Here is a 138,314-nt window from a genome sequence, read left to right as displayed (position 1 = left end):
CCCTTTTATGTAATGATGTTTACTTTGAATTTATATTAGTTCACAAAAACACTCCATCCATGCTTTTGTTCCGGCCCTCCGGTCCAGTTTAAGAACCCATTGTGGCCCTCGAGTCAAAAAGTTTGCCCACCCTTGCGCCACTGAACCAAACCAGGGCAAGACCTGCATTTTTTACAAAAGAAATAACAGAAAATATCAGAGTAAATCACACTTAGTAAGGAAAAGCATTGTTAAACATTTATTTCAGTTTATATTATAAGTGAATAAACAAAAATTCAGCTCCTAAGAGAAAAACAGGAAATAGAAAAAATGAAAAATTAGTGAACTAGAGAATATATTAGAAGATGATGAAACTGAAAAACAAAAGGCAAGGAGGAGTATATAAAATGTCAGAGGTAGAGATTGAAATTTTAGAGATAATAGGTGCCTTTTGGGTAAAGACCTCAAAGAACTGAGGGAGTGAAGACAAGGCTGTGTGTGAGTCATCTCTGCAGCCCTAGCAACTAGCCAAGTGTCAGGCACCTTTGTTGGGTTTCAAGATGTCTGCTGAATAATTAATTGGAGAGAAGAAAACAAATTTCATCTAAGGTAAATTTTATAAAAGATGAGAGACAGGCAGAAATGAAAATGACATGTTTGTGGGAAAATGAAGAATCCTACTGAACAGGAACAGAGAGAATGCAAAGTGGAGGGATTGGTTTTAATTACAGTCTTTGAATTGTAAAGAACAGAAATTCATTCCGAACAACTTTCTTAAGATGATAATTATCAATAAGGAAAATAGTGATAGCACAGGAATCAAGTCTAGTATTAATATAGGCTATCCCTTAATATGCTTTATTTTCCTTGCAACTGTTTCAAGGTGTCTATTTGCTTCTCCTCTAATTACCAACGGGTTCACATACTCTTTACTCTTTTATTCCCATATATTTTTTTTACCCCATGGATTAAGTCAACATTTCAGCTCACTCAAGGTTCATTATTTGCCCATCTGTCCTTTCTACTTCATGACCTTTCTGATTTTGCTCCCAGAGCTAAATTGAAAGGCAAAAAGATCGACATAACCAGGAAAGTGGTTCTGGGAATAATGCTGGAAGGAGAGGATAGGTGTGAAGGTTAGCTCTTAACTACATGTAGCTCTTCACTCCAGTCACAATAGACAATGTACATGCTGTTCTCTCTGCTTTAAATACACAGCTTCAAAAAGTCACTCTTCTATTTTCCCACAGTACCCTGTGTATACCTCTAGTATAATACCTATAATTCCTCCTTGGGATTATCTATTTACTTTGTTATCCTATATAATAAAACCCTAATATGCAAGTTGACCAAATGATGGATATTGACCACCAGAGGGCAGACCTTCAACACAGGAGCTGCCCCCTGGTGGTCAGTGTGCTCCCACAGGGGGAGTGCTGCTCAGCCAGAAGCTGGGTTTACTGCTGGCGAGCGCAGCGGTGGTGGCAGGAGCCTCTCCCACCTCCACTGCAGGTGGGCAGTAAGGAGCAAGGGGTCCCAGACTGCGAGAGCCCTGGACTGTGAGAGGGTGCAGGCTGGGCTGAGGGACCCCACCCCCAGGGCACGAATTTCGTGCACTGGGCCTCTAGTGACTATATAATAAGCTTTTCAACAGCAAGGAGAATGAATGAATGACTACATTAGTCAAAAATTTATTTATGGCCTAGCTGGTTTGGTTCGTGGATAGAGCATCAGCATGCAGACTGAAGGGCCGTAGGTTCGATGTTGGTCAAGGGCACATACCCAGGTTGCTGGCTCAAACCCCAATAGGGGGCATGCAGGAGGAAGCTGATCCATGATTCACTCTCATCATTGATGGTTTCAATCTCTTTCTCTCCTTCTCTCTTCTGCTCTGAAATCAATAAAGGTTTACTTTGAAAAAAAAATTATTTACTTTTTTTTTTTTTTTTTTAGTGCACCATTCCCGGAGGTACTGCAATACCAGGTCGATACATGGAGTGGACAGAGCAAGCTCCTATTCCATCTTCCTATTCCAAAAATACATCCTATATAATAAAACCCTAATATGCATATTGACAGAATGGCAGAACGACCAGTGGAATGACCGATCGCTATGATGCACACTGACCACCAAGGGGCAGACGTTCAATGCAGGAGCTGCCCCCAGACTGCAGGCCCCAGGCCAGCCAAGGCAGGTGCAAGCGGGGTCCCCCAATTGCCCTGCCGGTCGCCCCACAGATTGGCCCTGATCGCCAGCCAGGCCTAGGGACCCTACCCTTGCACGAATTTCGGGCATTAGGCCTCCAGTTTAATATAATATCCTTGGATACAGGACATATCAGAGATTAAACTGATAAAAAGAGATACTACACTTGATCTTAGCCAAAAGACTGAGAAGCGATTACATTTATTTTACACTAGCGCACCCATTTGTTCACTCATACATAATTTATTGAGTACCTATGTGAATGTATAAGGGAGGCACACATAAATAGATTGAAAGAATGGGTAGGTCCTTCTACTTCACCCATGGGCAGATCCCAAACTATTATAGGCAGGGAAGAAAGCTCTTAAGATGTTTCATATTAATACGTTATTAGACAAAAGAACTCTTCAAGCCCCTAAGAAAAGTGGAAAAAGAGGAAATGGCAAAAGCAATATGACCAGCAGTGGTAATTAACCTGCTTCTAAAATGCTTAAGATGGCTTGGCCAACCAGACTTCATCATAGTGGTAACTCTGGTGTACCACAAAGGCAGACCTGCAGGGGAGATTGAGTCATGATGAACATTTTTGCGACCTGCCTCCTGTGTGACTTACTCCTAAGGACAAGTGAATAGTTTCTTAATATTTCACAAAATTGGCATAATAATGAACACCAGTCTGGCACCTCATCTCATTCCTTGATGTTTTTTCTATAGTAATGAGGTAGTCAGACCTAACATTTATTTATTTTATTTCATTTTTTTAAATATATTTTTTATTGATTTCAGAGAGGAAAGGAGAAGGAGAGAGATATAGAAACATCAGTGATGAGAATCATTGATTGGCTGCCTCCTGCACGCCCCACACTTGGAATTAAGCCCGCAACCCGGGTATGTGCCCTGACCAGCAATGGAACCATGACCTGGTTCATAGGTTGATGCTCAACCACTGAGCCACGTTGGCCGGGCAATTTTTTTAAAGAGGAGAATAGTCTGAGATAGGACTATTTCCTAAATAACTTTACACAGCAAAAACAAAGAAAAGGATGAAAGGCTCTTTTTTTTTAATCTATTTTTTTTTTATTGATTTTAGAGAGGAAGGGAGAGGGATAAAGAGATAGAAACATCAATGATGAGAGAGAATCATTGATCGGCTGTCTCCTGCATGCCCCCTACTGGGGATCAAGCCCGCAACCCAGGCATGTGCCCTTGGCCAGAATCGAACCTGGGACCCTTCAGTCCACAGGCCAACGCTCTATCCAGTGAGCCAAACTGGCTAGGGCATGAAAGGCTCTTTTAAGCATTTTGTTAACTTCTTAACTTGGGTTTTATTTTTCAAATGTTTTTCACCTATTAGAAAGAAGGCATGTGAGGTATTACATGATGTTCAGCACATTGCATGGCATACAGGAGATCAAAACAAACAAGACAGAAACACCAGCTGCATGACCCAGGCTGTACCTTCTAGGAATGCACAATGTATTAATTTTGGTGGTATCATTAAAGACTGATGTTTTTCTGTTTTTCATTCTGCCATCTTCAGCATGTTGGTTCATGCTCTGAGGCTTGTCCCTTCTGACCACAAAATGATATAAGATGCTATATCATCAAGTTGAAGAAGAGGAGTAATTTTCTTCCATGGGCCTATTATTATCAGCTAGGAGAAACTTCTGCTGGAAAACCACTAGTAGGCTGCTTGTCATGTGTCTGGCCAAAATTGCTTCTCATGCCCAAATATAAACCAGTTATTGGCAAGGGGAATGGAATGGCAATAACTGGCACCAATCAATATCACTGGGGCTTGGGACTTCAGGTGTTCAAATGGCAGGTTATAGTCAAATACAGCTAAAGGGAAGAGGGGGAAAGGGAAGCAAAGCAAAGTAGAAATGAAATAAAATATAGGAAAACAGAAAAAGTAAATCTATCTATAGAACAAATATTCTATCTGTAAATGATCTTTATGAACCATGTACATTAGCAATGTGTCATTTGACTGACAATTCCATGCTGCCAAGGAGCAAATGTAGGAATAAATAAGCAGTGCAGTCCTGATTTTGATCTCAGGCAAAAAGGAGGTAATATCATTTCATTAACTGAGCTATTTGTAAAAAAAAAAAAAAAAAAAAAAAGTTTGATATAGGAAAGGAAGCCTCTTGTTAGCTTGTCATCTCTGGTTCAGTTTTATGATAAAAAGAAATAAAAACAGGAGTATTCTCAGATCAGAACCAGTTTAATAAAAATGGTTTTTCACATAATGAGACATCTCTCAACCTTTTAGAGAATAAAGAAAAATGTAAGTCTTTGCTTTAAGTTTGCTATAAAGATAACACAAAAACATAATGGAGAAAATGGTAAGCCTAGCATTAGGAAACCTGTATTATAAATTAGTTATGAAAATTTTTAAAAATCATAGGGTAGCCATTCACAAAAGTATTCACAGTAGGACTCTTTACATAAAGTCTACGTACTTCATTGTAGACACAAAAATGATATTATAAATTAGTGGGAAAGATCCAAACCTCTTAAAGTAGAAATTCCCTTTGATCTGTATTTGTTTGTATAGAAAATTTCTTCATAAAGAGCCTTTTTGGTGAAGAACAGAGAGTATAATTATTTATGAAGCTGTCCTTTAATTCAACCAATGAGTTTAATGGAAAAGGTTTCCTATGACTTCCTTTGTCAGTCTCTGAAGTACCCTTCCTCTTCTAGTTGGAGACGTCTTCCCTCTCAAGTCCTTAGCTGTGTCTGGGACACTGAGTAGATCCATTACCAGGAACCAGGATGATGGCATTTGCCTATTTGACTATAACCTGCCATTTGAACACCTGAACTCCCAAATGATTCATGTGAAACAAACCTGAGTTTACCATAACCATTAGATTTGGCTGTTGTCCTTACTCATTAGGGAAAGCTTTCCAATTTCTAGTTGGGTTTTGAAATCAAAAGACATGGATTCAAGTCCTAGTTTGGCTACTATTTTTAGTGAATGAGTAAAGATGGATTGTCCAATAACCGACTCTAGGAATTCTCTCTGGGTTGTCTGGATGAACTAGCTTCAGGGAACTCCTCCCTCTCCCCTTACCAGTGGAAGGGGCTATGTCTCAAACAATGTGTGGCACCACCAATTTTCTTTCTCCTCAATGGGAAGAGTTGCACCCCAAACCAACTCCCCACAGAAGCTAACAACTATTGTTTACAGATAACTGGCCTCTAAGCTCAGACCACTTAGTGCCCAAGCCCAGACTTTATGTCCTTTACCTATAAAAAAGAACAAGGCGTAAAATCCCTCTCTTGAAGCACTGCCCTGTTATGCATCCAGATGCACACTTGACCCTACTGAGCTCACCTCTTTAAGAGATGCCCAGAGAATGGGGGGCCCTTTTGCCTGTGCCATACACACAAGGGATATGCTGATGTTTGCAAAAGCTCTTGGCTTTCAGTGTGATATTTAACTTCTTTGACCTTTTGTTTCCTTATCTGTGAAAAAGGAAAAAACAATACTTATCTCACAGGATTGTTTTGAAAGTTAAATTTATCTAATCATTCAACCCATGCAGGAAACACTACTGAGTTAACTCTCATGTACACTTTTGTTGCACGGATTAAAAATCACCTTTGAGCCCTAGCCAGTTTGGCTCAGTGGATAGAGTGTCAGTCTGGGGACAGAAGGGTCCCAGGTTCAATTCCGGTCAAGGGCACAAGCTTGGGTTGCAGGCTCAATCCCCAGCAGGAGGCAGCCGATCAATGATTTGATTCCCTCTCATCACTGATGTTTCTATTCCTCTCTCCCTTTCCCTTCCTCTCTGAAATATATATATAAAAGAAAATCACCTTTGAGTGTGTTGTGGTGTCCTGAAAAGTGCAGGGACTTTTGAATCACAGATTTGGCTTTACATTGTGACTTTGTTGCTTTGTGCCCCTGTGACCTTGAGTGAAAACTTAACTCTCTGTACTTAAGAGAACTCGTGAGTAATGGGGGGAAAAGGAGGACCTATGTAATACTTTCAACAATAAAGATTAAAAGAAAAAAAGAGAGTGTGTGAGTACTAAATAAGATTATGTCTATAACAAGATTGAGTACATTTGGTACCTAGTACATGCTCAATACATTTTTTATTTGCCTTCCTGATTTTTGCTGCCCTTTCTCCCTTCTTCCTTACTTCCACTGATGCTTGCTTGCTTCTTATTCCTTCCTGACTTCTCCTTCCTTGTTTCACTTATCCTGACTCTTACCCCCTCCAATTATTTCTCAAACTAATATGAAATGCTTTCCCAAATCCCACAAATTCCTAATATGCTGCATGGAATGCAGAAGTGAGTCCTTAACTGATGTGGGCATAGAGCTGGGTGCACTTTCTGGTCTAGGCTATGAATTTCATCCCATCTGTTAAAATATCTAAGGGGATAGAAATTTCAACCTTGAAATTCTTTGAGGAACAAACACTTTCCACCTGACAGCTCTGAGCCCCAGAGAGCATTTTTGTTTAACACAGCAATTTTCAACCCTTTTCATTTCATGGCACCCAAAAACTAATTTCTAAAATTCTGTGGCACACCAAAAAAATACATTTTTTGCTGATATGACCAAAAATAAGTATAATTTTTATTCATTTACACCAGACAGCTATTGTTGTATTGGTTGCAGTCATTTTTTAATTTGACAATCTCAGGAAAAAGAGGTCAGTGCCCCTGACTAAATAGTCAAGTATTGCATGTTTTTAAAATTCTTGCCGGCACACTGTTTGAAAATTGCTGGTCTAACATGTCATCTGTTGCCAGTTTCTCACTTGATCTAACAATGACAAGTCATATGCTCCTACCCTGGCTATCCCTTAAAATGTATCTGTGTTTTGAATTTAAGTACTACACAGGGGAAAATATGAACTTTGCTTAAAAGCATCCTAGCATCTATCTTTTGCTCTTTAATCCTTAAATATAGCTGAGGGAAAATATTGCAAAATTTTTAAGCAATTTTTTAATGTTGAAGTTACATAATTAGTATATAGAGTCAAAATCCTTGGACATAGAGAGAGGACAGATTTTTTCATCTATTTCCCTCAAAGCAACAACCCTTCATGTGAGCTCCTATAGTAACCTGCAAGGACCTTGAGCTCAAAAAAACAGTGACTTTCATTAGCCTATCCTTGACACAGTGAACTTATCTCTTAACACGGAGCCTCAAAATGTCACTAGAATTCATCCTAATACTAAAATATGGAAGCAGAAACCACTGTCATAGAATTATGGAATTCTAGAACCACTATGCTCCTCAGAAACAATCTTCTATAACCTTCTTATTTTACAGCTAAGGAAACTGAGGACCAGACATTTTAAGTTGCTAATAAAAGATCTGAAAGCAAGGCAGTGCTAGATAGAGCAAATTCCCTATTTCCTTTCATTTATTTTTCTTAAAGGTACACTATAAATAATTAGGAGAAGTAAGGCTGTAATAGTGTTATCTATTGATAATCACCCATGCTAGGCCGAACATAGTACTTATGCTTCTTCTGTAGACTTAGAACAGTTAAAAGTGGGTATCTTTTATTTAGACAATTGGGGAGATCTAAATAAGTTCTATAGCTTAGATAACAGAATAAAATCTATGTTAATTTCCCTGTTAAAAGTTATATGTGGTCATATAAGAAAATATCCTTGTATTGGGGAATTATATACAAGTATTTAGGGGTAATGAGACATTATGTCTGTAGCTTAGTTATAGATGGTTCAGAAAGTGTGTGTGTGTATGTGGGGAGAGAGAGAGAAAGAGAGAGAGAGAGAGAGAGAGAGAGAGAGAGAGAGAGAGAGAGAGAGAAGTGGTTTGAATTAGAATAACAAAAAGATGAAAAGAAATGCACCAGATTAAGGATGTATTTTAAAGTAGTCAAAAGATTGGTTGATGGTTTAGACATATAGCTAAAGCAAAAAACACTCACATATTTTTTAGTTGGACTGAGTGATTGAGATAGGGAAGACTGCGGTAATGAACATGTTTGGTAGAAAGTAGCCCCAAAAGTATGCCAAGAATTCTATTTTGTCCCTGCTATAGTTCAAGTACCAACATTGAAATTATGTAGAGATATCAAGTATGTGGTTGGATATAAGAATCTGAAATGTTAAAGGGAAGACAGGGATTGAAATACAGATTTGAAATTAATGTGATATTAAGTGTGCTTTTTTAAAATTTTATTTTATTAATATTATTTTTTAATCCTCACCTGAGGATATTTTCCCATTAATTTAAATATATATGTGTGTGTGTATATACATATATATATATATTTTATTTTAGAGAAGAAGGGAGAAGGAGAGAGAGATAGAAACATCAATGATGAGAGAGAATCATTGATCGGCTGCCTCCTGCATGCCCCCTACTGGAGATCAAGCCTGCAACCTGGGCATGTGCCCTTGACCAAAATTGAACCTGGGACCCTTCAGTCCACAGGCAGACACACTATTCACTGAGCCAAACCAGCTAGGGCTTTCCATTGGTTTTTAGAGAGAGGGAAAGACAGAGAGAAATATTGATGTGAAAGAACACATCGATTGTTTGCCTCTTTCACCAGCCCCTACCAGGGCCCCGGCCTGTGAGGAACCTGCAACCAAGGTACATGACCGTGACCAGAATTGAACCCAGGACCCTTAGGTCTGCAGACCGACATTCTGTCCACTGAGCCAAATTGGCCAGGGAGATGTGCTTTTGATTAAAAAACAAAAACAAAAACACAGAGATTTGATTGTACCCTAGAAATACCTGGAGGTTACCTGATTTAAGAAGGGGCAGCAAATAAAATGAACCATCACTATGCTATGTCTAGTTTTTGCTACAGCTAGCTCCATGAATGCTTTTCAAATTCGTTTGATTGTATTATAGTCTTCCAAGAGGTCTGGAACATGAAGGTGACCATTGGTGATTCTATATTCATTTTTAGCTTATTGTTCCTGGGACATGACTGGTGGTGAAAGGAATGGAGAACATATGAACAGGGAAAAGTCCGATATTTCTCAAAACAAAGGTAATTCATTGAAATAGCATATATAAAGGGGACATCTGTAATATTTTCAACAATAAAGATAAATTTAAAAAAGGAAATAGCATGTATATATGACTTAACAGCAATAGAATTCCAAAATAAATATCCTTTTAATTTCATTATAATTCCTACCTCAAAATTCCTGCAAAGATAAATATATGTAGCCTTGCTACTGACATAACCCTTCAAATAGTTTAAAATAGAACAGCATTTGGATTCCATGCCAAAGCAGACGGAACTGTCAGAGTAGGCAGTTAGTTATTAACGAAAGAGAAAGGAGGCAGACATCTGGTTAAGCCTGATTAAGTCAGGAAACGAAGTTTCACAGTCACCCTGGGGAGTAACCAGCATCATTTTGGACAACATCCCCTCTAGTCAACAAGGTAGGAAAGTCAGCCTTACAGTTACCCCAAGTGGTTACAGGCTTGGGGGGAGGGGTGTCACAAAACGGCAAGGGGAAATTCCTTTCACTAAGTGCATGCATAGTAGAAGCCAAGATGAAGCAGAGGGATTCTTTTTACTAAGTGCATATAAAGCAGAAGCCAAATAATGAAACAAAACTATGAAGCATGCACAGTAGAAGCCAAAATGGTGACCATAAAGGGGGAAGAGACTAACCTGGGAAAATCTGGGAAAAGGATCCGATTGGAGAATGGCACAAGACCTCGGAAAAGCTAGGAAAGAGATTAGATGGGGGTGGGTGGGAGGAGGACACAAACAGAAGCTGGGAAAAGCCAGGAACCCAGCTCACATCCTCCTTGGGGCACCAGAGGAGCCGCGAGCAATGGCAGAGCACTCCTCTTTTGCCTCTGTAACATCCTTTCTTGCGTCCATGCAGACACTACTGTAAAACCTGCCCACTCTCTGTTCCTCTGAGAGTGTACTATCTCTTTTTGCTCTAATAAATCTGCCACTCTCATTTAAATCTCTTCTTACATGAGTGTCCCTGAAATTCTTCCCCCAAGACACTGTGGAAGAACTGCAGCCTCTGGTACCAGAAATATAACAAAGCCCTGGTGTTATTTCTAAAATTATAACACATTTATATAGCACTTTATAATTTATAAAGTCTTTTTAGCAACATTATCCCATTTTGTTCTTCCCCACAGCCTTGCAAGGTAAATAAGATATATATTATTATTAATAAGGAAAAATGACAGCCTCCGGAAATGAGGTACCTTGTTTAAATTAAAATGACTATTTTAAGTGACAAGACTATGCTTAAAAGCTAGATCTTCTAACTCTGGGGTTAGTTCTCTTCCTCTGATACCATAAAGCTTCTTTCCTTTTTTAATAACATGGTTAAGTAGATATTTATTGTTTCCCCAATTTCATATTGCACAGAACTGAGTTTACTTACAGTGAAATGAATGCCTTGACATTATGAAATTATAAAATTTGAAGAAATATATGAAAGAGCTAAGATCAGAATTTATATTTCCTGAGTTGCTGTTTCCACTGATGATTCAGCTAGAGATGTTTATCACTGTAAATCACGGTTTTTGCTACATAAGTACCTTGAGCCAAAACCTCTGAGCAAAATATGCCTGACATAAATTCTCTTATGAATGGTTATAATTCAATTTCTTACCATATTTACTGCATTTTTTAAGTTTCCAAAGAGATAATGTTTATATTACATAAGAAACGTGCGTGTTTTTAAACACCTTTTGCAGAAGGAAGTTTAAAATTGCTGAAGCAGATGTTGACTATTGCCAAAAAAAAAAATGAGGAAGTTAAACAAAACTAAATATAAAAATGTTAGAATATCAGATGTTAGAATGCTTGAGTGGATGCATTGTGGCAGTCACACTTGGGAAATTTTACATTTAACATTTTGGAGACATGTTTTACACAAAGCCCCTATTTACTGAAAATGCTGTTATATGGGTATATGATGGATGATCTATTTTTGTTTTAGAAGAGGCATGAGTGCAGTTTAAGACTAGCACAAAGAATCACACTGTACTAGATGTTTATAGACTCTGATAAAATTTCTCACAACCTATATACCTCATTAATACTGATAGTTATACTTAAAATAAGTTGAGTCCTATATGTATCATTCTTCTCTTTTTACCAGAAGGAAATAGGTTCAGGGAAATTAAAATAAGTTTCCTTGTATCACACAATTAATAAATGATGAAGAATTAGTAATTATTTAGCTTGTTTATATCTCTCAATGAAACAACATATTTTGAGAAATCAAGTCGATTATAATAACTATTAGAAATGTTTTTTATCATGGTTTCCCCGGGGCAGAGGTCTGGCTGGGCCTATGCTCTTGCTGGAATTCATGCTGAATTAGCACCTCCTTCCTCCAGCCACACCCAGGGCTGAGAGCTGATCTTCACTTGCTTATGTTTACCTTTGAGACAAGAAATTTAGTCTCTAACATAGAAAACATAGGAAAAACTGAAAATGCAAAAGAATAATAGATTTATTTGCAGAAATAAACTTGTTCTTGGAACTAGAAGCCAGAGCATGGCAGGTCTGCAAACACTCCGGATCGCTGGCCTTCTTCCACTTGACCTCTGCCTGTTCAAATTTGTTTTCTCCTTCCGAACCTCGGATAAAGCTAGCGATGGATGTGCTGCTTTTACTGGACGGGGTTTCATAGTCAGTCTTCCCAGCACTGAAAGGCTGAGGTTGTCAGACCACTGTTTAAGTCTGTGAGAACATTATTAATAAGTTCAGACTGCAGTTCTGTCTCAGCATCTGTGGGGGTGACCTCGGCCCAGGTGGCACAGAGCCCATGCTGGTGTCCGGGGTGTGCTCCCTGCAGGCCCAGCTCACCATAGATGCCTCTTCTCCTGAGTCTCTGCTACTTTCCCCGGTCCTCAGGCTAGATGTTCCGGTTTCTCTCAGAATCTGAGATTCCTCTCCCCCCATGCGCTGTGTTGAAGCTTCACATAACTGGGTGGTTATCAGGGCAAAGTGGAAAGAGTAAAAAAAGAGAAAAAATAATCAGGATTTCCCCCAAAACTGAGTCCCAGGTCCTCGCCAGAAACCAGTTTTCCGTGGCATTTTAGGAGCTTAATTCCTGTTCTGGTTGCAGCTTCAGGGTAGGTGCAGGGCCAGGAGAGAAGAGGGAATGTTCCCGGGCAGTGCCCCAGTCTGGCTCCGACAGCCCTTTGTCCAGTCCTCTCTGTGTCATTCCAGTCCTGCTGTGATCAGGAGGGAAAACCAATCAGCTCTCCTCTAGGCTGCTCATTTGTCAGGTTCTATATATTTTTATTGATTTCAGAAAGGAAGGGAGAGGGAGAGAGATAGAAACATCAATGATGAGAGAGTATCATAGATCGGCTACCTCCTGCACGCCCCACAATGGGGATCGAGCCCGCAACCCAGGCATGTCCCTGACCAGAATGGAACCAGGGACTCCCCAGCCTGCAGGTCGACACTCTATCCACTAAGCCAAACCAGCTAGGGCATTTGTCAGGTTCTGACTTCCTGCCCAGTCTGCCTGTGGCTGCTTCCTTTCCAGAGTCCGCAGTTTCCAGCCATTTTTTTCTGTCCCTAGCTCGTGGTGATCATCAGTGAGGGGATGGCTGGCTGTGGACCTGCTCTACCTTGGTGGCTCCAGAATGATGTATTATCTTTTTTTTTTTTTTTTTTAGAAGGAAGGGAAGGAAGAAAGTGAGCCTGGACAGCAAGTAGACTTTCTTTAGAAATAAATGAACAGTGTCTTTTTTTCATAGACCTTTGAAGTGCTCTGTTGGCTGATATGAGGTACTTTTTGTTTTTCTCTCTGGGTATTCTTCCTGAAAAAGGTGGACACAGATATGGGGACAGAAAGTGAGCGTGCAGTCCCGGGTTTCGAGAGGCATGGTGTTCACACTGTTCTGCATTTGTGAGCCTCTCTCGCCTTGTGGTTCAGGATTGGCAGTAGGGGGGACCAGCTGTGAATAGCTCCTCCTGTGCCTTCCTGATATGCCCGTCTGTTGGTCCTGCATGCCACTGTCAGCTGAATGTGGAGGGTCAGCAGGCCTCCAGGGCACTCAGTGAAGCCACCTGTCTAAAGGCCCTGGGTCCCTGAGTCACTGGGCAGAGAGGAAGAGCCACAGTGGTTCCCAGGCCCACAACATGGAACACAAATAGATTTCACTGGGTTCAGACATTGGAAAGTCCGTTATTACGTTAACAGACACGGTCTTTGATGGGCAATTAGAATCTCCCGGGCTTAACCTCTGAGTAAGTGTTGGACTTTTGATGAGTTACTTTTCGTCTCTCATCTTGGTTTAACCTCCTGCAGAATAGAGCCATCTCTGGAAGAAGAGAGCATGTAGAGATAAGGTACTATTATCATCAAATGTTGAGCACCATAATGCCAAATACACAGAGAAAAATTCTTAATCATCCCTTACCTTTGATAGAGTATAAGCACCATTTCTGCAGTTGTGATCTGCAGATCATTTAAAAGCACAGACTCCCTACAATGGTGCCACCTTCCCTCTGATCATCACATGTCCTTGAATCGTGTCAGATATAAATATTGCTACCTCAGCCATTTTCCTCATTTCCATTTACATAAAATGTCTTTTTTTTTTATCCCTTTCCTTTTAGTCTGTGTGTATCTATTATTTTGATGTGGGTTTCTTGTAGACAGCATACATATGGGTCTCATTTCCTTATCCATTCAGCTACCCTATGTCTTTTGATTGGAGCATTTAAAGTGATTATTGATAGGGTAGTATTTATTGCCATTTTATTCTTTTAACCGTGTTCGTGTTGTTTTTTCTTTTTCTTCAAGAAGATCCTTTAATAGGCACTGTATTACTGATTTGGTGGTGACAAACATTTTTAGTCTTTTCTTGACTGAAAAGCTCTTTATTTTTTTCAATTTTAAATGATGGCCTTGCTAGGTAGAGTAGTGTTGGCTTTAGTTTATTGCTTTTTATCACTTTGAATAATTTGTTCTAAACCATTCTCTCCTGAAATGTTTCCGTTGAGAAATCAGCTATTAGACCTAAAGTTGCTCCCTTAAAGGTAACTCTCTCTCTTGCTGATTTTAAGATTCTTTGTTTTTAACCTTTGGCATTTTAATTATGATGTGTCTTGGTGTGGACCTCTTTGAGTTCATCTGCTTTGGACACTGTGCTTCCTGGACTAGTGTGTCTTTTTCCTTCACCTGGTTAGGGAAGTTTTCAATTATTTCTTCAAATAGCTTCTCAATCCCTTGCTCTATTTGTTCTTCTTCTGTTACCCCTATGATGTGGATGTTGTTATGCTTCATGTTCCAAAGGTCCCTTAAACTATCCTTATTTTTTAATTATTATTATTATTATTTTTTGCTGCATTGAGTGGGTGTTTTCTGCTACCCTGTCTTTGAAATTGCTTATTTGATCCTCTGTTTCATCCAATCAACAGTTTATTCCTTCTAGAGTATTCTTCATTTCAGATATTGTATTGTTAATTTCTGATTGGTTCTTTTTTAGTTTCTATGTCCCTTTTCATGCTATCTGTTTATGTTCTCACTGATTTCATCCATTCTTTTTCTAATGAGCATCCACATATCCACTGCTTTGATCTCTACATCTGGCAGATTGCTTGCCTCTACTTCATTTAACTTTTTTTTCCCTCTAATTTATTCTGTTCTTTCATTTGGGGCATGTTTCTTTGTCTTCCCATTGTGGCTGTTTCTTTGTTTCTATTTATTAGGTAGATATGCTTTGGTTCCCACTCTTGATAGGGTGGCCACCATCTTAGATCTCTAACAATGTTTTTCCTTTTAAGAAGGAATAATATTGTATTGGTGGACCCACTTTGTGTTTATCCATTCATCCATCACTGGAATACCTGAGTTGCTTCAATGTTTAGCTATTGTGAATAACACTGATGTGAACATGGGTGTGCATATATTTCTTCAAGACCCTGCCTTCAATTCTTTAACCCTTTGCGGGCCAATGTTATTTTTGGAATTCAAACAGTCTGGTCCAAATTAATTGACGGGATTGAATGTTGAACTTTTTAATGTTCTTATTGCTCGATGTTGGGCCTGCTCCTAGCGCCTGGTCTGTTGAGTCAGCCTCGAGGTTGGACTGAAAAGGGTTAAAATATATATTTTTAAATTATATTTTATTGATTTTTTTACAGAGAGGAAGGGAGAGAGATAGAGAGGTAGAAACATAGATGAGAGAGAAACATCGATCAGCTGCCTCCTGCACACCTCCTACGGGGGATGTGCCTGCAACCAAGGTACATGCCCTTGACCAAAATCGAACCTGGGACCTTTCAGTCTGCAGGCCGATGCTCTATCTACTGAGCCAAACCGGTTAGGGCTTCAATTCTTTAAGTAAATATCTAGAAATGGGATTGCTGGATCACATGGTAGTTCTGTGTTGTTGTTTTTTTCTTGAGGAACCTGCTTTCCACAGCAGTTGAACCTGTTCATATTTCTAACTTCAGGGTACAACGATCCGTATATTGTATGCCCACCACCTGGCTTTCATTGTAAGAGTGGAATTAAAAGGTTGAAACATACCACATTTTTAGACTTAAGGTATATGGAACCCATAGCTTGAGATTAGCCATGTGAGCTCAAGGACTCACAGTGAGTCCATGGGTTCTCAGAGGCCTGGGAGCTGCTTCCTGCTGTGGGCAATTCATGGGTCTTCTGGGATGGGGCAGAGGAGCAAGAGCATGATTAGGTCATGCAGCTGCAATCTTATCATTGTGTCATGAAAGTTTAGTCCCTTTGTGTGTGGCTGACCCTAGCAGATGCCTCCCTCCATTTCTTTCCTAACAGAACTATAGTTCTATTCAGATGTTCCATCAGATATATGTTCACTGGCTGCCCAGGCAGGACTCTCCCAGACTTTTTCCCCTAAGGCATGGTGAGCCAGGCTGGCTGGGGTGCAGGGGAGGGCAGAGGGCAGATAAAGAGCCCTCGGGTGGGTTGAAAATGCTATTAGATCCATTAAGGCTTTTAGGCATGAGAATGACATGATCTGATGTATATGTATATGTATATGTATATGTATATGTATATGTATATGTATATGTATATGTATGTGTGTGTGTGTGTGTGTGTGTGTATGCACTGGCAGATCCAGTGTCTGGTGAAGGTCTGCTTTCTACTTGTAGACAGCTGTCTTCCTGCTGTAACATTACATGGTAATTTATGTTTTTTAAAGATGACTCTGCAATTTTACATTGGAAATATTTGAGAAGAATCTTTTTCTTTTTCTTAAATTTATTGGGGTGCACTGGTTAATATAGGTTTCAAGTGGAAATTTCTATGATATATAATTTGTATATTTTATTGTGTGCCTACCACACAAAGTAAAATAATCTTTCTGTTATATGTACATTTGGCTCCTTTATCCTTTACTACCATCCATGCCCATTCCCACAGGTAACCATCATACTGTTTTCTGTGTCTATGAGTTTCAGTTTTATATCCCACATATGAGTGAAATCATGTGGTTCTTAGCTTTTTATGACTGACTTATTTCTCTTAGCATAATATTCTCATGTTGTTGCATATTGCATTTTTCATCTTTTCTTGTGGCTTGAGATGAGTCTTGAAAGCATACATAGAATTTAGACAGATGAAGAGGGTGAGGAAAGTGCTTCAGGTACAGAGAGTGGGCACACAGCCTGATGGCAGGAGAGATGAAGACCCTAGCACACACCCTGCAGAGAGGTCTGTGAGGGGGGGACAGGGCAGGGGAGCAGAAGACCCTCTATGGAAGGGACAAGGCAGAGGGGGAAAGGGACCATCCATAGAGGGAGCAGGGCAGGGGGAGAGAGGACCCTGTCCCCTCCATGAAGGATCCCGTGTCCCCTGCCCTGCCTTCTCCATGGAGGATCCTGTGTCCCCTGACCTGCCTTCTCCATGGAGGGTCCCCTGTCTTCCCTGGAGGAAGAAGAGATAAAGACTGGAGACCTGAGCCCAGACTTCCCAGAAGCCTATGAATGAGGGGACAGGGCAGAGAAACAGAAGACCCTACATGGAGGGGGCAGAGTAGGAAGGACAAAGGACCCTTCATGCAGGAGGCAAGGCAGGGGGACAGGGAGGCCTCCATGGAGAGGCAGGGTACTGAAACAAGGGACCCTTGCCTGGAATAACAGTGTTGTTAATTTGCCATTTGCTTGGAATGTTGTTGATTTTTAATTTGCCTTACTAAGAGATATTATCCTGTATGCTATTGGTTTGTGAAATGCCTACTCTGAGCCTTTGTTAAACAAATTGCTGGCAAACACTAATCAATCTCTGAGCATAATTTTGATTCTCAAAACAAAAGATAAATTTATATACTATTTGAGGAAATAAAGCTTTTTCTCCTCTTTCTCAATAGTAATATCTCTCATTGCAGTGCGTGCCTATAGGAATCAGGAATGTAATATCTGTTACTGATCTATCCTCTCCTATATAATAAAAGGCTAATATGCAAATCGACTGAATGGTGGGACAACTGGTCGCTATGATGTGCACTGACCAGCCAGGCTCATGGCTGGCAAGCGCAGTGGCGGTGGCAGGAGCCACTCTTGCCTCCGCGGCAGCGCTTAGGACCCCTCGGGCGATGTCCGACTGCCGGGAGTGGGCCTCAGCTGGCAGTCGGACATCCCCCAAGGGTCCCGGACTGTGAGAGGGTGCTGGCTTGGCTGAGGGACCCCCCTCCCCACCCCTAGTACATGAATGTCGTGCACCGGGCCTCTAGTCTACACTAATAAAGAGAAAAATGGTAATTGGCGTACGGCGATACCGTTTTCATTGGCTAATCAGGGCTATATGCAAATTAACTGCCAACTAAGATTGGCAGTTAACTGCCAACAAGATGGCGGCTAATTTGCATATGTAGGCACAAAGCAGGGAGGCGAAAGGGAAAGCAGGAAGAAGCCCCCTGCCACTGACAGTGATCGGAAACCCAGGGGGGAGCTAAGAGCTGGGGCGCAGGGCAAAGGCGGCCCTGGGGCCATGATCGGAGAATCAGGCACCTTTGCCGCCCTGGCCAGTGATAGCAGGAAGTAGGGGTGGAGCCAGCGATGGGAGCTGGGCACGGTCGAAGCTGGCAGTCCCAGGAGCTAGGGGTCCCTTGCCTGGGCCTAAAGCGAAGCCCACGATCGCGGCGCCCCCCCGCTGCCACTGCAGGTCCCCGCTGCCCGGGCCGGACGCCTAGGCCAGAGGCGTTAGGCCTGGGCAGGGGCGGAGCCTGCAACCGCGGGGAGCTAGGGGTCCCCTGCCCAGGCCTGACACCTCTGCCGGAGGCCTCAGGCCTGGTCAAGGGGCCGATCCGGTGATTGGTGATCGGAGGGTGATGAGGGTCAATTCCTCTGGCCGAGGCATCAGGCCTGGGTGGGGGGCGGAGCCGGGGATTGGGGGGATATGATGGTCCCCTTGCCCAGGCCTGAAGCCTGGGTCAGAGGCGTCAGGCTTGGGCGGGGGGTGGAGCAAGCGATCAGAGGGAGATGGGGGTCCCCTGCCCAGGCATGATTCCTGGGCCAGAGGCCTCAGGCCTGGCCGGGGGCCAGAGCCATTGATCGCGGGGAGATGGGGGTCCCCTGTCCAAGCCTGACACCTCTGGCGGAGGCGTCAGGCCTGGGCAAGGGGCCGATCAGGCGATCGGAGGGTCATGGGGGTCAACGCCTGAGGGCTCCCAGTATGTGAGAGGGGGCAGGCTGGGCTGAGGGACACTCCCCCCAACACACACCCAGTGCACGAATTTCGTGCACCGGGCCCCTAGTGTTATATAAATGCCAAAATTACAGTTGTATTTATGGCCAGTAAATAGAGCCTATAAACATTATTAAACTGTTTTAAAAATAACAGAGAATAGTTATCTGGGAGGCACAAAAAAAGAAATTGCTTTGTTGAAGATTGTTAACCTAAAAATAAAATATCTTTCAAAGTAAGAGGCAACAAGCATTTATTTGAGATTAAAAAAAATATCTATTCAGAAAGCACTGATTTAGATAGAAGCCCACAAAATATTCTGGTAAAGAGACAAAGGCAAGGGGTGTTTATGAGAAAGGGAAGGACAATTACATCAGTAGAGGAAGGCCTTTCTATGAGTACAGAAAAGCTAATGTAGTGATACTAATTCTAAACAATTTTCAGTCTATGAGTCATCAGTCTTATAGTCATAATATCTGCTTTCTTATTATCTTTGCAAATAGTTCTTTGGGACACAATGTTGTTTCAGGCCCAGTCCAAAGGTGATTTTGCCCTAATTTAACATTCCAAAGATTTGAGGCATAAGACATGCGGGGCAGCGACTCTGGAATGGCAGCTCTGGCTCCATTTTAAAGTGGCTCCATCTATTATTATTATTATTTTTTTACAAGACTACCTCAAAGATTTTCCTCTTATTTACATTGGCTGCCTGTGGGGCCCCTTAGGTGATTCCAATGTAAACCAGGGTGGAGAAGTACTGTGTCAGATGATCTTTAAGCTCCCTTCCTGCTCCAAAATTAGTTTTTTCTAATAATAGAGTTTCATTTTTGTTTCATTCAAATAGTTAAATTAAACATTTGCCAGTTGTTTGAATTTATTTTTATATTTTCATTATTTAACTCCCAGGAAGGATATTCAAGTCAAAATGCAAAAGTGCCTCCTGTTACAATACTTATTTGTAAAACAAGAAATCTAAGCAAAGAAGAAACTTTAAAAAATAAGCCTGTGAGCAGAATTCAAAATTATGTGTAGATAAGGGGCAATAAATTTCCAAGTTAATTAAACCTAGACTTTTAAGAAAAGATGAAAGCAAAACTGCACAGCCAGGAAATATAAAAATTACAATAGATCCCTGAGGAAACCCAGGTAGGAAAAATTAAGTACATTTTTATATAGAGTTGGTGTCAGGAAACGTAAGGAAAAAGAATGGAAAAAAAGAGATTAAACCAATGGTATAACAAATGAAGAGATGGTGCAGGTGACCTGGGAGAGAAGCTGGGTGAAAGGCATGAATTATGAAGGAAGGCGCTGCCCTGAGAAAAAGAAGCTCAACCTCTTCACTGGAGTTAGAGGGAGCAGCAAACAGTCCAGGCCTTAGGGGTTGAGGGAGAGACCATCACAACTTCATCATCAACTAGGTCATTTAAGAACAATTTATATCAAAACAACCACTATAGATGTACTTAAGGAACATACAATACATATGAGGCTCACTGGACTCACTACCAATTCACATTTAGAAAAAGATCAGAAAGCCCTAGCCAGTTTGGCTCAGTGGATTGAGTGTTGGCCTGTGGACTGAAGGGTCCCAGGTTCAATTCTGGTCAACAGCACATGCCTGGTTGCAGGCTCGGTCCCCAGTAAGGGGCGTGCAGGAGGCAGCCGATCAATGATTCTCTCTCACCATTGATGTTTCTGTCTGTCTCCCTCTCCCTTCCTCTTTGAAATTAATAGGCTCAGAGCAGGCATTACACAAACCAATAGCATACAGGATAATATCTCTTAGTAAGACAAAATATTTTTTTAAATGTTTTAAAAAAAGATCAGAAATATATTTTTAAGAAAAGGTAGCCCACGGAAGCCACCTTTCCCTTATATTACTTGACATTCAAGAGCCTTTTAACACAACATAGTTAATATACCAGAGAAGCATATATTTAGGATGGCAATATTCCAGAGCAGCATATATTTGGGTGGTTTATAGAAACCACCTTCTCCTTATATTACTTGACATTTTAGAACATTTTAGGTTTTGATGTCTAGTTGTTAATGTTCCACATTCTTCTTCTAAAAATGAGGTTCACATGGCCATTGTGCAGAACATTTGTAAGACAAAGGAAAGCACACTCCCTGAGAGACCTCCCATCCCGGCACCTTGATATAAATATCAATAATATTTTTGGCATATATATTTACATTTTTTTCATATGAAGTTTGTATGAATTTGCAACCTTAACTTTAGATGTGCAAAAGTGGAAGGCAAGATTTGGGCCCTCATGATCTGCACGCCCTGGTGTTAGGTCTATGACTGTGTTACTTTACACAACAAAAGGGAATTAAGGTTGCAGATGGAATTAGGTTGCTAAGCAGTTAACAAAATAGGGAGATTATACTGGGCTACTTGGGTGGAAATGGAAGTAGAAAAGGAAGTCAGAGAGATGTGACTGTTAGGAAGAGGCAGGAGAGATTCGAATCATGAGGGGGACTCAACCTGCCACTACTGGCTTTGATGATGTAGCATGGGGATCATGAGCCAGAAGGAGTTTAGAATATGCTACCCCAAATATATGTTGCTCTGGCATATTGACTATTTTGTCTTTAAGGCTCTTGAAAAACAGCAAATATAAGAAAAATACTTAGATTTTTCTTTAAAAGCAGGGGATGAAATACCTATATGAAAGATGTCCTCCCTACACCATAAGAAAAATACATTCTAATCATCAAGGACAGGAAGTTGAGATAAAGAGAATTCTATATAAACAGACCTTGTTAAAATAATTCTTATTTTCCTTAAGCCTGCCCACATAGCTGAGTCACCTTTTCACAATTGCCTCTCTTTGTTCTAATATAAAAGTGAATTGGTTTCACAGTTTCTTTGGGTCTTTGTGCCTCATGAAAGCTCCTAAGTCATGAAAAACTTGTTAAATAAATGTGTATGCTTTTCTTCTGTTGATTTGTATTATGTCAATTTAATTCTCAGACCCAGCCAAAAGGAACCCTAAGAGGTTTTGTAGGGAGCAGCTATAGGGTCAAGCCTCGGATTGACCTGTGGCAGGGCCGCAAACTAGTCCCAGCTTGGGGGGCAGAGCCCTCCTAGCATAATTAAGCTTGACCTTATAGTCCTCCCTTGCTCTTTCCTAGGTAGCTAATGGGCTGTGGGAGGTGCAGCAGGTGCTGCCAAAACAAGCTGAAACTCGCAAGAACACTGTAAACATGTTGACCACTTCCCTTGTTTTGCTTTGTGTGCTCTGACCATAAAATAAAGCTTTGGCTTACAGCAGGGGTCCTCAAACTTTTTAAACAGGGGGCCAGTTCACTATCCCTCAGACCGTTGGAGGGCCGGACTATAGTTTAAAAAAAAACTATGAACAAATTCCTATGCATACTGCACATATCTTATTTTGAAGTAAAAAAACAAAACGGGAACAAATACAATATTTGTATTTGCATGTGGCCCGTGGGCCGTAGTTTGAGGACCCCTGGCTTACAGGCTGGGTCTCTCTGTGTCCTCATCCAGGCACAAGTGATCCACCTTCCTAGCCCCAACTGTATTCTCTTACTCTGTCTTCTTTAATCCTTCACCACCCCTCCTCAGGTTCACCCCTGGCCATGCTGGATGCGGTTCAAGGTTTAATGAAGATAACGGTTTGCCTTCCCTACAAGTACCCTCTAGAAAATGGGAACAGCCCTCTGTTGATAGCCAGCAAGTAAATAACAACCACATTCCTGCACTGATAAATTGGTTGTATCCCTTAAAGGACTTTTGCTCCCCATCTTGGTATCTTGGCATTTCCCAGAGGTTGGGTCACTGATGGTCTTTATTCTTATACCAGGGTCTGTCTCAGGCTAGTAACCTCACATAAAGTAGCAGCCAGCTGGGTGGGTAATACATTTCCCCAGGCTTTTAAAGTTAGGCTTCATAAAACTGGATATTGGGTGAATTTCTTGCTTTCCATACGGGGAAACAACTCTTTTTTCTCTCTCTCCCAATTCGGTTCTTTGATTTTGATCAACCTCTGGGAAATAGGTTATACAGAAACAAGGATGGAGCAAGGGAGCACTTATGATCCTACGGTAAAATCCTAGGCAAGAGATGATGGGACTTGTACCAGCGCAGAAGTGATAAATGGTTGCATTTTGAATACTTTCAAGGGTAGAACCAGTGATTTGACATGAGGTGTTAAGTCAAATATAAGCAGGTTTGTCAGGACTCGCCTGCCTTCACATACCTCATTATTGGGAGTCCAAAGGGACCATACTAGTAAGTGACTTAAGGGAACATTTCACATCTTGAAACTAGAAATGAGAGTGTAACGGTTATCACACGTGAGAATTTAATTTTAGTAGTTAAAGACTTGGTTCTCCAACCTAAATCTACAGCCAATATTTATTTATTTTTATTCGTCTCCTTTTCTACGGTCTTTGTGTTTTGATGATCTTCCAATTCCAGCTGGCATAAGTGCCAGTTCTTTCCCCTATCCTGCATCCATCACCCGCGCATGGTTCAGCCTTTTCTTATCCCTCCCTTTCAGTAGTAGTCCAAAAGAAATGATGGCTGCTGTTTGCAGGGGAAGAGAATACAAGGTAGTTGAAAACAGCCCTCTATTCTATTCATAAACTCGACTTTACTGAAAACCGAACAGTGAAATAAAACACTTTAAGAAATACAATAGTGCTCTATTACTGTTAGTGGTAAATCTACTTTATTGGTGGAAGTAATGTAAAGTATTAATAAATTAAAAGAAGCAATATCATTTTGGGCAAGTAGAGTTTCCGCTTTCGTTGTAAGGCGGACTTCATTTTGGCTTTTAAAAAACTGCGGGCTCTACTGCTGTTACCCAGTACTGTAAAAACTTGGGCAAGGTAGTTTACTTTTACTTTCTCTGCCCCCCCCCCCCCCCGCCCTCCTATCCACAAAATCTCAACCTTCCTATTGCCTCCTGATCTTAGGGGCCTTGGAAAACTCAAAACCTCATTTAACAAAAACTTGGTGATTACTGTACGCTTGATACCGGGAGAAATACCAAGTACAAGATACAGGACACAGGTCCCTGCCTTTCTAGAGCAAGAAGTTTGCATGAATCAGGCAAGAGTGAATCCAATTTTCAGTCAGTGCAACATCTCCTGGCGTGGCCTTTACCTATCACATACATCAGCTGCTGCAACTGCTGTGAACACTCACCCAGCAAATTCTTCAAGGGCCATGCTAAGGCGGAAAACGCTGAATTCCATCTTATTTTCGCTTTTAAAGAAGTGAAATTAAGGACGGTTCACTGGGCTTTGCTACCTGCGGCGTTTTCAGAGGGCATTCCTTTACCTGCCCCAGCGATGCCAAGCGAACCTCACCCTTCCCCAGGACAGGCCACACTTCCCAGTCTGGTTCTAGGTGAAAGGTCGCACTGGACATTGACCAATGGGCTCGTTCCTTCTCCGCTGAGGGGCGGGACCATGGGGCGTAAACTTCGGAGGCCCGCCCCCGGACGTGGCGTGCGTGCGTGGTGGCGCGCGGCGCGAGCCTGGTTCGCTGGCGTGTGGCGCCCCCTGGCGGCAGCGGGGACTCAGTGTGAACAGCGGAGCTGCGTCCCCGCCATGGACCCGCAGAAAGAGGCGCGAACACCCCGGGAACTGGTCACGCGGCCGCCGGCCTCGCGGTCTCAGACGCCGAAGGAGGAGGAGCGGCGGGAGAGCGGCGAGGCGCCGGCGGCGGCCCTGGGCGAGGAGGTGGACGACAGTGCGGACGGGCTGTGGGAGCTGCCGGTGGAGCCGGCTGAGCGGAGGCCCGAGTGCAGCCGGTGCAGGTGACGGGGAGCGGGGAGGTGGCCGGGGGTGGGGGGGGGGGTCGGGGCGGGGCGGCCTCCGGGGAGGCTGCGGGGCGCTCCCCGACGACCTAGGAGCGCTGGCTCAGGCATCGCAGCGCTTGGGGTGCGGGCCCGCTGGCTGACCTCGCAATCACGGAGCACACTTGTCACTGCTCGTTAGTAAGAAGCCGCTTATCTAGGTTTCGTGTTATGTAGCCTCACTCCCCGCAAGACCCGGAGCGCGTCACGTGATCAGCGGACTTCAGTTCTCCTGTCAAGAAACTTAAGAGTGATGGGAAAGAAAGGCTTAATGGCAGTAATCCTTGTAATAACACCGTTATGCATAAGCGACAGTCATCTCACAAATAAAAGCAAAACAAAATGCATTAGAGGACAGAAACCATCAAAAGTGGCTAGTAGAGGCGTTGAAGAGTGTATTCAGAATTCTAAATTCCCTCAGAATATTTACTGAGCACCCACTGTGTGCCAGGCACCCTGTTAGGGCCTGGGGATGCAGGCATTTATGGATAAAACAGACGTGGTCTCTCACAGTCCGAGGACGAGATTCTGGACTGAACGCGCAGCACCGCCACCAGCTCACATTATTGAATGCTCACAATGCGCGCAGTTGTTTGGGTGCTTGTCAGGAGGGTTGTGAGGATTGCTTTCCCTGCTTTTCGAACTTTTTGCTATGGAGACACACGATTCTCTTCCGGTCCTGGGTGTTCTGGATCATTTTCCTTGGTTACTGAAGGTCTCCATCTATCAACTAGCCCACTGTTGCCCTCCACAATGTAACTGTTAGGTGGTGCCCCAGCGTCCTCACCTTGGAATCACACTGCACTTAGTCACCAGATGTACACTGTCCTGAGTTGGCTCTCACGAAAGCCACCAGATGCAGGAGGTGAAATCCAACGGATCCTTTTCTGTTCAATTCTTACTAGACTTTTTGGCAGCATTCTGCAGTTGAATACTCACTTCTTTTTTTTAAAAATATATTTTATTGATTATTTACAGAGAGAAAGGGAGAGGGATAGAGAGTTAGAAACATTGATGAGAGAGAAACATCAATTCAGCTGCCTCCTGCGCACTCCCTACTGGGGATGTGCCCTGCAACCAAGGTACATGCCCTTGACTGGAATTGAACCTGGGACCCTTCAGTCCGCAGGTGGTCACTCCATCCACTGAGCCAAACCAGCTAGGGCTCACTTCTTTATATATATATATATAATTATCACTTTTTACTTTTTAAAAATTGTACAGCCACTTTATTTTTATTTATTTATTTTAAATCCTCACCTAAAGATCTTTTTCCATTGATTTTTTAGAGAGAGTGGAAGAGAGAATAAAAGAGAGCAATATTGATATGAGAGAAACACATTGATTGGTTGACTCCTGCCCACACCTGGACCAGGGCCCAGGCCCAGGTGGAGCCTGCAACCAAGGTGCATGCCCTTGACTGGAATAGAACCCCGGACCATTTAGTCCGCAGGCCAGTGCTTTATCCACTGAGCCAAACCAATGAGGCCCGGGCAATACTCACTTCTTGAAACACTTTTTCTGTGGCCTCCCTTTGGTTTATCTGACTTCTTTGCCCTAGTCTTCTTTTCCTATTCTGCTTTAACTCTAAATGTTGCACTTCAGATCATGGTTCTAAATTCTCTTCCAATACCACACGCTTCCCACAAGTGATGTTACCAGTTTTCATGGGTAAGTTATCGCCTCTAACTCCAATATCTCTAGCCCAGCGATTTTCAACTTTTTTGATCTCATAGCACACGTAAACTAATTACTAAAATTCTGCAGCACACCAAAAAAGATTTTATATATTTTGCTCATCTGAAAAAAAAAAATAGGTATAATTTTGATTCTTTCGCACTGGGCAGCTATTGTGTGAGCTGTTGTCATTTTTTAAATTTAACATCTCAGGGAAAAGAGCTCAGTGCCCCTGACTAAAGAGTCAGATGTTGCATGTTTTAAAAATTCTTGCGGCATACCGGTTGAAAATTGTTGCTCTAGCCCAGTGGTCGGCAAACTGCAGCTCGCGAGCTACATGCGGCTCTTTGGCACCTTGAGTGTGGATCTTCCACAAAATACCACATGCGGGCGCACATGTACAGTGCGATTGAAACTTCATGGCCCATGCGCAGAAGTCGGTATTTTGTGGAAGATCCACACTCAAGGGGCCAAAGAGCCGCATGTGGCTTGCGAGCCGCAGTTTGCCGACCACTGCTCTAGCCTATACACTTCTCCTGGGTACCGGACCTATGCATTTCTTTAACCATTGTTTATTGAGTGCTCTGCTGATCACTGGTAATACAGTGGAGTCAGTGTCCACATGGACTGTTCAGTCTGGTATTGGATACAGATAGTAAACCAGTAAACAAGAAACCAAATACATAATTACAGTTTTGAAAAAACACCCAGCAATGAAGAAAAGGAATAGGTTGCTATGATAAAAATAGAAGGGGGGTGGTGTCAGGAAAGATTTCTGAGGAGATAGCATTTATATTGAAATTTGAAAGATGGGAAGGATTCAGCCAGGAGAAAAGCATTCCCAGGAGACTAGGACAGACCCGCTGAAGATCTGTACCACTTGAGTGCTTGGGGTATCTTACTGGGGACATTTTACCAGGGCTGGATTGTAAGACCTCAGAAGAAGGGATCTGGAGTGTAAGGAACTTTTTATATTTTCTAAGTGTACTATGTATAGTAGAACCTTAATAGAACTTTTGAGAAGGATGGATAATTTGTGTCTAGAAGGCACCATTTATATGAATAGAAGGGGCGTTGAATATAATTTATTTAAATAAGCTGTCTAAGGGTGTTAGATGATAAGACTTAAAAATGATGAAAGAAAAGTGTTTCAAATATAGATCCAGGGCCAAAGTATCATGTGAGCTTTATTATATAGTTTTCAGTCTATTTAAAACTGCTAATTATAAGTGTTGTATATACTTTTAAAAAGTAGTCTCCTCTGTTTAGCAAAGGGTTATAACTTTTCTGATCTGCTTCCGCCCTTTAATAGACTTTACTTTAAAAATAAAGATTTTTTATTGATTTTTAGAGAGAGCGAGCAAGGGAGAAAGAGAGAGAGAGAGAGAGAAACATCTTTGTGAGAGCAAGACATTGATTTGCTGTGTCCTGCTGCTCCCTACCAGGGATCAAGTCTGCAGCCCAGGTATGTGCCCTGCCTGGGAATCAAACGGTCAATTTTTTGGTGCACAGGATGGCCCAACCAACCTAGCCATATCATCCAGGGCAACAGACTTTACTGTTTAAAGAGTACTTTCAGATTTACAGCAAAATTGAAGTGGAAGGTATGGAGATGTCCCATATAATCCTTGCTCCTACCCACCCATGAATAATTTCCTTCATTATCAGCATTCCCCACTAGAGTGGCACATTTTTACTGTTCATGAACTACATTGACACATCAGTATCACTCAAAGTTTATAGTTTACATTAGGTTAATTCTTGGTGTTGTGCATATTTTAAGTTTGGACAAATTTTAATAATATATATCCACTAGTATAGTATCAGAGAGAGTATTTTCATACCCTAAAAATCCCCTTTGCTCTGCATTTCCATCTTTCATACCCCCTAATCTGATCTGCTTTTGAAAAATAAAAATGACTTGCTGGATTTTAGCTTGTTTTCAGTTACATTTTGTTAATATTTTAGGGTTATGATTCATGCCAATTTTTTCTGCATGTAGCTCTTTCTAGTAAATTTTTCTACCTTTTAAAAGCTTTTCTCCCTGTTGGCATGCTATGCATTTTGTTTAATTGTTTAGAATACAATTCTAGAAATATGAAGACTATTAGGCAGCGGTTCTCAACCTTCCTAATGCCGCGACCCTTTAATACGCCAGGCACTTGTATGTGGGCGTATCTGCATATGGGCGGACCCGCCTGGAGACATATAGAGGAGCAGTGTCTCAGTTCATAAGACCATCGAAAATATGTGTTTTCCGATGGTCTTAGGCGACCCCTGTGAAAGGGTCGTTCGACCCACAGGTTGAGAACCGCTGCTATTAGGTGTTATCAATACAATATAAACTAATTGATGGCTCTTTATATTTTATTTTATTAGGCTGTTAGGGTCTTATTAGTTTTCTGTGTGAACATTTATGCTTAAAATAGTTTTAAAAACGAAAAATCATTCTTAGATTTGAGTGATCACTAAATCACAGTTTTTTGGCCATTTATTTAAAATAGTATTTATTTCTCTAAACACATAACTAGCCCCCATGTATTTGAATGTTTTTGGGTGTTTCTACTGTAGTTGATTTCTAATTTCATTCCACTGTAATCTGAGAAGATGCTTGATATGATTTCAGTTTTCTTGAACTTGTAAAGACTTTTTTTGTGTCCTAACATGTGGCCTATCTTTGTGAATGATTTATGTGCACTTGAAAAGAATGTATATTCTTCAGCTTTGGGGTGAAATGTTCTATAAATGTCAGTTAAATCCATCTGATCCAGTGTGTCCTTTAGAGTCACTGTTTCCTTGTTTAAGTTTTTGTCTGGAAGATCTATCGAGTGAAGTCAGTGGGGTGTTAAAGTCTCCTACTATGTCTGTCTCTCTCTTAAAGTCCTCTAGAAGTTTTTGGTTTTTTTAATATATTTACATTGGGTTCATATATGTTTACCAGGGTTATATCCTCTTATTGGATCGATCCCTTTAGTATTATGTTTAGTGACCTTTGTTGTCTCTTGTGATGGCCTTCATTTTGAAGTCTATTTTGTTGGATATGAGTATTGCTACTCCAGCTTTTTTTTTCTTTTCCATTTGCATAGAAAATTTTTTTCCATCCCTTCACTTTCATCCAATGTGTGTCTTTTGTTTTGAGGTGGGTCTCTTGTAGATAGCATATAGTTGGGTCATGTTTTTATATCCACTCAGCTATCCATGCCTTTTGATTGGAACATTTAATCTATTTACATTTAGGGTTATTGATAGGTACTTATTTGTAGCCATTTTAATTTTGTATGGCTAGGTTTCTCTCTGTTTCTTCTTCTCCTTACAGCAGCCCCTTTAGCATTTCTTGTAATGCTGACTTGGTGATGTACTCCTTTAGCCTTTTTTGTCTGGGAAGCTCTTTATTTGACCATCTGTTTTGAATGATAGCCTTGCTGGATATAGTAATCTTAGTTTCAGATTCTTGCTTTCCATTACCTTGTGTACTTCATGTCATGCCAAAAAATCTTCTGGCCTGTAGAGTTTCTGATGAGAAATCAGCTGTCAGCCTTATTAGAGCTTCTTTGTAGATAACAGTTTTCTTTTCTCCTGCTGCCTTTAAGATTCTCCCTTTGTCTTTAATTTTTGGCATTTTAATTATGTGTCTGGATCTGGGCCTGTTTGGGTTCTTCTTGCTTGGGGTTCTCTGTGCCTCCTGGACTTGTGTGACTTTTTCCTTTACTAGGTTAGGGAAGTTTTCTGCCATTATTTCTTCAAACATGTTCTCTATCCCTTTCTCCATTTCTGGCATACCTGCTATTTGAATATTGTTATGTTTCACATTTTTCCACAGCTCCCTCCTGTTTGTTTTTTCTTTTTGGTTCTCTGAGTGATTTTTTTCAACTCTGTCTTCTAATTCACTGATTCGATCCTCAGCTTCTTCTAATCTGCTGTGTATTCCTTCCAATGTGTTCTTTATTTCTGCTATGTCATTCTTTATTTCTGTTTTCATATCTTTTTGCATGTTGTTAAGCATCTTTACCATCATTATTCTGAACTCTGTATCAGATAAATTTCTTTTATCCATTTATCTCTTCTTCTGGAGAATTTTTACCGGGGTCCAGCCCCAGCGGTCCAGGGGTTCCCAAAGGTGTGAACGGAGTCGGCGAAGAATGTTTTACATGGAGACAGCGTTCAGAACTCTCTAGCTCTCTTTAGTCTCCGTGGATCTTCCTGTGCCTGGCTGAGACCACAAAGATCCTGAGGCAAGCTGAGCCTTTATTTTTATAGTCAGAGGTAAATAAGGTGGTGGTTACCATAGTTACACTGTTCTTGTGAGTTTCACTTGTTTTTGTTCTTGTTGCACTTCCCTCAGCCCATTAGCTTCCCAGGTAAGATCTAGGGAGTGTCATAGGTCAAGCCTAATTATGCTAAGAGGACTATGCCCTCTAAGCTGGGACTTGTTTGTGACTTTGCCAGCAGGTCAGTCCCAGGCTTAATCTTATATTGGCTCCCCACAAATTTTCTTGTTCTTTCATTTGGGGGTTGTTTTTTAGCCTCCTCATTTTGGCTGCTTGTTTAGGTAGATTGCTCTGCCTCCCAATCTCTAGTGCAGGACAGTGTCAAATGCTGCTTCTGATTAGGCAAAAACTCAAAGACTCAAAGTCTCCAGAGACACCTCTGCGGTTCTCAACCTGTGAGTCGTGACCCCTTTGGCAGTCGAATGACACTTGCACAGGGGTTGCCTAAGACCATCCTGCATATCAGCTATTTACATTACAATTCATAACAGTAGCAACATTACAGTTATGAAGTAGCAACAAAAATAATTTTATACTTAGGTCACAACGTGAGGAACTGTATTTAAAGGGCCAGAAGGTTGAGAACCACTGGTCTACAGATTGATAGGATTTTCAGGAGTTTTTTTCAACAGGGTGGAGCAGTTGCTTCTGCTTGGAGGTTAATTGTTATTTTCAGTCTCTTATAGGCCTGAGCAACTCCACACCACGGGAAAGATGTTTTTCCCCCCAGGCAAGGTAGCCTGTATAGCAGATGTCTGCGTGAGAAAGATGACCTACCTCCACAGCATGAGGGAATGACTCAGCATAGGAAACCGGGGTGTCTGTCTTCTGAGCTCTAACCCCAAAGCCCTCAGTCCTGGCTTCTGCTCACACATCTCCAGTCCACTCTGCCTTCCCTCTGCCAGAGCACAAGGTGGTGGCTCGACAAGGAATTTTGTGTATTGGCCCTTTAAGAGGGTGCCTGAATTTCCAGCTGTATATTCCCTGACAGACAGCGACCCTGCTGCTTTTCACAGCCAAATGTTATGTGGGCACCCTTCTCAGTTCTGGTGCTTTCTGCTGGGGGGCCCAGCTTGGGGATTAGACTCCAGAGTTCCCAGTGGCAACCCCCCACAGCCCTTTTGTACCTCTGACCCCCTACCAGTCTCTCTGTGGTCTCCACTTTCGGTCCTCAGTTATTAGGGTTCTCTCTAGCAAGTCTTCTGTTGATTATTCAGGAAGTTTTTCTATATTTTAGTTGTAATATCATTTTGGTCCTGGGAGCATGTCTGTGTAATGTCCACTTACTCTGCCGCCATTTTTAATCTTTCCCCCAAGGTAGTTTGAAATAAAGATTGTTGAATTGGTATCTAATTAGAATTAGAAAACAAACAAATTTTAAATTTTGGTAAATTTAAAATCAACTAGGTTACCCCTGGCCAGTGGTTCCCAGTTTTTGGAGCATTGTGTCATACACTGGAGGTCGTGGTTTTTAATTCCTGGTTAGGGCACAGAACCAGGTTTCAAATTCAATCCCCAGTGGGGGTGCATATGGAAGGCAAGTGATCACTCCATGTGTCTCTCTCTCTCTCTCTCCCACCCCCCACTTTCTCTCCTTCTCTTTCTAAAGTCAATAAAGAAACAAACATATCCTAAGGTGAGGATTAAAAAATTGAAATCAACTAGGTTATTGATGATAATTTTTAGGGTTAAAAACTTAAACAATCTGCAAGTTTAATTTTTTGTGCATTTCAAAAGTATCATATTCCTAAGAGAAAATTATTAAGGTAATGTTCTCTTTTCTGTTAGTATAGAAAATATGTTTACTCTTTGAAGTAGTTCATTAGTAATATATGTGGAAAGCTAACTGATTTACAGATTGCTTTGCAAGCTAATCATATGTTTAAAGTTGAGCAAAGATGATATATGTCAAAAGGGAATTTTTTTTCATAAACTTAATTAAGTCTCCAAGGAGGAGTGACCAATTTTAAAAATCACATTAGAGCTTTCTAAATGTTTGATTTATATTCCCCAAGAAAAATAAGAGTTAGTTATTAGCCTCTGATAGAAGTTTTCTTCAAAGAACATCAAAGCATATTAATTCTTTAAAGTATATTTGCCCGAAATTAATAATTCATAGTTCTGACAGCCAGTTGGCCTGGAGTTTAAATCCCCCCCAGTATTACCTACAGCAATCAAGGCTTAACTACAACAAGACTGTGCACAAAGACCACAAGGGGGTGCACCAAGAAAGCATAAAAAATGCAGAGACAAAGAAACAGGACACAAACAACAGAAATGGAAGATATAGAGTTCAAAACCACACTTTTAAGGTCTCTCAAGAACTGTCTAGAAGCCTCCAATAAACCTAGTAAGGCCTTCGAAAAGACTGGTGAGACCACCAATAAATGCAGTGAGATCCTCAAGAAATCTAGTGAGACCCTCGATGTTGTGATAAAGAACCAACTAGAAATTAAGCATACACTGACTGCAATAAAGAATATTATACAGACTCCCAACAGCATTAAAATGCCAAGAGCAAAAGACAGAGAATCTTAAAAGCAGCAAGAGAAAGAACCTCAGTTACCTACAAGGGAATACCCATACGACTGTCAGCTGATTTCTCAACAGAAACTTTGCAAGCCAGAAGGGAGTGGCAAGAAATATTCAAAGTGATGAATACCAAGAACCTACAACCAAGATTACTTTATCCAGCAAAGCTATCATTCAGAATTGAAGGTCAGATAAAGAGCTTCACAGATAAGAAAAAGCTAAAGGAGTTCATCACCACCAAACCAGTATTATATGAAATGCTGAAAGGTATTCTTTAAGAAGAGGAAGAAGAAGAAAAAGGTAAAGATACAAATTATGAACAACAAATACACATCTATCAACAAGTGAATCTAAAAATCAAGTGAATAAATAATCTGATGAACAGAATAAACTGGTGATTATAACAGAATCAGGGGCATAGAAAGGGAGTAGACTGACTATTCTTTGGGGGGAAAGGGGTGTAGGAGATGCGGGAAGAGACTGGACAAAAATTGTGAATCTAAGGATGAGGACAGTGGATGGGGAGTGAGGGCGGAGGGTGGGGTGGGAACTGGGAGGAGGGGAGTTATGGGGGGAAAAAAAGAGGAACAAATGTGATAATCTGAACAATAAAGATTTAATTAAAAAAAATAATTCATAGTTCTGTTAGTGCTTATGTAGTGAGAAAACATATTCAGAAGTTGTATAGTCTAAAATTTGTCATTACTTAAAGAGTTCACAGGTTACAAGTGCTTTTACATCTGTATTTTTATTCAGTACATAAGACAGCTTTATGAATTAGTTACTCACTTTTATAGTCTCTCAAGGTCAGATGACTACTAAGAAGTATAGCTGCTTTAGCTTTCATATTTTTATTAGTATACCAAATAATAATGAATTATACTGAAATGAATAGTATGGCTGCTTTTGTTTTCCTGTAGCATATAATAAATTCTTTGAGGGAAGTGTTTGTCTTATAATCCATCAATTCTTCCATTTTCCTGTGTCCATGACTACTTTTAGTTACTTTGGGATGAGCAATTTTTTTTTGAGGGGGGGTGGGGGGGGGAGCAGTGGGAGAGAAGCAATTTTAATTATTGTCTTTTTTTTTTTAAGATAGAACTTTTATCTCTTGAATCCTTTACCTGCCTATGGTCAGCGTCTCATTTGTATTAGTGGCATCTCACTTTCCAGTCAGAAAGGCAAATTTGTCAAAGGGGAGGGGTTGGGGAGTGGAGAGCACTGCTTTAGACCTCTGGAGCACAGGTCTCTGAAATCTCATTTAAAGATATTTATTCTCTTTATAGAGTTGTTTCCTTTCCTATAACATGATTTTATTTTCTAAGCTTATCCTTCCTCTACTCTTGAAGGCAGTTATAAAATAATAGTATAGTGATAAAAACAACTTTTGGGAGTATGAAAATATTATTGTTATTTATATTTGAAGCAATCAGACATGTAAGTTATTTTTTTCTCTTTATGAGGTAAAAGTTTACTATAATATTAATAAAGAAGAGCTGTTTCCTTTTTTTATTTAGAGGATTATTTTTCTTTTTTTCGTTTTGTTAATCCTAACCTGAGGATATTTTTTCCATTGATTTTTAGAGAGAGTGAAAAGGAGGGAGGAGTGACGGAGGGAGGGAAGGGGGGGAAGAGAGAGAGAGAGAGAGAGAGAGAGAGAGAGAAAGAAAGAGAAACATCTACATGAAAGAGACACATTGATTGTGTCCCGAATGTGCCCCGACTGGGGCTGGGACGAGGGATAGATCCTGCAACCGAGGTAGGCGTCCTTGACTGGCCAGGGCAGAGCTGTTTCTTTTTTAGTTGGTTTCAGAAATTTAAAAACTTGTTTATTATAAAGATTATATTCCTTTAAAATGACAGTAGAGGGCACTGTGGTATTTAGTTTTTTAAAACTTGTTTTAAAATCAAGTTGGCATTTTTATGTGTAATAGTGTCTATTCAAGTAATCTATTGAAGGCTATGAAACTCTTTGTTCTTTGCTTTTTCACTCTGTAGGGGCTATAAAAATCTTGTTGAGTATTGGGAAATCTGAGGTGCACTATTTTTCTGTGTTCCGTGTTTGGTTTTTTTTTTCTTTTAACTTATTCCTTTCTTACCAGGACACTAAATATTTTTCCCTTTGTATGCTGGTCACTTATACTTATGCAAAAAGCACTTTGTCCACTTTCAAATTAGAGTTTTTTCTTGTTGATTTTATTTATTTTTATTTTTTTAATATATTTTATTGATTTTTTACAGAGAAGAAGGGAGAGGGATAGAGAGTTAGAAACATCGATGAGAGAAATCGATCAGCTGCCTCCTGCACGCCCCCCACTGGGGATGTGCCCGCAACCAGGGTACATGCCCTTGACCAGAATCGAACCTGGGACCCTTGAGTCCGCAGGCCGACGCTCTATCAACTGAGCCAAACCAGTTCGGCTCTTGTTGATTTTAAAGACTTCTCTGTAAAAGGAAGACATACTTTTCCCTCTGATACACATACATTGCAAATATTTTGCAAGCACATTTTCTTTGATTTTGATAATATTATTTTCTGATACACAGTGGGTTTGAATTTTTTATATTGCTCAGTCAATCTCCTGAAATCTTGCTTTTGAAGTCTTGGTCAACATTTTTTTTTTTTTAGGAAATTATTAATATTTTTTTAATTAAATCTTTATTGTTCAGATTATTACATTTGTTCCTCTTTTTTCCCCCCATAACTCCCCTCCTCCCAGTTCCCGCCCCACCCTACGCCCTCATTCCCCACCCACTGTCCTCTTCCATAGGTGCACGATTTTTGTCCAGTCTCTTTCCGTATCTCCCACACCCCTTTCCCCCCCAAGAATAGTCAGTCCATTCCCTTTCTATGTCCCTGATTCTATTATGATCACCAGATTATTTATTCACTTGATTCTTAGATTCACTTGTTGATAGATACATATTTGTTGTTCATAATTTGTATCTTTACCTTTTTCTTCTTCTTCCTCTTCTTAAAGGATACCTTTCAGCATTTCATATAATACTGGTTTGGTGGTGATGAACTCCTTTAGCTTTTCCTTATCTGTGAAGCTCTTTATCTGACCTTCCGTTCTGAATGATAGCTTTGCTGGATAAAGTAATCTTGGTTGTAGGTTCTTGGTATTCATCACTTTGAATATTTCTTGCCATTCCCTTCTGGCCTGCAAAGTTTCTGTTGAGAAATCAGCTGACAGTCGTATGGGTATTCCCTTGTAGGTAACTGGGTTTCTTTCTCTTGCTGCTTTTAAGATTCTCTCTTTGTCTTTTGCTCTTGGCATTTTAATTATGATGTGTCTTGGTGTGGTCCTCTTTGGATTCCTTTTTTTTGGGGGGTTCTCTGCGCTTCCTGGACCTGTAAGTCTATTTCTTTCACCAGGTGGGGGAAGTTTTCTGTCTTTTTTCTTCAAATAGGTTTTCAATATCTTGCTCTCTCTCATCTTCTGGCACCCCTATAATTCTGATGTTGGTACGCTTAAAGCTGTCCTAGAGGCTCCTTACACTCTCTTCGTATTTTCAGATTCTTTTTTCATTTTGCTTTTCCAGTTGGGTGTTTTTTGCTTCTTCGTGTTTTGAATCTTTGACTTGATTCTTGCGCTCCTCTGGTCTGCTGTTGGGTGTCTGTATAATATTCTTTATTTCAGTCAGTGTATGCTTAATTTCTAGTTGGTTCTTTATCACAACATCGAGGGTCTCATTAGATTTCTTGAGGATCTCACTACATTTGTCGGCGGTCTCACCAGTCTTTTCGAGGGCCTTACTAAGTTTATCGACAGCTTCTAGACAGTTCTTGAGAGACCTTAAAAGTGTGGTTTTGAGCTCTATATCTTCCATTTCTGACATTTGCGTTCTGTTTCTTTGTCTCCGCATTTTTTTATCTTTTCTTGGTGCACCCCCTAGTGGTCTTTGTGCGCAGTCTTGTAGTTAAACCTTGATTGTTGTCGGTAATACCAGGGGTGATTTGACCTCCAGGCTAACTGGCTATGAGAGTCCTGCTTTTTTTTTTTTTTTATATAGGTAAAAGAAATCCTTTTAAAATATTCTTGTAAATCTATTCACTAATCTTTACATGTTTTTCTCTGTGAGATTTTCTTGTTTAAAATTATAATTATGAGAAAAGTAGTTTTGGTGGATCTTATCTAAGGCATTTAGTTAAATTTTTGAAAAATGTTTTTTGTAGGTTCTAGCACAGCCGTGGGCAAACTACGGCCCGTGGGCCAGATCCTGCCCATTTGAAATGAATAAAACTAAAAAAAAAAAAAGACCATACCCTTTTATGTAATGATGTTTACTTTGAATTTATATTAGTTCACACAAACACTCCATCCATGCTTTTGTTCCGGCCCTCTGGTCCAGTTTAAGAACCCATTGTGGCCCTCGAGTCAAAAAGTTTGCCCACCCCTGTTCTAGCATCTCTGATCATATGCCAGCTACAATTTCATTTGCCTACAGGCTGGCAGAGATAGCATGCCCAGAGTGACAGATTACCCTTTTATTATAGCATTCACTTCAGAAGGCAGTCAATCTTAGTCTGATAGGAGTCCTACATATTTATTCCCGTAATCCTTAATGAGAAAAGAAAACCCCCCCCCACAGATTTTATAAAATATCCTCAGGGAAATTGTTGGGGTCCAGCCCCAGCAGGTCCAGCGGTTCCCAAAGGTGTGGACGGAGTCAAAGAAGGAATGACACGGAGGTAGTGTTCAGTCTATCATCATAGCCAGGTTCTCTAGTCAGGATCTCCAGCCAAGTTCTGTCCAGATTCTCTTGCCATGTTCTCTCGCTGGGTCCTCCAGCCAGGTTCTAGCCAGGATCTCCAGCCAGATTCCATGTTCTGTGTTTATTGTCTTGTTACATCTGTATTTATACTAGTTGATTTTAATCCTATCAATTCTATTCCAAAGATTAGGGCGTTTCTTATCCCCATTCCAAGGTTACTCTATTGTTCTATTAAACTACAAGGAAGTAACTGAAGGAGATTATCCTAAGTAAAGATTATGTAGCTTGTTCGTAGTTAAAGTGATTAATTACCCGCCTGGCACTTAATTAAGGGGTTTTATTCCCTCCCTAACTCCAAAGAAAAATCCTCACCTGGGGAAACAACCTTTCTTGGAGAGGTGGTTCTGTTTAAAACACATAGCATTAAGAGGGGGAGCAAACATATGCCATATACGCCAGGTCCCTTGAGACATAAGCTGTGCAGATGTTTCTTCCCTTCAGCGACTGTGTCAAGCAGCAAGGGTGGACCAGCTTCTGGCAGGAAATTATTAAAAAATTTTACTTATATTTTAAGAATATAATTAACATTAAGTGGGTTGTATATATTTTAAAGAAGATAAACCACAATGATGAAAAACAGTATTTATAATACATTGGCAATACATTATACATGTGGAAGAGGGAAAAACCTCAGTTCATACTTTGGTCATTCTGTTATACACTACTTGAAAATTAATATTTGTAAATGATTATAATTTTATAACATTTGCTTATGATTCATTCAGTAGTTATTCCCCAGAACTTTACTGGTACTTTATTACCAGCTTTATGAAGGAGGAAATTGGAAAACCTGTGACGTGCTCCAGCTCACATAGCAAGACAATGACATTGTCAGTGACATACCTTAATAAGTTATTCCCCAAACCTATACCCAGTTGACTAGTTGATATTTCCTCATATATTAATTTTTCTTTCTTAGATCTGTACAGATTCTAGAAGTAGTTTGATTTTTTATTTTAAAATGAATGTTCATTATGTGTAAATAATGTTTTGATGTGTAGTTTTCTGTTACTTTTTTTCTTTCTGTCAACCACAATAGTTCAAAGGAAGGAAGGAAGGAATTTTCTGGCATATCAAAAACAAATAAGCTCCATGAGAACAGGAATCTTTGTTTTGTTGCCCCAAGTGCCTAATATCTGGCCCATAAGTGTACAGTAAATATTTGAATAAAAATTTTTGGAATTTATAATTTTTTAATCTAGTAACAATTTGAAATATTTAAATATTTTAAGAGTTAAGTTTGTATATAGGAAGAATTCTTGTTCTTTGGGAAAAGATTTTAGAATGAGGAGAGCAATTGCTGTACACTTATCCACTAGTTTGGTAAGAGAAGGTTTAACATTTGGACAGCTAATCACCAGCACAGTGTATGCAGATTATTGTGGAAGAGAAGAGTATGAGGAAAATTGCTGTTAAAGTATAAACAAGTAAGCACAAATTCATATTGTAAAGTAACTTGCTAAGATATAAAGTTGATCAGTTATAATGCAAAATGTTCAAAAGAACTATAGTTTTTTAAAATTTGAGGTAAATGTAACAAGACTTAGGTTAACAAAGGAGACATGCTTTATAGTAAATAGGTGATGATATTTTATGAGCATGTCAAAGCATAAGCCAAAAACAAGTAATTTCAGCCTAAATCACAGTTACAGTGTCTACACATAAAGTGTTTAGATGTTTTTTGTTTGTTTGTTTTGTTTTTAAATATATTTTATTGATTTTTTACAGAGTGGAAGAGAGAGGGATAGAAAGTTAGAAACATCAATGAGAGAGAAACATCGATCAGCTGCCTCCTGCACACCTCCTACTGGGGATGTGCCCACAACCAAGGTACATGCCCTTGACCGGAATCGAACCTGGGACCTTTCAGCCCGCTGCTGATGTTCTATCCACTGAGCCAAACCAGTTCGGGCTAGCTGTTTTTTCATTAGTAAACTAGAGGCCTGTTGCATGAAATCGGTGCACTCAGGGTTGGGAGGTCCCTCAGCCTGGCCTGCACCCTCTCACAGTCCAGGATCCTTTGCTCCTTACTGCCCACCTGCTCATGGCTCCTTACTACTCAGCTTGCTTCGTCTGTCCCCGGTGGGGAGAGACCACGGGAGGGCTCCAGGGCATGTCCGACCCATCTCGATAAGTCCTGATCGGCCGGACCCCAGCAGCAAGCTAACCTAACCAGAGCGCCTGCCCCCTGGTGGTCAGTGAATGTCATAGCGACTGGTTGACCAGTCGACTGTCTGCTCCCTCGTGGTCAATGCACGTCATAACCTGAGCTGGGGCAAGGTAGGAAATGGTTTATGGCCCAGATGCCATAAACTGTCCCGGGGATAGGGGAGGGCATGGAATGGAAATAGAATCATAGTTGTTTAATAGCTACTCACTGGGAAGAAGAGATTTTCTTATAGACCCTGGGAAACTAAACAACATTATAAGAAGGAGAACAGACCCTGGGGTAAGACAGCCAGGAGCTCAGATCAAGGACAGAATCTATCTGAAGCGAGACAGCGTTCCAGGCTATCTTTGCAGTGTTATGGGGCTACTCTTTGCAAGGACAATGAAAGAAGGCAGACCCTAGGGTAGGAACTCACTAACTTTAGATTTTTTCCCACCCACTAACCCTCTATGAGCTTGTTTGAAATGAAGGGTCAGAGCAGTCTTTTCAGGGTGTTATACCTGCTGCTCTCTCAGATTGCCAGCTATCTGATTAATAAATGCACCATAAGGATTCAACCTCATCTGTACTTACTTGACTCTGGTAGTGGTGGGCAACTAGAACCCTTTTGAGTCTGGTTTCGCCTATACCAAATTTTAGTAGGCATTCTTGAATAATATTTCTTTATTCGAATATGTCCTCAGGGCAATTTCTAGACTTTAAATGGTTGTTTTTAAAAATAGTTTTTGTCGGTATTTGCTTGATTCACTGGCAAGTGGGTCTGTGAAGCAACGTTCCCTATCATCCTGTAAGTGGAACTCTCCAAACTACTTAATTCCAAATATTCCTAAAGTTCAGAATGTCTTCTCAGTAAGGAAATTACCATCTCAAGTAACTGAGTTTTTTGTTGTTGTTTTTTTTCTCTTCTGAACAGAAGTTTTGGTCAGACATGAAACCCAGAGCTACCAATACCAGGGCAGTGTTTGCACTATTCTGTCATATTAAGGACTTTAATAATCACCATATATATCATGAGCTAAAGATGTTATTTTTCAGGGTATGTTTACCTAGTTTTCTGCTATTCACAGAAATCTGAAGCTTCTTCCCAGTGTGTTTACTTGATTGCAGTTCTTTGGCTCTATTGATGTTTCCTGCATAGGACAGTTGTGTTTTGGGGGGGGGGGGCATTCTTTTGTATTCTTAGATATTTAAGTTGATATTAAATTAAATTCTGAATTTTTAAAATGGCTTCATCTTATCTGAAATTACATTTTATAAAATAATTTTACTGACATCTGTGCATTTTAGTCATATACAGAGTTACATATAAAAGAGTTAGATACTTAGCCCTGGCCGGGTAGCTCAGTTGGTTGGAGCATCATCCTGTACACTGAATGATTGTGGGTTTGATTCCCCATCAGGTCATATAGCTAGATTGTGGGTTCCATCCCTGGTTGGATAGTATACTGATCAGTTTCTCTCTCACATTGGTGCCTCTCTCCCTCTCCCTCCCTCCCTCCCTCCTCCCTCCCTCTCTAAAATCAATAAGATTCTTGGGTGCGGATTACAAAAATAATAAATTAAGTCAGAAGCTTAAAGTTTTAGTAGTTGAGTATGCATCATTTTTTATTCTACTGAATGGAGAATCCTTTCTAATTGTCACCCTTGATATGTTTGTCAAAATACCTAGTTCAGTCACTGTTCCTTTTTGTGTTTACTTTTGTTTACCCTTCTTGTGACCACGGAATGACTCCATTCCTAAAATCTCACATTCCTGGGAGAGAATCCAGTGTAGGGCAGAGTAATCATACCAAATAATTTTGTATGTTATTAGAAAGCAAGTATATTGGTTTTCCTTTGGTTAATCATCCATTTAGTTTTGATGATGGAGAGTGGAGTGGGGACATGTTGTAAAATACATTTATACCTCTGCCTAAGATTATCACATAGATAATTTCTTCAGCAGGAGCATAGGTTTGACAGTTTCTTGCAGAAAGAGATGGTAGATATAATTGAACCAATTTACTCATACTCTAAGTTTATTGGCATAAGCATTTCTTACCTCAGGCTATCCCTCTGCATAAGCAAGATTACTGAAGGAGTTGATAGTGGTTAGTTTTGTAGTAGTTTGTATGCTCTTGGGAATTCCCTTTAATATCACATTCACTTGTACACTATTGTAATGTCACATAACACCTGTCTGTAATAGTGATCTGTTGTGAAAATTTACTTCCATGTTACACTGTGTCTGGCTGCTTAATGAATTTCATACTGGTAAACACACACATCAGATGTAGGGTTTAATGGTAAAATATCCATGTATGTTTCTACAATTCCTTTGGAAGGACACACAAGTAACTGGTCATTGGTTGCCCCTAGAGAAGAGAATACTCTAAGCTAGAGGGCTCAGATGGGAAGTGCACATTTTTATTCCATATGCATTTTGTAATGAATACAAGTGTTACTGAAACAGTAGTAGCTTTACTTACTAAAAAGTAAGTAAAACAAAAACAACAAAGTAAACAACAGCAAAAGGGAATATAGGCAGATGCTCTGCCTATTGTATTTGGATATAATTCCAGCCAAATATAATTTGGTGGCTGCTGTTTGGGTTTCTCACAATTATTAAGCTCCCCGTGTTGATGTCTAAATTTGATTAGAACTTTCTTTTAGGTGGTAATTCTGTTCTAATACTTTATCATCATAATGTTCCCTCCAACTTCCAGATGATGTAGAAAAGTTGCCAAGTTTCTCTTTGACATGAGATTTGTTCTTGATTTGGAATGCAAGTTAGTACAAGTGTTGCTTCATGAATAAAAGACTATGCTCCTGATTTATGAGTATTGTTCAACTACAGATAACTAAGACAAGATTTTTTCGAGGTACTTTGATCTAGATGGTAAAGATTTACTAGAATCTTTTTTTCAAATTCTCATATGTAAAGTCTGAGTGAATAAATGCATTCTTGGTGTTTCATTTTAAAAGAATGCAACTTTAGCCTTGGCCAGTGTTTCTCAGTGGTTGGAGCCTCATCCTGTGCACAGAAGGGTCATGGGTTAGATTTCCAGTCAGGGTACATATCTATGTTTTAGATTTGATGCCTAGTTGGGGTGTGTGCTGGCGGCAATCAATCAATGTTTCTTTCTCACATTGATGTTTCTCTCTCACTTTCCCTCTTTCCTTTCTTACCTCTCTCTTCTCTGTGCAGAGCGTTTGGTGAGCCTGAGGGGCGGGGGAGGAGGGTGGGTGGGCGGGGATGGCGAAGGATGTAGAAAAAACAAAGAATAAGCGGAGTCTGACTCTAGGTGGATCTCCTGTGCCTGGCTGAGGCCACAGAGAGAGAGGGACACAGACAGCAAGCTGATGCTTTATTTTATAGCCAGAGGTAAACAAGGTAGTGGTCACCATAGTTACAGTGTTCTTGTGAGTTTCACTTGTTTTGGCAGCCCCTTAGCTACCTAGATAAGATCTAGGGAGGGTCATAAGGTCAAGCCTAATTATGCTAAGGGGGCTGTGCCCTGTAAGCTGGGACTTGTTTGTGGCTTTGTCAACAGGTCAGTCCGAGGCTTAACCCTATAGCCGCTCCCTACACGTCTCTCCCTAGAGTCAATGAGAAAAAAAAAAAAACCCTCCAATGAGGATTAAAAAATAAAGTTGGTTTATGTTCAAGTTTCAGGTTATTGTCATATTTTATTTTAAACATTTACAGGCTTTTTTTTCCTTTATGCCCTTTAGCCGGCCTCAGAAAGTGTGTTTATGTCCGTTTCTACCAGTGCATCCTCTGCACATCTCTACCTACTTGTACATAATTCAGCATCCGGCAGAGGTGAGTAAGACTTCATAAAATGCACAATTTCAAATAGAATATTAGTATACAAGAGGAAACACACAGATAGACATACTCGTTCCTCCCAGCTGCTTAGCATTTCTGGAAATAAATCGATGATAAATGCTTTCTCTTCGGGAAAAAAATAGTTTATTTTATGTATTATATGGTAATATGGCGTTATATGCTTTGGAGATGGAGAAAATAGTGTTATTTCATAAAAACTGTCATTGAATAGTATAGAAATTTAGAACTTCAACAATATTGTGTGAAGGAAAAAAGATTTTTGTCAGTAAAGAGTTAGTAAAATCATTGCTATTTAAATTTTGATCATAGCTTATATTCATTGATGTCTTGTTAAAATAGAAGTACCTCTCAGCATATTTTATTTTTTGCTTTTATTTCTTAATTTTGATTTTTCAGTTAAAGTTGACATACAATTTTATATTAGTTTCATTTATACAATATAGTGACATTTACTTAACTTATGAAGTAATCACCCTGATAAACCTAGTAAACATCTGACACCATACATAGTTATTACAGTATTATTGGCCATATTCCCTATGCTATACTTTACATCCCCATGACTATTTTGTAACTACCAGTTTGTACTTCTTAATCCCTTCCCCCTTTTCATCTATCTCCCCAACCCCCCTCCATCTGGCAGTTGTCAAAATGTTCTCTGTATCTATGTTTGTTTTTGTTTTGTTTGTTCGTGTATTTTGTTTTTCAGATTCCACATATAAGTGAAATCATATGGCATTTGTTTTTCTCTGTCTGACATTTCATTCATCACAATACCCTTTAGGTCAGGGGTGGGGAACCTTTTTCCTGCCAAGTGCCATTTGGATATTCATAATATCATTTGCGGGCCATACAAAATTATCAACTTAAAAATATTTGGTCAAACATTGAATTAGCTCATCCCTAATGCCTTGGTAGGGCTAGACCAAATGATTTTTGTGGGCCTTATGCAGCTCACAGCCGGACTTTGCTATTCCTGCTCTAGGTTCGTCTGTGTTTTGCAGATGGCAAGATGTTCCTTTTTTTTTTTTTTTAAATCCTTACATGAAGATATTTTTTCCATTGCTTTTTAGAGAGAGTGGAAGGGAGGAAGGAGCAAAAGAGAAGGAGAGAAAAAGAGAAACATCAAAGTAAGAGATTGCCTCCAACACATGCCAGGGGCATGATAAAACCTGTAACCAATGTGCCCTTCACTGGGAATTGAGCCCTCGACCCTTTGGTCCATGGGCTGTTGCTCTAACCACTGAGCAACTGCCAGGGAAAGTCATTTTTTATGGCTGAGTCATATTCCCTTCATTGCGTATATGATCCACTTCTTTATCTATTCATCTATTGATGGACATTTAGGTTGCTTCCATATCTTGGTGGTTGTAAATAATTCCACAATTAACATATAGATGTATATGTCTTTTCAATTTAGTGCTTTTTTTTCTTTCTTTTTTTTTTTCAGATAAATACCTAGAAGTGGAATTTCTGGCCCTTCTGTCTCTCTTATTATACTAGTATAGCCTTTAAAAATTTATTTATCCTCACCTAGTGATGTGTTTATTAATTTTTGAGGGGGGGGGGAGAGAGAGAGAGAGAGAGAAACATCAATGTGAGAGAGAAACATTGATCGGTTCCCTCTTATATGTGCCCTGACTGGGGATCGAACCCACAACCTTTTTTGGCGTATAGGACAACACTCCAACCAGCTGAGCCACCTGATCAGGGCTAGCCTTTGTTTTAAAGTCTAATTTGTCTGGTATAACTATTGCTTCCCAGCTCTTTTTGTTTGCTTGTTTCCATTTTCATGAAATATCTTTTTCCATCCCTTTACTTTTAGTCTTTGTATGTCTTTTTTGATCTGAAGTGAATCTCTTATGTGCACCATATGGGGTTTTGTTTTCTTTTCCATTCAGCTGCCCTATGTCTTTTGATTGGAGAATTTAATCCATTTACATTTAAAGTAATTGTGGTTATTACCACTCTCTGCATTTTAGTGTCATAAAATGAATGTATAAAATAATCTTTTTGTTTTTCAATGAGAAGAACAAATATGTATATTTTATAGTATACATGTTATATATAAAGAGTTTCTGATTAATACTCTCCTATATTAGGAAGTGTATGCATGTTTATATGTTTGTAACTCTTGATTAACTGTAGTAATGAAGAGAGAAGAGAAGGAGGTCTTAGACAACCAAAAATTATATTAAAACAAAACTAGTCATAGTATGTTACCAAATGGGTTCAGTGTAAATTGTCACAGCATTTAGGGACCCATGACATCATAGATTGAACCAGGTTTTTGAAGAACTAATTTCTTTTTTTTTAATATATTTTATTGATTTTTTTACAGAGAGGAAGGGAGAGGGATAGAGAGTTAGAAACATCACTGAGAGAGAAACATCGATCAGCCGCCTCCTGCACACTCCCCACTGGGTATGTGCCCGCAACCAAGGTACATGCCCTTGACCGGAATCGAACCTGGGACCCTTGATTCTGCAGGCCGATGCTCTGTCCATTGAACCAAACCGGTTAGGGCGAAGGACTAATTTTTTAAAAAATTTCTTAAGCCTATACCAATTGAAGACTTTAACAAAGATATAAAAGATATTACCCTGTCTTTTTACTTTTCCAAATGATGAAACACTTATTCTTTAATTACAAATTGTTAAATATTCCATTTATTGGGCAACCTTTTTGTCAATGTTAACAATAGCGTATTTTGGTCAGGACTGTGACAGTTTGGTCACTAGCATTATTTTGTTACATTTAAACTTGCAACAGTATGCAGCTCAAATTTACATAAAATGATAGCTTACTGGCTATAACAGTTTTGACTAAAGCTTAACTTTAGATGGTGAATGCTACTATCATTTTACAGTATATACAGTATGGTGTCTTTTTATTATTATGTGCTTCCAGACATAGATGGCTTTTAAAATGTAGGAGTTTTCATTGATTTGTGGCAACTTCAATGTTTTCAAATCCTCCCTCCCTTCTTCCTACCTTCCTTTCTTCCTTTCACTGTTAATTCACAATTTAGGTAATTAGTCCACAATTGTGTGCTCCAAATGTATTTTATGTGTATATAAGTACATCCATATTGTTTTCCTTATTGCCCAAGGAATTTTCCAATCTTCATTTATCTCAATAACACTGAACTGCTTGTGCTCAATCTCAGTACACTATTTCCAATAAAAGAATATACCAATTTGATGACTCCCTCTAAAAAGTGATTGAAAACCATTTGGATAAGTGGCAGGAGGTGGCTTTGGGAAAAGGAGACTTAGTGGCATGGATGATATGGAGGTGATATGATGGAGCATTTTAAGAGTAGGTATATATATGTAGAAAATTACTTAAGAATGAAAACAAGACAGTCTCTCAAAAAAGCTTTCCAAGAAAGAAATGTTAAACTGCTTGGCCATTTGTGAACAATGTATATGTAGCCATAATGATATAAACACTGTTTATTGATTTAGCTAAAAATATTAGAAGCTCTGGCCAATGTGGCTCAGTTGGTTGAGGTGCCATCCTTACACCGAAAGGTGGCAGGCTCGATATCGCTCAGGGCACATACTCAGATTGCAGGTTCAATTCCCTGTCGGGGCACATATGGGAGGACACATATGGGAGGTAGCCGATTGATGTTTCTCTCTTACATCGATGTTTCTCTCTTTCTCTTTCCTTCCTTTTTCTAAAATCAATTAAGAGCACAATACAAAACAAAACATGTCCTCAGGTGAAGATTACAAAAAATATATTAGACATGAGGGTAAGGGGTGACGTTAGAAAGCTGAATCCTCATTTATTTTGAGAGGCTGTAGTTATAAAGGGCAAGTAGTTAAGAGTAAGGGCAGATTGTTTGAGTTTAAATCCTTCATAACTCTGTAAAGTCTGTAACCCTGGGCAAGTTAATTAACCTCCCTGTTTTCACTTTTGTTATTAGTAAAATGTTCATGTTAAAAGATACACTTCTTTACTGGTTTATTATGAATAGTAGTTAAATATATTTATAAAATGCATTTTGAATTATGTACATTAGAGTTAGTTATTATGATAATGGTAGCTTGTAGATAATTGATAAATTATTAATACAATAAATCAAGAAATAGCAAAACACGCATTATTTAGAAATAGTGAGATCAATACTAAAAGATAAAACTAAAACAGTTGAAGTGATTGCCTCTGGAAGTGGTTTAGGGGAGTGTATTGGAGAACATTATAAATTTTTGGCACTATTTAATTTGACATATATGCATGCATTAATTTGATGCATATATATATATATATATATATATATATATGTCAAAAGTTTGGAAAGTGATTTCAGTATGTGTCAAAGTCTCCTAGTGATGGTCTAGAGAGGTAAGAAAACAGTACGAAGCACTGTAAAATGTCCTCTCTCACCTGTCTCCTCTTAGTTGCATTTATATTATTAACTGCTCCAAATTGCTGTTTTCATGTTTCCTTAGAACTCCAGCTTGCTACACGTTCTTGAAAAAATCCCAGCAAATACTTAATCTCCTATTTTCTTTTCCTACTTTTTATTAGGTAGATGAATTTAGCTATTCTCAGCATCTTTAAATTTATTTTTCAATGATAATTTATTATTATTTTAATCAATAATTAAGGAACCCAGGAGAGAAAGTACACACAAAAATGTCCCTAAAGGGTGTATATACATGTGTGTGTGTGTGTGGTGGTGAATGGTGAATACTGTTATGACAATACTTTTGTTCTGCTTGATCAATAAGTATATTATTGTCTGTATCTGAAAAATCTTTATAGAAAATTGTGACTTGGTTTATTAGCTCTCAGCAGCCCATTCCTGAGCTCTGAGGAAGCTTGCCTTCTTCTGAGCTACCTGATCTTTCTTCTGGGCAAGAGACAGTTTGAGACGTTCCACCTCTTATTTTTAACTTCTTTCTTAGGCTTCTTATAAACTGGTTTCTCTCCTATAGCAGCATGAGCTTTCTTATACTTCTCCTCCATCATGTCTAGAGTTACGTTGTTTTTTTTATGTACTGAGAGAATTGTTTCTTGTAAGCATCTTCATCTTCTTCCATTAGGTAATGCAGATATTCCAAAACTAGAGGCCCAGTGCATGAAATGTGTGCAAGGGGGGGGGGTTGTCTCAGCCCAGCCTGCACCCTCTCCAATCTGGGACCCCTCGGGGATGTCCGACTCTTAGTTGGACATCCCTCTCACAATCTGGGACTGCTGGCTCCCAACCGCTTGCCTGCCTGCCTACCTGATTGCCCCTAACCGCTTCTGCCTGCCAGTCTGATCACCCCCTAACCACTCCCCTGCCAGCCCGATCAATGCCTAACTGCTCCCCTGCCAGCCCTATTGCCTCCAGCTGCCCTCCCCTGCTGGCCTGGTCGCCCCCAACAGTCCTCCCCTACTGGCCAGGTTGCCCCCAATTGCCCTCCCCTGCCGGCCTGGTCACCCCTAACTGCCCTCCCCTGCTGGCCTGGTCGCTCCTAACTGCTCCCCTGCCAGCCCAATTGTTCCCAACTGCCCCTGCCGGCCCGGTCGTCCCAACTGCCCTCTCCTGCCGGCTCATTCACCCCCAACTGCCCTCCCCTGCCGGCCTGGTTGCCCGTAACTGCCCTCCCCTGCTGGCCTGATTGCCCACAACTGTCCTCCCCTGCCGGCCATCTTGTGGCTGTGTGTGCCACCATCTTTGAGGGTGTGGCAGTCAATTAGCATATTCCCTCCTTATTGGCTGTGAGTGCCGCCATCTTTGAGGGTGGGGCAGTCAGTTAGCACATTCCCTCCTTATTGGCTGTGGGCGCAGCCATCTTTGTGATGGTGTGAGGGTCAATTAGCATATTTCCTCTTTATTAGATAGGATGTTCTGACCCATGATGTGCTTCTGATGTACTTCTGCATTGAATTCCTTGCTTTCTGAATCATAACCAGGGACTCATTTGGAACTGTGAGGATTAGATGAGTCTCTTTCCACAGCTCCCTTTAGGGACCCAAAAACTTTATTTCTTGTAGTAGTTCTGGCAAGCTCTGCACTCAGATGGCAGGTGAAGGCACCAGGTTTACCATCAATGCTTTCCACATTGTATTTGTCTCTGACACCTACATTTGGCTCTCACAGATACTGTCCTGGCGAAACCTATGGGAAGCCTGTGGGCCAGCAGCAGGCCTGTACAGTGTGCTGCAGCTTAATTTGTCAGGCCAACCTGCACCTCATACGTTGGGAGTTTATGAGCAAAAGCTACACAACTATCATATCTCCTTTCAGATGGGCATAAGCAGTCTGACAAATGATGTGTCTGTTTGTTACACGAACTGTCATCCTGTATTTGGGTGTGTTGTATTTATTTTTATTCTGGATTACTGAGCATTTCCAGGTATCAGTTTTACTCTCTCATCATCTTGTAAATCTCACTTGGTATTTCTTGAAGTAAGCCTTTATTTTTGACAACGTTAACAAACCCCATCCTTTGGAAGAGAGGCCTGTGTCCGCAGCTCTGGTCCAGCATAGCTCCAGCGGGAGTGAGGGGAAATACACTACTTTCTATTTGTGTTACATTACTGTTTTGTGTAGTAATTTGCTAGGTAAATGATATTCCCAAAGTAAAGTAAATAATATTTCATTATTTCACATACACAAAAATAATCAAATTATTCACTGCAAGGATCTATACAAGCAGGATTATATAAATTGAAAAAGATAATATTGGGTTGTATGTAGGTACACTGATGAGAGAGGGGCTCTGTTATACATGCGATCAAGCATGACATTCCCAGTTGGACCTGAGGAGCTAGAGAATGGCTGAGCACTATAGACCAAAATCGCCAAGATAAGTGCAGGCTAATGCAGAATAGCTAATCACCTTGCTCTGCTGGGATTAAGGATAGAATTTCTGCGCCAACAAGAAAGATTTTTAAGAAACTAAGATGGCGGCATAGGGAAACACTGAAATTGCTGCCTCCTACAACAACTTCAAAACACAATAAAAGGACAAAACGGACATCATCCAGAACTTACAGGAGGGCTGGCAGAGTGGAAATTCTACAGCTAGAAGGAAAGAGAAAAGCACATTGAGGGTCAGGAGCTGCGGAAGTAAAGTGCAAAGGTACGGAGGCTCTAGAGTGTGCGGAAAGGGGCTGGTACCTGAGGACGCGGCTGTCTTTTTGAATCGGGAGGGGGTCACAAGCTCCCAACTGCTCTGAACTCCGGTTCTGGGAAGTCTCTGGGGACCCAGGACTCATACGGGGAGAAACTGGACTGTCTGGCAGCGGGCAGAACTTGGAACTCGAGGGCGGCTTTCCCTCAGAGGTGCTTGCAGCAATTAAATTATCAGGACACTGAGACGCGCGCGGCCCCTTAGGGCAAGGCTGAGAATCCGCCATAGTTCCTTGCTCCGCCCTTTGATTCCCTGAGACCCCACCCCCCACCCAGGCTGCGGCAGAGGCTTTTGCATATGAATGCCCTGGCCCTTTGCAACCTGAAAATTACCTAACAAACTGCAGCTGGGCCACAGACCCAGAACTTCCAAGAGAAGGCCCAAGGCCCCACAGCAGCTTGCATTGCTTCACAGCTGGGCCTCATCAGGGCACCTTCAAACTCCAAAAAAGGAAGGGGAATCTGCAGTTCTCTTCATAGCTCCTGCTGGGTAACCTCCAAGAGCCAGTGTACCCAGTGGTCAGAGGGGGACCATCGGATTACAACTCCTCAGATCCATAAGGGACACACCCAGGGAGCAGACTCAGTGAGCACCAAAGCCCCACTGAAGCAAGTCTTGCCTCAGAAGGGTGTCTTCAGCACAGAAGTTCTCCCACTTGCAGACACAGCTGATTCTCACTGCCAATTGACCTGGAGGTCAATTTCTCCCAGTGATCCTACAACAATCAAGGCATAATTACAATAAGACTGTGCACAAAGCCCACAAGGGGGTGCACCAAGAGTGTCCACCTCAGGTAACGGAGGAGGCTGAGCTACTGGGCCCTATAGGACACCTAGCACACAAAACCAGTCTACCAACACAGGGAAGCATAAAAAAATGTGGAGACAAAGAAACAGGTCACAAATGACAGAAATGGAGGAAAGCAAACGACTGGATATAGAGTTCAAAACCATGTTTATAAGGTTTTTCAAGAATTTTATGGAAACCGCTGATAAATTTAGTGAGACCCTCAAGAAATCTAGTGAGACCCTTGAGGATATGAAAAAGGTCCAACTAGAAATTAAGCATACACTGACTGAAATAATAATATACGGAGATCCAACAGCAGACAAGAGGATCCCAAGAATCAAGTCAAAGATTTGAAATACAAAGAAACAAAAAATACCCAACCGAAAAAGAAAAAAGAAAAAAGATTCCAAAAATATGAAGATAGTGTAAGGAGCCTCTGGGACAACTTCAAGCGTACCAACATCAGAATTATAGGGGTACCAGAAGGAGAGAGAGGGCAAGATATTGAAAACCTATTTGAAGAAATAATGACAGAAAACTTCCCCTACCTGGTGAAAGAAATAGACTTACAAGTCCAGGAAGCGCAGAGAACCCCAAACAAAAGGAACCCAAAGAGGACCACACCAAGACACATCATAGTTAAAATGCCAAGAGCAAAAGACAAAGAGAGAATCTTAAAAGCAGCAAGAGAAAGAAAGTCAGATACCTACAAGGGAGTACCCATCCGACTGTCAGCTGATTTCTCAACAGAAACCATGCAGGTCAGAAGAGAGTGGCAAGAAATATTCAAAGAGATGAATAGCAAGAACCTGCAAAAGATTACTTTATCCAGCAAAGCTGTCATTCAGAATAGAAGGTCAGATAAAGAGCTTCACGGATAAGAAAAAACTAAAGGAGTTCATCACCACCAACCAGCATTATATGAAATGCTGAAAGGTATTCTTTAAGAAGAGGAAGAAGAAAAAGGAACTCTTACCATTTGCCACAGCATGGATGGAACTGGAGAGCGGATAAATACCACATGATCTCACTTATTTGTGGAATATAATGAACAACATAAACTGATGAACAAGGACTGATCCAGAGACGGAGAGGCATTGATTGGACTGTCGGGCCTTGGAGGGAAGGTAGGGGAGGGTGGGGGTAAGGGGGAAAGATCAACCAAAGGACTTATATGCAAGTATATAGGCCTAACCAATGGACACGGACAATGGGGGGGGGTAGGGGGTAACGTGGGGATAAGGACACATATGTAATATCTTAATCAATAAAAAATATATTTAAAAAAAAGATTTTTTGTGTTAGATGTTAGGACATTAAAAAAACAAACCACTTTTGATAGTTAATGGGATTTACAAATATGGTCACCAGATTTTTTCACTTTAAAAGATATTTTTCTTCCATTTCTATACTCTTTATTCTTTGGAAGTAAGGTCATAAATTCAGCCCATACTCAAGTGGGAAGGAGAAATTAAGCTCTACCTCCTGCAGTGGCAAGTATTTACATTTATTACTTGGAATTCTCCTGTCTCTTTTCTCCCATTTATTTGTTTATAACAGTCTTGACTCTTATTTTATTCTTTGGGTTATAATTCAAATAATATGTTAACTTAATTTTGTTGCTCATATTATTCTTTTTTTTTTTATTGATTAAGATATTACATATGTGTACCCTCTACCCCCCCCCCCCCCCCCCGCTCATCCCCTCACCCCCCCCGTTGTCCGTGTCCATTGGTTAGGCCTATATGCTTGCATATAAGTCCTTTGGTTGATCCTTCCCCCTTGCCCCCACCCTCCCCTACCTTCCCTCCAAGGCCCGACAGTCCAATCAAAGCCTCTCCGTCTCTGGATCAGTCCTTGTTCATCAGTTTATGTTGTTCATTATATTCCACAAATAAGTGAGATCTTGTGGTATTTATCCGCCCTCCAGTTCCATCGATGCTGTGGCAAATGGTAAGAGTTTCTTTTTCGTCTTCCTCTTCTTAAAGAATACCTTTCAGCATTTCATATAATGCTGGTTTGGTGGAGATGAACTCCTTTAGCTTTTTCTTATCCGTGAAGCTCTTTATCTGACCTTCCATTCTGAATGATAGCTTTGCTGGATAAAGTAATCTTTTGCAGGTTCTTGCTATTCATCTCTTTGAATATTTCTTGCCACTCTCTTCTGGCCTGCATGGTTTCTGTTGAGAAATCAGCTGACAGTCGGATGGGTACTCCCTTGTAGGTAACTGACTTTCTTTCTCTTGCTGCTTTTAAGATTCTCTCTTTATCTTTTGCTCTTGGCATTTTAATTATGATGTCTCTTGGTGTGGTCCTCTTTGGATTCCTTTTGTTTGGGGTTCTCTGCGCTTCCTGGACTTGTAAGTCCATTTCTTTCACCAGGTAGGGGAAGTTTTCTGTCATTATTTCTTCAAAAAGGTTTTCAATATCTTGCCCTCTCTCTCCTTCTGGTACCCCTATAATTCTGATGTTGGTACGCTTGAAGTTGTCCCAGAGGTTCCTTACACTATCTTCATATTTTTTGAATCTCTTTTCTTTTTTCTTTTTCAGTTGGGTATTTTTTGTTTCTTTGTATTTCAAATCTTTGACTTGATTCTTGGGATCCTCTTGTCTGCTGTTGGATCTCTGTAAATTATTCTTTATTTCAGTCAGTGTATGCTTAATTTCTAGTTGGTCCTTTTTCATGTCCTCCATGGTCTCACTATACTCCTTGAGGGATTCATTAAATTTATCGGCGGTTTCCATAAAATTCTTGACAAACCTTATAAACGTGGCCTTGAACTCTATATCCAGTCGTCTGCCCTCCTCTGTTTCTGCCAATTGTGACCTGTTTCTTTGTCTCCGCATTTTGGCTGCTTCCCTGTGTTGATAGAGTGGCCCTGCGCGCCAGGTGTCCTGTAGGGCCCAGTGGCTCAGCCTCCCCAGTTACCTGGGGTGGACACTCTTGGTGCACTCTTGGTGCCTTGGTTGTTGTAGGATCACTGGGAGGAATTGACCTCCAGGCCAATTGGCTGTGGGAAGCAGCTGTGTCTGACGTGGGAGAATGGTCCCCCTCTGACCACTGGGTACAGTGGCTCCTGGATCTAAGGAGGTGCTAATTCAGCCCCTGCCTGAGGCCACACAGCTGGAGCCATGAAGAGGCTCAGCTGTGAAGCAATGCAAGCCGCTGCGGGGCCTTGGGCCTTCTCTTGGAAGTTCCGGGTCTGCTTGGCTGGGCTGTAGTTAGGTACATTCACATGCAAAAGCCTCTGCTGCAGCCTGGGTGGGGCGGGGTCTCAGAGAGTCAAAAGGGCGGAGAAAGAAGCTATGGCTGATTCTCCACGCCCGGAGTCGTGCGTCTCAGTGTCCCGGTAACGGCTGCAAGCACCTCTGAGGGAAATCCGCCCTCAAGTTCGCCCGCTGCCGCCTGACAGAGCAGCCTCTCCCCGTATGAGTCCTGGGTCCCCAGAGACTTCCCAGAACCGGAGTTCAGAGCAGTCGGGAGTTTGTGATTCAAAAAGACAGCCGCGTCCTCAGGTGCCACCCCCTTTCCGCGCGCGCGAGCCGCCGCCATACCTCTGCACTCAGCCTCCGCAGCTCCTCTGGCTCTCAGCGTGCTTTTCTTTTCTTCTAGTTGTAGAAATTACACTCAGCCAGCCTTCCTGTTGCTCTGGATGATGTTTACTCTGTCCTTTGGGACATTTCCCAATTGTTGTGGGAGGCGACTATTTCCCGGTGTTTATCTATGCCGCCATCTTACTTTCTCCCCATATTATTCTATTTTGGGCCATTGGGAGCTCTTAAGATTGGCTTCTATGTGTCATTGATATGCTCCATCGTTTTGTTTTTTGAAATCTTCCTTGCTTTCTGAGCATAAAGATCTAGGCAATTATCTTCAGGTAATTACTAATGGAATAAAAAGTTTTTCAGAATAAATGATTCAATTTAGTTAAAAACAAATTTATATTTTTCATAATTTTAACTATGATTTAATATTATCTTGTTTTGATCAATAAACCTTTAAATATACCCAAGTAGAATAAAAATGTATACTTGTAGTATATTTACTACTGATAAATCAGAGAAATGATAGTTCTTTTTGTTAAACTGTGGTCTGCAGTAAAAGACTTGTGAAAATTCTGTATAATGTTATGAATGAAATGTTCATTATAAAGTTTTAAAAGTGTGTTTGTCTAAATAAAAATCTACAGTTTAATTTTTTAATTAAAGGAAAGCAAAGTGTTGCGGACAGTTCCTCTACTAGCAGCATGCCTTCCCCAGGACAAGTGTAAAGTCAAGATTGGTCGTCGTTTTAGTGAAGAAAGGTAAATTAACTTTTAGGGCAACTTAAAATGATTTTTCTCCATAGATCTTTAAAAATGATTTCTTTAAACTTACCCTTTGTACCTAGAAGAGTGATGGCGAACCTATGACACGCGTGTCAGAGGTGACACGTGAACTCATTTTTTTGGTTGATTTTTCTTTGTTAAATGGCATTTAAATATATAAAATAAATATCAAAAATATGAGTCTTTGTTTTACTATGGTTGCAAATATCAAAAAATTTCTACATGTGACATGGCACCAGAGGTAAGTTAGGGTTTTTCAAAATGCTGACATGCTGAGCTCAAAAGGTTCGCCATCACTGACCTAAAATGTGGTACATTGGAAGCAGTAAAACAAAGTTAAGTTCTGCCTTTTCTCTCAAAATAATACAAGATAAAGCAAACCATAAACAAAAACATTTTTCCAAAACAGACCAAGTGGAATAAACAAAGGAATGACAGCATTATCTAAATTGCATACTAATATATATTGGGCCTAAAAGACATAAATTACTGTCTATTTCATTTTTGTTTAGATGGTAAGGTACTTGTACTTAGTTCCATATTTTTATTTTTTTACATTATATATGAGATACATTTATATAAGTAAACACATATCTATCCATTTCTAGCTCATTAAGGCTTTTCTAATATACAGTGATTAGAACTATATTTAGTATCCTAGTTATAGGCACATCATCTATTTTCTTAAGTATAAAACACAATCTCCTGTCATATTTAAACTATTCTTTTTTGCTTGGCAGGTGTCGCTCAGTGATTGAGCATCGACCTAAGAATCAGGATATCGTGGTTCAATTCCTGGTCAGGGCACATGCCTGGGTTGAGGGCTCGGTCCCCAGTAGGGGATGTGCAGGAGATAGCTGATTGATGATGTTTCTCTCTCATTGATGTTTCTATCTCTTTATCCCTCTCCCTTCCTCTCTGAAATCAATAAAAAATGTATTTTAAGAAATGTCCTTTTTGATGAGGCCCACTATTTTTATGTGCAGTTACCATTAGTTGATATCTTATTGACAGATCTATAATGTTCTTGAATCTTATTTTACATTGTATTACATAAACCATTATCATAAATATATGTTATATACTATATATATTTAAATTTTCTACAAGTCTTTTTATACCTTTGAATCATCTGTGTTGCTTTTCTGCCCATTCACAAAGCCTTCACAAATTACTTTGATCCTGTCTACACAATTAAATAAATCTTTTGATGCAAAATTTAATTTCTCATGAAAGTATGGAGATTTCATTTTCAGTTAACTTAGAAAAATGTTAAGTAAGACTTGGACTAGCATGAAGCCCAGTGAATTGACCAAGCTTTTTCCTTACTTTATTACTTTAGCTTCCTTTATAATTTAGCTTCATATAATGAAAATAACATCATATTAGAACTTTATATAATGATATTTTTCTTTTCTCTGAAACTGTTGGTTAGGCACACTCTTCTCATATAGAATTTTCTATTGTAGTTTTTGCATAGCCTTGCCCACAAAGGAGAAATTTGCTCTGGGCTTGGTGCTGCTATTGGGAATTTTGCCATTTTGTTGGGAATGGAAGCAAGATCCAGAGCTTATCACATGGGGAGCAGCAACATCATTTACACTGTGACGCTTCTTTCATAAAGAGGCTCTTTATGATAGTTCCTCTATAATTCTTGGGTGGATGTGGCTATATAGGTGGAATAGGGTCCTACTTAATCTCTCAGCTTGGATCTAGGTTATTGTATTGCAAAAGTGATGAGCACCTAAGGTATTGAAATGGAAGCTACTTGGGCCATCTCTGACATTTTGGCTATGTAACTCCTCTAGAATGTGCTTGGGATGAGAAGCTTGACATTTTTACAAATAGCTTATCCCATTTTGAGCACATTATAGGAAGTAGTTCAGTTTTTTTCCATGGTATCTAATATAGTGCTTACTCAGTAAATTATTATTCACTGATGGATTTTTAACTAAAGCTCATTGAGATTATTGACTTAATATTAATCTGGTAATATTAACTTAAACTTTTCCTAGAGTATGTGATATAAGCATAGGGGAATGATTATGAGGCATTACTTTTGGTATCCTTTATAAATGGACATTAAAAATGCTTATTTTTAACTTTTTGCCTCTATTGTATAAGAAAACTTTTGGGGTTTCTTTTGTGTGTTTTTTTAAACAATTGGGTTTTACTTATCAACCCTATATCCAGTGACTTTGTAAGTTCATTTGTAAGTTGTAGAAATTGTTTTGTAGATTCTCTAGGACTTTCTGTGTAAGTATCATTAGCATATGCAAATAGGGTCATTTATACTTTTTTCAAATTTTATGCCCTTTTTTTTCTTGTCTTATTGCAATAATTGGGACCTTCAATACAGCGTGTATTAGGAGTGGTGAAAACCAACATCTTTACCTTGATCCCAATCTCAAAGAACATTGTTAAAGAACATATGAAATTGGCCATACATTTTTGTAGATGCCTTTTACTGGATTGAAGAAGATGCCATTTATTGTCTTTAATTGACTCTTTAATTTGTCTCCTTTCCCCTCAAGCTTGTTTTGTTTCCTGTAGAGTAGACAGAGGCTGTCTTACTGTGCATCTCCAGTCCCAAAATGCTTTGATATATATTTTGGAATGAAGTTCAGTAAGAATAATAAAACTTTTTGTTACCCCACCAGGTAATAAAGATTTTTTTAAAAATTCTTTTAGAGATCCTGAACTTTCAACTGTTTGTCGGAAGTCTGGTACATTAATATTATATCCAGGGGCTGAAGCTGCTAATTTGGAAGAGTTTATATTAGATTCTCCTATTTATCCTTCCACAATCATCATCATCGATGGTACATGGAGCCAGGCTAAGGACATTTTCTATAAGAATTCCTTGTTCCGACTGCCCAAACAGGTAAACATATATTAAAGACAAATGTATTATTATGCATGTTATATATGTTGTTTGTAAGGGGATACATATACATTTGTATAGGTGAATGTGTACATAAATATGTGCATGCTTCTATGTGTGTGTGTTTGTGTTGGAGGGGTGTAGGTTTGAGATATTTGTGTAGAAACTTTCAAATTTGTCCTTCTTTCTCAGTTTCCACTGTCTGACTTCATCATAGTTCAGGTGTTTTGCTATATGAAGAGTTTCTCAGACATTTAATTAGAGACATCTAAGGATAATTTCTATTTGTATTAATGTTTTTATTGAGAATTATTATGTTTAAATACTTTTATTTGGTAACTAAGTTACTGTGTTCTTATTAGAATTGACTGAATTTTTATGAAATACTTCTTTGTATTCTTTATTATAAGCATATGATTTATCCTTCAGTTTGTTGATGTAATTAATGATGATGATACATATCCTACTATTGAACCATTCTTGTGTTCCAGGAATGAACTCTACTTGGTCATATTATGTAGTCCTTTTTATATATTGCTGAAGCTTATGTTTTATTTTATGACATTGAATTATTATTTATATATTTTTTTGTACTTTCATTGTCAGGTATACTAAGATGATATGAACTTCACCAAATAAATAGAAGAGATTTTAGTATTTTTCTGTGGCCTGGGATAGTTTAAATATTAGAATTCCTTGCCCCGTAATAATTAGATAGAACTCATTGACAAAACCTTGTCCTGATTTTAAATTGTTTCATACTCTTTATAGGTATTATTCAAGCTTTCTAATTCTGGTTGGTTCAGTTTTTAATAACTTTTATCTTTTCTAGGGAATTATTTCTTTCCCTTGAGTTAATTTGGTTGCCATATGCCTTTATGTATTCTTTATTTTATTTTTTTATGTTACTATTTGCTTATCATGATTTAAAAAAAAAATACTTAGCCAAGGATATTTTACCATTGATTTTAGAGAGAGTTGAAGAGAGAAGGAAAGATAGAGAGGAATATTGATGTGAGAGAAACACATCGATTGGTTGCCTCCCACATAAGCCCCGACCAGGGCCTGAGCTGGGGAGAAACCTGCAGCAGAGGTACGTGCCTTTGACCGGAATCAAACCCAGGACCCATCGGTCCGCAGGCCAATGCTCTATCCATTGGAGCCAAACTGGCTAGGGCTCTTTATGTATTCTTTATTACTTATTTTAACTTAAAAAATATTCCTTTCTTCCTTCTAATCATATGTAAAACAACATATACATATTTTCCCCCATGAACAGACTCAAAAGAGGTTTATCTATTTTATTGCACTTTAAAAGGTATTACACTTTAGATTGTTTTAATAGCTGTTATACTTTATTCTCATTTCATTCATTTGAGCTTGTATCTTGATCAGTTTACTTTGCCCTTTTTAGCTTATTTTTTCTGATTTTTAAGATTTGTACTAAGAGTACTAAATTCCTTTGTTAAGGTTTGTATTTCTTCTTCATAATAAAGGGAAAGGAGGCTGCAATATTTCTTCTTAGTATAACTTTCATTGTATCCTACAACTTTGGGTTTACATTCTTATATTTAGAACACTGATATAATTTGTAATTTGTTTTGCTTTCTTTCTACCCATGGATTATCAGTAGGTTTTTAAGTCTCAAGAATAGTTAATGTAGTGAGTGCTTTGAATGGGCCAGTCCCACTTCCAAGTACTTTACATATATTAGCTTGTTTTAACTTTTTCCAAGTTCTATGAAGTTAAGTATTATTATTATCTTAGACCAGTGGCCGGCAAACTCATTAGTCAACAGAGCCAAATATCAACAGTACAACGATTGAAATTTCTTTTGAGAGCCAAATTTTTTAAACTTAAACTATATAGATAGGTACATTGTTATTAACTTAATTAGTAATTTTGGATTGAGTACTTAGTATTAACAACATGAGTTCAATACACTAATATATTTATGGAATGCCTATTATGTGTCTAAGGCTGGAGATAACATGACTTCCTTCTGGAACTTACATTCTAGTGAGGAAGATCAACTTTAAATAAATAAATAGTCACATCAAATAATTGCAGTTGTCATGAGTGCTAAGGAAGGAAATAAACAGTAAGCGAGAGAAGTTATTTAGCAAGGTTAGGCATTTAAACCCCTCTAAGCAGGTAAGTTTCATTTTATAATAAAGCCACCAACACAAAATAATTATAATTCTTAAATTGATGACAAAAATACCTGTAGGATTTGTGGCTGGTTGGAAAAATACAGGTAACTTTATGCTTCGAGTAGGTACTTTTGTCACCCACGCGCGATTTGCGGACGCAACTAGCACTAACCACTGCACAGTGAGACTGCTGACTGGCTCACTCAACTCATGCATGAATTGCGCATGCCTCCTTCGTGCTGCGTATCCCGTGGCCTGCCTGCGCCGTGTCTGTGGTCGCCCAACCGACCGACACCCCCCACTTCCAAACCACTTCTTCAAAATAGACTCGCCCAGGCCGAAAACTGACTTCTGCACATGGGCCACAAAGTTTCAATTGTACTGTATGTGCGTGCCCGCACGTGGTATTTTGAGGAAGAGCCACACTCAAGGGGCCAAAGAGCCGCTTGTGAGCTGCGGTTTGCCGACCACTGTCTTAGACGAAACTGAGGCACAGAGATGTTAAAAAGTTTGCTTAACTATTTCACAGCAGAACTGCAATTTGAACCTATCTAGTTTAGAGGCAAAGCCTGTGGTCTTAATCAAAGTGGTATACTGCTTCTAAAATGGAAAATTTCTACCCAAGATATTTGCATACTAGAGGCCCAGTGCACGAAATTTGTGCACTTGGGGAGGGAGGGAATCCCTTAGCTTGAATTGTGAGAGGGTGCAGGCCAGGCCGAGGGACCCCACTGGTGCACGATTGTGACCAGGGAAGGACATGGGAGGTTGGCCAGCCAGGGAGGGACTGTGGGAGGCTCCAGGGCATGTCCTGCCTGTCTCACTCAGTCCCAATCAGCCAGACCCCAGCAGCAAGCTAACCTACCAGTTGGAGCGTCTGCCCCCTGGTGGTCATGCATGTCGTAGCAACTGGTCGACTGATTGACTGCCCCCTGGTGGTCAGTGCATGTCATAGTGACTGGTCAACAGGTTGACTGACTGCTCCCTGGTGGTCAGTGCACGTCATAGAGAGCGGTTGAGTGGCCTTAGCATATTATTAGCATATTACACTTTGATTGGTTGAATGACCAACCAGGCAATCAGACACTTAACATATTAGGCTTTTACTATATAGGACTAGAGGCCAGGTGCACGAAATTTGTGCACTTGGTGGGGGTGTCCCTCAACCCAGCCTGCGCCCTGTCGCAGTCCGGGAGCCCTTGGGGGATGTTGGACTGCTGGTTTCGGCCCGATCCCTACAGGCAAGGGACCCCGCCAGTTCACGAATCCATGCACCAGGCCAGTTTCAGCCCGATCCCTGCAGGCCCGGCTGAGGGACCATCTGGGACCCCTCAGGGGATGTTGGACTGCTGATTTCAGCCCGATCCCCACAGGCCAGGCCAAGGGACCCCTCCAGTGCACGAATCCATGCACTGGGCCAGTTTCAGCCCAATCCCTATAGGCCTGGCCGAGGGACTACCGGATTTGTGCATCAATCCTCTAGTATGCATATAAGATCTTCGTTTTAACTCTTCACACCCTTCTCCCTTTCTTCTGAGATTCATCAGTTTGTTCCATGTTTCCATGCCTGTGCGTTGAGCATCTGCCCCCTGGTGGTCAGTGCACATCATAGCTACTGATTGAATGGTCGCTTAGGCTTTTATATATATACTAAAGATCTGGTGCACGAAAATTTGTGCACTTGAGGGAATCCATCAGCCCGGCCTGCACACTCTCGCAGTCCAGGACCCATCAGGGGATGTCCACCTGCCGGCTTAGGCCCGATCCCCAGGGGATCGGGCCTAAGCTGGCAGTCAGCTATCCCTCTGGCAGCCCAGGAGCCCTCAGGGGATGTCTGACTAATGGCTTAGGCCTGCTCTCCACCTTCGCTGCTGCGCTGGCCAGCCATGAGCTGGCTTCTGGCCGAGCGATGCTCCCCCTGTGGAAGTGCACTGACTTCAGGGGGCTGCTCCTGCATTGAGCATCTGCTACCTGGTGGTCAGTGCATGTCATAATGACCAGTCATTCCTGGTCTTTCTGCCGTTAGGGTAAATTTGCATATTACCCTTTTATTATATAGGTTATGATAGTCACCATTCTTAGATCCCTAGGACTTAATTATCTTAAAACAAAGTTTGTCCCTTTGACCTCCTTCATCCATTATGCCTACATCCTACTCCCCACCTCTTTTAACCACCAAAATGTTCTCTGTATCAATGAGCTCACTTTTTTTGTTTTGTTTTGGTTTTAGATTCCCAATATAAGTGATATTTTATTGCATTTGTTTTTCTTTGTCTGATTTATTTCACTTAGCATAAAGCCCTCAAGATTTCTCCTAGGTTGGTTTTATGATACGATTTAATGTATAGACACACCCAAATGGTATGTCAGATATGTAGAAAAATCATACAGTAATACAAAATCTGTATAGCATAAATGGATGTCAACTTTTGATGATTTATAAACTTAGAGCATCTGATCCTTTGATATCATTAATGACTTTGCATGCAGTTCAAACCTTAAGATTCATATGGCATTCATTTGTGTAAATATGATAGAAAATAGCTCAAAAATATTATAGATTTATGAGTTATAGCAGGTATTAAGTCTACTCTTCCCAAATGAATGCTTGCAAAGGTGATTATAATTGCAAAAATTTAATTCTTGTTTTTACCCTCTGCCTTGATCAGAAAAATTTTAAAACTGTATATTCAAGTGTGAATATGATTCATTGAGACAATTATGTTAAGGAAAAATTATGATAAATGTTTGGATATAATTATAAATTTAACTTAAAATACTCAACTCCACCTCAAAATGTAATTTTTTGGTTTATAGAAACTTGGTAGTCTTACCAGTGTATGATATAATATTTTATCTATTTTTAAGTATAATGAATTATAGTTGTCATATATTTATGTGCTTTATAATTTTAGCTATACATTCTCACAGATGTTCATGCCTACATTTCACTAATTATATAAATACTAGAGGCCCGGTGCACAATTTGTGCACTCGAGGGGGAAGGGAGGGTCCCTCAGCCTGGCCTGTGCCCTCTCGCAGTCTGGGACCCCTCAGGAGATAACGCCCTGCTGGCTTAGGCCTGCTCCCGGGTGGCAGAGGGCAGGCCCAATCCCTAGGTGCAGCCCCTGGTCGGGCTCAGAGCAGGGCCGATTGGGGAGTTGGGGCGCCGCCCCCTGTCATGCAGAGAGTAGGGCGGATTGGGAGGTTGCGATGTCACCCTCAGTCACGCTCAGGGTAGGGCCGATTGGGGGGTTGGGGCACCGCCCCTGTCACACTCAAGGCAGGGTCAATGGGGAGGTTGCAGCGCCACCCCCTGTCACCCACAGAGCAGGGCCAATATAGGGGTTGGGGCGCTGCCCCCTGTCACGCACAGAGCAGGGCCCATCAAGGGGGTTGGGGCTCCTTACCCTGTCACGCACAGAGCAGCGTCGATCAGGGGGTTGGGGAGCTTCCCCCAGTCACTCACAGAGTAGGGCCGATAGGGGAGTTGGGGCACCGCCCCCTGTCACACACAGAGCAGGGCGGATGGGGAGGTTATGGCTCTACCCCGTCACACACAGAGTACGGCCAGTGTGGGGGAGGGGGGGCGGCGGCGTTGGGGCTCGCACACTGTCACACACAGAGCTGCAGGGTGATCAGGGGGTTGGGTAGCTCCCCCGTATCAGGCACAGAGCAGGGCTGATAAGGAGGTTGGGGCGCCTTCCCCTGTCACAAACAGAGCAGGGCGGTTAGGGAGGTTGTGGCCCCGCCCTCTGTCACACACAGAGCCACAGGGCGATCAGGGAGTTTGGGCGCTGCCCCCTGTCACGCTGATCCCAGTGCCAGGAGGCCTCGCGGCTCTGCTGATCCCGGTGCTGGGAGGCATATTACCCTTTTACTCTATAGGATAGAGGCCTGGTGCATGGGTGGGGCTGGCTGATTTACCCTGAAGGGTGTCATGGATCAGGGTGGGGGTCCCCACTGGGGTTCCTGGCCAGCCTGGGTGAGGGGATGATGGCTGTTTGCAGCTGGTCACACACCTTTCAGTGTGGGGATCCCCACTGGGGTGCCTGGCCAGTCTGGGTGAGGGGCTGAGGGCTGAAGCTCCCAACTGCTCCTTTTTTTCTTTTTTTTTTTTATTCTGGGCCAGCTTTAGCTCTGAGGCTCCAGCTCTGTGGCCTCTGCTGCTGCTGAAAGCAGGTATCTGGTTTGTTTCGGTTCTATAATCGAAACAATGTATAACTCCAGCTCTGAGATCCCGGCTCGCTGAAAGCAGGTTTCTGGGATTTTGTTTAGCTTCTATATTTGTTACAATGTTTCTTAAACTGCAAGCTCAGAGGCCCGCAAGGCAGGCGGGGAACGTTGGTTTCCTCCATCACTGAAGCAAGCAAGCCTCATGTTAGTTTCAAGCTTCCTGACTGCTGGCCACCATCTTGGCTGTCAGTTAATTTGCATATCGCCGTGATTAGCCAATGGGAAGGGTAGCGGTCGTACGCTAATTACCATGTTTCTCTTTTATTAGATAGGATTTATTTTGTCTCTACATGTTTTAGGTACTATTCAACACAAAGAACATATATTTTTTTCTTTTTGCCTTTGAACATTGATAACTGATATTTCAAATACCATAATTGAAGTTCTCCATTATTCAGTACTTCATCAAGTTAAATAATTATATTTTTATAAATTATTTTGTTTCTCAGAGGATCACTAGACAGAGTGATGATATATTGATACAGTATAAAGTGAGAAAAGATGCTATTATGTGATATACAGATATATTACTAGATTATGTTTGATGATAAATTGCCCAAAACATAGAAACAATAGAAAATAATTAAGTATGAATCTTTAAAAAGAATTTAAGATTACAATGAACCATCTGATTTAATTTTGAGTTTATTTGAGTTTAAGGTGAGAGTTCCTAATATAAAGTTATTTAATCTCCTGATGATTTGACTTGATAATCTACTTTTTACACAGTTAGGACACGCTTAAAGAACTTCTCTAATTTATGTTGACAGGTCTCAGACACCACCGATAACTAGATAACTAGATAACTAGATCTTCCTTGTTTAAATTCACATGGTGTACCCCAATATATTGTATACTAGTATACCATTTTCTTCAACTACATGAAGTTGTAATTTATACCAGATAGTAAGCTTTAGAGAAAATATCAACAGAGGCATTCTGTACTCTGTGTTTTAATTTGATTCTCAGTAAAAATCAAATTATTAAAAACTGAACTGTTTAGGATTGTGAAACTATTTTCTCCAAATTTGATTGTTTTAACGCTACCTCATTATTTTTATTGTTTTATTATTTTTTAACATACTTTAACATGTGATAGTGTTAAGTTTTCAAGCATACTTATGATGTAAGGTATGTACTTACATATTTGGAATCCTCCCATCTTTTTGTCAGTGTTTTGATTTTGCATTTTAAAGGGAGATCATAAGTTGTTGATTGTTTGTGGCTACCCAAAAAATCAGGAAAAATGTCATGGAGAAAATATAAAAACTATTGGCACTAGAAGTTTTAACAATCTTTATTATAAATTAAATTATATTTGCTTGTTATGTTTCACAATATAGTTAAATCCTGAGAGACTGTAAAATATATGTGAATCTATATATTTGGGTAGTGGTAATGATTTTGAGACCCTCTGCTAGTAAGTACATCAAGAAATAAACATTTGAGTAGTTTTTCCATCATTGATTTTTGTTTAATCTAGTAACTCTGTTAATCTATCTTAAAATATTTTATCTTTTTTAATGTCAAGATCTGGACTATAGTTTCTAGACGGATAAAGTTATTCTCTTCTGCAAACTGAGCTATCACTTCAGTTCATGGCTACAGTTTTGCTCTCATTATCTTTGTAGTTAATGCCATGTCTGCTAAACTTGTGTGAAGCTTCACAATTATTTATAGATATTCAAATGACAGTAAGTAGATTTTCTTGCATTTACATTTAAAATAATGTAATTGGGATCATTTTAAAAGATATTAAGCTAACAAATAGAAGAATGTTCATATTAACACTTATTATGACAGCCCCAGTTCTCATAGAATAAATTGGCTTTATAATACTAATAAAACTAAACTTCAACTAGCATCATGAATGAATTTCATAAACATAATGTTGATGAAAGCCAGACATCAATGAATATGCCTATATGATTCCATTTATATAAAATTTAAAACTGGCAAAACTATGGTTTTAGAGGACAGGATAAAGGTCAGTTTATTTTGTGGAGGTGCGAGTGGCATGGAAGGGGTCTGGATTCTGGTTATATTCTATTTGTTGGGTACTGGTTACACAGATATATTCCCTTTGTAAAGATTCATAGAGTTGCATTACTCATGACTTGGGCCTATATACAGACACTCCTCGGGTTACGTCAGGTGACGTCGGACTTGACATATGTTGTTTCATGGTTACGTTGCCATCTCCCATTTATTTATAAAAAAAAAATTCCGTTATTTCGACATATGTACATATGTGCTTTACGTTTTTTATTATTTATTTACCACAAGTAAAGGTCAGTAATTGTTATCCTTCTTTTAAATTTTTTTTACTGTTTCACTTCATTACTGCTGTGTGTTTGCTCCATGTCAGTGACATAGGTGCTTATGTAAGTGGGTTCCGACTTAGAGAAAATCGCATTACGTTGTGCTGTAGGAACAGATCTCTGATGTAACCCGAGGACCTACTGTATCTCTACATCTCTATATATCTATATCTATCTATATCTGTATCTATATATCTATACCTATACCTTTACCTATACCTATACCTATATCATCTACATCTACATCTACATCTATCTATCTATCTATCTATATCTTTAAGAAGAAGGATGTATACAGTTGATTCTTATTATTTACTAGAGGCCCATCCCGCAAGGAGGCGCTCCGCTTCCGGCCGTGTAAGGAGGCACCCCGCAGGGGGGCCAGGACCCACGCCTCACGGGCAAAATGCCAGCCGCTGCTTTGTGTAGGCTGGGGTGGGGGCGTGCTCCGAGCCGCACTTCGGCTGCTCGGAGCACACCCCTGGCTGCTGCGTTGTGTCCGCTGGGGTGGGGGCAGGTGCTCCTGTGTGTTGTGTCTCCACTCTGGCCTGCCCCCAGCCCTAGCCTCCCCGCGGCCGCTGGGGTGGGGGCGGCACGCAGTCCCCTCCCGCCCATCTGCACACGCAGCTCCTCCTGAGCGGTCGTGACTCTCGGCTAATTAGGTTAGTCCCTGTTTATATATATAGATTATATATATGGATGATAGCTAGACTATATAAAGTTGCTGTTTACATTGAATTAGTGAGTATTGAGCCATTGCCTTTAGGGGAAATAAAAGATTAGTTTTCTATAGCCTCTCATTACAATGGTTTTGCCAGTCAATCAATACATAACCTTGTTTTATGTGTGTTTTTGTTTACAGAAATTATTTAATACATACATTGATTCATTAACAGAACTCATGCCTGAGTGAAGCTTATTTCATATATATTTTCTCCGTAAGCGCACATCTCAGCCTTCTTGTGTTTAGGAACACTAGACAGCACTTGAACACTGTGCTGGGGGCCATTTTAATCATGAAATCATCAACAAAAAGCACAAAACTGCACAAAACGTGGTACTAAATACACCGAGGAAAGGATACTTGTTTACAATATGAGAGCTGAAATGATAAGGCACAGTGTCACTGTGTTCTACCCCAGGTGGAAATGTGTTCTTTGGGCAATGTAAATTTTCCACTTTTCTGTGTGTGAGCATGCTTGCCACTGACTGTAAAACCTAGAGTATTGATCTTGGAATTAAAATTTAATTTTAGTGAGTAGGTGAGTTACAAATACAGAATCTATAAATAACGAGGATTGACTGTATGTGGTGTATATATATCTATAGATATATATATCTACACTACATATATATATATCTACACTAATAAAAGAGAAACATGCAAATTAGTATCACTGCTACACCCACCAGCCAATCAGGATGAGTATGCAAATTAACCCAACAAAGATGGCAGTTAATTTGCATATGCAGGCATGGAGCGAAGATTGAAGATGACTGAAGACTGAAGATGACTGAAGACTGAAGTCGACTGAAGACTGAAGAGGCTTGGCTTCTCCGCTGCAGCTGGAGTGGAGAAGCGAAGCCTCGCTGCTGCAGCCAGAGCGGAGAAGCCAAGCCTCGCTGCTGCGGCCGGACCAAAGGCCTGGGTCCCAGGTGCCGGAGGAAAACTGGTGCCGGCAGCCAAGGGAAAGAAGGCCTATTGTGCGAATCTTTGTGCAACGGGCCTCTCGCATATAGCTATAATTTCTGTTAGTACTTGAGTAAATATTTCTAGATCAAGTATGTAAGTGGACCTTTCTCCTTAAACTAAATGTTTTTAATGCCAATTTGTGATTAAAATTAGATAAATTCTAGAGTACTAATTTTGTTAATATTTTTCCCCAGACTACAGGTTTACATGATAACCATAATGTTTAGTGACAAGCTTTATTAGATTTAAAATATTATCTTCTGATTCCTTACAGATTCATTATAACATTGCACATTAGTTTGCTTTGGCCTGGTAACAACTTACCAACAGGTTATTACTTTTCGAGTGCTGTAATTCTTACCCAACCTTTAGGAGAGTTCAGAGGTACCATTACAAAAGACTGGATTAAGAATTAATTTTCAGATATTAAGTTTACTCTGTGATTTTTTGCAATTATGCATATTTCAAAAGTAAATACTATTTAGGACGATTTATTTTATGCACTGATTCCTTTTAACTACCTTTAATTTGATTTTTTTCCAAGGAACAGAAAATATGCCATTTAGGTCAGTCCCAGCCAGTGGTTTGTATAGCCTAATACATTGTTTTTGACAATGACGTGTGGCTGTTGTTTCAATTATCTCTTGCTATATGTGCAGAATGCAATTAATAGAGGTTTGAGTTGGCTCTCCTTAGAAACAAGAATGCTTGCAAATATGGCCTTTGGCTGGCATCTGTGAGTGTGAATGGCAAACAGTTTCCTACACAGATATAAAACTTTTCCTAAATGGTAAGAGTGGTTCCTTGTGCTTAAATTATTTGTGCAAGCAATCCTATATAATAAAAGCCTAATATGCAAATTGTCCCCTCTGGCGTTCGTTTGTCCAGGAATTCGACTGGGAGACTGGGAGTTTGATCATTCACTATGACCAGCAGGTGGCGGCCAACCTCCCATGGCACCTGGGCAGGGGGCTGTGACCTCTCACCGGCTACCTGGAAGTGGGGGTAATGGGGTCAGAGGTGCGGTGAGAATGCGGGGTGTCCATCGAGCTTGCTCTCCGCCTGCTACCCTCCCCGGGACACCAGGGCTCGTGTGTCGGGAAAACCCCCATGCTCAGGTGCTGGGCGCCCGCAAGGAGCCCACCCTGCACCCGCATGGCCTCTCCCGAGTGAGCTGGGCCGCAGCTGCTGCGACTGCAGGGGCCAGTCGGACTCCCGTGGGTTCACACAGGAGCCGATCTGCGAGGCCGGCCAAGAGAGAGCATGCTGCCCACCCTGCTTCCATGTGGTGCCGCTGGGCGGCCCAGAGGTCAGCTGGGACCTGCCTTTCCATGCCAGACGCTCACACTTCGATTGCTGGCCAGGCCTAGGGACTGCACCCATGTATGAATTTCGTGTACCAGGCCTATGGTGATATATCATGAGTACCTGCTTTTCTCTGGGAGTCTGAAATTTGGTATGTGCCAGGCAGAGGGTGCCTAAGTGACTAGCCTCCATCAAAGACCGTGGGCACTGTCTTCAATGAGCTTCTCCAGTAGACAACACTTCACGTAGGTTGTCACAGTTCAGTGCCATTTTAGGATTTACGTTCATCTTAAGCAATTTCACTGGGAGAGGACTCTTAGAAGCTTACATTGTTTTCCTCTGGACTCTGCCATATATCTGTTTCTTTTGCTTATCCTGCTTTGTATTATTTTGCTGTAAGAAATTTTAGCCATAAATTTGACTATTTGCTGAGTTTTGTGAGGCCTAGTGAATCTCGGAGCTTGTGCGTGTTCTTGGGGACTTCTGACATACTGCATAACAAATTTGCACAAAACTTGGTATGAAAACAACAACCAATTTATTGTATTTCACGATTTTGTTAGTCAAACACAGATTGATTTGGTGTTGACAGCGGTCACTGGGTGGTTTGGTCTGGACTTTATGCACATATCTGGCATGTTGGCAGCGAGGGATGGAGGGTTGTGCTCAGCTTGTATTGTAGCTTAGAATGTAGCCTCTCCTGTTTTAGAGGCCTGAAGTGCCAGTGAAGAAGTCAGATGACCCTGGATAAATAGATTGTTCATTCACTTATCTTCTAGTTCTGAAATAAGCTTATATTTTTATTCTTAGCTGGAATAATTGGAGTAATGAATTCCCTATATTATCACATATTTTATAAATTTGTTAATTCCTCTTATTTTTCCTCAGACCACCTTCTCCGAGTATTAAGGAATTTCTTTTTGTTTTACTGAAGAATTCTATATTCATGTTATCCGTACCCTGTATGATTTTATTAACATGTAACATCTTCTCTTGGCTTTTATTTTTCTCAGAAGATAATTAATGTTTTTATTGTATCCGTTTTAGAGAGTGATTATTCTGGTTGTCTTTATCTTTAATCATTTCCAGATTTTTCATTTTGAAAATGAAAAAAATCTGATCTACATGCAGTATGATAGGATGAGATGCACCATAACATTTGTTCTCCAGAACTATGGAAGCATGAATTCCCTTTGCATAAAATTTTATGACTAGAAATTATTTTTAATATGGAAAATTTTCCAACCTGTGATGAGAAATGTTTTTTGTTTACTCGCTGGTTTATAGTTCCTGCAGACCCCCTGGAGCCTTCTTTTAGGAATAACTGAAAAATTATTGAATTCTCTCAGTGGCTATTACATATTTTAGCTTGTAGTTTGATATTTTCATATTTGAGTTCCTTTAGAACTCCCATGTGAATGTTATTCAATCCTAATTTATTAATATTCAATAATTATTTTTCAATATTAACAATAAATGACATCTCTGTGGGATATTGCATGGTAGAAAATAATTTAGTATGCATTATATACATGGCAGGCAGGATAGTGGCCACTCCACTTGCCTCAGGTTTTGGAAATTTGATGTTCTAAGCTAGATGTTTGGATAGTCAGGGTGAATCCTGAACATGAATGGCCACTGTAAGGCTACCCTCTGCTTTTCCTCATTTAGAGTGCCCAGTCTAGGTGACTGAATTTCAGTCTTGATTTCTGATTTAACATTTTGTTTCCTCCAGTAGGACTAAACTCTGCCTTAAACCTATACTTTCCTAGTTCTTGTCCTTAGAAATTGGACCACAAAAGCTCTACCTACTGGCTGGAATCTTGTCCGAAAGATAGGATCATGATGGTACCACCCACCTGACTCTTCTGGCCTTGTTTCACTTACTAGTTGGAGTTCTTCTGGCTATTTATCACCTTTACAGTACCACTAACAACATGGTAGTTTGGTTGTTGGTCAGCTTCTTTTTTGGGCAATCCTACAGTATGGGCTTACTTATACTCACCTTCCTCATTAGCATATATTGAAATTGAAACCATAGTAAGGACTGCCATACTTCCTTAGAATAATCCTAAACTGTTAATTAAATTTAGATTCTTTTCACTTACCATTTTCTCATATATGTCTTCAAAATTAAAATGAAATTAAGAATTCAGACTCTGCCCTAGCCAGTTTGGCTTGTCTCCCTGAGTACCGAAAGGTCCTGGGGTTGATCCTGTCAAGGTCATGTACCTTGGTTGCAGGCTCCTCCCAGGCTGGGGACCTGCTTGGGGCTTGTGCAGGAGGCAACCAGTCGATGTGTTTCTCTCACATCGATATTTATCTTTGTCTATCCCTCTCACTTCCACTCTTTCTAAAAATCAATGGAAAAATATCCTTGGGTGAGGATTAAAAAAAAAAAAGAATTCAGAATGTCTTTAAAGTAATAATTTTCATGAATGGTTGAGTCTAAGGTATACATTTGTGGGTCATTTCCAGGTAGGTGGTAAGTTAAATGAGGCTATTGATGATGTTATCTAGTAGGAAAATATAGAGTAAAAAGAAAAGAGTATTTAAGTTTGGGCCTTGAAGAACTTGAGTATGTAATAGCCAGGAGAGAACCACACAGGAGACAGAGAACATGAAGCTAGCTAGGTAGAAGAATAACCAAGGGAGTCTGCTGTCTTGGGAACAAAGGAAGAAGAGAGCGTTACCAGAGTTGAATGCTCCTGTGAGATCAATTAAAATGAAGACAGGGAAACATCCATTAGTTTTAGTGACATGATGTTCATTGATGGTTTTAGTAATAGTGTTTTAGTGGAGTGATGAGTTGGAAATCAGGCAGCATGGCTTAAGGGGCAGTGCTGTATGAGAGTGCCTTTTTCTTAATAGCCTTTCCAACAAAGTGGTTAAATCTATCTCTGAGTATTTCATATTTTTGATGCTATTATAATGATGGATATTTTGTTGATTTAAATTTCTAATTGTGGCTAAATAATAGAAATACAATTCAATTTTGTATATTGACCAGAGACCTAACTTATTATTTGCAGTACATTTTATTTTATGATTATTTTTATTTATTAAGGTATTACATATGTGTCCTTATCCCCTTATTGTCCTCTACCCACCCTATTCATGCCCTCACCGCCCCTGGTGTCTATGTCCATTGGTTAGGTTTATATGCATGCATACAAGTCCTTTGGGCGTATGTAAGTCATTCTTAGATGGTGAGGTGGTAAAAGAAATTATTTCTATTGTGGAAATTTTGTTAGAAAAAGATATTTTACAAAAGTTGAAAGATTTTCAATTTAGCTACCATACAATTGCTCATAGACTATAACAGGGGTGGGCAACCTTTTTGTGAGTGCATGCCAAAACCAGCAAAATCTCTGACTCAAAATTCTTCTGCGTGCCAACCCTAATTTTTTGAGAACATGTTACGCCTACTTGATATCTCTTAAGGTGTATGTATGTGAAGGACCTTGAAGAAATAATAAAATTCATTCGAGCGACAGAAGCACAGTATATGATGATGAAAAATAACATTTATTTTTTAATGTATACATGTACACTGATAGTCCGACAGAAAACTTTATGGCTCCGTTTGCTATTATCAGTGGGACTTTTGCTGCTGCATCACTGATGACAGAGATTTTACATCAGGTTTATATTTCGTGACCTTCAGAGATATGCACGAGCTACTACTTTCATCCGTCAGGCTACTCCTATTATGAGACTTAGCAAAATTCATCACTGAGAACAAAGATTCACAGTTGTAAATGGAAGATTATAAAAGGGTTTCGCGTGCCAGCAAAAGTTACTGGCGTGCCATGTTTGGCACGCATGCCAGGGGTTGCCCACCCCTGGACTATAAGATCTTCCCTATGATATCAAAGATTAGCTAATTCAAATTAGGAAAAATTGCAGATACTTTTATTTAGCTTTATATGTCATGTGATAAAAAGAGATACAGCCCAATTAATAATTTGGGAAAAATATTTTGGGTAAGCTCAAACGTAGGAAGAAAACTTGTCAGTTTGTAACCTAAAAAATTGAACACAGGTTATAGATACTTTTTAATTCTTTCAAATCCTTCAAAGAATTACAGCTAAATATGAAAAAAATCATTTATTTCATGTGAATAGTATCCCAGCTATGATAGATAAAAATTCAGATTTTTTAGAATTTTCACGTTAGAAATACTTTATTTATTGCTTCATTTAATCATTTATTACATATTGAATATATTTGTACCTTAGTTTTCTAAGAAGTATCTCTGAAAAGTAATCATGTATTCAATTGTTAAAAATAATTTTGTGTATATGTGCAAATGCTATGAATTATCACTGGCTAATGGTGGAACAATTGAAAGAAATAGAGGATAGTGAACTTAATCAATTGTTATATGCTAATTCTTGTTGGTTGCATAGTAGAAGAATTTTACAAAAAAAAATATGTATTGTTAACTCCAAGTTAAAATGTTTACCAAATGTTCAACAAACAAAAACAACAACAAAAAATGGCATTGTGATTAAAGCTTTTTCACCATTATTGTAGTTTATGCAGGTGAATTTGAAGCTCAAGGAAAGGAAATTGCAAGAAAAACTTGAGGATTCCTTTGTTGACATTGATAAATTTGAAATTACTTTTCAATTTATGAAGTAACTCTTTGAATTTGACATTAGTAAAACTGAGTTGACATAAGGTTTAGTGAATTTACTTACTCAGTGCCTGGGAGCTAGGTGGCGGCCCCGCCTCCTGCTGCCACTGCTGTTCGCTGTCTGCGGGGTGATCAGTGGGATGATGGGGCCCCTGCTCGCACCCTCCTTGGCCTGGCGCTGCACGCTCACCTGCTGCACCATCACACCACAGTCCCGCTCTCTTCAGGGCCCATCAGGCCGGCAGCACCTCCACTGCCAACTGCTGCCAGCGCCGTGTCACCAATGCCTGCCATGCTCCGTGCCACCCCCTGGTGGTGAGCATGCATCATAGTGAGTGGTGGAACTCCAGGTTGGACAATTTGCATATTAGGCTTTTATTATATAGGATTAATACCTGATCCAATGGATCCTACTGGGTTGTAGTCATATGTGCAAGCATCTGCTAACATAAAATGAATTTGTGTTTGTATATATTAATTACTGTAATTTCTAGTGAGCCATATATGATACTGATGGCCTTTATCTCTAATTGCTTGCATTCTTTCAGAGGAGTACATTATTCAGAACTATTTTGCATTGCCACAGTTGGGAGTACATACATACTGTGAGTGGCAGTATAAACTCTATAAACTTTCTTTTTTTAAAAAAAATATATTTTACTGATATTTTACAGAGAGGAAGGGAGAGGGATAGAGAGTTAGAAACAACGATGAGAAAGAAACATCAATCAGCTGCCTTCTGCACACCCCCAACTGGGGATTTGCCTGCAACCAAGGTACATGCCCTTGACCGGAATCGAACCTGGGACCTTTCAGTCCGCAGGCCGACGCTCTATCCACTGAGCCAAACCAGTTAGGGCACTCTATATATAAACTTTCTTATAACAGCTGTCAGTTGGCAGAGGTAATCCTGGAGAAGTAATACATTAATTCAGATCAGTGGACATAGTTATTTCAGAGAAAGAAGGGTAATTTACATAGCAGGCATGCTTGGTATAGTTTGGCAACTGTCATGATTGTTTGTCTCAGTTATAGGGCATGCTGGGTAAAATTGCCTCTGTTTACAAAGGATTGTGGAGTGGGAAGAGATGGTGAAAATACTTGACCTTCCAATACCTTACTAATAATGAAAATAATTTTAAAATTTAGGATTTTTGTATAAGTTTGGAAAGCGTCTTGAATAGAAATGGAAAAATCGGAAGAAAGAATACACATTTTAAAATATTTTATTGCATCTAGAGGTTGCTGATGAAATTTCATTATTGATAAAATCTCTAATAATAAAAGCATAATATGCAAATAGACTGAACAACCGAACAGCAGAATGACCGAACAACAGAACAACTGGACAACCTTCCGGATGACCATGCTATGACACGCACTGGCGCCAGGCCAGCCAAGGCGGATGCGATGCGATTGGTCAGGGGACCCCGCTATCACCCCATGATCGCCCGGCAGAGGGAGGCCCAGGCCACCTTCTGTGGTTCGATCGATGTGGGGGCTCTGCAATCGATCGCCCCGCAGAGGGAGGACCAGGCCAGCCAAGTGATCGCACCCCACGCCTGTTGCCTGCAGAGGGAGGCAACCAGTGGTGGTGGTCGGGGGGGGGGGGGGGCAGCACTGCACAGATGGCAAGCAGCGGCAGCAGTGGGGTTGGGTCATCTGCCAGTGGCCAGGGGAAGGAAAGCCCCGATAGGCCCTGATCGCCGGCCAGGCCTAGGGGCCCTACCCAAGGAGTCCTGGAATGCGAGAGGGTTCAGGCTGGGCTGAGGGACAACCCCCTTCCCCATGCATGAATTTCGTGCACCAGGTCTCTAGTTGTTATATAAATATGTAAGAATTTTTCACCCTGCAAAATTTCATATTTAGCCCTTTACGTATTTTACTCTATTTTTATCTGCTTAATCATGAGCTGTACATGTATTTAAAATATTTTTTACCTATGTATTTATTTGACTTCTGAATTAAAGAGTAATTCATGTAATTAGCTTGTGAAATTGAAAGTTTGTGAAATCAGGATTTTACACTTGGGTTACTTGCTTGAATTTATATTCTTAGGATAGCATTCTTTCTAAAAGTAAGGTCCACCAGTTTTCAATTCTACGTAGAAATTTAAATGAATTAATTCAAAGTCTAAGAACTGTAAGTTTACTAGTATGAAATGTGAATTACTGAGAAATATATAGAAGATTGTCTGCTTAGAACTTTAGTGTACTTGGTGTAATGAAATGTGCATGACAGGGTGTATGGCAAAATGTGTCTGAGCTCAGGTCCTGATGTGAGACTGCTGGCTTTATACCTGTCTCTACAACTTTCTGGCTGTTTGACATGGCAAGTTACATTTCTGCTCTTAGATTTCTCATTGGGAAAATGGAAATAATGACAGCATTTACTTAATAGGTGCTTGTGAGGTTTAAATGAGATAATATATTACGAAGCATTTAGCATAGCTCCTGGCTTATAGTGAGCATCTACCAAGTATTATTTATTGATAATGTGTATGACAGTATTTATTTTTGTTGGGTAATGACTGGGACTTGCCTATTTATTTTAGCTTTTTCTTAGTTAATAGATTATACTTTGTATCACATTATTACCAAAGAGTAACAGAATGAAATATATATTTCTGAAGCTAAAGTATCTTAAATTTTAATACAAAGCTGAGTGAAGTTCTTCATATTTTCCTGAAGTATATTTTCTAAAGGGTACATCTCAGAAAGCAATGATTTAATCACTTTCTTGCATCACAATAATTAAATAATTGTTGAAAAGACTATAATTAGCATTTATTTTTTGGAATGTAATACTTTATAAAAGTAATATGTTCATGTGGCTGAAAATTCAAAAGATATGAGAGTATGTAGTGGAAAGTTTTCCTCCTACGTCTATGCCCCATATACAAAGAGGCGACCAATATATTAAGATTTTTGTCTATTTTTTCAGATTTATTTTATTTATATGCAACTAAATATGTATATATATTCCCCCTTAGATATATGGTAGATGCCTTGCTCGTTTCATTTAACAAGTATCTATGCTATCTGCAGGATATCTTCCTACCATTTTTAAAATCAAGAGATTAAATCTATGCGTGGTAATGAATATAAACCCCTATCTCTGATCTTTTTACTCTCATCCTTGTCTCTTTACCAGATTGGAGTGTACTTCCACCATGTAAAATCTGTGAAACAACGAGGCAGCCTGCTTTAGTCCTTGCAGATAGCATAGACACTTGGCATTTCATTTAACAATGCATTTTAGGGCCTGTTCTGTATCTGTATATACACAGCTCCCTCATTCATTTTTAGCTGCCTTGTACTTTGTTTCTGGATATACTGTAATTTATTGCTTGATGTTAAATTATTCTTCCCTTGACATTTGTTTTTCCTGTTTACTCTTCTCCTTCATTTCCTGGTAATAGCTGTGTAGGCTCCTGTGCTGGGTTCCTTTTTTGTTTACTCATCTTTCTATGAGGTGGATTTTTCTTGTTATTTGTAGGTGATACTTGTGAGGGAATGACCAGAGCCCTGGGAGGAATTTTTTTTTAAATCTTGGGTTTGACTAGATTTTACCAAGAACATCATTCATAAAAGAATAAATCGACTTAGACTCTCATTAAAATTAGAAGCTTCTGCTCTTCAGAGACACTGTTGAGAGAATGTAAAGGCAAGCCACAGACTGATAGAAAGTATTTGCAAAGAATAGATTTGAGAAAGGACTTGTGTTTGGAATATATAAATAATTTTCAAAAAATAATAAGTAAACCATCTCAATTTAAAAATGATCAAAAGTTTTGAACACTTTGTCAAAGATGAATGAATGGCAAATATGCATGTGAAAAGGTGCTTACAATTATTAGAGAAATGAAAATAAAACCACAGTGCGATACTGTTACACACCTATTAGAATGGATAAAATTATAAAAGACTATCCATACCATGTATTGACAAAGCTCTAGAACAGTGGTTCTCAACCTGTGGGTCGCGGCCCCTTTGGCAGTCGAACGACCCTTTCACAGGGGTCGCCTAAGACCATCCTGCATATCAGATATTTACATTACGATTTATAACAGTAGCAACATTACAGTTATGAAGTAGCAACGAAAATAATTTTGTGGTTGGGTCACAACATGAGGAACTGTATTTAAAGGGCCAGAAGGTTGAGAACCACTGCTAGAGTGACTGAAATGCTCGTACACTCCTAGGGGCAATGTACAATGATACAGTCACCTTGGAAAATAGTTTGTCAGTTTCTTAAGAAGTTAAACATACGTCTGACATGGGATCCAGCCATTCCACGACTTGGTATTTACCCAAGGGAAATGAAGGTTAATGTCCATACAAAAACTTATTCATGAATGTTTACAGCCGTTAAACTTGTAATAGCACCAAACTAGGAACAACCAAAATGTCTGTCAACAGGTGTATAGATAAAAAATGTGTGGTATATCCATTTAATGGAAAACTACTGAGCAGTAAAAAGCAATGAACTCTTGATACACACTACAACACAAATGAATCCAAAAATAATTATGCTGAGTAAAAGAAGCCAGATAACTGTATGATTCCATTTACATAAAATTCTAGGAAATTCAGATTAATCTATACTGTCATAAACAAGATCATTGCTTGTCTGGATGGGATTGGGTGGGGAGAGAGGGAGGGATGAGAAGAGATTACAGGGTTTCAGGGTGATGGTTATGTTTATTTTGATTGTGGTGTTGGTTTCACAGATATATACACATATGTGCTTTAATTCTGTGCAGTTTATTCTATATCAGTTTTACCTCAGTAAAGTACTAAAAATAATCTAAGGCAGTGGTCGGCAAACTCATTAGTCAACAGAGCCAAATATCAACAGTACAACGATTGAAATTTCTTTTGAGAGCCAAATTTTTTAAGCTTAAACTATATAGATAGGTACATTGTTATTAACTTAATTAGGGTACTCCTAAGCTGGCCTTTGCTAAAAACGTCCTCAATCTAATTGAGGTACGTTCACTGAGGTCGACCCCTTCCAACTCTCCCATCCACACTCGTCTTGTATACTTGTTTCGTCTATCTAATTTCGTTCATCCTCTCTGTATGTCCAAACCATCTCAACATACCTTTCTCAATCCTTGATGCTACATCTTCTTTCACTCCACCTTCTTTCACTCCACAGTGTTCCCTAAAATTAACTTAATAAACTTTACTTAAAGTTTTAAGTCAACTTCGCACTGTATATGCGCGCCCGCACATGGTATTTTGTGGAAGAACCACACTCAAGGGGCCAAAGAGCCGCATGTGGCTCTTTGCCCACCACTGATCTAAGGGAAGCAGACAAAAGTCCACATAGCTAGAGTAATCAGCAATACAGTCCAGACTTCAAAAATTATTGCTAGGATGTGCACAGTTGCAGATGGTAATGTCAAGTCAGTAAGAGTCACATTAAAATGTCTAGAGGTTTAGCCATTCCTCTCGGGCCCAATCTTTTATATACATAAGGCTAGAGTAGTATATTGATCTGGATATGTGCAGGAAACCATCTCCTGTGGCTGGGTAAATACATTAAACAATATGTGCTGTGAAAGTATAGATCTGTACACTTAGATGTGAACACAGTCTTAATTCATCACCCTTAGGCATCCTAGAATGTCAAAACATGATCCAAGCACATGGCTAAACCGAGTATCAGTTAACAAGACTCAAATTAACTGGAAATCTCTGTGACTCACTTTAATATGCCCTTGGATCAGCTTTATTAGGCTCCATCCTTATATTCTGACACAAACGTTTAGAAGATCAAATGTTATTACACATTCTATTTATTATTTTTAATTAAATTTATTGGGGTTAATAAAATATTGGTTAATAAAATCACATAAGTTTCAAGCATACATTTCTTTTGATTTTAGAATAATTGTAGATCCACATGCAGTTGTAAAAAATACTTCAGAGAAACATTTCAGCTTTTTAAACCTTATAATTTCAGTACAACTGTAATATAGCTGAAGTAATATTGTCTTTAACCCTTTTTACTTTTCTGACTGGGGCCTTGCAAATTAGACTGACCAGCTGGACCCCATCCGTGCACGAATTCGTGCACCGGGCCTCTAGTTTATACATAATTTTGTTATTACTATTATGCTGTCTTTGTAGAAACAGTTTGGCTTGGTGCTTTTGATGATTATTATTTTTTAAAGAATAGTAACATTTTATAACTGTAAGGGTACTGATTCTGTCACATATTTTCATATAAGGAGACTAAGTCTCAGGAAGTTTAAATAACTTGTCTGATGTTACACAAATAATTTTAAGTGGGAGGGATTTTTTTAAAAGGCAAGTGACAATTGAATAGTTTTTAGATTTATAACTTGTGTGCCTGATTGTTCTAAAATGGAACATATTAAGTGGTTATTTTAGAGGTCAAGTTCATCAGGATAACTTTTACTGTTTTACTAAGGACATTTTTAAAAAAATACATTTTATTGATTTTTTACAGAGAGGAAGGGAGAGGGATAGAGAGTTAGAAACATCAATCAGCTGCCTCCTGCACACCTCCTACTGGGGATGTGCCTGCGACCAAGGTACATGCCTTTGATCAGAATCGACCCTGGGACCCTTCAGTCCGCAGGCCGGCGCTCTATCCACTGAGCCAAACCAGTTAGGACTCTAAGGACATTCTTAAGTGAAATTGGATGTATGGATCTATCTATATATTTATCTATTTATATTTGTATGTGTAGAGAGCATTTGGGGCGGGGGGGGGGGGAGTGTGGCCCAAGATGTCAATCATTTTGGTTATATTCTGTTTCTTAAATAGTTAGAAGATCCAGGGATGTCAGTTTTAGTCTTATACTTCATAACTCAAATGTTACACATTTTATTTTGTATACATAAAGATTTTTATAATTACATATTAAAAACTAAAGTATTGGAAGAATAAATACCACTAGTAAATAGTCATTGTCTCTGGGTGGTGACATTACAGGGCACTTGACTTTTTATATTATGCATTTCTGTATTTTTTAGATATTTTATAATTAACATTATATCTAGAAAAGACACTGATGAATACAGGAAGTAAAAGTACAAATGTAAAATTTTTCAATTATTTTGCTAATAAAGATGGTAACCTTGCATTATACACTATCTTATTAAGCTGTCATGTCAGACTTAATGCTAAGGATATTTGTTTTTTGTAAATCATTAGGCACAGTATTTACTCTCATTTCAGACTTCCAGATAAGCCTCTTTATCTTTCATCAGAATTTTAGTAAGTCCAAATTTGGGTCAGCAAATTCTCCACTGGTATAATATATAGGTGAATTTAAAACCAAAGTTGACCTTTGAGTGATCAAAAGATAACTAATATATACTATATTGTTACAGCGATAGTACTTAATTATCCTCTCCTATGCAATATTATTAAACAATTCCAAAACTACTCACTTTAAGTAAAAGTTTATTTTATAAGTTGTGTAGCAAGTGTCCTCTGTCTTCATGACACTTCACATTTTTAGATTTTTTTGGAACCTATAGCTAAATATAAATATATTATGAAAAGTTAGAGTAAAAATGATAAAACATTTTAATTTTAAAGAACAAAATATAAATTCTGTGGTTATTAAAACAGTCTCTGATTATTTTAAAATCTTAAAAAAAAATTCTAACTTTATATAGAATGTTAAATGTTTTAGAAACATGAATGATATAATTGATCATGAAACACTACCTTCCATGATATTAACTTTATATATATTTCTTGGGTTGACAATTTAGAAACTTTTTGGTATCTCTATTTTTATACTAAAATAAAAATGTGTGTATGTATATATGTGTGTGTGTGTGTATATATATATACATATCTATATATACACATATATATATATGACTAGACAAATGGACCAGTTGAAAAAGTTTTTGTGACAGTTACTTTCTTTATATGACTGTACAGTTTAAAACATTTCATGACATTTATTTCCTTTATAATTTTTTTCTTTAAATGAGTGCTCTGAAAATGTCACTTTGAATTAAAGCATAATGTCTGGAAAAGATAACTTATTTATGTTCTTGATGTAGATTTCAATAACATGCTGAGTTTTGCTCTAGTTGATTTTTTCCTGTATCCCTAGAGAAATTGCTGAAAATATTTAGATACAAGATTTTCAAATTTTGCATCACAGAGAACAATGTTAGAATTGCATAGAATAAAAGAAAGTAATCATTTTAATATTCTTAGAACAGGATAGGATAAGCACTACATATTTTATAATTAAGAAGAGTTCATATTTGGTTCATAAAGTCTAAGTGCTTTTTATAGATGCCTCAGCTTAAATGCAGATGTACTATTTTTGGCTAAATTTCTAGTTCTTGTAGGATTTGTGTGCCATAGTGGGCTCTCCCTGCTATATAAACTTACTAACATCCCTCAAAAGACGTAAATTATGACTAGTATATATTTTTTCAATTCCAGCCTTTCAATGTAAAAATTGATAATCGACTAAAGTAATATTTTATCAGCTTCATAAGCTTAAATTCAGACACTAATCCCTAACCTCTTTATACAGATCCTTTGTCCACTTCTCATTTTTACATCTGCTTCCCCAGTAAAGTCACCCCCCTCCCCAAATTAAGTGTTTCTGGGTGTAAATTCATAGGTATAGTTTGTTTTATAATGGCTGTGATCAGTGTTCATTAACTTAACCACTATTGAACAACAGCCACTGGGTGTTGAGCACTGTTCTTGACACCAGAATACAGTGGTGAGTAAAACAGACAGTCCATGTCTTAATGGAGCTTACATCATGGGAAATAAACAGCCAGATAGATCAGTATATAATTATAAATTAAAGTAAATTTTATAAGGGTGCTTAAAATGGGGATTTGGTTGAAGTTGGGGCTCACAAAGACCTCTCTAGTATTTGAAAACTAAAGGATAAGTATTAGTTAGCAAATAGAAGGGTAAAGAAAATTTCATACATAGTCTGGCTGGTGTGTAGTGATGGAAGTATGGAGAGAGCAGTCTGGACGAGGTAGAAGATTTATAGACCATGTTAAGGATGTAGCTTATTGGCAAGCTAAGGATTTTAATCTGAGTGATAATGTGATCAGTTTTTTGTTGTTGTTTTAAAGAGCAGTTTGAGGTTCACAGCAAAATTGACTGGAAAGTACAGAGAGTTTGTGTTATAAAATATTTTATTATGACTTCAGTTTTTTCTTTATGATAAAATATAATGATGCAGCCCTATAAAACCTTTAATTCCATATATTCCATTGAACATTAGGAGAAAATATCAGGTTACTTTCTCGGTAAAACACTGTGCTTCCCTCAACATTTAGAAACCTGTAATCCATCTTTGCAAAGTCCTGTATGTTTCCTCTTAGTGAAGCCCAGAGTTTTATGCCTCTTGCTCCAAACACTGCCTATTTATTATTTATTTGTTAGATTTCAAAGGCACACTTGTTTATTTTTTAAAAGATCACTTAGGTGACACAACAAGAATGATATAAGAAGACTTAAGCAGAAGCAAGATTATTCAGATAGGCCTTTGCAAAGATTCAGGCTAGAAATGATGGTAACTTAAAATTAAATACTGTCATTGGAGAGAACATTATCTATATTCTCTCTATATATATAAAAAGCCAGTGTTTCTAATGACTGGAACGACCAAATGACCAGTTGCCATGAAATGGCATTGACCACTTCTCGGTCCCTACACCCCACCCCCGCCTGTGAGCCGGGGTGGGGGGGGGTGGGGGGGTGGGGTGAGGCAAGACTGGTGACTGGCAAGCAGGCTGAACTGCTGACCTCTTGATCCCACGCCCCCGCCCTAGACCCACAGGCTCGATGGATCAGTAATGGCGAGTGGGGTAATCGGAGTGGGTGGCGGGAGGCCTGGGCTGGCTGTCAGGCCATTAGGATCACCAGCTCATCCCAGGCTGCTTGGGGGCTCAGGCATGCGGGAAAGCAGGCGCTGGCAACTTCACCTCCATGCGCGTGCACTGGGCCAGCCGCTGATGGAATGCGCTGCCCGCTCAGGGCAGCTCATGCCCGGGCAGGTAGGTTGCGGTGCGCCCTGCAGCCTCCATCAGCGCATCAAGTCCCAGCAGCAGTGGCAGCGGCAGCGGTGGTGGTGGAGCCCGTGTGAGCAGCCAGAGCAGGCAGCGCGTTCCATCAGCAGCGGGCCCAGTGCATGTGCATGTGTATGGAGGTGAAGTCTCCAGCGCCCGCTTTCCTGCAGGCCTGAGCACCAGAGCAGCTGGGGATGAGCTGGTGATCCCAACGGCCTGACAGCCCAGTGGTGGAGGTGGCATTTGGCTTGGGCACTGGCGAGCAGGCAGAAAATGGCCCTGATTGCAGGAGGCTAGGTCTAGGGACCCTACCTGCACAATTAGGGACCCTAATTGTGCTCTGGGCCTTTAGTTTAAAAATAAATTCTGTGCTATATAAGCTGTAAGTGAAAAATCAATTTTAAAAAATGATAAAATTCATGCTAATAGTTGCAAAGATTTTGTGTGGTTGGTTGTGTCTCTGGCTTAGAATGTTGACCTTGTTTAGTAGAAAGAGAACTAATTAATATAGATGAAATTAGGTTCTAGATATTGCCAATAAATTAAATACACACAAACAGCTTTTACATGGGTTAAAGAAATGATGAGAGTCTTAATAAGATAATAGTAAGTTAAAACTACAGGAGAAGCTTTCATTAAGCAGCTGGTGAAAAACAATATAATAATAAACCACAATTTGTTAAATATTTTATATTATAATAGTGGTACTTTTATTGTAATTAATGCCTTTCACAAAGAAGTGTGGAATTAACATGTCACTGGTTTTGATTATATTTAATAGAATATTTAATTTTGATTTAATAGAATTTTCATTTAAATCACTTGCAAAGATGAATAAGCTTTGGGAAAATTCACTTTTAATTTGAAAGCAGAATATATTTCCTCCTGAATAGAAAAGAAATCTCTGCCATTTGATAAGAATTCTCCATTTCATATTCTTTTCCCATATTCTTTTTATTCTTCATTGCAGTTATCAGTGCATCATCATTTTAGGGGGTGATAATTATTCAGCTTTAAATGTGTCATTAAAAACATTCATTTATCGCCGAAACCAGTTTGGCTCAGTGGATAGAGCATCGGCCTGTGGACTGAAAGGTCCCGGGTTCGATTCCGGTCAAGGGCATGTACCTGGGTTGCGGGCACATCCCCAGTGGGAGATGTGCAGGAGGCAGCTGATCGATGTTTCTCTCTCATCGATGTTTCTAACTCTCTATCTCTCTCCCTTCCTCTCTGTAAAAAATCAATAAAATATATATTAAAAAAAACATTTAAAAAAAAAACACAAAAAATTCATTTATCAAAAAAACATTTATGCATGTTTTCCATTCTACAAAGTTGACAGAATTTTACCATCTTTCTGAGTGGAACATATTGTATCATTAATGGTGATTACACAGGACTTTATGTTGTTTTTGAATGGATTCATTTAAAAAATACCAGTTCACTTTTTGGATTTCACTAGCTCTCTTAAATAGTCTAAGAAAGTAATTAACAGAACAAATATAAGTATTATCTAATATCTCAATATGTTGACTTATACTTAAATGGACAGTTATCAATAAAATTAAATTCCACAAAACCACAGAATATAATGCATGTTATATTTCTCTTTACTACCTTTTCAGCTCTCACACAGAATGGTTATTGTATATTTGAAATTTTTTTTTTTTGTATATTTGAATTTAAAGACGTATTCTTCAATCAGCAGCTATTTATATCCTTGTTATTTTGTTAGCCTGATAAGGTAGTAAATTCAGGGTCAAAATTTGGCTGATTATTGTTCTTTAAATAATAGACAAATATTATGTTTGCATGTATGCTTATATGCATTTTTTTTCACTTTGCTGCACAATGAAAATGGAAAGAATATACATGTAATTCAGTCAGGGTCTCCATTTCATTTAGTTTGTTTTCTGGAGATTTGTCCTGTTCTTTCATTTGGGACCTGTTTTTTGGTCTCCTCATTTTGACTGCTTCCCAGTGTTTGTTTCTATGTATTAGATAGAGATGCTATGTCTCCTGGACTTGGTAGAGTAGCCTCCTGTAGTAGGTGTCCTGTAGGGTCACAGCCTACCCAGTCACTTGAGCTGGGTGCTCTAGGTGTGCGCCCCCCCCCCACCCCCCCCCCCCCCCGCCTGTTGTAGTTGAACCTTGATTGCTGTTGGCAGGTCACTGGGAGGGATTGACCCACGGGCTGATTCTGCTACAAGGACCAGCTGTGACTATAGAGGAGGCCAGTGGTCTGATTTTTATAGGTGAGGAGGAAGTGAGAAACTGAATGACTTGACTGAGATTGATTAATTATTGTTAGGTTTGATATAATAATCCTGGTCTTCAATAAGTCCTCTTTCTATATTCCATGCTGTTATCATATGTTAATTTTTTTCTTTGAATAACTTTGCCTTGAATTTTCTTATACATTTACTTAAGAAGATAAGACAATTTTTGACCAATTATTTGTTATGATGCCTGTGACTTATCAAAAAGATGGATCCACAGCGTTTCTTTTTGCACTTGTTTATTTACTCATTGAATTAAATATCTGATGAAGGTGAAATAGCACAAGAAAGAGGAGCTTGGAGAATGTCATATTAGCATACTCTAATAACATCCTATTTAATAAAGAGCTAATATGCTAATTAGACCGAACAGCAGAACAACCGTCTGGATGACCTTCTGGAAGAAGCCAGGTCTGCGAGGGCTGGCCAAGTCAGGCAGGGCTGTGGGGGCCCAGCCCCTTGCATGAATTTCCTGCATTGGGCCTCTAGTGTGTATTAGTAATATGACAGATCTTAGTTATATACTCTTTTAATATATCCAGTTACTGGATAATTCCCAGAGAGATGATGTGTGTAGGATATTCTGAAGTGTAACACATGATAAATTTCAAATTCTGAGTTTTCATATAGCCATGTGGGTCACAGTAAAAATTAAAACACCTCCCTGAAATGAAAAATGTCTTTTAACATGTTGTTTGCGGGTAGTTTTTATCTCGCGCTAACAGGTGGCGCGTGCCATTTTTGCGCAAATGGCAACATTCAGTAAAATTACGATAACTTTAGTTTTACATATTTTTTTCAATGAAACTTTTTGTGATTTACTAGAAAATGTATACTGAATTATTTTTCTTAGAATCGCACTGAATGCGTGGCGAGGCAGAGAATTGTGTGAAGGGATGACTCTACGCAGTTGAATAGATTACCGTTATACCTGGAAGTACATACATAATTCACCATTGTATGTGTTAGAGACTCAAATTTTGTCCTTTGGAATTCGTATATCTGCATGTTAGCATCCCTTTAGAGCAATAAAAAAGTATAAAAATAAACGTATTTATACGTTACCCGCATTCTACCGCTAGTCTATAAAAAACGTATTAATACGTGTCCCTTGCTCTACTACCAGTCAACGTAAAACGTATAAATACGTTTCCCGCATACAATGTGTTAAAAATCAAATTAATTCCAATATACAAAACTTACTGTGAATTTTGCATGTTTCACAAACATTTTGTTTTAATCAGCTGTCTATTATAATTTTTTCAGTTTTGACTTGAAATTGAGTGTTGAAAAACTAGTTGTCTGTACTCCATTCTACTAGTTGACCTGATGAAATATTAAAGCTATTAGTAATTACAGTTAATCAACATCATGAATTATTCTTACAGTTATTTAATCATAGGCTTTCTTTCATCACTGTACATGTTTTTCAATTTTTTCCTCCATCTCTTTGCTTCCCTGCATCTAATTTTTATTTTGCTATTGGTAGAAATGTAGAATAATCTTACTATGATCATATCTAAAACATTATTAGTCAAATATGCTTTAAAGGATGTATCCCAAAACCAAATACATTATGTAGTGTATCTTGATGATACCCACTGTGCTTCCTCCCTCCCGACCTTTCTTTCTCTCTCCCTCTCCTCCCCTTCCTCTCTTCCTTTCTTCTTTCCTCCTCTTCTCCTCTCTTCCTCTTCCTGAGGAAAGAAAGGAAACAAGTTCTAGAAGAGAATTCTTTGAACAAAAAGCAATTCTAATAGAACTATATTATGAGGGGACTGCATGAGAAACAAAGGAGGGAAAGGATTGAGGGACAAGATGCCATGGATGGGTTTTAATGGTGTAAAGGAATGAGAGACTCATGGGACTTTAGAAATATTAGAAAATAAGAGAGCCCAGCCCGCGTGGCTCAGTGGTTTGACCGTCAGCCTATGAACCAGGATTCCTGGTCAGGGCATATGTCCAAGTTGCAGGCTTGATCCGTAATGTGGGATGTGCAGGAGGCAGCCGATCAATTATTCTCTCTCATCATTAATGTTTCTATTTCTCTCTCCCTCTCCCTTCCTCTCTGAAATCATTAAAAATGTTTTTTAAAAAAAGAAAATAAGAGAGAACACCTGATTTTAATAAGTTGCTTTGTATTAATACTTAGACACCACTACCTTCAATCCCCATGCTTACATAATTTATGAGTAAAAGCTGGAATTCTCATCTATCCACACATGTTTAAATGTGATTCTGATCAGAGTGTGGGCTAGGAATGTGGCTTTGTGAGTATAAAATTATTTGTTCATTTAATTACAATAGGAATCTAAAGGCCAAATGTGTTGACATTCAAATTTTTATTGCTTTTTTATATCTGATTCTGTCTCAGTCATTAGGTCTCAGTTAAAATATTGTCTTCATGGATAAAATATGTATAGTATGTCACCTTTTATCTAAAAAGAGAGGATACATACATACATATGTGTATGTGTGTGTGTGTCTATATTTATACACATTCACACCCATATGGACATACACCTATCAGTTTATATTAAGAAATAATGGGAGGATAAATCATGAAATAAATTCTCCAAAGTGATTACACCATTTTCAGTGCCACTACAGTGTTAGAGAGTTTCATTTGCTCCATATCCTCCCCTGGTCCCTGGTGGTGTTAGTCTTTTTGATTTTAACTGTTCTGGTGAGTATGAAATGTTATATCATTGTGATCTTAATTTACATTAAATCATGCTGAGTCCTTTTACACATACCTATTTGCCATTCTTATATCTTCTTTGCGAAGTATCTATTCACTCTTTTGTCTATTGAGAGGGGGCTATTAGTCTATTTATTTTTGATTTGTAGGAATTTGTATATATGTATTCTGGTATCCTCTTATACTATTTGAAAATAACTAACATGAGGATATGTGTATAGAAAATATTTATATATTTAATATCTCTAAACTGGCAATTCAGAAGGAAATTAAATTAATTAGTATTTAAAACACAGACTTTATAGTTTTAAATTTAAAACAAAAATTACATTCTGTTCTGTTTTTGGTTTCAGGTGCAGTTAAAAACTAGCATTTCTAGTCAGTATGTAATTCGGGCGCAACCAACTAATAGGTGCCTGTCTACACTGGAGTGTGCAGCTGTTGCTCTTTCCATCTTAGAGAAAAATAATTACATACAAGAGGTAGGTCTGTCTTTGAAAGATTATATAGTTTTTGAAAATAGGATTTTGATTAGATTTTATCTAGAAAAGTTAGAAATACATAGCTTGTTAAGTTTGTAGCTCAAGTGACAAGTAGAATGTATCTGTGATAGAAGTTTGTGGCCTTGGCCAGTGTGGCTTAGTTGGTTGGATCAGCCACCATTAGACCAAGGATCCATTAAAAGTTCAAATCTTGAAGGGAAAATATAATATTCTTTGTGTATAGATGTAGAACTTATTTCCTTGTCCTAACCAGCTGGTTCAGTTGGTCAGAGCATCTTCTTGTATACCAAAAGGTTGTGGGTTTTATTCCAGGTCAGGGCACATAGGTTGGTTTGATCCCTGGTCAATTGATGATATTTTTCTCTCACATTGATGTTTCTCTCTTTCCCTTTGTATGTATGTATATATGTATGTGTGTGTGTATATATATATATATATATATATATATATATATATATCCTTTCTTTTTCTCTCTACCTCTTCCCTTTTTATAAAATCAATAGAAACATACCCTTGGCTGAGGATTATGAAAAACAATAAAACTTACTTTCTTCTCCTTCTTTTGGGTTCTAAAAAGAATCCTCTATGGAGGTATATCTCTTACTCTCACAATTGAAATTTGATCTTCACTGCAATCCCAAACAGAAGCTTTAATGTTGGTAGTGATGTTGGTTTAATAATAATAGTTGTAAAATAATAGGGCTGGGGTTCAGGATGGGGTTTATATTAGTACTACTACTAAATGCTGCTACTGCTGCCCCCTTTCCCGGTTATATAAAATAGATTATTCTGGTATTAATTAATGTACTATGATAGCAGGAAACCTATCTTATGTTCTGAGTATAATATCTAACAACAGGCAAAGTTTAAGATATAGAATGATGACATGATCCTTCATCTCTTCAGTTTTTGTTATTGTTATCTATGAAGAAAATTGAAAGTAAAATCCCAAAGTAATAGTCTCATTCTCTTTGCTTTTTCAGTAGGAAAAGGATGTTTGACAATCAGACATGTGATCTGGGAGGTACTAATGAAATGGTTGGTTAAAGTATGAGCAGAAGAAATGCAAAATGAAACATCCCAAATTGTTTATTACTGCAGATGGCAAAAACGTAGCTTGCTTAGTGGGGGCACCCCACGTCCAGCCTGTTCAGATCTAGCTATCATAAAAAAAAATTGGTACATTCTTCTGAGAAACATAAAGGTGTTTTCTCTTTTTCCTTTGCCAACCCTTCCCCCCACTCATAACCTTTAATTAATGGCATCATTATAGAACCTTAACATGATGGGTGAGAGTAGTAATTTTTCAGCCTGCTTCATTCTACAGAGGTAGGGCTCCTCAAAATAATAGCCTTCTTAGTCTGTTGATTTATCCTCATCCTTTCTTCTTGAGTAGTTTTTCAAACACTTGGAAGTCTAGCATGATAAGAGCTTTGAGCAGGTTTGACAAACCCTTGGAAGTCTAGCATGATAGGAGCTTTGAAGCAGGTTTGAATTAAAACTTCATCATTTATCATCATTATTTTTTGCCAGTGGGCAATTCATGTAATCTCTTAATGCTTATTTTCTTATCTGTAATATAAGAAAATTAATTACCTCATAGTGTTGTGAGAATTGAATGGGATAAAGTGTAATTGCCTGACATCAGGCACTCAAAATAATCCTTTTGCCTTTCCTCGTCCCTCTGATAGGATTGACAACAATTTTGAACTGAAAATTGGTGATTTTCATCAGCTGCAATAATATTTACCAGGGTTTTCATACCTTGGAAATCTTGGGCTTGGGAATCTTTTTTATTATAGCGCCCTCTCTGCTTATGAAGTTTGACCTTATGAACTTTTATAACCAGATGTGGCCAAGCTTTGTGCTGTAGCCTAAGTGCCTTAGCTACACTCAGCACCAGCAGTTGGTAATAATGGTCCCTTGAAAACTCACTTTGTACCTATAGACAAAAGGATTTACAAAACACTGATTTTCCCCCAAGTAACCTTTTTAGGAACTATCTTGTTTATTTTATAAAATAGAAGACTTTCTTTGTTCCTGATATCTGGTCCATCTCTCATAAAGCTTCAGAGTGCCTCAGATATAATGCATATGATGTTATATCTGAAGAAATCTGAAACACTGATTCGAAATAATATATGCACCCCTATGTCTATTGCAACATTATTTACAATAGCCAACATTTGAAAGCAGCCCAAGTGTCCATCAGTAGATGAGTGGATAAAAAAGCTGTGGCACATTTATACAATGGAATACTATGCAGCTGTAAAAAAGAAGGAAATCTTACCTTTTCAACAGCATAAATGGACCTGGAGAGCATTGTGCTAAGTGAAATAAGCCAGTCAGAGAAAGACAAGTATCATATGATTTCACTCATGTGGAATCTAATGAACAAAATAAACTAACAAAATAGAAGCAGACTCATAGATAGAGAACAGACTGATAATTGTTAGAGGGGAGGGAGGTTTCAGGGCTGGGTGAAAAAGGCAAAGGGATTAAAAAAAAAGCCCCCACAAAAAACAACACCTCATAGACACAATAACATGGTGATTACAAAAAGGGAAGGGTAGTAGTGGGGGAGGTAAAAGAAGATAAGGGGGATAAATGGTGATGGAAGGAGATTTGACTTGGGATGGTGAACACACAATAAATTATGTAGATGATGTACTATAGAATTTTATACCTGAAACATATAATTTTATTATTTAATGTCATCCCAATAAATTCAATTAAAAAATAGGCTGGATTAGGCTCCAGTAACTTAAAAGTCCAATATTAAGAATGGCATAATACAACACTCTCTCACACTGCCTGTCCATTGGGATTGCCAGGCGATCTCTGCTCATTGTAGTCGCTTAGGGAACCAGGCTGATGGAGGCACTATCTAGACATGTCATTCCATTTTCTTCAAGGAAGGAATAAAGGGAGGTGGTCAATCATATACTGCTTTTAAAGCTTCTGCCAGAGGTGGCATATGTTTAGGAGATAAAAGTTAGAGGCTCTTAACCAGAGGAATATAGTATTCTCTTGTCTATGCAGAATTTAATAAATTCCATAAAGTTGCAATAGAACCTTCAGTTGTCTCAGTCTGTACATAGTCCTAGATATGTCTCCTAAGTACAGTGATACAAAATCCAATCAATCCACTGTGCTAACTCTGTAAAGTAATATATAGTCATCTTCAAATTTCCTGTCTTGTTTGAAGACTAGGGGCCCAGTGCATGAATTCGTGCACCTTGAACAGTGGGCCACTAGGCTGTGGTAGGCACAGGGGCAGGTCTTGGCCCTCCTCCGCACCCCTGCCCAGCCCTCCCGCCATGGCCCCTGGTCCCCTCTCTACTGGCAGCCCCGCTCCCGCCATTGCCACTCACACAAGCAGATGGTGCCAGCCCCACTTGCACCCGCTGACAGCACGGTGTGATTGGGGCCAGCGCCAGCAGCAGGTGCGAGTGGGGCTCATGTCATTAGTGGGTGCAAGCAGTAGCTGCTGCCCTAATTACCCCTCAGGAGCAGGGGGAGGTGGAGAAGCCCTCAGGGGTGATCAGGGCCGGCAACCACCACTCGTACCTGTGATGGCACCGAGTGATCAGGGCTGGCACCAAATGCCAGCAGCGGGGCCGGCACCGGCAGCATGTGTGAGTGCTGGGCGAGACCACGGCGCATGGGAGCAAAGACTTTTCAGTAACCACCAGAGGCTCACCCCGATGACAGCGACTGGAACTCCACCTTAGTCTGGCACCCCTGCTCACCTGCTCCACCATCCTGCTGCGGCCGACACCCGCCACGTTCCATGCTCTGCCACCTGCTGCAGACACCCACCATATTCCGTGCGTGCCCCCTGGTGGTCATTGCATGTCATAGCAACCGCTTGTTTGGTTGTTCTGTCATTCAGTCTATTTGCATATTAGGGTTTTATATATATAACATCTATCTATCTATATCTCTATATATATCTTAATATCTATTTATCTATACACACACACACACACACACACACACATATCTAAGGGTCTTTCTACAACAGTGTCATGCAGAGCTTTTCCAGGATATTTGTCTTACGTAACAGAGCACTTACTGCAGTGGTTGAACCATATAGCAATTTCTTTTCTCCTGTAAATAAGAAATGCTGAGGTGAGTAGTCCAGGGCTGGTGATGCATCAGAGACCCAGGTTTTTTTCCTGATTTTCTGTTCGTCAGGGATCTTAGGCTTAAGGAAAGAATCTGACTCAAAATATGATTAAAACTGAAATCTATGGTATAAAGCACTGGTATAGTGTTTTTACTTAAAATTTTTTAAAAATTTGCATAATTTTAGGAAAGGTATATGCTCCAGTTGTTTACAACCTCTACCACTCTCTGTTATCCTATATATTTTTGGTTTAATCTTCATGTTTCTTGCCCTGTAGTCACAAGGTGGTTATTCCATCTCTAACAATCATGTTCTCCAGTCCAGAAGAAAGAGCAAAAGCCTCTGTCTGCTAGGTCTGTCCTGTTTTAAAGAGAATCCCTGGGAGCCCCACCCAAAGACTTACACTTATATCTTATTGGATAGACTGTGTCATTACCCAATGTCATATCACTAGCTGGACACATTGCCACCTTGAATACAATTTTTGATTTTTTTAACCAGTTAACTGCCATGTGTCCAAAACGGAAACCACGTCATGATATTTTGAATTTAATTAAAAAATCAATTTGCAATGAATATTATAAAAATAAACATATTACTCACAATTTGGGTGTTCTTGAGTATTTTCAGTTGAAAATTCTCATGAAAAATGATTTTTTAAAGCATCTATAGACGCTTATGGTGTACAAAAGGCTTAATAAGGAAGAAAAGAATGGATATGAAGAAGCAACTACTAGTGACTGCTAAAATTTGTAAGAGTTCATTGCACATTAAAGTTGTTAAGAAGCCCTTTCTACCACTTGTGTTGTATATGTGGGGGAATAATTTTTCACATGGATATTTTAAAATTTTTATAGTTTAATCTGAGGTTTTTTTTGTTCCTTTTTTTTAACTGCTCAATCAAGTGTTGCTATTATTATTTAAAAGAATTAGATCAGGGATCTTAGGCTTAAGGAAAGAATCTGACTCAAAATATGATTAAAACTGAAATCTATGGTATAAAGCACTGGTATAGTGTTTTTACTTAAAATTTTTAAAAATTTGCATAATTTTAGGAAAGGTATATGCTCCAGTTGTTTACAACCTCTACCACTCTCTGTTATCCTAAGGATCCACCCAGTTCACATGCATCTGTTAAATGGCTGCCCTGTAGGTATTTAAATTGGGCTGGTATGTATACAGTTAGAATTATTTTGAATGCACCAAAACCTGGTGTCTGACTGGTATGTGGTCCATGTACTAGTCTGCATTAGTCAATCACTTACCCCTCACTGCCATCAGCTAATTGTTATTAGATAGCAGGAAGCTTGTATCTTTCTGTTATTGAAAATGAATCAATTTCTATTTATTAACTAAAGGTCTCTTGTTGTCTGTCTGTTACAGATTAAATTATTATAATGGCAACACTTTTGTGGTGTTTGAATATCTTAATGTATAAAACTAAATCTAAGCTTTATCACCTATATGGAAAATCAATTTGTGTCTTTTTACTGGAGTTACTTAGTGGTATGTAAGGTATGAATTTAAATAAATTACTTATTTAGAAATCCCATATATTTATTAGAATACTTGTTGCTCTTCATAGTTAAGAGCTAATAGTAATGATAATTAAGGTAATATGCTTGTTTCTGAAGGAAAACTCTAGATAGAATGTCATAACTTGTCACACATTTTTAGTTTTTTTTTTCTTTTTTTATCTTAACAGACTTTGCTTCGCCCTCTTCGAGCTTTATGCTCTTTCCAGCTTCAGCATGGTGCTCAAATTCGCCTCAGCAAAGAACACCTTCTGAAAAATGGATTATATCCTAAGCCGATGCCAAAGAACAAACGCAAACTCAGGAAGATGGAACTGTTAATGAACAGTGTTAAAATTTAGCACAAATGTTCTTATGGTGCTATTTATGGTGTCTTCAGCTGACAGTACCAGCTTAAGTTTTCATACAACTTAAGTCTGTGTGGTTTTTTGGTTGTTTAAAGAATGAGGGTTGCATACTAAAGGTGTCCAGAAGAAGGGCGTAAATCAAATAGCCATGAAAGCAAATAAACAAGCAAAATTACATGACTCAGTAAAAAGCAAGATTTCATACTGTATTTGCTTTTAAAAATGTGCCTCTAATACATTTTTTTCAAGTCCTTAATTGAACTGGGATTAGTTGTTAAGCTGGGTTAGAAGTACTTTTTTTAAATGGAAGGAAATCCCTGTACCTGATTGGGACAGTAATGTTTCCATTACTGTTTTATAGATAACTAGTGGCCCATTGCACAAAATTCATGCATGGGGCAGGGGGTGTCCCTAAGCCCAGTCTGCACCCTCTTCAATCTGGGACCCCTCGGTGGATGTCCGACTGCCCCTGTGGGATCGGGCCTAAACCGGCAGTTGGACGTCCCTCTCACAATCCAGGACCACTGGCTCCTAACCACTCACCTGCCTGCCTGCCTGATTGCCCCTAACCGCTTCTGCCCGCCAGCCTGATCGCCCCCTAACTGCTCCCCTGCCAGCCTAATTGACACCTAACTGCTCCCTTGACGGCCTGATTGCCCCCAACTGCCCTCCCCTGCTGGCCTGATCGCCCCCAAGGCTTTTATTAGTATAGATAATATACACATTCAAATGTACAGATGTATCAGGCCAGCAGGGAAGGCCTATCGTGCAAGAGTAGGCCTTCCTTCCCCCAGCTGCCAACACTGGCTTCCCTCTGGCACCCGGGAGGGGCTGCCCTCGCAGCCCTGGCTTTGTCCGGAAGGATGTCCAGTCTAATTAGCATGTTACGCTTTTATTATTATAGAAATAAAATCTCAGGGCATTTGCTTGAAATTTCTTGAAGCAAACAATAGAAATCAATTGCAAAGTTCTGAGAATCCCAGAATGTCCCAACTCTGATAGCATTACATTGCTAGGTCAAAGTCCTTGATCTGACCAAACTGCAGTTTCTATTCTGCATTACCTGTACTTCCTCACCTTTGCTTGCTTCAGAATGGCAGCTTGCCAATAATTGTCAAGGTCTCCTAGAAAGTGCCTAGACTGGAGCGGCATCCTCTTTACTTTGAAGATGCACACACACATGATTTTGTCTCATTTCCAGCTCCTTCTTTCACCATCTAGTACAGCAGTTCTCAACCTGTGGGTTGTGACCCCTTTGGCGGTCAAACGACCCTTTCACAGGGGTCGCCTAAGACCATCCTGCATATCAGATATTTACATTACGATTCATAACAGTAGCAACATTACAGTTATGAAGTAGCAACGAAAATAATTTTATGGTTAGGTCTCAACATGAGGAACTGTATTTAAAGGGCCAGAAGGTTGAGAACCACTGATCTAGTATTTTTGGGATAGTCATCCATTGCCACTTTCCCAGCCTTCAGAGCTGAACAGAAGCTCTCCACCCAGACAGTTGTGGACTTAGACCCTGAGTCTACCTCTCCTTATCTGGAAAATGAAGTTTAAAAAAAGCACACATCTATTTTATAACGTTCTAATGGTAGGGATAAAGTGTCTAATGTGTGAATGATGCTTAAAGGTGACAGATCAGTACAGTAGCAAAGAGCTTATCTTTTTTGGGCGAGTCTGGTTTTCAGGGAGTTGGGCCCTTTAAGGGGGCGTCACCCTAGTTTCCTATGTGAATCGTCCCGCCTGTCCTGGAGCGAGAGGCAGCGGCCCTCTAACCTGGAACTGATGGCCATGCTCCCCATGGTGCCGCCAATCCGTGTCCTGGAAGGAGCGAGCCTGCAGCACGTGAGCAAGTGAGTGAAAGCGGCGCTGCCCTCAGGTGGCAGGTGCAGCTGTAGCCTGCCATTCCCCACCTCTCCTTGGAATTCTTCCAGAGGAGTTGGGCGAGCTGTGTGCGGCCACACTGCTCCTCTTTGCACGACGGTTCCCCAAATAGGGGTTCCCCATTCCCCACCGCCCGTGCCCCTATGTGGGCTGGGCACTCCATCCGCACACAGCACCCTGCTTCAGCGCCCAAACTGGATGTAGCATCCCTATCCCACTCCCGTCCTTGCCCGTCGCCTCCGAGGCCGGGGTGGGACTGGAGGACTCTGGTGGGGCGGCTGCTCATGCTGCCTGCTCTCCCTGGGGTGACCCAGTACGCCAAGCCTTCCCACCCGCTCTCCTGCTTTCTGGCCGGCTTCGTGGCTCCGGCTGGCACTGCCATCTTTGTCAAGTCTGTTTGCATATTTCCTCCTTACTGGCGGTGGGTGCCGCCATCTTTATCGTGAAGTGATGGTTAATTTGCATATTACTCTTATTAGATAGGATTAGGTGTAGACCTATAATAGATGATACCTCCATCAATTTGCAGTAGTATACATGGACTTTATAGTTTAAAATAAGTAACAAAAATGATAATCAAGTAGTTTAGATTGAATTTATTTCATAAAACAGTATAAAAAGTAAGGAAACTAAGTATTTTTAGGGATTAAACTTGAACTCAGTTAATGTGATTAAATGTTCTATTAATGCCCATACATTTTTTTATTACGGTATAATTGACATAAAATATTAGTTTTAGGTATATAACATAATGATTTGATATTTGTATATTGTAAAATGGTCACTACAATACATCTTGTTAACATTCATCACCACACATAGTTTTTTCTTGTGATGAGAACTTCTAAGGTTTGCTTTTTTTTTTTTTTTAATATATTTTAATTGATTTAAGAGAGGAAGGGAGAGGGAGAGAGAGTTAGAAACATCAATGAAGAGAGAGGATCATCAATCAGTTGCCTCCTGTATGCCCCACACTGGGGTCAAGCCTGCAGTCTGGGCATGTGCCCTGACTGGGAATTGACTGTGACCACCTGGGTCACAGGTTGATGCTCGACTATTGAGCTATGTGGCTGGGCCTAAGGTTTACTTTCTTTGCAGCTTTGAAATATTCAGTACAGTATTATTAACTACTAGAGGCCCAGTGCATGAAATTCATGCACGGGTAAGATCCCTAGCAGCTGCAGGCTGCCAGCTGCCAGCCGGGGCTTTCCTCCCCTGGCTGCCGGCTGCTGGCTGGGGCCTCCCTTCCCCAGCTGCGGCCTGCCAGCCAGGGCCTTCCTTTGTTCCATGCCACCCCCGGTAATCAGCGCATGTCATAGCGAGCGATCAAATTCCTAAGGGGACACTCTGCATATTAGGCTTTTATATATATAGATAATCATCAAACTGTACATTATATCCCCATGACTTATTTATGTTCTAACTGGACGTTTTTACCTTTTGATCCTCTTCACCCATTTGCCCCCAGGCCCCCCCCCAAAAAAAACAAAACAAAAATAACTTCATCTGTGGCAACTACTATTCTCTGTATCTATTAACTTTTTTTTGATTCCACATATAAATGATGTCATATGGAATTTGTCTTTATCTGATTTACCATAATGCCCTCAAGGTTTATCCATGTCACAAATGGCAAGATTTTATTCTTTTCATGGCTGATTAATATTCCATTTGGAGATATATATATATATATATATATATATATATATATACATATATATATATATATATATTAGGGGCCCGGTGCATGAAATTCGTGCACTGGGTGTGTGTGGGGGGGGGGGAGTGTCCCTCAGCCCAGCCTGCCCCCTCTCCCATACTGGGAGCCCTCAGGCGTAGACCCCCATGACCCTCCAATCGCCTGATTGGCCCCTTGCCCAGGCCTGACCCCTCCGCCAGAGGTGTCAGGCTTGGACAGGGGACCCCCATCTCCCCCAGATCACTGGCTCTGGCCCCCGCCCAGGCCTGAGGCCTCTGGCCCAGGAATCATGCCTGGGCAGGGGACCCCCATCTCCCTCTGATCACTTGCTTCAACCCCCGCCCAAGCCTGATGCCTCTGACCCAGGCTTCAGGCCTGGGCAAGGGGACCATCATATCCCCCCAATCCCCGGCTCCGCCCCCCACCCAGGCCTGATGCCTCAGCCAGAGGAGTTGACCCTCATCACCCTCCGATCACCAATCACCGGATCGGCCCCTTGACCAGGCCTGAGGCCTCCAGCAGAGGTGTCAGGCCTGGGCAGGGGACCCCCAGCTCCCCGCGGTTGCAGGCTCCGACCCTGCCCAGGCCTAACGCCTCTGGCCTAGGCGTCCGGCCCGGGCAGCGGGGACCCGCAGTGGCAGCGGCCCCGCGATCGTGGGCTCCGCTTTAGGCCCAGGCAAGGGACCCCTAGCTCCTGGGACTGCCAGCTTCGACCGTGCCCAGCTCCCATCGCTGGCTCCACCCCTACTTCCTGCTATCACTGGCCAGGGCGGAAAAGGCACCTGATTCTCTGATCATGGCTGGGGGGCAGGGCAAAGGCGGCCCCAGGCCGCCTTTGCCCTGCCCCCCAACTCTTAGCTCCCCCCTGGGTTTCATATCACTGTCAGTGGCAGGGGGCTTCTTCCTGCTTTTCCTTTCGCCTCCCTGCATTGTGTCTACATATGCAAATTAACCGCCATCTTGTTGGCAGTTAACTGCCAATCTTAGTTGGCAGTTAATTTGCATATAGCCCTGATTAGCCAATGAAAAGGGTATCGCTGTACGCCAATTACCATTTTTCTCTTTTATTAGTGTAGATATATATATATATATATATATATATATATATATATATATATATAATCTTTATTGATGGGCACTTAAGTTGTTTCCATATGTTGGGTATTGTAAATAATGCTCCGATAAACATGGGGGTGCATATATCTTTTTGAGTTATTGTTTTCATTTTCTTCAGATAAATACCCAGAAGTGGAATTGCTGGATCCTATGGTAGTTCTACTTTTAATTCTTTGAGGAACCTCTATACTGTTTTCCACAGTGGCTGCACCAATATCATTCCACCAAGAGTGCACAAGTATTCTCTTTTCCTCACCAACACTTATTTCTTGTCTTTTAAATAATAGCCATTCTGACAGGTGTGAGGTGTATTTTATGGTGTTTTGTTTTGTTTTGTTTTGTTTTTAAAGTGGAACATTTTTTTAAAAAATACTGTTTTTATTGATTTTTAGAGAGGAAGGGAGAGGGAGAGAGAGAGATGGAAACATCAATGATAGGAATCATTGATTGACTGCCTCCTGCATGCCCCCTACTGGGGATCGAGCCCACAACCCGGGTATATGCCCTTGACCAGGCGGGACCCTTCAATCTGCAGGCCGATGCTCTGTCCACTGAGCCAAACCAGCTAGGGCTTATGGTGATTTTGATTTGAATTTCTCTGATGGTTGGAGATGTTGAGGATCTTCTCATGTACCTGTTGGCCATTTGTATGTCTTCTTTGGGAAAATGTCTATTCAGATGCTCTACCCATTTTTAAATCAGATTGTTGTTTAATTTTGCTATGGAGTTATATGAATTCTCTATATATTTTGGATATTAGCTTCTAATAAGATATATGCTTTGCAGATGTTTTCCCCATTCAGTAGGTTACCTTTCATTCTGCTGATGGTTTTCTTTGCTGTGCACAATGTCTTAGTTTGATGTAGTCCTGCTTGTTTATTTTGCTTTTGCTGTCAGATTAAAAAAAACACATTGTCAAGACTGATGTCAAAAAGCTTACTGCCTATGTTTTCTTCTAGGATTTTTATAGTCTCAGGTCTTACATTCAAGTCTTTAATCCATTTGAGTTAATTTTTGTATATGGTGTAAGATAGTGGTCCAGTTTTATTCTTTTTTGTATGGCTCTTCAGTTTTCCCAGCATCATTTATTGAAGAACCTGCCCTTTTACACATTGTTTATTTTTGCTTCTTTCGTTGGCCCAGGGAGGACTGGTAGAAACTCTTCTTGTAACTGATAATTTGTGCCCTTTGATCTATATCATCCTATTTCCCCCTACTTCTATCCCTGGCAACCACCAAGCTATTTTGTTTCTTTAACATTGGTTTTTTGTTTTTTGTTTTTTAGATTCCACATATAAGTTGTCTTTCTTTTTCTGGCTCACTTAGCATAAATGCCCTTCGGATTCATTTATGTTGTTGCAAATGGCAGGATTTACTAGTACTTCTCATTTATGGCTGAATAATATTCCATTGTATACATTTACCACATTTTCTTTATTCCATCAATTAAAGGACATGTAGGTTGTTTCCATATCTTGGCTATTGTGAATAATCCTGCAATTAACATGCCAGTGCAGATATCTCTTCCAGATTCTGATTTCATTTTTTTTTTTTCAAATATATGCACAGGAGTGGGATTGCTGGCTCATATGGTATTTCAATTTTGAATTTTTTTTAAGGAACTGCCATGCTGTTTTTCTTAATGGCTGTTCCATTTTACAGTTCCACCTACAGTGTATAAGGGTTCCCTTTTCTGAACATCCTTGACAATACTTATCTCTTTTCTTCTTGATAGCCATTTTGATAGGTGTGAGGTAATATCTTGTGGTTTTGATTTTCATTTCCCTGATGATTAGTGATGATGGGTGAAGCAAGACCCAACTGCTTGCATTTTATAAGAAGTACCAGGAACTTTTTTTAAAAAGCTCATCTGAGGATATGTTTTACTGATTTTAGAGAGAGGATGAGGAGAGAGAGAAATATCGATGTATGATAAAAACATCAATCAATTTCCTCCCGTATGTGGCCCCATCGGGGATTGAACTCACATTCTAGGTAGGTGTCCTGGCCAGGAATTGAACTGGCAACTTTTTGGTGCATGGGATGTTGCTCTAACCAACTGAGCCACACCAGCCAGGGCAGCACCAGGCATTTTAAATACTATAAAGACAAGGTTAAAAGGAAGAGGATGGAAAAAACACTATGTAGACCTTAACTTTCTTCATATTCTAATCCTTCTTATTTATTTTTCATTAAATAAATACAAGTTTATCACTAGGTGTCAGGTATTGTCTTTAGTAAGTAAAAAAAAAAAAAAATAATCTAGCTACTTGGATTTTCCAATATTTTAGTTTCTAGATAGGAAAACTTGATAGTGTTAGGATATTTTCAAATAAATACTTGTTCCTAAAAACATGTTCTTAAAGGAAAAAAGCCAATTGTACAACCTGACTGTTCAATTAATTCTCTTTTTGTAGTTTAAATGTCTGCCAGAAAAAAAGAATACTTTTAATCACAGAAGTAGGCTTCAGTAGGCTTTAGTAAATCCTTTAATCCTGTCTGGATCTTTATAAGGAAGCATACAACAGTAATATTTTAAATATACTTGTTTGATTAAAATATTTGTCTCAATTCTTGTGATCTAGTCACTAATTCCTTAATTTACCACTTTAGAAATCATGTCACATCCACTTCTTTTTTGAATGAAGAATGGAATCTGATTTTTCCTCTTGAGCCCAGGATGTTGCTCTCAACATGTGGTGAATCCCTGTCAGAAGTGAATAAAAGCTTCATTAGATGATTCTTATAAAGAAAATTAATTTCTCTTTCTTAACCTACTTCACTTTATCATCATCTGAATATAACTCAGAAAAAGGATTGTAATATATGTTGACAGCGCCTTCCTGCCGAGAGGTTGCTCCAGTTAACTTGCTGATTTTTATAGGAAAATGCCTTGCCTAGTCTACAGTTCAAGTTAGACAGTGGCCAGGGATTGGGCTGAACAGAGATTTCATGTTGGGACCAAAGTATTCTATGTAAAATGTATGATATTCTTAATGCTCATATTTAATATTTAATAAATCCAGTCCTGAAGGATAGTCTTTGAAATGAAAGTTCACCTGCATGACTGGCATTTCTGTGTGCCACAATTAGAACTGTCAAAATGATCTCTTTTAAAATAGAGCCAGAAGGAGCTTGAGTGCTTTTTGTCTGGAGTTGTACCAGCATTACTTGAGGTGAATACAGAGTTTCCTCAAAACATGAGGGAAGAAAAAAATGCTTTCTGGTTGTAAGTATAGCACTATATATAACATATACCAGTGGAAATACACATATTTTTCAAGACTAATGGTAAGATCTTTTTCACTAATCCTAATATACATAAAAATCTTGGGTACGTCACATCTGCAACGACCAGGAGGCTTGATCAACTGGAAGTCAGTCCTGCAGTCGGTGCCAGGACCCAGCACTGACTGCTGAGGGGGCTGCGAATCAGGCTCAGAGAGAGGCTTAAAGAGGGAAGCAGGGTCTGATCCGTAGCCACTGTGGCAGCTGTTGATCAGCACTTGCCTCTCTCTTTAGCTCCAGGCCTGGTCAGCAGCTGCACGTCCATTTCTCTCCAGGCCTCTATTGGGGCTGCTGATCAGCCCCGCCTTTCTGATCAGACCCTGTTGATAGACCCAGAGACACTGACTGGCATAGAAACTGACCAATCAGAACCAAATTGGCTGGCAGAGGAGGGCAGTTAGGGGCAATCAGGCCGGCAGGGAAGGACAGTTGGGAGTGAGATCAGGCTGGCAGAGAAGGGCAGTTGGGGGCCATCGGGCTGGCAGGGGAGGGCAGTTGGGGGAGGGATCAGGCCGGCAGGGGAGGGCAGTTGGGGGCCATCAGGCCAGCAGGGGAGTGGTTAGGGGTTGATCAGGCTGGCAGGCAGAAGCAGTTAGGGGCAATCAGATAGGCAGGCAGGGGAGTGGTTAGGAGCCAGCAGTCCAGGATTGTGAGAGGGATGTCAGACAGCCCTCAAGGGTCCCAGATTGGAGAGGGTGCAGGCTGGGCTGAAGGACAGCGCCCCACCCCCAGTGTACGAATTTCGTGCACCGGGCCTCTAGTCATATATATATAAAGAGCCAGGGGCCATCGCAACTGAATGGATGACCGAATGGACAACCGAACAGGCTGAGTAGGGCAACAAGGCTGGCAGGGGGATTAGTGAGGGATGACCAAATGACTGAGCAGCAGGCTGTGTGGGGTGACCAGGCCAGTAGGGGGAGAGGGGATTAGTGAGGGACTACCAAACAACTGAACAGCAGGCTGTGTGGGGCAACCAGGCCGGCAGGGAGGCAGTGAGCGGCGACCAAGCCAGCAGGAGGATCAGTTGGGGGTGACTAGGCCAGCAGTGGGGGCAGTTGGAGGTGACCAGGCCATCAGGGGGGGCAGTTGGGGGAAACCAGGCCAGCAGAGGGGCAACCATGCTGGCAGGGGGGTAGTAAGGGGCAACCAGGCTGGCAGGGGGGCAGTTGGGGGCGACCAGGCCGGCAGGCAGAGGCGGTTAGGGGTGATCAGGCTGGCAGGGGGGTTAGTAGGGGCAATCAGGCAGGCAGGCAGGCGAGCATTTAGGAGCCAGCGGTCCTGGATTATGAGAGGGTTGTCCAATTGCCGGTTTAGACCCCATCCTCAGGAATGGGCCTAAACCAGATGTTGGACATCCCCTGAGGAGTCCCGGATTGGAGAGGGTGCAGAATGAGCTGAGGAACCCCCCACCTCCCCCCCCCCCCCCCTGCCGCATGAATTTCGTGCACTGGTCCTCTAGTTATTTAGATATTTGTGAATAAGCAGACACAGCCAAAAATATCTATGAAGAAACACATAGATAAACATTTCTGAAATTAATTTATAGAATAAAGAGGCCTCAGATATATCCTTTTAATATGGAAAAGAAAATTGAGTGATGTAAGAAGAATCCTAAAACAATTGTTTATTAATGAATATATATTTGACAACTGCTTTTTTTAGATATTCTTTAAAAAATTTTTTATCTTTATTGTTGAATGTATTATAGATGTCCTCTTTTTGTTCTCCATTGACCCACTCCACCCTGCATCTTCTCCCCAGGCCTTCACTGCACTATTGTCTGTGTCCATGGATTATGCATATATACATATAAGTTATTTGGTTAATCTCTCCTCCCACCCATCTCCCCACCCCCAAATTTTAGGACTGCATGGAGTAAGTGAAGTAAGAAATGGCTCATAGGTCTCTAATCTCTTCTTTCTGCAAAACATTTTCTCAAATATCAAAGTCTGAAATCTGAGTTTCCTAATTCACAAATCAAATTCTCATTATGCATTATTGCTAGGATCCCACCAATCAGCCATGCAAAGTTGCAAGATATAGTTTACAAGATAGATTCTTGCATCAACTTCTTGATCCTCCTTCAACTTATTTGCCCCTTGCATTTGAAAAAATAATACGGAAAATTTTATTAGAAGCCAGGCTCCTGATTGCAAGATTTAAAAATTCTGATAGGAATTCTGCAACAGATTCTGTGGCAGCAACTCAAACATGTCAGTTATGATCTTCCCACTCCTTTTAAGTAGGAAAATAATGAAAAATCTATACCATAATATCAAGTATTCTGCTCTCAGACTGATATGCTCAAAAATTCACAAGATCAAAGAGAAACGTTGGCCCCTGCAATATGTGGAATTTTAAAATGTTACCCTTTGAAGGAAAGGCTAAATTTATTGTTAAGGATTTTACCCCTAAATTTAAACCTTGCTGTTCACTCCCCAACTACTCCCCTTGACTTTGTATTGTGACTGCCTCCAGCTGAGTGCTGGAGATGGACCAGCTAATGATGAGTCATTGCATTAGAGTAGGGGGGTCAGCTCCATCTGAACAAAACTATTAGAGAGTGAAACTCTCAGGACTAGCCAAAGGGGAGCTCCCAAGGGTACTTGACTGTTACATTAGCAATTATATCACACAAAGGAAATCCTATGGATGGAACCTGGAGCGGTCTGACTCATGCTGATCCTCTGTGCAGAATGGGTGCTCTGGATCCTAAATCCTGTGATCTATATTAGGATCACCTTTCTAGGCATGGGGGTTTTCCTTACTGTATCTTTGGAGCTCCCAATAAAATACGCAGACCAAACATACATAACTGAGAAATAAAAAGTAAGTGTTCACTAGTTTACAAACGAGGGAGCAGGAGAGAAGATAATTCAAAGGAGGAAGAGTTCAAGTCTCCTAAATTGCTGCACCAATTTTGCTCAGTTTCTTTGGCTGATTTATGTCAAATCACAGATCTCTTCTAACTCTGGTTTCTGGAGCGTCCTTCTCCCCATGCACTCCTCTAGGGGTTGCTGCTTATTCAGTAGTTGTGCAATGCCCTGAAGCAAGAGTCAGCAAACTACTGTCCAGGGTCAAATCAGGCCTACTTATTTTTGCAAGACCCTGCAATTAAGAATGATTTTTACATTTTTAAATGGAAGTAAAAGAAGAGGATTTAGTAACATAAAAATTGTATAAAATCAAAATTTCAGTTTCCACAATTACATTTTTATTGGCACATAGCCACATTCATTTATTTACTATTGTCTATTGCTGTTTTCACACTACATACAATAATGGAGACGAGTATTTGCAATAGAGACTGTATGGTTCGTAGAGCCTAAAATATTAACTATATGGCCCTTTACAAAAAAAGTTTGTCAGACCCTACCCTTAGGAAAAACACACCGGTGATTTTTTTAAAAATATATTTTTACTGATTTTAGAAAGGAAAGGAAAGGTAGAGAGAGAGAGAAAAAAATCAATGATGACAGAGAATCATTGATCAGTAGCCTCCTGCATGCCCCACACTGGGGACTGAGCCCAAAATCAAGGCATGTGCCCTGACTGGGAATCTAACTGTAACCTCCTGGTTCATAGGTTGACGCTCAACTACTGAGCCAACGGGCCAGCCCGATGATCTTTCTAAAGATCTGGGCATCAATGACATTAAATCACCTGTGACAATTGTGAAACTACAGATTCCTGGATGTCAATGCCACACTTTCCACTAAAAAAACAATCCATAGAGTCGTGCAGACTACAGAGTCAACATTTTTAACTAGTGCTCCAGGGGGAGTATTTATGAATATCGTGAAACCAGAATCTCTGCTTTGCACAGGGAAAGGAAACTGGGCTTCCGGATTCCTAGAATTGACGGTCTGGGCAGACTACTGGGTTCTACATGAAATGTCATTAATTTGAGAAGGCCAGAGCATTCTCTATGAATTCTACATTTTTTTCTGTGACTCCCTCCTCACTTGCAGAGCTTCTAGGAAGCCTTGCTATTGAAGTAAGGTTTTCTTTGTCTTGTTGTATAAAATGGTTTCCAAAATGGAATGTGAATCCTCGGAATCCACAATCCTCTCACTGCCAGGAAGAAAATATTACAACTATTAATTTTTCTCTGTAAGAATGAAATACATTTACAAAGCTTAAAAATTGAAAATGTTTATAACAGAAAAATAGTATTTTTCAGTTATGTCCATTACTACCCTCGTTTCTTTTCCCCAAAGGCTATTGTCTTTGCCATTTACCCCTATATTTCTGTTTGACTTTTCTATTGTAGACATTATCTATTTACTTCTATTATGAAAGATAAGGATTGTGTTCTCCTATATTCTACTTATACTCATACTCTTGCCTTAACACTATTGTCTCAGTATGATTACATAAAAATTTTGTTTACTATTCAGTGTTTACATTATTAAGGCAGTGGACTGGTTGCCTTCTAGATATGAGGCGTAGCTATTTCCCTTTGGCTTTTCTTCACCATTTTAGAATTAATTCTCTTTGCATCTTTTCTTTGTTGGTTTCCTACTTTGTTGTATTTAATGTTTTCCTTTTTCTTGCTTTTCTCCCTCACTTTGGTGGATCCCATTCTCCAATGGCTTCCTGATAACAGGCATGTGGGAGAGAAGCTGTGGAAGAACGTGCATGTCTGAAAATGCATTCATTGATAGTTTTGATGAGGATAGTATTATAGTTAATTTTTTTTCTTTTTTTAAAATGAGATTTATTCTCTTTTTTAAATATTTATTGTTATTTTTTAAATCTTCACCCAAGGATATTTTTCTTTTTTAAAAAATATTTTTTTATTGATTTTATACAGAGAGGAAGGGAGAGGGATAGAGAGTTAGAAACATGAATGAGAGAGAAACATCGATCAGCTGCCTCCTGCACACTCCCCACTGGGGATGTGCCCGCAACCAAGGTATATGCCCTTGACTGGGATCGAACCTTGGACCCTTCAGTCCGCAGGCCGACACTCTATCCACTGAACCAAACCGGTTAGGGCCCAAGGATATTTTTCTATTGATTTTCAGAGAGAGCGGAAGAGAGAGGGAGAGACAGAGAGAAACATTGATGTGAGAGAGACACATTGATTGGTTGCCTCCTGCATACGTCCCAACTAGGGCCAGGTAGGAGCCTGCAACCAAGGTGTGTGCCCTTGACCGAATGGAACCCAGGACCCTTCAGTCCGTAAGCCAATGCTCTATCCACTGAGCCAAACCAACCAGGGCATTTTTTTTTTCTTTATAAGGCATTGTTTCATCTACTTTTAACTTTCAGAGATGCTATTAAGAAATCTAATGCCATGTTGATTCTTGATTCTTTGTTTTCCTCTGAAAACTTTTATAAATGCTCATTCTTCCTCCAGTGATCCTAAATTTTAGGATGATGTGCCTTATTGTTATGCCTTATTGTTACTCTGTCTTCATATTATGCAGAGCACTTGGTGGTTCCTTACAATCTGGATACCCCTTCAGTTTTGAAAACTTTTTTCTTGTATTATTTTTGTCTTAGTTCCCTTTCTTTCCTCTGTTCTCTTTTTATAGAGCTCCCATTAATTATATATGTGAACTTCCACATTAATTTTTATTTCCTGATTTCTTTCCTATTTTCTATATCGTTATTTTTTAGTTCTACTTTCTGTTGTATTTTGTTATCTTTATCTTCCAGTCTTTATGTTGAACTATCTCTTTTTTTTGGCTGACATTTTTATTTCCAACATGTTTTCCTTTTTCTATGACTCTTCTTTGATTATAACCCATTATTCTTATTTCATGCGTATAATATATTCTCTTAGAGCTCTTATAGTTTGATTATAAATTGTTCTTTTAGTTTGTTAATTTCCCTTTTTAATTTTTGAAATTTGTGCTCTTTTTTTTCTGAGTGCCATTTCTACTATGTTAGTTTTTGTTTCTGTTTTTTTTGTTTGTTTGTTTTTTGTTATGTCGCCCTGCTACAAATTTCTGTTTATCCTTAGCTCTTTGTTTATGTTAAAGAATGAGCCGCAAAAAAGCTTAATGAAATTTGCATGTGTAGGCTTGAGGCTTATCTGTTGGTGAGCTTCATGATAGGGTAGTAAGGCAATGAACATGCTTTTTCACTCTGGAATAGCCAAATAGTGTAGCTATTCTTTTAGTGGTTTCATTTCCTCAGAGGAATTTCCAGTCTCATGCATGGATGTAGTAAACTTGACTTCAGTATTCTGGTTGCTGAGTGAAGGAGGGGGTCTGGAGGTCTCACCTTTCAGGATGTAGAACGTAATCACCATCAGTAAAGTGCTTTGCTCTACCATACAAAGCTTTCTAAAGTAAGTTTACTGTCTTCTGCTAGAATGTATAGGTTGGAGTGAGGAGAGACATTTAACCAAATAGAGTGCAGATGGGTTCTTTCAACCAATCCTCATGTTTCCACTAAGACTTCTACTCAGTGTTTCTAGTTTCCAAGTCCTTCTGAAATCAGTGTTGTGAGTTGACCTTTCTAGTCACTTTACTTCTCTCAGTCCACTACCCTCACCTCTATTACTTGCAAGATGTCAGTTTTGTCATCTGTAAATCTTTTACTGTCAGTTTTTATCGGGTTGGGAAGAGAGTAATAGGAAATGTGTTTATATAATCCACTATGTTTAATGGGTGGAATAGAACTCTTTATTTTTGCAGATGATCTTATTAAATTTATATTGATATGTCTTATACTTATATAATAGTAAAGAAAATGTATATAATTTATAAATATATATATATTTGAAGTTGCACTAAAATATTTACTGATGGAGATACTGGATAAAATACATTTAGCAACTAGTCATTTTAAGTATGTACAGTTAAAATCTTGAAAAGTATTTGTATATAAATATGGAAGTTAAACTGAGGTTTCATTAAATAATAAATACTAAAAATTTTGCAAAAGTAAAATTTAACAAAGTTCAGTTATATAGCTTTGTATGCACACAAAAGGTTAATTACATGCATTTCCAGAAGGTGACATTGGGTGGAAATTTCAAGAACCCTATTTAGTTCCAATTTATAGGAGCGTTTTCTTAGAATTGTTCAAAAATGAAATGTGCTACTTTGAGATTTTATTTTTGCTTTAATAATTATTTTTCTCCTTTACTTTCATTATACACATTTATGTCTAATTTCTAGAGATATTGTACATGAGGTTTCTCTTTTGGGTGATTAATTGGGCTACTAAAATTCTAAAGTCCTGCCTATGGCTAATATTCTATAGATTTAAAATGTGATATTAAGTTATAAAATACTATTCTAGAGTCAGTTTTGAGTAAGAAAAACAGAATTCAGAGTAATAGTTACATATATCATGCATTTTGTAGTTATAACTTCTTTACTCTTTATAGCAGAAGAGTTGTCTCACTTACAGAAGGTGTTTCTCAGTAGGCTTACACAGAGCTCCTTGACCCTTTCAAAATAAGGCCTTGTCTTAGTGGGAAAATATCCATCCATTTCACTGGGCTATTTTCATTTGGAATGAAATAATTAGATGTCTGGCTTTAGTAGTATAGTACAGTATAGTCTTATCTTGAGGACATGTAAGGTTTATATAATATCCAAACATCAGTCAATTAGACCAATTTTTTTTTAAAAAAGTCAATTTTATGAGTCTACATGAGTCAGGCATTTGATTATCCTGAGATAACAGGGGGTCTGGCTCCTTTCACTGAAGCTTTCCTTTTGCAATCAATTAACTGCTGACTCTTGTTCTATTGACCCTCACTAATTTTGTTGCATGGTCTATCATTCCTTATCTGGAGCAAGAGGGAGACTCCTCTATAAATATCAACAACAAATGAGGTTAAAAAGGGCTCCATCTATTCTGGGCCCATTGTTCTTAGGGTGTATATGTGTGGAGGACTTTGTTCAAAGCTTGGTGCCTAGCACATTTTCCAAGAACAAATAAGTTACAGCTTTTACACATACAACAAATTGTTGGACAGCCAACACCAGTGTAGATATTTACAAATTAAAATTTTATTTTGTCTTTACTTTATTCTTTACTTTTCTTTTTTAAACAATCTTTTTATTTATTTTTTAAAATATGTTTTTATTGATTTCAGAGAGGAAAGGAGAGGGAGAGAGAGAGATAGAAAAATCAATGAGAGAGAATCATTGATCAGCTGCCTCCTGCATGCTCCCTACTGGGGATCAAGCTCATAACCCAGGCATGTGCCCTTGATTGGAATCGAACCTGGGACCCTTCAGTCCGCAGGCCTACGCTCTATCCACTGAGCCAAACCAGCTAGGTCTCTTTAATTTTCTTTTGGTGTTAATCTTCACCAGAGGTTATTTTTCCATTGATTTTTAGAAAGTGGAAGGGAGTGGAGACAGAGAAAGAGAGAGAGAGGTTGAAGTGAGAGAGACACATCACTTGGTTGCTTCCCAAACTTACCCCACCAGGGTGCAGGAAGCAAACCTGCAACCCTTTGGTGCATAGGCTGACACTAACCACTGCTCAGGGCTATTCTTAAAAATTTTTTTGCATCATATTCTTATTAGTATAAAATTTTGCCTTTATGTTTGCAACTCAATAAATAAATTATTTTTGCCAGCCAAAGATTAGCTGATGCTCTTTTATTTACTCTCAGTTTTTTTGTGCCAAAAATTCAAGTGATAGAGATCCAAGATGGTGGCAGAATAGGTGGATATTATACTCACCTCCTCCCAGGACAAAACTGGAATTACAACCAGAACATAGAGCAATCAACCTGCATAACCAACTGAAGACTAGCTGAAGAGAAGTCTTACAACCAAGGATTTACAGAAGAAGCCACATCAAGACTGGTAGGAAGGGCTGATATGGAAAAGTACTAGCCTGGCTCCCACAGGCAATGGCTGAGATTCTGGAGAAATATCTCAGCTATAAAGCTTCCCCCTGAAAAACCAGGCTCCCTAGTGCAGAGCACCAGAGCTGGGAAGAGGCACCCACATAATCTCTGGCTGTGAATATCAGTGGGGATTTTGTTGGCAGTGTTTGACACACTAGATTAGATGGATTTAATTGATATCTTCAGAGCATTTCACCCCAAAGAAGCAGAGTATACATTCTTTTCAAGTGCACACAGAACATTTTTCTAGAATAAAACACATGTTAGGTTATAAGACAAGTCTCAATAAATTTAAGAAGAATGAAATTATATGAAGCATCTTCTCTGATCATAATGGTATGAAACTAGAAATCAATTTCAAGGAAAAAAAAAGACACTGAAAAAAACGCAAAGACATGGAAGCTAAATAGCATGTTACCAAACAATGAATGGGTTAACAATGAGATCAAGGAAGAAATCAAAATATTCCTTGAAACAAGTGAAAATGAGAACACAGCAACCAAAAACCTGTGGGACATGGCGAAAGTAGTCCTAAAATTAATAGCATTATAGGCCTACCTCAAGAAACAAGAAAAATCTAAAATAAACATTCTAACTTGGCATTACATAGAACTAGAAAAAGAACAAAAAACAAAACAAAACAAAAACACCTGAGTCTGAAGAACATCTTTGCTTCTCTCCACCAACTACTTGTACTCCTACTGGATAAACCATGTGCAAGTCCCTGAACATCTTGTTTTATTCCTCATTTCTGCATCTGATTGTTTCTTCTACCTATTAGAATCTTTCTTCTTAGTCTGCCTGGACATTTTTCAAGACAAAGTTCATGTATTTTTCTTTTCCTGTGAAAGAAAAGTATGTACCATATGATTTCACTTATATGTGAAAAGCAAAGTAGAGAACTGCTTCCTTTGTGCCACTACTTATCAAATATTACAACCCTTGTCACACTATATAGTTATTTTTATTCACTCATGCGTCATTCCTTCAGGACTGTGCACTCTAAGTCCTCAATAAATGTTGAATGAATGTTATTTCTTATGCCTAGAATGTGTTGGATCAGTTATCAATTGTTGCATAAACTCTCTAGATTTATGGATGAAAGCACCATAAATTTGCACATTTTCTCCCTTGTTCTCACTTGAGCTCACTCATATGATTGCTCCTGACTTGCAGCTTGACTGGGATAAAGGGTCAAATTTGGCCTTGCTCATGTGTTTGGTGCCCCAACTGGAACCGTAGGGATGACTGACGATTCTCTCTTTGTCCTCTTTCATCTGGGCTTCTTCACATGTAGGTGGGCAAGTCCTAATGGACCGGTGCTATGAGCCTCCATAGTGTTGTATTTGCTAATATTCCCTTGGCCAAAGCAGGTCATGTGGTCAAGCTCAGAGTTAGTGTGGGAAAGGACTATACAAGGGCCTGGATGCCAGGATCCAGGCTTCATTGGGGGCCACTAATGTAATAATCTAGCATGTATACTTACCTCCATTGTCTAACTGTTAAATAACTTTTGTTCAGAACTCCTTTTGATCATTTTTCTCCGTTTAAGAGGCCTTTCATGTCCTCCCCAGAGCTTTCTTATGCACTTCTATTGCGTATGGGGTAGTCTTAAATTATCCCTCTGGGGATCAGCAGTGAGATGCTCAGGCAGAACTTGGAGAATGTATTAATTTATACTTCACCTTGTTCCAAAAATATTTAAGGCATCGATTTTGAAATAGAGGACATAGGATAACTGTGAAAACACTAACTGTATAACCTGTAAGATTTAATACATAAGTCAGTCCTTACTAAAGGCATTAATTTCTTCAAATATCAGTTTTGAAAAGATAAATGCCCCAAACCCCCAATACTCTGCTAGTAGGGTTCAGGGAGAAGGCCGCTTTTACATGCTGTGGGATTGAAATTGAAATTGCAGTCTGTAAAGCAATTCGGCAGTCTGTATTGAGACTTTAAAAAGTTCATATTAAGTCAACTCCAGTGATTTCACTTCTAGAAAATCATTCTAAGGGAATAATCAGAGATGATTTTGTGCAACGTTGTTTATTGATGCCTCATTTATGCAGAGAAAAGGGAAAAGTCCAAATTGGGAAATGATGAAATTATGGAACAGTTGTGTAATGGAATTTTATGCAACCAATAAGAAGTAGTCTATACAGAGAAGCATCGATCAGACCGTCAAACCTCAGAGGGAAGGTGGTGGGGGCGGGGTAGCGGGGAGAGATCAGCCAAAGGACTTGTATGCATGCATATAAACCTAACCAAGGGACACAGACACCAGGAGGGTGAGGGCATGAGTGGGGACATAGAGGGGACAATGGGGGGATAAGGACACATATTAATACCTTAATCAATAGAGAGGGAGAGAAAAAAAGTAGTCTATAGGAAGAAATTATTGACTTGGGAAATTGTTTACAATGTAAAATGTGGCCCAAAGGTATGCAGAGGATTAATTCAATTTCATAAAACCCTATATGTACAGGTGTTCATGAATGTGTATGTGTTTGTATGTTCAGATCACACTGCTTCGCACTGGGCTCACTCAGCTTACAGATAAATGGGGAAATAGATGCTGAACAGTGCTGATGCTGATGGGGAGAAAGTCAGATTTACACTGGGAAAGGACCAAGTAGAAAATGGAAAGAGCAAGAAAACTTGCTAATTTCAAAAGAATGAGTGAGTTTTGAAGGAGATAAATAATTTTTGGAGGTGGGAGAGAATTATAGACTTGCAGCACTGAGAGAAGAAATCAAATGAAATAAAGGGGTTTAAAAGAATTATTTTTAAATATATTTCTGCTTTGTCTTTTTTTTTTGGCTGAAGACTATTGAAGACGTTAAATTACTTTTCAATTATTTTAGATGCTGCACTGAAATATATTTGGATATGACATCATGCTGTTATGAAACATGTCAGCTTACCATAGGATACATATACACATATGTATATGATTACCCACTTATCCATCCATCCATATATACATACATCTATGAAAATGTAGTAAAGATTGGAGGAAAAATGCATTCTAAAACTAGGAGATGATTACAGGTAATTTTAATTTTGTTCTTAACTTGTCTGCAGTCAGAAAAATATGTGCATCATTAAAATTAGATACATTAAAACTTTTAAAATATGAGTTAATATGAATGTTAGTTGGTCAACAGGGAAAGCATGCCATTGCTTGACCAGGAGTAGGGTCACTGTTAACTACTCAGGTATCCCCAGCCAGTTTCACTAGTGTGGAGATTAATTCTTTGTGCTTTCACAGCCTGCAGTCATCAAATGTGTTGCATTCAACTAATTTCTCTATACTCATCTAAACATTCTTCTGAGAATAACTGAGAATGTGTATGCAGATCTGTCTTTGGAAGCAGAATGATCTGGCTGTGTCATCTTAAGCCCTCTGTCCATAATTCTCAAGGAAATGTAAGTTTCTTTTCTTTTTTAAAATAGGTTTTAACAACTTAAAACAAGGGAGGAGTTTGTTTTTATAAACTTCTTTTGGGTTGGGGGGAGGCAGGCAATGCAAATTTCATTGTAAACTAGTTAATTAGAATTAGACTTCCTGATTATGCATTCGTATTGGTAAATTCAGTTATTGTATGTTAATGTCCCAGAGACAGATTTATGCTCAACATGCTGACAGTCAGATTTCTTAGTTCTTCAGTGAGCAGACCAGGCCAGGTAAGTGGAAATTTACCAAGGCGGCAGTTCTAAGAAGCAGCGTGGCAGTTAGTCATGTGACCCATTCTGTTCACACTTGCACTTTAATATATGTTTATTTTCCTTAATATTCTATGTAATTTAAACTTTATAGAACCATGTGTATCTTCTTGTTTTCCTTACTATAGGGAGAAACCTTTGAAGGCAGATATTTCTTTTCATTTATGTGTACTCTTAGCACCCAGCACAGTGCCTGACATAAAATATGCATTTAATTAATATTTATGAATGAAACATACATGAATTGAGGTTAATTACCATACATATTTAACCATACTTTTAAGATAAATTTTGGGACATCTATTCTTATGGGTTATTCAGACCTTACTTTTACATACATTAGCCTAATAATCAAATAATGGCATTTGTAAACTATTATTCCATGTTCTTTTCACCCCTTGTACAATTTTTATTGATTTTTTACAGAGAGGAAGGTAGAGGGATCGAGTGTTAGAAGCATCGATGTGCCCGCAAACCAAGGTACATGCCCTTGACCAGAATCAAACCTGTGACCCTTCAGTCCGCAGGCCGATGCCCTATCCACCAAGCCCAACCGGTTAGGGACTTGTACAATTCTTTGTGTGAATATTGTTGCAGTATTGTTATAGGTGGGTGATATTTAAGGATGTGTTAGGCCATAAATGCTACCACCACTCTGTTCTGACTTGTAAGAAATGATAAGACTAGGGATAAATGGTTATGGACGGAGACTTGCCTTTGGGTGGTGATCACACAATACAATATACAGATGATGTATTAGAATTATACACCTGAAACCTATGTCATTTTATTAACCAATGTCACCCCAATAAATTCTTTACAAATGACAAGACTGGGTGGATGTAACCCAGTGTACCTAAGGTAAGAAATCAGTTTACCTGTGGCTGAAGCTTAAGTCTATTCCAACAACATTTTCTTTTGTTGTTTTAAAAGTCTATCCTTCCATAAAAAAAATCTGCAGAATGAATGCATTGAGGGCTCAAGAATCAGGAGAGCATTGGCATGTTCTCTTCTTTATAAAACAAATTGAGAGACCGGGAAGAAAGGTAAATACTTGTGACCTCCTTTCAATAGGCCTCCACTGAACTCTCTTGGAATGAAATGGGGCCTGCAGTGAAGGGTCCTCCTGGAGGCCCCCCAGGTTTCGCCTCATCTGATGGGAACTCTTTTGTGCTTTCCCAGGAAAACAGCTAATAAGCTTAGGTAGGAAAAATGGCTCCACATGCATTGTGCAAATTTCTTAACTTTCTTTTGCACAAAACTGCTGCATGACATTTCCTCAGCTCCAGCTACTGTCCATACCTCTGGGGAGCAGAGTGTGAGGTCAGCACCTCAGTGAGGAGGTTTTCTTGGTTTCAAAAGGAACCATACAAAAAGTAACACTGCTGTATCGAGAGACAGAGCCAATGTGGGCTGAACCAAGGGGAATTAGGCTAACCTTGCCCATTGCCCACAGGTCCCAGGACGGGCTCCGAGGTTGATGTGGTGTGACTCGGGTTTGAAGCTGGCTACTTAATACATGATCAATTTAGAGTAACCCTTTGTTTTCAGATTCACATGCCTGAAATTCACTTGACTGTTTCAATCAGTTTTTTCCCCACTTGTTTTGAATTGGGGCCCTACTCACATTTTCAATTATCTTTATATATTTTATACACAACTTAATGTTATATAGGCCAACTCCTTTTGTGATACATCCCTAAGAATAATTTATGAATCTACTATTTCAAACCTACTGTTTTTAGTCATTGCAATGTTCAGGGCAAGTTTTTATTCTAGAAGGAATGTTTTATAGTAGAGCTCAGTGAAAAAAAGTTAAAAAATTTTTAAGAAAAATTTTAGTGAGAAAAATTTAAGGAAAATTCAATGAGAAAAAAAGAATCCTGATTTCAGGGTTATAAGAAGGCAAGGAGAAATAGTCCTACATGCTTTAGATCATAGCTGCAAAAACTAGGAGTCATATTGTTGCTGCAGGGTTGGGTTGGGAGATTTCTCCATTGCTAGTAGGAGTGGGGTGGCTCTTGCAATATCTTCAGAGAAGGAATTTTCTAAGACTTGAATGGGAGAATGAATGGTTTTTATTGGCATGGAATTATATTCCTTGGGTTGCAAAGTCTTATTGTTCTTAAACCAGTCTTGGACAATATGTAGCTGGGGCTCCAGCAGAACCCAAAGTAGTGCAGGCCAGTGTCCAGAATTTCCATTCCATGGTGGAGTTGAGTCCCATGTAGCACCAGGCTAGATTCAGTCCATCAGTCCACTGTGTGGGTCTCGAGTCCCAAGAAAGGAAGAGGGCCGAGAGGGCAAGGGCACAAGAGAGGGAACTCTCTTGTTCAGGAGTTGAAATATCAAATCTTCCCAAGTTTGCAGTGGCCACAACTATTCTGGCCACTGATTTGCTTCTAAGTGTGACTGATAGGTAGTCTCCTTTCCACGTTACCCAGACCTTACTGAGCATGTGTCTAAACTGCCTTTGTCCACTCCTTAACCCCATTGATTTGTGGGAAATAATAGACTTGGAAAGTGTTAAACTGCAGCTTCCTGGCAAAGCTGTATAAATGGCATGCGTATATTATCTAGTCTTCCCTTCACTCCTTTCCTGTTAAATAATAACCAGGTTATTAACAGTATCAATATGTTCAGAAGGAATTCATAATTCCTGAGGTTTAGCATAAAGGATCTAGAGATAAAAGTGGAAAGTAACTGATACACAATTATATTGGCTGTATAAATATTCGTTTCCATAGAGTAGCATCTCATCTGAAATCATTACAGTCATTGATTTTAGTGGTAGCTAAGAGAAAACCAACACAAAAGCCAGAGGAAAAGAATTCAATGCACATCAAAAGTGAAAGGTGTAAGTAGGGCTGTTTGAGGATGGTATCACCAATACTCCATTTCTTTCCATCTCTCGTTTCTGCTTCTCTAGATTGTCTTCCCTCCAGGGTCAGCTCATTACCCTCAGCATCGTTTCCAGTTGGTCCTGCACAGCGTATGGGATTCACTCTGATTGAACTGATTTAGATCCCATGCTCGCTCTGAACCTTGACTGTGAGGTAGGTAAATACTATGCACTGGTTGACTTAAGCCTGGGTCATTGACTTCCCCTGGGGCCTGTGGAACCCTGAATGTCCTGTGGATTGAGAGAGAGCAAGGGACAAGGTCTCCAATGAAGATTAAGGGCATAAGAATGCTTAATGGGAGCTTGAAAGGCAATGATAAATGTCTACCACATGTACCAAAATTTATCTTACTTAAAAACGTAATTTTCTTGTCTTCTTAAATAGTTTATTAGAAAAAGAAATAATATTTTGTAAAAGCCCTACCTGGGTCCATAAAATGTACTGCTCTAAGTACTTGATAGATTGTCAAATTTCCCTGCTGACTCATGTGAAACTAATATTTAATGTTCTTTGCATATAAGCTTTTCTTAAAAGGTTTGCTGAGATGGAGTGGACTAGGTGAGGTGGGAAATGCACTTTATATCCTGCCTCCTCTCCTTTCAGATCTTGGATTCCCAGTGAACCGCTCACAATGGCGTTGCAACAGCTAGTGTGTCTTTTTGATGTGAACATAGTGGGTGGGGTGGATGAGCTCTTTTTAAATGGATGGTAGATTACTCTCTATAGCGGTAGTACCAATACGGATGTACCCAAGTCAGGATGAGAGTTAAGCAGGTGAAGTGGGATGAGAAGATTCTTACCTGATGGTCTGACTACCTGATTTAGTCAGGAGCCTCCATATGCTTGTTACAGAAGGGCAAAGAAAAACCAAACAAGCTTTCTAGAGAAAGGGAGGGACCCATTTATTAACAATAGTGACTAGTGGACTCTGGGAAATAATTTCCAGATCAGAGTGAGGTAACATACAGAGGCTTGCTTTTTATAATCTAATGGGGTCTTTGTTTTGCAGATATGGTTCCGCCCCCTTGTGGGCTTACAGGAAGGCCCCCAGGTGTTGGGGTTCCCAGGTCATATCAGATGATCTTCCTGGGGCCAGCGATAAAGACCTTCTCCAACCCCCCTGCAGTGCATTGTTTAGTGACACGCCTTGCAAGACCAGTTTCCTCTTCACGCTCACCCCCACCTCTGGTTTTAGAAGTGAGGCACTGTGGGGGTAGGTCAGCTTGGTGAATCTCTAATCCATTTGGAATCTAATACGAATCACGTTATTTCTAAAACAAATTATCTGTCTTCAAGGTTTTTGAGAGAGACTGGAGTTCCACTCACATCTGAATTTTTGTGACATACTAATCTTTTCCACATTTTTCCCCCCAGCACAGCATCTTACCAATAATTACTTGCCTCTCGTCAGTCCAAGACTTGAGAATTTAGTGCCTTTTCAATCTTTATTAACTCTATTATGCCTAGGGATGAATTTAAGGTATTAAATAATTTCAGTTACTAGAAGGACACTAATGTAGAATGTAGCTAATAAGGTTGTGAAGCTTAATTGGAGGTAAGCACTCCTAAAGTCATTTAATTCCATTCCTCCTCCCCCTTTGTAAAATAACTCAGCCTTAATCGTGAAGTTTAATATTCCAATGTCCTCAAGGATTTTAAGGCAACTAGTACTTTTTCTCTCTGTGCAGATGACCCCAGGTTGTTAAGCTTTCTTGGTTTTATGTTATTTCTCCATTTCTAATAACTGTCACTTCTTCAGCGATCAGTGTACCTGCGTTTAGGAGGTTCCCCAGCTTCCCTCTCTTACTTTCTGTTTCTAAGATGAGGACAGCTGAGATGGCTTGCACACCATCCACATGAATGTGTTTAAAGCACCGACTGTGGACGGTTCGGTTTGACTTCTTGGGTGTCTCTCCTCTCCCTCCTATTTTCTGTGTTCTGGGCACCAAGGAAAAGGTGAAGAGCGATGAGGTCTTTGCATTTCACAAGGCAAATGTCTCATTTTTAGTTTGAAGGGCCTTAGATCAGACAATCTAATCTTGGTGATGTCATCCTTTTTGAAGGAACAAGTGGTTTTCATTCAGCCATTCTTTTCAGAATAATTTTTTCAAATGATTGGAGAAACTTATGGAATGAACATATGCTTATTTTGCTGTTGGCAGAGATGTGAAATAAAGCAGCCATAGGTTGGCCTGGCCCTCAGGTGAACTATGATGTGGATGAGGTTTGCCTCAGGGGCCCATTCTTGCCCTTCTCCTGTTTTCTGAGCCTCATTCTCCACCTGCTGTACCTCCAGATATGCAGGGCCCTCAGGCCACGGACAGGCAGTCGGGTTCCTCCCTGCTCTGCCTGGCAAAGCCCTCCAGCCCCAGGCAGTGCATCAGCCCTCCTTTAGGGCTCTCAACCAATCATCTAAACTAAACAGAGTAGATTCCTAAGCTTGGAGTCTGGGTCCCAGCTAGCTGCCACTACTGGCAACGAGTACCGCTACTGGAATTAAGCCTCATTGAAGTATTGATGTAATGTAATGCTTAATATATTATTTCTCCCAAGGATGCTGGCATTTTGGTAAGAAACACTTAAGGAGCACTTACACTTAAGTCAAAGGAATGATCATCCTAAAGTGGAATGTCAGGCTACGGTCCAGTAGGTCTAAAAAGGGGTGACTTTCAGTATCTCCTCTGGGCAGACAAATTCCTTTCTTTCTGGGTTTTCTCCATGTTTTGCTCCTTCAGTAGAGCTTGTAAGAAACTCTCCTTCATACCCAGGCTGGCAGGGGATTGCTTTCCAGCTGTGTTCATGCCAGGTCCACATCCAGGGTTCCACCCTATTTGCAAAGCTCCCCACCAGTATTGGAAGGACTTTCCTTGGATACAGCCCTACTCCAGATTTGGCTATCCTGCCACCTCCACTGCGTTTGACTATTCTGAAGCCACATTCCCTCTACTTCTTTGTGACAGAACCCTGTTGCTTTCCATCTGCAATTGCTCCAGAAATGCCATATCTAGAATATGGACTTACTTTGTAAATGTAAACACCTTCCTGGGGCTGCTGATTCTTCTCCCAGGCTTCCTAGTTTTGCTCTCCCTTTCTCTCTAGCTTTGGTTCTGTCTCCTGGTGCCCTGCATTGCCCGCCAGCCCTGTAGATAACTGTTGCAAACAATGGAGTTATGGTACAGGGCATGGCGAGTACATGGGGGTGACACAAGACATTCTGTAGTAAAGGAAGATTCATGATTTGAACTTTGGTTGCCATCAAAACTTTGGTAGTCACTCCACTCAATCACAGATACTGACCCCCTCCCCCCTTCACCTGGAGTCTTCATTTTTCTAAAAGAAAATATTCCATCCCTGCTAGATAGGATTACCAGATTTTTGTCATTCTAGCCATTTTCTTATAGAAAAATTCACTTTGTCAATATCTCCTTGAAAATTTGGTGTCCAAAAAGGAACAAAATATAGGCGGCATGAGAGTTCACATAAGTGTTTTATCATCCAGCCCACATTTCTCCATCTTGTCCACAAGGATACTGTGGAGCCTTTGTGAAAATGCCTTCCTGAAATTCTCGCACATCTTCACCATGTCAAAAAAAATCAGCCTACTTGATATAAAATTTACACACACAACACACGTGGAGCAATATCTGTACATTATACCGTAAATGTGAAAAAAATAGTATGCTTAATTTTCCATAAGTGATTGTCCTCAATCCCATATTCCACTTGGGAGCAAAAAAACCAAATCTACACAAGTTCTTGGTATCTTGGTAAATTGGTCTCTTTTGTTTTTAAATAGTGTTTGCTAGGTTAGCTCAGTGTCTTTCAGACAAAATATTTATTCAAATTCAATATTTGAACTTCTAATCCAAAAGGGGATAATTCTGTTCTTTCAAAGATTTACCTTTTCACTTCCTGCTCTCTAAGGTGCCATGTGGGTATCAGCGAGAGGGCCTCCAGGAAGTCGTTGTAGAGAAGCTATCCTTGTCTGGATCTTCTCTGGTTACCGTGGAGATGTTCCTTATCTTTCCTGGTCCTTTGGTATCCTGTTGGCATCAGCTGTAGGAGCCTGTAGCTGGTGAAACACCCAGTCAGAGCTCAGTATAAAACATCTACCTGCTATAAATCATAGCCCCATTTCTCACTCTCAAAGGGGACAAAAGATGATAAGTGAGGGTACAAAAAGTTGATAAGTGAGATGAACTGTGTGGGACTGAGATGGGCAGTACATTTTAGGCTGTTGACTTGGCAAGAGTTGGAACAGCTGCCGTGGCTCTGGCTGCAGAAGAGCTATTGCGGAAGCCACCCCGGAACCCCTGGTCCATGTCAGCTGAGTTTTCCATAGGAAAGCTTTTGCAGAGTGTCGATCCCATTGTGGAAATCTATGTCTCAGGTCTTCATTTTCAGAAATGTGCTCATGTGCAGAATGTATTTTGTGAGAGCAAACCAACGTCTGTAATCATGGAAGTGGGGGCAGAGTGAACAGAACACAGGCTTGGAGACAGAGCTGGGTTTATTTCTACCTACTCCCTGTTGACCTTGGTAATGTTACTGACCTTTCCTGAACCTTGGTTTCATCATCTGTAAAACAGGGGCATAAATGCCTGGTTAAAGAACAATGTCCATCAATAAATGGCAGCTGTAATTTTAAATCATAACATCTTCTAAACACACTGTTTTTCTAACATTCTGAAGAGATAGCTTGTTTCCTTTACTATTGGTTAGCTTCATTAAGTTTGACATTTCCCCCCAGTAGGACCATTTTTCTTGGAGACAAATGCCTTTTTTTACTCAGAGGGATGTGTTTCTCTTCCTGACAGTGCCCAGAAGATCCCTATGAACATCCTTCCTCTCCTCCCGCCCCCTCCCGAGATTGCTGGGGCACATGGGCCCTGTATCTTTGCCATCATTCCTTGGCCCAGGGAGGACTGGTAGCAACTCCCACTGTGGCTTATTGACGTCAAATCTGAGGATGTGCAAGATGGATTAAGAAAAAGCCTCTAATAGTTTTTACTTTTCAGGAAGCCAAATGTTTTTCAAATCAGAAGCAAAAGGATTTAGTACAGGCAGGCCAGGCCCATATCTCTGTCAAGGGAGAGACAGCAAAACTCTGACTTTCCCTGCAGGCCCTGGTGCATTTCCCACAGGGTCTCACCCCCTGTCATGCTTTAAGCCTTCCTTTCCTGATCCTCCTCCTAGAAGCCTCTCGGCCGGATCCTGCTCTGTTCTGTATCCAGAGTGTGATGGGGAAGAAGGCCTGAAAGGCAGAGCGCTCCCGTCTGTGTGGAGCAGGGCCGGTTCTATTCTTGTGGTTGTGTAGGTGGGCTTTTCCCAGCTGATTCTGTGTGCTTTCCCTATTTACTTAATTTAATTTCTGCAGGAAGACTTACAAAACAGAAGAGTAACTACTTTTCCTACCAGTTGTTGACCCCTAAAATACTCTCATGGGGAGCATGGCAGCCTGGCTAAAGAAGCCTGGTCCCAAACCTAAGAGTTCCTTTCCTCTTTGTCAGGGGAAGTGACTCGAAATAGTAATGTCCCTCTTGCCTTCTGCAACAACAGCCCTTTGCCCGGCTATCGTTGGGGCATGGAGGGAGCTGTGAGTGGAAGTTTAGTAGTACAGTCATATCCCTCTTGTTGACAGAGAATTCTCAAGCTTTTGGAGCCAAAAAGTAGTATTACAAGTGATCCTGGTCTTTGCAATGTGGCTAAATGGTCTCAAAGATGCATTTGCAGCATTAAAAGTCAATCCAAAGGCAACTTGGTCTGGGATCTTGTAATATGTAAAGACATGTAGAGACCTCCGCAGATCACTTTTCTTAGGAGTCCAAGATTCTACAATAGGCATCATTCTCTTGCTTGGGGAAAATGAGGCCAGCCTGTGACTACCGACATGCAATAGAAACAGATGACCAGAGGGTGGCACCAGCAGTATTTATAAAGCGCGGCTACAGAACATGAGGTAACTGCTGCAGCGCTTGCCTCTTTCCAACTGGCCAAAAGTGAGACAACTGTGTTTTGTTAACACGGAGTTACACAGAGGCTTTTGTGTGCATTTCTGCTTTACCCACACCTCCGCAGCCCACTTTCCTGCCGTGTTAGGGGAGTTACTTACAGTGAATTCAAAGGCCGGAAGGTTTTGTTTGTTGAGGTTTGCTCCATGTGTTTATGATGCTTTTTCTTTGAAGTTTTGACAAAAACAGTCCCCAATACTCTGGGAACTGAGAACCCACTTGTTTAGCAACTGTTTTCCCATTTAGGGAGTGTTCCTGGGATCTAGATGCAAGGTTGTTATTGTCCATCCTGTCAAATTTTTGCTCATAATATTCTCTTTATTAAAGGCACTAAGTTAATGCTGCCTTTACATGATCAATAGACAGCTTCACGAATAAGTAAGTCTGTCTATATATTTTAATTGTATAAGAACTAACTTAAAAGGAACTTGAAAGCTACCAAGAAAGTTGGGAGAAACTCAGGAAGCAGCCTCCCTGACTGTTAGCACTTGCTCTGCGGAGGAAGGTTTTTCCAGACAAAGTAGTTGACATCAGTCCTATTGCTGGTGACACAGGAGCCTGACCTCTTATCCCTGTGGCAAGGGGCTGCCAGTCATGGGAACAACTCCAGCAGAAGTTGCAGATTTTCCTGTAAAGATCCAAATAGGAAATATTTTAGGCTTTGTGGGCCGTAAGGTCTCAGCTGCAGCTGCTCCACTCTGCCATTGTAGCGTGGAAGCAGCACAGACAATATGTAATTGAGTGGACATGGCTTTGTTCCAATAAAACTTTATTTACAAAAACAGGTGGCAGGCTGGATTTGGGAGATGCCATTCATCAATGGGCCACTGTTTGGAGATCCCTGAATTATAGGAAGGAGACTTAGCTTTACCCTTTCTGATGTGGATATTCCCTTTTTGAATGTCTTGTTTTACTAGGGAGGTAGCTGAGGATTGTCCGGATGTGTTTCGCCTTGCCCTCACAGATTTCACACTGTCATTGGAACAAAAGGGCAGGAGCAGGTTCTGTTTCTGTGGCCACCGCAAGTAGGGAAATCACTGACAAAAGTAGGAGACAGAGGCCGTTTGTTCCTTCTCCTCCTCAATTTTCAGAAGTGAGAGTTGTATTGGGTCAAGTGGATTCAGCATAATCTGCTGGTGGCATCATATTTGGCCAATAGTCATCCTTTAAAATAGGAGTTGACACAGGACAGCCTGTGGGCCAAATCTGGCTATCTCCTGTTTTTGTAAGTAAACAAAGCTTTATTGGAACACAGCATGCTCATTTGCTTACACATCACCTTGGCTGCTTTTGCTTTATAATGACAGTCAGGTAGTTGCTACACTTTATGACCTATATAGCTTCAGATATTAGCTATCTTAATAGAAAAGGTTTCCGGGCCCTTGCTCTAGGGTAGTGCTTTTCAGACTCTGTGACGAAGTACTAGTCTTCCTTTTCTTTTTTTAAAACCCATGAGGATGATGTGGGACTCTGTTGCCCATGACTGGTAGAAGATTGTGCCACATGTCATTCCCCACACAAGTGCTGAACCCCCACATTTGTCCACTGCTCTTGAAGGACTTGTGTTCAGTGTTCATGTGCTTGGATGTGAGTACAATGTCAAATGACTATGAAAGTCTTAAGTGCTTATGGCCAATGTCTGTACTTACCTAGTAGTTGACTAGGACTAGCAGGTTGTCAATCAGCAGCATGGTTCTAGGGCAGTACTACTCAGAGGGCATGAAGCCATGCACTTCACTTGAATATGCTGTTAAAATGCAGATTTTGACTCATTCAGCAAATCTAGGGTGGAGCTTGTCATTCAGAATATCTTACAGACTTCTGGATGATGTTGATGTTACTGGTCTGTGGGCTATCCTTTGAGTGGCACTGCTCGAGGTATTTCTAAAGCAGTCAAATTAGGCATCAGATATAGCCTCTATTCACAGAATGGTGCTGGCTGTGTTATTCCCACTGGACTGATGATGACTATGGTGCTACTTAGAGAAGTGAAGCAGTCTGCATTGGGCAACCAAGAATAAAATGCAGATGCCATTAACCAAGGGATGCCTAGTAAATTACACCTTTATCCTTCCCCTTCATAATATTCCTAGCTGCCCTAGTATTGACACCATTGCTAAAACCAGATCAGTAGTAGTGCTGATTATAGTCCATTAAACAAGTGTGGGGCATAGAGAGGTGCAAACTGCTCTTAACCTTTCTTCTCCTTTCACCTCCCCTCCTTCCTCCTCTCACATTATTATGTATTTTTGGGAGATGCTCCAAATCTGCAAGACATTAGGAAAGAATATATCAAGCAGGAAATAGAATCCTTTTTACATTCTTATAACAATAATGTGCAAAATATATACTTAAGAGATCAGGCAAATGCCTTTCTGTGTCATTTGGGGGCACTGTTGTAGTCACATATGCCAGACTTTGAATTTGCATTAAGATTTATGTCAATAGAGCTGGATTTTCCTGGTTTTCTGCCCTCCCTTAGCTACTGCTTCTCAGAAGCTTTTTGTGTAGTTCAGCTGCTGCTTTTCTGTTTAAATGATCTGGACCACTGAGAAGAACAAAAAAAGAGGCTAATAAGGGGATCTTAACTTCCTAGGTTGCTTACCATGAAAAATTGATTTAGGAGCCAAATCTTTAAAAAAATTGACTCCAGGCCTGGCCAGCATGGCTCAGTGGTTGAGCATTGACCTATGAATCAGGAGGTCAAGGTTCGAATCCTGGTCAGGGCATATGCCTGAGGTTTGGGCTCAATTCCCAGTAGGGGGTGTACAGAAGGCAGCCTATCAATGATTCTCTCTCACCATTTATGTTTCTATCTTTCTCCCTTCCTCTCTGAAATCAATAAAAATATATTAAAAAAATAAAAAATTTCACTCCATATATTACATTAGCAATGCTGATGCTGATGATGTTTGTTAATCAGTTCTATAACAAACATTGCTTTGGTTTTGCATACATACTGTTGCTACGTAGTTTTCTCTTTTCAGAAGTGTTTCCAATTGGAGTTCATTCATAATGCATCCAATCAAAAGTGTAGGCATAGTCACTTCTAAGGTAAAGTACCAACCTGGGGCAAAGTCATTTGTATCAAATTCTTTCTTAGGAGCTCCCTTCTTCTCTCATAAGTACCTTAGCCTCTCCCATGTTTCCTTTCTAGTACTTTGCCAGAGATAATGTCAAAACCATGACAAATTTTCACTGCTAATTGGTCCAATGTTGGAGTCATGTTAGAGTGGTATTTGAAATGAGGTAGTTTAACCTATGGACAAAGCATGACTGTGTTGTTTGTGATGCTTTGTGTGTTGGACAAATTACCTAAGATGTAAGGATCAAAATACAAGCATTCTACTTGACATCTCGAATATTTCATCCTTGGAAAAACCAGGAAACTGTCAAGATGAAATAGATTTCTATAGGCTAAGATCTTAAATTAACCAACAAGAGCAGAAAGAAGGCACCCACAATTCAACACATGCAACATTTCTTTCTTCTTCTCAGTCATGGAATGTGATCACCTATCCTTCTGTATGCTCTTATCATCTGCTGCAGGGCCACCCATCCAGGCTTCCTGCATACATTCCAACCTGTTCCTGAACCTCCTGCTGCCCCTCCTACAGGTGCTTTTCATTGTCTGATGTCTTGACTTCTGACATAGCTCCTGTGTGATCCGACTGCCTAAAGTTTTATTCTTCTTTTGTTCTTTTACCATCTGTCTGGAACTGAAATCCCATATGTCATTCTCATTCTGAGATTCATCATTACCAGAGGGGTGACATTCCTTTAGCTCTGGGTGCTGTACCAGTCCTCATTCGTGCTCCCATGCTTCTCCATTCCCACCGCCCACCACTCCCTGCATTGCTCTCCATACTTCAGTAACATGGAACTACATGTAGTTTTCAGACATGTCATTCTCTTTCATACCTTGAACTTTTGGTCATGATTTCCCCTCTACCTATAAGAGTCTGCTTCAGTGATTTTCAACGAGAAGCGATTGTGCCTCTCAGAGAGATGGTTTTCAATGTCTGAAAATATTTTTGGTTGTCATAACTTGGAGAGGGGTGCTACTGTCATTTAGTTGGTAGAGGCCAGGGATGCATGAACAGCCTCCCACAACAAGAAATTACCTGGCCTAAATGTCAGGCCTGCTAAGGTTGAGAAATCTTGATCTATCTCTGCATTTCCAGCAGGATTACTTCTGCTTTCCAGTTATGACCCAGGTAAGACATTCTCTCCTCTAGCAAACTGTCCTTGACACTTCCTTTTGTGGGCTTGGTGAAGTGCCCCTCCCCTGTGTTAGAAAATGTCATCTATGTATAACTCTGATATCACTGCACAGGTCATATTTTATTTTTATTTTATTTATAACTAGAGGCCCGGTGCACAAAAATTTGTGCACTGGGAGGGAGGGATCCCTCAGCCTGGCCTGTGACCTCTCGCAGTCTGGGACCCCTCAGGGGATGACCACCTGCTGGCTTAGGCCTGCTCCCTGGGGGATTGGGCCTAAGCTGGCAATCAGACATCCCTCTGGCAGCCCGGTAGCCCTCAGGGATGTCCACTTGCCAGCAGGGAGCAGATCTAAGCTGCAGTTGGACATCCTTAGCGCTGCTGAGGAGGCAGGAGAGGCTCCCACCACCACTGCTGTACTGGCAGCCATCAGCCTGGCTTGTGGCTGAGCAGAGCTCCCCCATGTGGGAGCTCACTGACCACCAGAGGGCAGCTTCTGCATTGAGCATCTGCCTCCTGGTGGTCAGTGTGTGTCATAGTGACCAGTCATTCCCAGTCTTTCTGCTGTTAGGGTCAGTTTGCATATTACCCTTTTACTATATAGGATAGAGGCCTGGTGCACGAGTGGGGGCTGGCTGGTTTGCCCTGAAGGGTGTCCCAGATCGGGGGAGTTGGGGGGGGGTCCCGCTTGGGTGCCTGGCCAGCCTGGATGAGGGGCTGATGGCTGTTATCAGGCTGGCCACACCCCCTTTAGGGTGGGGGTCTCCACTGGGTTGCCTGGCCAGTCTGGGTGAGGGGCTGAGGGCCGTTTTCAGGCTGGCCAGCGACTGAAACTCCCAGCCTCTCCTTCTTTTCTTTTTTTTAAATTCTGGGATTTATTTACCTTCTATAATTGAAACTTTGTTGCTGTCACTGGAGCTGAGAGCCAGCTCCTGCTCACTCCCAGCTCTGTGGCCACGGCCAGCTGAAAGCAGGTGTCTGGGGTTTGTTTAGCTTCTATAATTGAAACTTTATTGCTTACAGAGCTCAGAGCCAGGCTGCGGCAGGTGGGGAACCTTGGCTTCCTCCATCACTGGAGCAAGCAAGCCTTCTGCTCAATTCAGCTGCATGGCTGCCAGCCGCCATCTTAGTTGGCAGTTAATTTGCATATTGCCCTGATTAGCCAATGGGAAGTGTAGCAAAGGTATGGTCAATTACCATTTTTGTCTTTCATTAGATAGGATAAAGGTAATACAGTAGGCAGCAACACAAAGTCCAAATTGTCCAGAAGGATGCTAAGTCCCACATTCTTGGTTGAAAGCAAAACCAAGAGGTGGTTCAACTATCTCTCCTCAGGTGTAATATAGAAACAAATTCTAAAACAAGCTCTACACCAACCACCTTTCCTCCACACAGTCAACACAAGAAGAAAGGCTATCCACCCAATCACGTGTCTGTGGAGGACATGCTTTCTTTGCTGAAGGCCAAGTGGAGATCCCAAAAGAATTTCTGTTTAGAAAAAAAAAGGTAAATCTATGAAAAGGGTGACTGTCATTTTAAAAACTTTTTAAAAATATGCTTTCATTGATTTTTTTTGGAGGAAGAGGAAGGGAGAGAGAAGGAGAGAGAGAAACATTGATTGGTTGTGTCCTGTACACACTCTATCTGGGGATTGAACCCACAACCTGGGCATGTGACCTGACTGGGAATTGAACTGGTGACCTTTTGGTGCATGAGACAACATTTCAACCAACTGAGCCACACTGGAAAGAGCAGGTTACTGTAATTTTCATTTTCATTTTTGTTTGCTTTGCCAGAGAACTGGGGATAATCAGATGTGGGAAATGAGCTTTCTAAAATAGTTTTATTTATTTTTTATTTTTTTAATCCTCACCCAAGGATATGTTTTCATTGATTTTAGAGATAGAGGAAGGGAGAGAAGGAGAGAGAAAGAGAAAGAAAGAGAGAGGGAGAAAAAGAGAGAAGAGAGAAACATTGATGTGAGAGAGAAACATCAATCGGCTACCTCCCATACACACCCCAACCAGGGATCAAACCTCCAACTTAGATATGTCTCCTGACTGGCCTTTTGGTGTATGGGATGACATTCCAATCAACTGAGCCACACTGGCCAGGGCGGGAGTGAGCTTTTTACCTGTGGATTGTGTTGGAGACACCATCTGTCCACTCTAGCCATACAGAGTGCAAGAACAGCAGCCCCACCTACCACAGGCAGGACTGTGACTGGACCAGTCAGTGTGGTATTTTTAGCTCTACCCTGACAGGAAAGGAAGCAACAGTGGGTAGAGGAAGGGTAGAGGAGAGAAGCAAAAATCAAACCATGTGGCCCCACACCCTCCATTTCAGGTAGTCCAGTCAAAGCTGTAACTTGTGGTTGGGGTGGGGAAGGGTAGAGAGAAGAGATTTGAATCAAATGTAATACCGAAGTTTTAAAAATAAATGGTGCTGAGTCTTGGAAAATGAAAGGATATTGTTTATATAAGTCAGAATGTCTGAAAACTTATGGAATTAGGTCAAGATGATATTAAGGCAAGCATTACTTATATAAGACATCTAGGAATAGTTACTGGCAAAAAATATCAGGTTTATATTTTAATGAGTTGACAGTCCTCAATAAGTCAGTTTTATATATCCATGATAAAAATTTCAAACAGTACAGAAAGAGATAATATTTATCTCATAATGACATAATCTATTTCGCAACACAACACTGGGCGTCTTTGGGCCGTTCTGTTTTGTTATGGGTCAAGTTTGGGGCTTCTTAGGTGCTTCCTACATTGTGGGAGCCTGTTACTTCAGAAAGCCTCCTGCAAGCCTGGGGTGAGCGGTGATAAAGAGCTTGGTACCAATGCTTTTCTCCACTGGAGCTCAGAAGGAAAGGGACAAAGCCAAGCTGCCTGTCCCAGTCCTTGTCCCATCAGCCTCCATCAGACCCTCATGATTCACTCTCTAATATCAATACATAAAGCTTAAAAAAATTTTTTTTTATTGTTTAAAGTATTACATAAGTCTCTTTTCCCCCCATTGACCTTTCCCGGCTGCCCTCACTCCCCAACACATGCCCTCATCCCCTACTCTCTGTGTCCATTGGTTTTGCTCACATGCATGCATACAAGTCCTTTCGTGGATCTCTACCCCCTTCCCCTTCCCCCTCTCCCCCATCTTTCCTCAGGTTGGACAGTCTGTTCGATGCTTCTATGACTCTAGTTCTATTTGAGTAGTGTAAGAAAGATTTTATAGAGGTCAAAGTTCTAGTGAACTCAGAAGTTGTCTTATAATCCCCAAGGGAAGGCATGACCTGTTCATACCATCCCCATTCATGAGCTGCTTCATATCCTACTGCATGCACGTGCACGCACACACACACACACATTCTCATGAAATCCTATCTTTGGTTCTGTTAGTCTGATAGGATGACTCTACTACTTTTCATGATTGAATTCTCTCCCTGGATTTCTTTTGTACAGTTCTGTGCAATTTGAGAAATGTCTTAGACTCTGTGTTCTTGAGCATTGCCCTTCTTTTCTGCCCTTCACATGGGCTCTGGATGACTGGTGACCTGCCTCATTTCCTGAGCCTAGAATAAGGTGATACCTCTTAGAACTTGTGTACATATATGCATAACCCATGGACACAGACAATAGGGTGGTAAAGACTTGGGGTGGGTTGGGGGTAGGCTAGAAGGAGTCAACTGAGGAAAAAGGGGACAGCTGTAATACTTTCAACGATAAATATTTAAAAAAAAAAAGAATTTCAAATTGTGATAGCAGACCACTCAACCACACATGGGAACCTTGTTTGATGGGGCCCTGTTTTTCTAGTGAGTAGGAGGCATACTGCTGCTTTGAAAAATTACCTGCTTTTTCCTTATATTCCCCTACAGCCCTCTGCTATAAGCTGAAGGAATTCAGACTCCTGGAAGGAATAACAAGAGAATTGATATCAGAAACATTTGACTGATAATACTGGGAATATATTCATGGCTATCATTGTGAAATGTGGATTTTGGGTGATATACAAGGATTTTCAGTTCGATTGGGGTCCTATAGCAGAAGAGAGTGTGAAGTGGGAGGTTTCTGCTCAAGACCATCAGAGCGAGGTAACCCAGGTGCTTTGTCACTGCACAGGTGTGAACAAGTCTTCTCCAATTAATCTCCTCCACCTTTAAATCTCCTCTCACCTATAAAGGGAACATAGTTTTTAAAAACACTAATTTTCCCTGAGATAATGTAGTCATGTACGTCTCCCAGAAAGAACGTTTCCCTGCTGGTATGACTTTGACTTTGCCCTCCAGGAAAACGTGGGACCCAAGATGGTGCTGTGACACATTTGAGTCTTTGCCATCTGCCTGGGCCTGACAGCTTCTTAAGAGGAAAGCCCTGCCCCCAGACTTTTCATGCTCTGCTCTTGCTTAAGCAATCGTGTTGGTGCCAATGGATTTATTTTGATTTATTCTACCTCTGACAGAAGGGGAGGAGAGAATCTCTATTTCTTTTCTTGTGGGTGTGTGTTTGGTAAAATATACATATAAAATCACCTGTCTTATCTATTTTTAAGTGTACAGTTCAGTGACATTAAGTATATTCACATTGTTGTGCAGCCACTACCACTATCCAACTCCAGAACTTTCCCATCATCCTAAATCAAATTCCTTTTATTACATCTGTTAACCTGGACCAGAAGCCCCTTGAAGGCTGAGAGCATAACATACCCATTTTTGAATTTCCATGGCCTTTCATACAGTAGACACTCACTGCGCTTATTAAACTGCATTTACATTCAGCAGAGGAAACAGAAAAGCAAGCTGTTGTAACATTACCCATGGAGATGAAAGGAAGCTGATAGTACAGTTAGTAATCTTTGCCTCTGTTACTGATGCCCACCCTTTCTTTTCCCAGGACATTATGTGAATAGATTTTTTCATATATAAATTATATTCCTTATAATGGCCTGCTTCTAATTAGCCTTCCTAAGTTAAATATATACAGATAAAACATGTTAGCCTGTGTTTCATCAGGGTGTACCATTCAAGTTCAAAAAGTACTCATGCTCAACAATAAAGGTTGGGAAAATTACCTGCTTTTTCCTTATATTCCCCTACAGCCCTCTGCTATAAGCTGAAGGAATTCAGACTCCTGGAAGGAATAACAAGAGAACCGATATCAGAAACATTTGACTGATAATACTGGGAATATATTCATGGCTATCATTGTGAAATGTGGATTTTGGGTGATATACAAGGATTTTCAGTTCGATTGGGGTCCTATAGCAGAAGAGAGTGTGAAGTGGGAGGTTTCTGCTCAAGACCATCAGAGCGAGGTAACCCAGGTGCTTTGTCACTGCACAGGTGTGAACAAGTCTTCTCCAATTAATCTCCTCCACTTTTCAGCTAGGGAAACAGGCTAAGAAAGTGTGAGGAACTCAAAAAGGCCATTGGTTATCGATTGGCAGAACTGAGGATCGAGGACTGTGGTTTGTCTAATGCTGATTTTCATTTATTATTTGCTTTTGAATTGCCAACAGGCCCAGAAGGAGTGAAGACTGATGGATGATTCCCGAGGGACTGGACAGGGCTTCATTGCAGAGAACACTTTGGCATTTAGAAGTTGGATGGAAGGTTCCTGAAAACCACCTTAGGGCTCAGAGACTTGAGCTGTAGGCAGGGAAGGCCTAGCCAAAAAGCCTTTTAGTGTCACTGTTGCTGAGAGTGCGAAACAGGTTAGGAAGTGGGGTTTCTCTCCTGCTTCTAAAGGCACCGTGGCTCATAGGCCAGTCAGACTCCTTCACATGAACTTGGGATCATTAGTTTTTTCTTTCAGCCTTTTGAATACAAAGGAAGGAATGCCTTGCCTCTTTGGTAATGCAAATAGGATGTTCCTAAAGCCAAAGGACCCACCTCAGTCATTATCACTTAAACTAAATGATTTACCTGGGGCATGTTGAGTTTCTGGTGGCACTTGGGAGAAACACCAGCAAAGACAGTTTCTACATCTTTCAGATGATGGAGATGATGACAAATGGCAACAATAGTGACGATGACAACAACAATAATAATAGCAAGCAGCAACTACTGCTTTCTGTATACCATGCACTGTTCTAAGCATTTCCCACATGATAACTCGTTGAATCCTCATACAACCTAGAGATAAAGCATGATTAGGGTCTTTCATGTGGTCACACAGGCAGAGGAAGGTTAAGTAGAGATTTGTGTATACAGTCTTAACCATTATGCCATCCTTATACTCTTTTAGATATTTTAAAATCAAAGTCAAGAAAGCACTGATATTATTTAGTGTGAAGTACACTGAAAATAAATACTTTTTGCCATGTAAGAAGCTTAAGTTTAAAGTACTTGTTTTCCTAAGGATATAGAGCGGATAAATGGTCATGGAAAAAAATAAACTTAAAAAAAAGTACTTGTTTTCCTAAAAGTAGTTGTTTTGAGACTATTATTTTAAATATTTCCCCTAGTTCTTATAATAGTGACAAACTTACTATAAGAAACAAAAATCCTTTCTATTTCCCCAAATTCACCATTTCATAAAACTACCTTAGAATATAAGTTTTCTTGCTTATAGTTTAGAGGAAATGAATAAAAATATTTTAGTTTTATGAAAAATTTTAAACCAATAAGTAGGTAAATATGTCTTCCTTTTCTACAAATGCTAAATTCTTACTATCTATTTATCAGAGTAGAAACTCAGCTAGGTTTTACATTCTTTGTTTCCTTCAGAGTAGTCAGCAAACATTTCTATCTATCATCTATCTATCTATCATCATCTATCTTTATCTATGTATGTATGTATTTATATCTATTTCTACACAACACTAACATATCTACATCTATAATAGTCATTATATTTTTATTTATTTTCTTTTTTTGACTGTCCGAAATTGTTTATTAGGTAAGAATTTTACAAACATTACTTATATTAGCGTTAACGGTGGAGCTGAAGAGTATTGAGCCTTCTCCAAGCTGTGTGGGGAGAACCACCAATAGTGTGGTGGAACTTGTGGCCTTTCCCAGGGCCACACCTCTTGCGTCCTGCAGATGTCAGCACTCACATCTCCCTGTGCTCTTGTAGACTGGTTTGGTGATCTATTGGGTTTCAGGATTTTGTGTGATAGCCTTATGGAAAGGATCAATGAGGATAACCTCAAAGAATTTATACGTGGAATCTTCACCAACCCAGTGAGAATTCAGGACTCTCAGTTCACTCCTTGACAACACACAAACCCAATATATGACATAACTTTTTCTGTCCTTGTTTCCCAACAGCATACCCTGAGAAGGAAGCACATTACATCTGACTGCTTCTTCCTCCATAGCTCCTGGATGTACCTGTAAGTGCCCATCTTAGTTTTCCTATGACTGTGGCCAGATGGAAAGCTTTTTAAATTAAAGTAACTTCTTCCCTAACTGGTTTGGCTCAGTGGATAGAGCGTCGGCCTGCGGACTGAAAGGTCCCAGGTTCGATTCCAGTCAAGGGCATGTACCTGGGTTGCGGGCATATCCCCAGTGGGAGATGTGCAGGAGGCGGCTGATCGATGTTTCTCTCTCATCGATGTTTCTAACTCTCTATCTCTCTCCCTTCCTCTCTGTAAAAAATCAATAAAAAATATATTTAAAAAAAAAAAAAGAAGAA

The 138,314-nt window shown here is 40.0% G+C and overlaps 1 protein-coding gene and 1 pseudogene across 3 annotated transcripts; one reads left to right on the top strand and one right to left on the bottom strand.

The window, feature by feature from the left end:
• Positions 1–24,398: 24,398 nt before the first annotated feature.
• Positions 24,399–97,155, top strand: DTWD2 (DTW domain containing 2). 2 transcript variants are annotated; one of them, XM_081088743.1, is made up of 6 exons: positions 24,399–24,630; positions 43,810–43,900; positions 56,065–56,159; positions 58,875–59,067; positions 90,806–90,934; positions 96,793–97,154. In XM_081088743.1, the coding sequence occupies exons 1-6, from the start codon at positions 24,422–24,424 to the stop codon at positions 96,961–96,963; spliced, it is 888 nt and encodes a 295-aa protein (XP_080944869.1). In that variant the 5' UTR covers positions 24,399–24,421; the 3' UTR covers positions 96,964–97,154. The 2 variants fall into 2 exon arrangements, with proteins under 2 accessions (XP_080944869.1, XP_080944870.1); XM_081088744.1 differs by lacking the exon at positions 90,806–90,934 and having other exon boundaries at positions 96,793–97,155.
• Positions 48,726–50,376, bottom strand: LOC308517549 (large ribosomal subunit protein uL18-like; annotated as a pseudogene). The gene is made up of 2 exons: positions 49,775–50,376; positions 48,726–49,007 (listed from the first exon to the last, which is right to left on the bottom strand). The product of its transcript is annotated as a large ribosomal subunit protein uL18-like (transcript).
• Positions 97,156–138,314: the final 41,159 nt, after the last annotated feature.

The sequence above is a fragment of the Myotis nattereri genome (assembly GCF_964212035.1).
Source record: "Myotis nattereri genome assembly, chromosome: 4".
In the NCBI taxonomy this organism is placed as follows: Eukaryota; Metazoa; Chordata; class Mammalia; order Chiroptera; family Vespertilionidae; genus Myotis; species Myotis nattereri.
This window is presented reverse-complemented; position numbering and strand designations above follow the sequence as displayed.

Excerpts from the sequence above, each read along its gene's own strand:
- DTWD2 (XM_081088743.1), top strand. The coding sequence starts at position 24,422 with ATGGACCCGCAGAAAGAGGCGCGAACACCCCGGGAACTGGTCACGCGG. Across the intron at positions 24,631-43,809 it reads CCCGAGTGCAGCCGGTGCAG|CCGGCCTCAGAAAGTGTGTT; the intron begins GTGACGGGGAGC and ends TATGCCCTTTAG. Across the intron at positions 59,068-90,805 it reads TGTTCCGACTGCCCAAACAG|GTGCAGTTAAAAACTAGCAT; the intron begins GTAAACATATAT and ends TTTTGGTTTCAG.